At 35.3% G+C, this 144,179-nt stretch overlaps 1 protein-coding gene, 2 long non-coding RNA genes and 1 pseudogene across 7 annotated transcripts in view; 2 read left to right on the top strand and 2 right to left on the bottom strand.

Annotated features, from left to right (window-relative positions):
* Positions 1-5,228: 5,228 nt before the first annotated feature.
* LOC128551433 (uncharacterized protein K02A2.6-like) lies at positions 5,229-5,717 on the bottom strand. Its single transcript, XM_053532317.1, has one exon. The coding sequence runs from the start codon at positions 5,715-5,717 to the stop codon at positions 5,229-5,231; it is 489 nt and encodes a 162-aa protein (XP_053388292.1).
* A 32,653-nt stretch (positions 5,718-38,370) lies between these two features.
* LOC128551361 (uncharacterized) lies at positions 38,371-39,383 on the bottom strand (annotated as a pseudogene).
* A 19,387-nt stretch (positions 39,384-58,770) lies between these two features.
* LOC128547943 (uncharacterized) lies at positions 58,771-117,136 on the top strand. 5 transcript variants are annotated; one of them, XR_008366798.1, is made up of 8 exons: positions 58,771-58,920; positions 68,400-68,595; positions 84,077-84,178; positions 86,176-86,292; positions 88,263-88,383; positions 89,654-89,732; positions 90,145-90,231; positions 117,083-117,136. It is a non-coding gene; the product is annotated as an uncharacterized LOC128547943 (long non-coding RNA). The 5 variants fall into 5 exon arrangements; XR_008366797.1 differs by having other exon boundaries at positions 90,145-90,284; XR_008366799.1 differs by lacking the exon at positions 89,654-89,732 and having other exon boundaries at positions 90,145-90,284.
* Positions 117,137-134,270: 17,134 nt separating this feature from the next.
* LOC123544917 (uncharacterized) overlaps positions 134,271-144,179 on the top strand; it is a 12,411-nt gene continuing 2,502 nt past the window's right edge. Inside the window, exons 1-3 of the long non-coding RNA XR_006685199.2 lie at positions 134,271-136,864; positions 139,075-139,177; positions 140,093-144,179. The exon at positions 140,093-144,179 is cut by the window's right edge and continues 2,502 nt beyond it. This is a non-coding gene — a long non-coding RNA (uncharacterized LOC123544917). The remainder of the gene's footprint in view (positions 136,865-139,074; positions 139,178-140,092) is intronic.

Here is a 144,179-nt window from a genome sequence, read left to right as displayed (position 1 = left end):
GTTACAAAGTGTTTTGATAAACATGCACCAATTAAATCTAAAAAATTACCAGTTCACCCTGCCCCCTTTATGAACACCACACTTAGAAAAGCTGTTTCCAAAAAAAACGCATGTTTCATAATAATTTTCAAAACTATAGGACCCCCCGAAACTGAGAAAACTATAGGAAGGCTAGGAATTTAGTTACAAAATTAAAAGACAATCCATAAGAAATTATTGTTGTATAGGTGCACAGAGGGATGTAAGAAAGATTAAGATTTTTGGAAAACAACTAAGCCATTTATAACCAACAAGGGTACAATGTGTCATAAAAATCTTGTGCTGAAAGAGCCAGATAAGTTGGTTACTGACCAAAAACAAATATGTAATATTTTTAATGATTTTTATATAAATGTAGCTAAGAGCATTGGTGATAGTTCAGACATTTTTGATAGTTCTCATGAAAGTATTCAGGTAATAGATCGTATGAATATTGTTAACGAATAAAGTTTTTCAAATGTAGATAAATCTTTTGTTGAAAAACAGGTGCGGGCGACGAATGCCAGGAAAGCTACTGGGAATGACAAGATCTCTGTGAAAATGATGAAACTTGCATTTCCAGTGCTCTCTGAACCATTAGCCAACCTGGTAAACAGGTCTTTTAGTGAAGCAATTTTTTTCTGAAAATATGAAAATTGCTCAGGTTGTACCTATTTATAAAAAGAATAGTACCTTAGACAAGAGCAACTATAGACCAGTTTGTTTATTGCCAGTTATGTCGAAAATCTATGAGAGGGCTATCTATGAGCAGCTACTTAATCATTTTAGTGATATTTTTAACCCATTTAAGTGCTTTAGGCCGGCTATGGCTGTATATACAACTCTTCTTAAAATTACTGAAGACTGGAAACTGTTTTAGATAAAAACATGTATATAGCTGCCATACTTATGGACCTTTCTTGAAAAGGCTTTTGACTGCTTGCCACGTGACCTGCTTCTGTTAAAACTAAAACATTATAATTTGTCAAAAGATGCTTTGTTACTTGTTAAAAGTTATTTGTCAAACAGACAACAGTGTTTTAAAATCGGAAATATATTCAGTGGTTTTCGAGAACTAGTCAAGGGAGTACCCCACAAGGATCCATCTTGGGCCCCGTTTTCTTTAACATATTTATAAATGATATTTTTGCATAAATTTATTGATAAGGGAACTCTTTATAATTACGCTGATGAAAACACTTTATCTTAATATGCAAGCAGTTCTAATGAAGATTTGGTAAAAACTCTTGAAGAAGAAAGTTTAGTACTAATTGACTGGTTCTCCAAAAACCACATGAAGGCCAATCCGAAAAATTTCAAGCAATTGCCTTAGGAAGAAAAACACGTACTGTAATCTGAACCTGACGTTTAAGCTGCAGCTAGGATATTGAGGTTAAGTGCGTCATTGTTACAGTCATCTGCCAAAAGTACGTGATTTTTATGGAGTTATCAACGATAACATACTATACTAACAAACACTCACAAATCCTCTTCTGAGAGAAGGCTTGGTGTAGCCTCTTGGTTCAGTTCTGCGTTTTCTTCAATAGTTGTGTAATTGCTTGTGCTATTCCGGTGCTTATTTTTGAGCGATAATTATATTTATTGTCTTGTGATTTCCAGAACTTATCTAGATTTCTTTCAAACGATAGAACTGTCTTGCAATCAATGACTTTCTGTGGTAACGAGTTCCATAAGTCCACAACTCTGTGTTTGAATGAATGTTTCCGATAATGATCACATTTTATATTTTATTTTCAGTAGTGCACAGTCACTTCCCTTTAATCAAGTACGCCATTTGCACCGGCCAGAAAAGAACAATGAACTTGGTGCAGATGTTTTTGTACCAGGATGCAGGTATTTGCTCCTTAAAGGCGTGATAACTTATTTACTGGTCGCTGTACTTCATCATGTCGCATGAGGGTAAATACGTAAGGGAGTGGTCAGACATAATACAATTTGAACGTTCAGTCAAGGTAGCAATATAACCGCTACATTTGTGGACGCATAATTTGGTCGAAAGGGCTAAGACGCTTTCCTACGGAGGTGAAGGCCCCTGGTTCGAATCCTGGCTACTCCAATTGCAGTGTGGCCTTGGGCAAGGCACTTAATCAAGATTGCCTCAGTCGACCCAGCTGTAAATGGGTACCAGCAAATTGCTGGGGGTGACTTGTAATTGGTTTTAAATTTCCTTAATATAGGGTCGCAGAAAAGCTCTATACAGTAGAGCTTATGTTAATTGTTTCACAAAGTGATGGTAAATAAAGCTTTGAATGTAATTGTTTTTATTGCAGCTTTATCATATCAAGCAATAAAATGAGCATGAATGTAGGTGTATCGTAAGTAGCAGACTCATAACACAAACCTTGGGGCGCCCAATTCTTCTTCGCGATTACAGTGATAAACTGCATACACGGGGACACTATATTTCCTTAAGAAAGCTTGCATGTACTTTGTCATGTACTTGAAGAAAGAAACAACACCAGTGTCTAGCTCTAGAGTATATTATATACTGACCAAGCATACATACAAACATACAACTATATTATGAGTAGATGTATATACCAACTTATAAGACAATACATCACATCCCCTTTTCTTTATATAATAGGATTAAATTAAATTTTAATTAAATTTTAAATTAACTCAAAGTTGTAAGATTTTACAGTAAAGCAAATTCAGAAAAAATTCTCATGTCCTTGGATGAACTTCACAGCTGTATTAATCAACTAACTTCCACTGATAATGTAAACCATTAACTAGCGATAAACTGTCTTGTGTGTGGGTCCAGGCAATTATAAACTCATTTTCACTGTGTTCAGTCAGATAAGATAGTTCTGTAATAAAGTTAATCTTGAGAAACAATGAACTTGGAATGATATCAATGATAATTTAAGTATGAAATAATTAAGTATAGTTTCTCTGGAATCTGTTCCGTTAGATATGAATAATTAAGAAAAATTGTAAATTCTCTGTTTGTACAGTTTGTAGATTTGACCAGCTTAGAAAGTTAACATTCATTCAACATTTTTACATAAATGCAATTACATAAAAGCTGATTAAGTAATAAGCACTATTAAATCCATCGAAGCGAATTTAAATCCATCAAATAGAATTTTTGCACTTTGTGATATTCTATGATTTATGATTAAAACTTTTAACATTTTAACCACTAGAAATAACACTTTTCATCTTATCTACTGCACTAACAACATAATCACGAAATCTGCTTGGCTGCTTGATTTCTCTACCAGATCTCGTCGTAATCGGAGGTTTTGGCAAGTTTTCCGAGATGTGTGCGTCTGTATGTTGTTGTTCTGGCTCGGATGCATTTTGCATATTTTGCGTATTGTCATCTAAGGATGCTTGTGGCGGAATATCAGACTCAATTTGAAACGGTACCTTGCTAGATCTCAAATGTCTGCGGTTTCGCCTATATTGTTTTCCATCCTTGTTCTCCACAATATAAGATCTCGGAGTGTCATGTTTCGATTTCACTTTTCCTTCTTGCCATTTATCATTATGACGAAACATTACATTTTCACCATTTTGAAGTGGTTTCAAGGCTTTTCTTTGCGCATGCCGATCATAATAAAATTTCTGTTTCTGCTGACGTTTTGAGAGTTTCTCTGATATTTCTTTAGAATTGTCAGGTTTCAATAGTTCCTTAGCAATGGGTAACTTCGTTTTCAATCTTCGGTTCAGGAACAATTGTGCAGGTGACAGACCTACTCCATCTAGTTCCGTATTTTTTGTAATCCATTACTGCTAAATTTGGATCAAGATCATTCTTGTTGACTAACCGTTTGATAGTTTGAATACAACGCTCCACTTGACCATTTGAACTTGGAAAGTTCGGACTCGAGGTTGTGTGTTTAAATCCATAGCTTTTAGCGAACTGTTCAAATTCAAAACTTGTAAAGTTTCTGGCATTGTCACTTATCACCTCGTCTGGTATTCCATATCTCGACATATGTGATTTTAAATATCCAATCACACATTGACTTGTCGTATTTTCTAACTTTGAAATTTCAGGCCATTTAGAGTAATAACATACTGAGATTAGATACGAATGTCCCTTTCTCTCGAAAATATCGATTCCTATTTTACTCCATGGTCTGTCAGGAATTTCATGTGGAATTAGAGGTTCCTTCGGGTTCCTCGATTGGTATCGAGCACATATTCCACAACGGCTGACTTTTTCTTCAATGTCCTTGGTCATCGAAGGCCAAAACAAAGCATCTCTAGCTTTTGCTTTGCATTTCACTGTCCCAAGATGCGTTTCGTGTATTCTTTCGATCATGACTTTTCGCATTGCTCTTGGAATTATCAATTTTGTTCCTTTGAACATTAAGTTTTCGATTTGCGTAATTTCATCTCTATAGTTCCAATATGCACGTATTTGCATATCTACTTCATATCTCTTATCAGGCCATCCATGTTTTACTACATGTTTCAGCATGTTCATTTCATTGTCATGTTTCATGGCAGATTCTATTGCTTCTCTGTCACTGTCTGAGACAGAAATATAGTCACACAACAATATGTCATAATCTTCAACAGAACATTGGTCACTGTCACTCAAGTATGATCTGCTAAGTGCATCAGCGAGATACATATACTTCCCAGGTGTATAAATAACATTCAGATTGTATCTTGTCAACTCGAATCGCATTTTCTGAAGTCTAGCTGGAATTTCATGAATTTGTTTCAGAAATATCGACTGAAGGGGTTTATGATCAGTTTCACATAAGATCTTTTCTTGCCCATATAAGTAGTGATGAAATTTCTTGCAACAAAATACTATCGAAAGCATTTCTTTTTCCAACTGACTGTAATTCATTTGAGATTTTGTTAGAGAACAACTTGCAAATGCTAACGGCTTGCCACGTTGAAGAATCGCACATCCCAGTCCTTTAGAACTGCTATCGCATTGCAACGTAACGTCTAGCTTCGGGTCGTAGTATGCTAACACAGGTGTATTGGTAATCATGCGTTTTAATTCGTTCAAACATTCATCTTCTTGTTTTCCCCAATAGAAAATAACATCTTTTTTTAGAATTCTACGAAGAATTTCAGTTTTCTCCGATAACATTGGAAGAAATTTACTTAAGTATTGAATAAATCCAATGAAAGTTTTCACTTGTTGTTTGTTTTGAGGAGGTTTCATGTCCAGCACAGCTCTTATTTTCTCAGGGTCCGGTTTTAATCCATCACTTGTCATGTCCAACATATGACACAGAGCTTTTCCTTATGTCACATTTGTCCTTGCTAAGCTTAAGATTATTATCTTCTAATCTTTGCAAAACTTCCTTTAGTCTTTGATCATGTTCTTCTGTATTTGTGCCTGTGACTAATATGTCATCCATAATGACTTCAACGCCATCTATATCATCCAGAATTTCAGAAATCACGTTTTGAAATACCTCACTGGCTGATTTTATTCCGAATGGCATTCTCAAAAATCGAAATTTTCCAAAGCACGAGTTGAAGGTGCATAATTTCGAACTTTCTTCATCTAGCTCAACTTGCCAAAATGAAGATACACAGTCAAGCTTCGAGAATACTTTGGCATTTGGAATTCTTGTGACTACATCTTCTATTGTTTTCAATGGATAGTGTGGCCTTTTGATACATTTGTTCAAATCGGATGGATCCAAGCAGATCCTAAGAGAACCGTTCGGTTTCACTACAGTCACCATATTGTTTACCCAGTCCGTAGGCTCATTTTCTTTTACAATTATTCCTTCTTCAAGCATTTCTGTCGAGTTCGTCCTTGACTCTCGAACGCAGTTTTACTGGCACATTTCTCGGCGGGTTTACAACAGGTTTTGCATCTTTTTCTATTTCAATATGATGCTTCTTCGGAAGGCATCCTATACCTTTGAATAAATTTGGAAATTTATCTTCAACAAATTCATTTCTCACATTGGCATTTTGTTTTGTTTCGTCCTGTACACCATACACTCGCTTTACCAGTCCTAGCGCGATGCATGACTCAACGCCAAGTACCGTAGGTGCTTTTTCATGAATGATATGAAATTTAATCTCGTGGGAACTATCATTGATGATACAAGGTAAAGACAACGTACCTATGGGCTTCATCGTGTGTCCACTATAAGATTTCAAGTTAACCCTTGTATTCTTGATATTTCCTTTAATTCCCAGTTTTTTCAAAATTTTCACACTCATAACATTGCACTTTGCACCTGTATCCAGTTGCATAGGTATGCAAATTCCATTCACCCTTACTTGCACTGTCATGTCATGTGTAACAGAATTTACACTTTTGTCACTTGTCGAAATTCCCATATATTCAAATTCTCCGCTGGTATCACTGTCACTTTCTGAAAAGTCGTCCATCATGTGTACTTTACCGTATCTAGATTTCCTGTGCGATTTTGATTTACACATTTTCTCAAAATGTCCGGGTTTCTTACATTTCCTACAAGTTTTTCCATTAGCAGGGCACGTAGCTGTGGTATGCTGATATCCACATTTAAGGCATATCCTTGGTTGAAAGTATTTCGCTCCTGATTGTTTTGGTTGAAATGATTTTTTCTTTGGTACTGGAGGTTTCCGTTTAATTCCATGCAAGGATTTGTCTTCCGACTCCATTTCTTTTACTTGTGTTTGAGATATTTCATGGGTTCTGGCAATGTCCAAACAATCTTGCAGTTTTAAATCTGAACCTTTTCTAATTAAGCTTTCCCTAATTTTATGCGATTTTACTCCAAACACTATGTGATCTCGCACAGTTTCATCATATCTGTCTTCTGGGTAGCCACAATCTCTTATCAATAATTTCAAATCTGTGACAAATTGTTCAAAAGTTTCATCTTGTTTCTGTACTCTTGATTTCAACAGATATCGTGAATAGATAACGTTCGACTTTGGTTCACAATATTCTTCTAATTTTGTGAAATGGGGTTCCAATTTCTTTTTTTCGTCATTACTTAGAGTCCATGTAGAATAAATATCTCTTCCTTTCTCTCCTACCCATAACATCAAATAATTGACTTTTTGTTCTTCCGACTTTGAATTTAAAGGTCCACCAAACATAAAATTACAGTGCGTTTTGAACTTTTTAAATTCCGTTTTTAAGTCTCTAGAATCCCAGTTGATAGAAGGTGTTTTCACTTTATATTCATCCATCTTTTTATAATGGTGAATTAACAAACAATCAGTTTTTTACATTTCTGACACCATGTCATGTACTTGAAGAAAGAAACAACACCGAGTGACTAGCTCTAGAGTATATTATATACTGACCAAGCATACATACAAACATACAACTATATTATGAGTAGATGTATATACCAACTTATAAGACAATACATCACATACTTATTTTGTTATTTAGATGTACTTGTTTCTGAAATAGATAAAGCATAAATAAATAGGCTATACTGCTCATAAAGCATACCCCGTCACCATTATGCGGTATGCCATTCTCGGATGAATCAGGCGTCCAGGGGTTTTCGTTACGAGCATGCTACTTGGGATACATTTATATTCACGCTCAATTTATTGCTAAATATGAAAAAATGCAACAAAAACAGTTAAATTCAAAGCTTTCAATGACAATTATGGTATCCCGGGGTGTTTACCCCGACACTACCATGTATTTGAATGGGACTGAATTTTTTTTTTATTGAATGGGTGTGCCATACCTCTAAAGAAACTAGGGAAATCTTCTTTTCTTGTAGATAAATGAGTCATATTAAAATATAACAGAAAAAATGCAATTAGCTGTGGTCACTTTTGCACATAGCCTTACTCATTTGGCTTATCTGGATGACTTATTTTATGATCTGATATTTCATAGTTATCATCCCTCTAAGCCTTACCTGTATCTGCATTTTACTGTTAGGAAAAACGAAGACATTAAACATAATATACTGGTCAGACTTACTTGCTTTAATAAATTAAACATTAATATTCATGTAGAAACTTCAAATGGGTTGAATTTAATTCATAATTTTAAATAAGAGACTTAATTCTTAGAAAATATGATGTGACAGGTGTGAGGAGATATCTACCCCGACACCGGTTTCAGTAAACAGCAGACTGCCTATGACATTAAATTGCAGAAACAAAACACAAAATATACATTCATAAATGTCAGCGAGGCAAGTTTATGCTTTAATGTCAACATAAATTCATTATCAGAGATGTAGTCATTACAAATACTTTGTAATTTTACCAAAAAATGTTCCCAACGGATTTCATTGGGGATTTCCTTACAGAAATATGCATATAAGTTTGGACGTGGCGGAGACAGCGACAGTCAAAAGTTTTCATGCTGAACCGAAACCATATTATTTGGACTATTTTGCACAAAAACCTGAAAAATGTGTTACGTGTCAAAATCTAGGACATGACTTTAACACCCTTTAAATCTTTATCTCTGTATTTCATGGTCAAAAGCACAATTGATTTGTCATTCATGCACATACAAGTGTCGAAAAACATAATTTTCATCTTGTAATAAAAAATAACAAAAAAGTAATGGTTGTTGCTAGTCAGTATGGCATACAAGATTCAGTTGTGGTATATACAGATAGATAAGACCTGACATAGGGTCGATCCAGGTAAGTATGGACAGCTTTTACATTCTGATGATTGCAATTCCAAAAGCGTCCTGATATCAAGTTTTGCCATAATTATGAACCGTGAATGATCTCTCTCGGCTTTGATCATAAAGTTAGTGCTTAAATGGTCGGTGATATTGTGGAAATATAGGAAAATTTGTTGCATGGTAAAACCGGTAAGTATGGACAATGGAGAGAAAGAACGGACGTGTTACAAAAACTACTGACAGCAGGGATTTTTTAATTGCGGAAATTTGCTTATTTCCCCAATTCTGAGGTTGAAATTCATCCAAAACTTGCAAAAAATACCAATTCAGTAGTCTCATTTACGAACTTGATTAATTTTCGTTTTAATTCTTGTTCCATATATTTAATCGAGTTAAAACTGTTCTGTGTAAATCAAATTATCGTGCCGGTACAGAGTATTTGATTAAATCCTGTTAACCGTTTTATGTTCTATATGCATCACAGTGATCGCATTTAATTAAGTCATTAAGTCAAGTCAAAAGTTTATTAAATGTTGCAAAGGCGTCCAGCCTCACTGAAGAGATACTAGAAAATCTAGGAGACACTTTCAAAAGACAGAAAAATGGAAATATTTACTTGTTAAATGTGAAATACACCTATAACAATGTTGAAATAAAGGTCACATGATGGTAAAACTTATTTTTGACATTTCCCAATTTTCAGGTTTTATGTGCCATTTTCCCAATTGAATGGGCCCTGGGCCCAAGGTTTGAAATGATAAAAAATCCCAGGACAGTTATTATACAGCAGGCAAAGTATGGACAAATTTATCTTTTTTAAAAATAATTTGATTTATTTATTTTTTCATTGACAAGCAAACATGGCACTTAATGCAGGGGTGTGGAATTCCTATGTCCGACTTGTCTGACTCGGGACATTTTGACGGCAGACAAGTGTATTTTTGCATTCCTTTTGTCTGCAGACAAGCACAAATTTTCTGGTTTTATGAGAAAAGGAAAGAATAATTTAGAACAACTGAACATTGCTTCAAGTTAATGGAGTTTATTAATGAATTTGAAGTACGAAACGAATGTACCACCCGCAGAGGGTCTCTCGATTGCTGCAGATTTGGGAAAACCAAACTGCGTCTAAATTAAGCATCTCTTTTTCTGCCCTCTGATTGGTTCCCTGTCAGGGTCTCGCATGATTTTGCAACTCGGTGAATAGAAACCGGAAATGTAAATGATTATCAAAGTTTTGGACAAATTCGTTGTTACAACTTTGTCTGCTCACAAAATCATCAGTCAAAGCACAAGGAGCTCAAAAGTTTCATGTGTCCTAATTCGGCTTTGCATGGCATGATGGGCAGTCTTTCAGACATTTCTGTTAAATGTTCTCTGCATACGAACACAAGCAAAAAAGTTGGAAGCTTATTTTTTTTAACAATTACAGTAATACACTTTATTATGTTTACTTTTGTTACTACCTGTATAGTAGATTATTGTCCAAATCAAAGAATTACTATTAGTTTCACGCATGCTTAAATGTTGAAAGTCGAGGCAATTAAGTTTAGACTGCGAACAAGTAGATTTTTAAGTCTCATTTGTCCGCAGACAAGTGAAAAATATTGGGATTTCCACAACCCTGAAATGGCATTTAAACTTGCCTGCTTAGTTGTTAGTATAGTTTTTCAAGTAAAACCATCTACACCAGACCAATGTTTACGTAATTGAACAAGTTATTTTTCTTCCTTCAGTTTTTTAACATTTTTCTTTTGTTCTTTCTCTACTTCAATTTTTTCAACTTGTAGCTTTTCTGCTACAATTTCTTCACTGGTAAGCAGCTGATGGATGGTGACTGCCTTCCTTACCATAGGCCGGTTTGCTTTTCCAGTTAGAGTATTTGAGGCCGGATGACAGTTTCTTCAATAATATTATCAAGAGAATCACTCCCGGGTTGGGACTGGGTCGAGTTAGATCCCGAGGGGGAGGATAATTATCTGATTCCCATTCATATCAAGAAATGGATCAACAGCTATCTGTCCTTTGGAGAGTAAATGCAAAAGGTAACAGAATTTGCTTCCTGGTCAGCCCTATTCCATGCTAGCAGCCATCTTCACAGATGCAACATCCATGCCTCGGAGCCATCTTCACACCCTCATCCACGCCTCGCAGCCATCTTCACAGATGCAACATCCACGCCTCGGAGCCATCTTCACACCCTCAACTCCACACCTCGCAGCCATCTTCACAGACGCAACATCCACGCCTTGCAGCCATCTTCACACCTCAACATCCACGCCTCGCAGCCATCTTCACCCTCAACATCCACCCTTCACCATCTTCACGACTCGACATTCTGCCTTGCAGCCATCTTCACACACTCAACATCCACGCCTTGCAGCCATTTCACAGACTCACATAGCCTCGCAGCCATCTTCACAGACCAACATCAACACCTCGCAGCCTCTCACAGACGTACATCCACGCCTCGCAGCCATCTTCACAGACGCAACATCCATGCCTCGCAGCCGTCTTCACAGACTCAACATCCACTCCTCGCAGCCATCTTCACAGACGCAACATCCATGCCTAGCAGCCATCTTCACAGACTCAACATCCACGCCTCGCAGCCATCTTCACAGACGCAACATCCACGCCTCCCAGCCATCTTCACAGACGCAACATCCACGCCTCGCAGCCATCTTCACAGACTCAGCATCCATGCCTTGCAGCCATCTTCACACACACAACAGTTTTGTTTTTGATACTTCAAGGGCCCCTTGGAATATGCGGAGGCCTGCCTTTAAGTATATGAAGTTCATGTTTTCCCCTAATCCTGTCACCTATGGTTGACTTAGGCACATGGAACATTTCTGTTTACCTTCTGTATAGACAAAGGCCCATCTTGAAATGCTTTCACAGCAGACTCTAGAGCCAAGGAACTATACAAATGCATTTTACCCCATTTAGTATAGACCCACTTTTTAGGCATACTGAAAAAATAGGAAGAAGACCCTTATTTTAGGCACACTGATAAGCTTATGATTATATAAGAATATAGTTGAATAAATTATTACCTGTCTGTTTTTGTTTAACTGTTGACAGGATCAAAGCTATGTATGCGGCCTGATACAAGTAAACAAGAACATATCATATTTACTAAAATTGATTGGTTTATTTATATTCATAATTATTACATTTGTAGTTGTATTTAGTGGAGCAAATTACCTCAAAACTTATAAAGTATCTCTACGAATTATGTCTACTATATAAGCTTGCTATCCTTGCATTTCAGCCAAATTTATTAGCCACCCATACAATACTTATTTCATCTTCTTGTGTAACAATTTCATATTTGCGCTCTCTCAGAACTGTATATAAGTTTATCGGCTTTTTACACGCCGATTGAAAATATTAACGCTACGATTGGCTGAAGTTTGACAGGCGAGTAGGCGGGGCTGACTATGGATTTATCGGTAATTTAATCTAGAATATGCATCAAGTTTTACAACTTTTAGCAAACAGATTACAACACTCTGAAAAACTCGGCGATTTGGATTTCGCCTGGAGGCGATAATCAGGTGAAGTGGCCGACTTTACAGCGACGATATCGCTCAAATCGCCTTGTAGGATGATCCCTGGTACTGGCTATCAATCATACTTTTCACAAATTACGTTCAATCAGAATGTGGTCGAACACATATTCATGCTCTTATAATGTGTTGTAATTGTTCACTAAGTTTAATTTTATCAGCATATAATAATGTCTTTAACTGTCCAACAGTCATTTATCTCCATCTCAGTAAGGAAACCTTGCTTTTCCACATTTTCACTGGCAAATGCTATAATTGGTAAAGAACAGGAAAGCAACTATCTGAAATTCAAACAATCAACTAAACTCATCTGTCAGTACTTTTTCAACACATAACAGCAACATGGAAAGTATGGACATTTAGCATTTTTGCATATATTTCGTTTTTCTTGTTGCTTTTCTATAAAAACATATGTCAAACTTATATTTTATATCATAATATCCGCATAAGTGACAAGGACAATGACAAATGTTTATTTGATGTAGTGGCCACCGGCCCAAAATCAAAATATACATGTACATGTATATACAATCAACAGAATACATTTATGTAATACAGGACGTTAAATTATACAAATCTCTATTTCATACTATAAACCTATAAACTTGTATACTCTGGTTTCATGTATATAGTACATATTATTATATGCGCATTACATTAATTAGCGTTTATTATTGAAAGCAAACTTTTACGTTCTATGAAACCATAGTATGCATACATTGCAACATTTAATGATTTTTTATTGTAGTTTCATTTCTACTGCTCATACGGATAATAAATGAGCGGACATTTAAATTGTTATAATATTTCCTTGGAATATACTTCGCTGTTAAGTTCTGTAAACAAGGACATATCAAGAGAAAAAGCATTTCATTTTCTGTACCAGTTTTGCATAATTTACATATACGTTCATTTTTGTCCACATTGTTATATCATCCTCTCTCTATCTCGAGCTCATGTGATGAAGTGTGTACTACCATGTTTGAAAACCATTATTTTTGTTTTTTCAATGTTTTCTTGGTGACGCTAAACAGCCTTGTTTTAGGCCCACTGGGCAACTGAAGGTGTCTGTTAAACCATTTGAGGTTCTCACACAAGCTTGTACAGATTTATACATCGCGGTCATGGATTTTAAATGATTACCACATAATCCGTTGTTAACACATATAGCCCATAGTTTGTCTCTGTGGATCATATCAAAACATTTCATGAAGTCCATATAGGCAACATATAATTTACCATGATAAGTGAAAAAATATTCAGAAAATGCTGTTTATACCTTTACTCTTAAAGTAAACAGAGCTTGTTTAAATGTTACCACATTTGATTTTGACTACGTCAGAAAGGATTTGACGTGATTGACTGGATTCTTCTAGCAAAAAAAAACAACGCAAACTTGGAAAGGTCTTTCTAATCGAAAATGTAGGTATCACAATGAAAAGGTCCAGTTTAGCTCATGTGACATATGACTGTTGACAGTGAACTAATCCATACTCACTCAGATGTTCGTACTTTCCCAGATCGACCCTAACATTTTTAACATTTTGATGTCTACCGTCAGTACTGGTTATGTTAGGATTACAATGCAAATTAAAAATAAAATGTAAAATAATGAATATTGAAGGTACAGTGAGCATGTACATGTCTAATATATTGGACTAACCCAGTTGGGGGGTAATTAGTCCGACAGGTTGCATAATTATCACCTTCATTTCATTTCAGTTTGATATACTGTAGTGGATGGATTGTCAGGGGAGGTAACTAGAGTCGCTGATTGGGACTAGGGCGTAACTTGCCAACAACAAAAAAAGGGAAAATTTTAGGTATCAGGAAATTAATGCTATAGCTTTGAAACTTAATTACTCACAGACTATATGTTATGGAAACACATGAGAATTAGTTATTTTTACTAATTTTTACACTGAAAATTGATCAGTGCTTGTAACTCTTCACCCAATGTAAATTGTCTTAATTATAGATATCAATATTTAACAGACGTTAAATGCATATTCCTCCATGGTGTATACCAGTAAAGACAAAATGAAAGTTTCTATTGCCTTGGCAGCCCGGGTTCGATTCCTGACTCTGGCATTTTTCTTCCTTGATTTGGCATTTATAAGATAGTTTAGAATGAAAATTAAATATTCGTAATTTGACCAAACTTCACTTAAAGAAAGGTCATTTTCAGCGAAAATCTGGAGGTCAATGCCTTTAGCTGTCATACGTACAAATTCACCCATGGTGATACTTATCAAGAAGGTAGGAAAGTTTTTATTGCTAAGGCAGTCCTAGTTTGATTCCTTACTCAAACATATTTTTTCTTGATTTTGCATTTTTAAGATAGTTTAGAAACAAAAAGTCATGTCATTGTGTTCATAATGTGACCAAACTTCAGTTTTAAAGAACTTTAGTTCACTTTTAGTCATTCTTTTTTAAAGGTAAAGCAAATTTTACAATTGAAGGAAGGTAACTCAATTTTTATAAAAGACACTAAAATCTCTTTGCTTCATTCTATTGTGGTATATGTGTATCTAATATGGTATTTTGTATTATGTATCTTTCCAAACATTTTGAAAAATGTCTTTTTTTGTAGTGTGATATAAAAGTAAAGCAGAATGACTAGAGACCAGTAACTTCAGAATTGAAGAGATGCAGGCCTTTGATCTAAATGGTGAATGAGTGAATTATAGGATTTTCTTGGATTTATCAGGTAGATCATTGATACATGTGCCTATGTAACCATAAGAGGTTTAAATCCATTGAAATGCAACATGTATCAAAAGAGCATTTGATCAAGAACACTTCTTTTTGAGCCCCTCTTGATGTAGTTAGTTTTCACGCTCCTTTCCACATACATGTACTACAACCCTTTGTGTTCTCTACTGCAATTAAGAAGTTTTTATAGCTACTATACATGTACTTGAATGATTTTACCATTGTCATATAACCCCACACTTATTCAGGGCAGTTTTTAAAATTAAGTATAAACAATGTAGTGTCACAAAGTGCTTATTATCAGTATTATACACTCAAGTGCTGTCCAGCTGAAATATTAGAAGATTTTTATTAATTTGTCAGGGCTCCAGATAAAATGCATATTAGCACATTGAAATAATGCATATACGCATATCTGATAATTTTCAAGTGTTTACATATGTATATGAAATAACAGAAACATGATGACTTTTCTCTAGCGTAAACAACTACTAATTCATCTAAATGCTTTAATGTTTCAGTCTAGCTAATATTCCCATCGTCGAGACTCGATTAAGTCTTTGCATTAAAATAACATACATAACAGTATGGTACTGCGTTGGTACAGTAGTATATTTTAAAGTTGGGTTGGTTAAAATTATCAACTTCTGCTGCAGTGAAAACAACAAAATATCACCTTTAAAGAAATTAAAAAGTGAACTAACACTATGCATATTATAAACCAACAGAAAGTGATCCCCAAAGATTTATTGAAATTATTGGATTGAGTAGTGTATCACCAAAGCATGTGTCTGTTTCCAGGAATACCCTGGCGGTTTGGAATAAGCTCTATTGATTCCAGAGATCCCTGCAAATTAAATTAAAATGTGCATTATGCATTTAGTGCAAAATGAACAAGAGCTGTCTGATGACAGCACGCTCGACTTTTCAAAGGCTTGTCAATAAAATGGATTATATAATAGTACTGTTACAACTGTGTCACAGTAAGGGTCAAAATTATAAAACCTGCTGTAATTTACAAGTACTTACAGTGGCAGAAATTTGTATGCAGTATTTACACATTAAGTACAAAAGGGGCATAGTTCTGTTAAAATACAAGTCCAAGATATGCAACCTTATACACTGACCCTTAACATAGCTTTGTAGTCTCAATCCAATAGTCCTAGTACTTAAAAAGATTTTAAGTTGCATGCAAAACCTCAGTATGAACTAAGTAGACAAAGGGGTATAATTCTATTAAAATAAAATTCAGAGTTATTGGACTTGGCCCAGTGACCGTATGCAATGACCCAAAGGCATGTGTGAAGTTTCATTACAATAGCCCCCAAGTACTTGCAAAGGCAGAGAATTGTACTCTGTATTAACAAATGAATTTTCTTAATATTAAAAGTCACTTAATTGTGTTAAAATACAAGTTTGACATTCTAGGACCTGGATCTGTGACTATATTTGGAGTCCATAAAGACATGTGTTAAGTTTGAATCCAGCGCACCAATGCATTGCAGAGATAGTTATCATTATGAATAATTTTAATCAAATTTCTAAGTTAAAATGGGGCATAGCTCTGAAAATATTGCTGACATAGTTCCTTGTCATAAATGTGCACACTGTCACTAAATGCAAGTTTTATTATTATTATTATACCAGATTTATATAGTGCCCTTTTCATGATAAACACGTTCAAAGGCGCTTAACATATAGCAAATGCAGCCACACAGGGCACGAAATTCATCCTCTACTAGAAACAGAGCGATCTGACCAGAGGGACAGACTGAGATAAAGCCCCCAGAACAGACAGAGAGAACAGAGAAAGATACAGGCCTGTCCGGCTAACTTAGCCTAGCTCTTTGCGAATAGACAGTCTGGTTCTTTAACGTGCCCAGTGTATAGCACCGATACACGCGAAGCCGTCTTTCCTGGGAAGAACCAGTACAGGCCTCAGTCAAGTGGGAGACACTCAAGAGCATCTCAGAAATTTCCAGTTCCTGGACCGGGATTCGAATCCCAGACCTCTGGATTGGCAGTCAAACGTGTTACCACTAGACCACCAGCCCACCTATATAGTATTCCAAGTCTCAGTTGAATTTTTTTGATAGTGTTCAAGATATTTGACTTTATCGAAAACTTTAACCAAATTTTTAAGTTAAAAAGGGGCATAACTCTGAAAATATTGCTGAGAGAGTAATGCCCTGTGTCATACATATGCACACTGTCTTCATAAACAAGTATTACAAGTCTCAGTTGAACATCTTTGATAGTATTCAAGATATTTGACATTATAAAAAAATTTAACCAACACTGATACCGGGATGAGTAGTATAGCTCTCCATATTCTCCAAATAGTCGAGTTAAAGATGTGTTTCCTTTGTCTGGCTCTAGTAACGTTCAAAAGTCCACTGTAGATAGGCGAAAACATGACTGCTGAATAAAAATAAAAAAACAAACATATATACACAATGCATATGTAACAGAACTGATTTCTGGGTTTTCTCATTAACAGAAATTCCCAGGAGTAAAATTACTTCTAGTCAGTTTCAGATTGTACCATTTTACTCATTCACAAAATTATGATGAGTAAATACTTATTGGCCTCAATATTATCTGGAGCCCTGGGGCCACTATCTCGAAGGTACCTAAAGTCCTAAGATGTTCGTAAAGGGCTCGTAAGGTATTCGTAGCAGATACTTCTTCTATCTCGAAAGCCTCGTTATTTACAACACTTCGTAAATGTCCTCGTAAGTTGTGACTGAAATATCCACCCCTTAGCGTTCTTGTAATTTATAAAAACTTAAATTTTTCGACCTATCTGAAGACGAATCTGTTTGTTTCTTATTGTACCACTCTGAAACTAGCGAAAATAAATTTATTCATCCTATTGTGTCAACAAACATGAATTTATTTCGTATAGATGGATAAATTTAATGCTTTTAATCTGTTTTATAGATGAAAACACACAGGTTTTGTGCCCCAACAACAGAGTGGAGGGGGCATATAGAAATGGTATTTTGCGTCATGTCGCCCGTCCGTCTGTGGGTCTGTCCGAGCTCACATTTGCATACTTAGGTGGCTATAGGAACAATAGGTAACTGTACTTTTTCTTTGATGCCATTCATTCCGTAAGGCTTTTATGTGGCTATTTTTCTCTTATGTGGCTAAAAGAACAATAGAGAGAACAAAAGAGTAGCCACATAAGTATCCGTATGTAGGAACGTCCGTCTGAATTTTTTGACGCGCTCAAAAAGAATTTGATATGAATAGTTGAAATCTTTTATGAGTCTTTATCATGATATGAACTTGCACGTCTCCTAATATTTGTCTGGTTCTGCCCCATATTCCAGAGTTATGGCCCCTGAGATAGTCAAAAATGCACATTTACACCTTGTGACGCTCCTCGCAAAAAAAAAGTGTTTCATTATGAATTGATGAAACCTTGCATGAGTCTTTATCATGATATGAAATTGCGCACCTCCTGTTTTACCGTCTGTCTCCGCCCCCTATTTCCAGAGTAATGACCCCTGTGAGTCGAAAATGCATACTTTCACCTTGTGACGCGTCTAGTTCAGAAAGTGTTTCATATAAATTGATGAAAACTTTTACAACAGTTACTGCTGTATATATTCACTGGTGGTTTCTATTCCTCAAGTGGTGTTGGTAGAAAGCAAACATTATAAAGTTTTAGAGCAATACGAAACGTTTATATCACAGATATACATGTAGTTGAAATTTTCTATCATAGAATTACTGGAATCTTAGACATTTAGCCCGTGAACTGTAATAAGTCGTGAGACTGAATTATGTTTCCATCACTGTTTTCTGTACTGACCAATAATGAAAGGAATTGCAGTGTGCAAGACTATATAATTAGCTCGACTATTCGAAGAATAAGTAGAGCTATCCTACTCACCACGGCGTCGGCGTCGGTGTCGGCGTCGGCGTCGGCGTCACACCTTGGGTTAAGTTTTTCGTACCAGTCCACATTTTGACAAAGTCTTTTGAGATAAAGCTTTGAAACTTTCAACACTTGTTTACCATCATCATGGCCAGTTATAGGCAAGAGCACATAACTCCATCAAGGATTTTGGCTGAATTATGGCCCCTTTTGACTTAGAAATCATGGTTAAGTTTTTCATACCAGTTCATATTTTGACAAAGTCTTTTGAGATAAAGCTTTGAAACTTTCAACACTTGTTTACCATCACCATGTCCAGTTATAGGCAAGAGCACATAACTCCATCAAGGATTTTGGCTGAATTATGGCCCCTTTTTGACTTAGAAATCTGGGTTAATATTTCGTAAACCCGTCCACATCTTGACAAAGTCTTTTGAGATAAAGCTTTGAAACTTTCAACACTTGTTTACCATCACCATGTCCAGTTATAGGCAAGAGCACATAACTCCATCAAGGATTTTGACTGAATTATGGCCCCTTTTGACTCAGAAATCATGGTTAAGTTTTTCGTACCAGTTCATATTTTGACAAAGTCTTTTGAGATAAAGCTTTGAAACTTTCAACACTTGTTTACCATCACCATGTCCAGTTATAGGCAAGAGTACATAACTCCATCAAGGATTTTGGCTGAATTATGGCCCTTTTTGACTTAGAAATCTTGGTTAAGTTTTTCGTACCAGTTCATATTTTTTGTAAAGTGTTTGACATATGGCTTTGAAACTTTTATCACTTGTTTAGTATAATAGTCTCTATCTGTAGGAAAGAGAACATAACTCTGTCATCTATTTTGGCTGAATTATGGCCCATTTTGGACTTTGAAATTGGTTCTGTTTCCATACAAGTCCATGTTTTGTCAAAACTATTTGACATATGGCTTTTAAACTTTGAACACTTGTTTATCATTATGATTTCCATCTGTAGGCAAGAGTACATAACTATTTTGACTGAATTATGGCCCTTTTTGGACTTTGAAATTGGCTCATATATTGCCATTTAGTGCAAGACTTATCGAAATCAAAGTAATACAGGAACATTGTTTGTCTTATCTATTTATTTCTTTTGTCTGAATATCCTTGGAAATATTTTGACACCATTCTTCAATCAATTCTTCGAATAGTCGAGCGCGCTGTCATCAGACAGCTTTTGTTTTTAGCTCACCTGTCACAAAGTGACAAGGTGAGCTTTTGTGATCGTGCGGTGTCCGTCGTCCGTCGTCCGTCCGTCCGTCCTTAAACTTTTGCTTGTGACCACTCTAGAGGTCACATTTTTCATGGGATCTTTATGAAAGTTGGTCAGAATGTTCATCTTGATGATATCTAGGTCAAGTTCGAAACTGGGTCACGTGCCATCAAAAACTAGGTCAGTAGGTCTTAAAATAGAAAAACCTTGTGACCTCTCTAGAGGCCATATATTTCACAAGATCTTCATGAAAATTGGTCAGAATGTTCACCTTGATGATATCTAGGTCAAGTTCGAAACTGGGTCACGTTCCATCAAAAACTAGGTCAGTAGGTCTAAAAATAGAAAAACCTTGTGACCTCTCTAGAGGCCATATATTTCACAAGATCTTCATGAAAATTGGTCAGAATGTTCACCTTGATGATATCTAGGTCAAGTTCGAAACTGGGTCACGTTCCATCAAAAACTAGGTCAGTAGGTCAAATAATAGAAAAACCTTGTGACCTCTCTAAAGGCCATATTTTTCATGGTATCTGTATGAAAGTTGGTCAGAATGTTCATCTTGATGATATCTAGGTCAAGTTCGAAACTGGGTCACGTGCGGTCAAAAACTAGGTCAGTAGGGCTAAAAATAGAAAAACCTTGTGACCTCTCTAGAGGCCATATATTTCATGAGATCTTCATGAAAATTGGTCAGAATGTTCATCTTGATGATATCTAGGTCAAGTTTGAAAGTGGGTCACGTGCCATCAAAAACTAGGTCAGTAGGTCAAATAATAGAAAAACCTTGTGACCTCTCTAGAGGCCATATTTTTCATGGGATCTGTATGAAAATTGGTCAGAATGTTCATCTTGATGATATCTAGGTCAAGTTCGAAAGTGGGTCACGTGCCATCAAAAACTAGGTCAGTAGGTCAAATAATAGAAAAACCTTGTGACCTCTCTAAAGGCCATATTTTTCATGGGATCTGTATGAAAATTGGTCTGAATGTTCATCTTGATGATATCTAGGTCAAGTTCGAAACAGGGTCATGTGCGGTCAAAAACTAGGTCAGTAGGTCTAAAAATAGAAAAACCTTGTGACCTCTCTAGAGGCCATACTTGTGAATGGATCTCCATAAAAATTGGTCAGAATGTTCACCTTGATGATATCTAGGTCAGGTTTGAAACTGGGTCATGTGCCTAAAAAAACTAGGTCAGTAGGTCAAATAATAAAAAAACCTTGTGACCTCTCTAGAGGCCATACTTTTCATGGGATCTGTATGAAAGTTGGTCTGAATGTTCATCTTGATGATATCTAGGTCAAGTTTGAAACTGGTCAACTGCTATCAAAAACTAGGTCAGTAGGTCTAAAATATTAAAATCTTTTGACCTCTCTAGAGGCCATATTTTTTCAATGGATCTTCATGAAAATTGATCTGAATATTCACCTTGATGATATCTAGGTCAGTTTCGAAACTGGGTCACGTGCGGTCAAAAACTAGGCCAGTATGTATAAAAATAGAAAAACCTTGTGACCTCTCTAGAGGCCATATTTTTCATGAGATCTTCATGAAAATTAGTGAGAATGTTCACCTTGATGATATCTATGTAAGGTTCAAAACAGGGTCACGTACCTTCGAAAACTAGGTCAATAGGTCAAATAATAGAAAAACCTTGTGACCTCTCTAGAGACCATATTTTTCAATGGATCTTCATGAAAATTGGTCAGAATTTTTATCTTGATAATATCTAGGTCAAGTTCAAAACTGGGTCACATGAGCTCAAAAACTAGGTCACTATGTCTAATAATAGAAAAAACGACGTCATACTCAAAACTGGGTCATGTGGGAAGAGGTGAGCGATTCAGGACCATCATGGTCCTCTTGTTTATGTATAGTTACAAAGAACCACTTCTGTCAGATTTTTTGACAGTAAATATTTCACAATAAGAGTCGCCTCCTGAAAAAGAAACAACTTGAAGATTAAAAACAGGGTGAAACGTCTATATAGATTACAGATTTACAGAGGATATTATATGAGTGTCTTTTCATATTGAATTTATTAAACGAGTTAAATAAAAATGATAAAATGTGAGGCTGTGCCAAGCATTTTATCAATTTTATTCAATGAGTCAAATAAAATCAATGTGGAAAGTCACAAATGAAATATTCTTTTTATCACAGATTAGCTTTTCCAGTCGAAACATTAAAATTTCTACTTTCTTTAACTATTATAAACAAGTCAATTTGACCAACGTCTCCTACGTCGACCTGAAAGATTTATTACACTATAGTGTATTATCATTTTTATGTAAATTTTAATGGTTTTATCATACTCGCGCGACGTCAAACATGTGATAAATTGATTTTTAAAATTTAACGCTAAGCGCAGATCCCCGCTCAGCTAGCATAATACACAGAACACAAGATCTCAAAGTAGGTTCGAATACCTGGCGAGACGTTCTTCTTCTCCGTGATTATTGGCGAAAGACAATATATCTAATGTCATTCATTCTCCACCTCTGACCTATAAAGGGGAGTTGCCAGGCATTTGTGGAGAACAGCTTAAGACTGGTAAGAAACCCAGGGATACTAATGCAGTTAACTGACTAATTTTATCACAGAAAAAGGCGTGAAACTCTACTTCTCACCAAAAGTTTGACATTGTTTATTGCAAACTCCGGCAGTGTCCTTTGCCTTATCGGTGCAGTAGATTGTTTTGACAACACTCCTGTGCAGATGTCGGGTATTTTCAGGTAAAGTCGATACAGTTGCAAAAATGTTCTTATTTAGTAGAAAGGTTCTTTGAATACTATTATGTATGAAATTTGTTCTTTAAATACCCCAGTCTAAAATAGTACCGTACATTCCTTACGAAACTTTGTATATGTGACCAAAAGTTTAGAGATTAAGTTGAGCATAACTCTTAACATTTTTGAAGTCACCGCTGAATAAATATTAGACAATTGTTTATATTTTATTTCGGAATAAAGTCTGATGAAATGTAAATACTTTTTAGTAGGCCTTATACATGTTATAAAATTCACTTAATATGGACATATTTCCCATGATGTTTAGCAACAGGCAGCTTGTGGGCTATCAGATACACATGCAGTTGGTCGAACATGACGTCACTAACTGGATTATCCATGACTTACGATATCGTAACTAACTAACAATACCTTAAGTTACGAACCCTTTACGAGGGTGTTAAGAGGTGTTTGGAGATAGCTGAATAACGCTACCTTAGTCTTACCTTAGGTTTATCGTAAATCATACCTTAACTTACGATACGGATAAGTTTTCGAGATAGTGGCCCCAGATTTGTGTTATAACATTTTAAATGTATGTCTAGAGAACTTTTCTGGATTTACTTGATATTTTTTTAAAAAATGTCTCTTCTTTTGTAGTGAAACCTGTGAAGTGTTAGTGAAGCAGAATAGTTACAGATCATAAGATATGCAGGTCTTTGTTCAGCATGGTGTATATGGAAAACACAGTGGATGGCCAGCATAGAAAACATTTAATGAGTAAACAGATTATTCGTATACTGGTACTGATGATAAACTCGAACAGATGATAAAGTCGACCACCTTCAAATTAATCAATTGCAATTTGTTTTTCATATAATTTAACATGCTGTCTAATAGAAACCACTTACAACACCAACTGGTGTAAACAAAAACAAAATTGGTAAATAATTTATATAAATAAATGACTTATATTTACCTGATTAAAAAATATTTATCCAAAAATACTGGGGAAGAGGATGTTTTTTGCGCATGCTCACTGTCGACACATGAAGGCCTGACATTGGGTCACTTTTCATTACTTGATCAGGAATGACTGTTGCAACATTTTTTGAAAGTTTTAATATTATACTATGGAGATTTTTTTTAAAATGACAAAGTGGTCGAATTTATAATCAGTCAACGTTCGCACAGTCCCCATTTTACATACCCCTTTCAGGGTCTCACTTCTTTGAGTTTGCTTACTAAATATAAATTTAAATGATGTCAATTATTCAGTAAGAGCTAAGCTTTATTTTGATACCAACCATTGATAACATTTTACAGAAATAAAAAAGTTACAGGTAAAAAACCTCATTTTTGTCCGAGTTTATCATCAGTACCAGTATAGAACCATTTTCATCTAATCCAGCTGCAGCGTTATAGAAGAACTGAATACATACATTAAGGTTATGGACATGTAATACATGTAGTAATAGTGTTATTACTAGAGCGATGCAGCGGGGCACCCCACCCTGCCCTTTTTAACTGCCGCCACGCTGCCCTTAAAATGCGCCCTCCTGCCTTGGATCTTCTGCTGAATCCCGCCCTTTATCCTGTAGACATGCCTCGCCAATTTTTTTTTCAGCAAATTAAGTCACGGGGAGTGCACACAGTCGGCAAGAATCAATCAAGTGTTAAAATTAAACGATAAAAATAACTGATCCTTTGTACTGTCAAAATGGCGCCAGTTAATGAATTGTCCATAAGCGGCCAGCTGATTACCTAGCCCGTGAAAAGCACCCTGTACGATTTCTTCATACAAGCCTTAAATTACACCAATATTTAATATAATAATAAATGTATATCAGAGTAGTCTAATCCTACAGTAATTTCAACTGGAAAATGCACAAATTTGATGAATTTCAAAGGAGGCAGTAAACAGTTTTCAGAGCTTCTCGGCCTAGAGTTGCCCACCCAACTTTCAAAACCTCACACAAAAGTCTGTAACCACACACCTGAAATAAAGATATTGCAACATTAACATCACTGTATGTCTATCGTTACAAACCATCTGCAATACATCTCTGTTCTCTAATATCTAGTTTTCCGTTTACAAGACCTGATTTTTGTGCTCTCCCGGTCGAGGAAACTGATGACGAAAAAAACTAAATTTGCCAATTTTCAAATCGCTACAGAAAATTCCCTGCAAATGATACAATAGCCCCAACTGCTACACGGTTTCATACTCCAGTAACACTGTAAAATCTGAAAATAAGCTCAAATATATGTGCCATCCGTACCATTTTTCACTGTCCCAGTTTTCCTGAGGCCCCTGCTAAAATGACAACTCCACTTTAAGCTAGCTCAGCGGAGGCATGTATTCGCATCTGCAAGTCATTACATCATAATTTCAAGATCAAGGCTACTCCACTAATTTTCTTTAAATAAGTGAAACTCAATTCTAGCTACTGAAACTTCAATTCTAGCAATTTTTATTATTTTAAAAATCAGATATGCCATTCAATCCGTAAATTGCCCCTTATTTGTTAAATTGAACCTGCCAATTCGACACTAACAGCTGAAAACTGTTTACTGCCAACAGTTTCTAGCCCAGCAGTCGTATTGGCCAGGGTCAAAATCAGAAATACAAGGTAAGTTAGAAAATTGGGTAGATTATTGGTCATGTAAATAATAATGAATGAAAGTTTTCTGTAAATCATTAGAATCAGAGGACATTGAAAATTAATTGTTCAGCCAGTCAATGATGTATAGCGAGTACCTGCTGAGAAATGGCGGTGAATGCGAAACTATGTCTTTTTATGCCCCCGGCATCTACTGATGCGGGAGGCATATAGTGATCGTCCTGTCCGTCCGTCCATACGAGGTTAACCAATTGGGACCGTTTCGTCTAGCATCAATACCCCTTACTAGAATGACTTGATACTAATGCAGATGTAACCTGTGACCATTCCTCATCTTCAGACATCACCTGACCTCAGTTTGACCTTGACCTTGACCTCATTTTGGACTTAGGTTGCTTTATATGGGCCATCTCTTGGTTAACCAAATGGGACCGTTTCGTCTAGCATCAATACCGCTTACAAGAATGAATTGATACTAATACAGATGTAACCTGTGACCATTCCTCATCTTCAAACATCACCTGACCTCAGTTTGACCTTGATCTTGACCTCATTTTGGACTTGGGTTGCTTTATATGGGCCATCTCTTGGTTAACCAAATGGGACCGTTTCATCTAGCATTAATACCGCTTACAAGAATGAATTGATACTAATACAGATGTAACCTGTGACCATTCCTCATCTTCAAACATCACCTGACCTCAGTTTGACCTTGATCTTGTTTTGGACTTAGGTTGCTTTGTATCGACAAGGATGCCACCGGGGGCATCAAGCGTTTATTGAACGCAGCTCCTTGTTTCAGCTAGTCAGGAAAACAGACGCTCATTTGACAGGGGCCTCAGTAGATTGTAAATAGCTCAAAAACGGTATGGATGGCACATAACTTTGAATACATTTTCAGATTCTGGTGTGTCTTGGAATTCTAGAGCAGTAAACTAAATGATTCTATCATTTGCAGGGAAGTTCCTATGGAATTTTTGAAGTTTGGCAATTTTGTGTGTTTTTGTCACCAGATTTTGCGGCCATTTTCAACAGAGGTCCAGCCTTAGTTATACCCAAGATGACAGATGGAAATTTGTTTGACTATGTTTTGAATGAAGTCAGTCATTGTGAATCCAAAAATGTATGTTTTCTTTTTCAGGTTTGCTTCGTTACAGTTACAGACCGGTTTGGTTATTCGGAGCGCCACGACTTGTTTTGGGACTGCGAAAAAGCTGTTTATTGCCACCTTAAGGTATGTTTTCAAATTTTGAGCATCACAATATGGGAATAAGTAGTCCTATTTCAGACTTTTACATGCATGTAGTGTCAGGAAAAGGAAAGCTTTCATTAATTTAATGCATATCTTGTATGTGAGAGCTGATTGAAAAGGGGAGGTAATAAAAAACTTTGAAAATAGGCACTTTTTACAAAAATTTTAAAGTTTGATTTTTTTTTTGTATGGAAATGAATTTCAGATACTTTATAATTCATTTTCTGAAAAAAAATATCAAGAATAAAATAGTTTTAAGTATATTTTGTAGAAAATTTAGTGATTTTTAAAAAAAAAAATTTCAGAACAAATTATGGCCTCTTCATTTTTAACAAAAAGTCATGACAATGAGTGTTTACAAAAACTTAGAAACAGTTTATTCAGTAAGTTCGAGGAAGTCGGCCAATGTCTGATATGGTCCCGGACTGTGTGATTGATATGGCTTTGGTTATGTCAGAATCATGTTAGATGGAAAACTGGTCAAGCTGTTATGTCATCGCCTAGCATTTTACCTGTCTGATCAAACAGAGCAGCTTGACAGTCAAATTCATGTGTCACATCAATGCCATAACTGACTGCATTAAAGTATCACACCTCTCATATGAACCACAATCAGTTAACAAAAATAGAAAGCCATGTCTTTTATGTAAAGAATGTAGTGGTCATCGGAGATATGGGAGATGTATTTTTACCAGTAATATATCTTTTTTATGCCCCAGAAGGGAGGCATATAGTTTTTGAACCGTCTGTCTGTCAGTCTGTCGGTCTGTCCGCAATTTTCGTGTCCGGTCCATATCTTTGTCATCGATTGATGGATTTTCAAATAACTTGGCATGAATGTGTACCACAGTAAGACAACGTGTCGCGCGCAAGACCCAGGTCCGTAGCTCATGGGTCAAGGTCACACTTAGACATTAAAGGATAGTGCATTGATGGGCATGTCCGGTCCATATCTTTGTCATCGATGGATAGATTTTCAAATAACTTGGCATAAATGTGTACCACAGTAAGATGATGTGTCGCGTGCAAGACCCATGTCCGTAGCTCCAAGGTCAAGGTCACACTTAGACGTTAAAGGATAGTGCATTGATGGGCGTGTCCGGTCCATATCTTTGTCATCGATGGATGGATTTTCAAATAACTTGGCATGAATGTGTACCACAGTAAGACGACGTGTCGTGCGCAAGACCCATGTCCGTAGCTCAAAGGTCAAGGTCACACTTAGACGTTAAAGGTCATTTTTCATGATAGTGCATTGATGGGCGTGTCCGGTCCATATCTTTGTCATTCATGCATGGATTTTAAAATAACTATGCATGAATGTGTGACACAGTAAGACGTGTCGCGCGCAAGACCCAGCTCCATAGGTCAAAGGTCCTAAACTCTAACATCGGCCATAACTATTCATTCAGAGTGCCATCGGGGGCATGTGTCATCCTATGGAGACAGCTCTTGTTTTTTTGGTTTTTTTTGGTTTTTTTATGGGCATATATTTTATTCCACAAATCACATAAATATAATAACATACAAGCTCTATGGCTTTTGAAAAGACTACATTAACAATGTTTGATATGGAACTACTTAAAATATCATAACTTTACATACTACCTCTTATTAATTTTTAGCTCACCTGTCACAAAGTGACAAGGTGAGCTTTTGTGATCGTGCGGTGTCCGTCGTCCGTCGTCCGTGCGTGCGTGCGTGCGTGCGTGCGTGCATCCGTAAACTTTTGCTTGTGACCACTCTAGAGGTCACATTTTTCATGGGATCTTTATGAAAGTTGGTAAGAATGTTCACCTTGATGATATCTAGGTCAAGTTCGAAACTGGGTCACGTGCCTTCAAAAACTAGGTCAGTAGGTCTAAAAATAGAAAAACCTTGTGACCTCTTTAGAGGCCATAATTTTCAATGGATCTTCATGAAAAGTGGTCAGAATGTTCACCTTGATGATATCTAGGTCATGTTCGAAACTGGGTCACGTGCCTTCAAAAACTAGGTCAGTAGGTCTAAAAATAGAAAAACCTTGTGACCTCTCTAGAGGCCATATATTTCACAAGATCTTCATGAAAATTGGTCAGAACGTTCACCTTGTTGATATCTAGGTCAGGTTCGAAAGTGGGTCACGTGCCGTCAAAAACTAGGTCATTAGGTCAAATAATAGAAAAACCTTGTGACCTCTCTAAAGGCCATATTTTTCATGGGATCTGTATGAAAGTTGGTCTGAATGTTCATCTTGAACATATCTAGGTCAAGTTCGAAACTGGGTCACGTGCAATCAAAAACTAGGTCAGTAAGTCTAAAAATAGAAAAACCTTGTGACCTTTCTAGAGGCCATATATTACACAAGATCTTCATGAAAATTGGTCAGAATGTTCATCTTGATGATATCTAGGTCAAGTTCGAAACTGGGTCACGTGCCATCAAAAACTAGGTCAGTAGGTCAAATAATAGAAAAACCTTGTGACCTCTCTAAAGGCCATATTTTTCATGGGATCTGTATGAAAGTTGGTCTGAATGTTCATCTTGATGATATCTAGGTCAAGTTCGAAACTGGGTCACGTGCGGTCAAAAACTAGGTCAGTAGGTCTAAAAATAGAAAAACCTTGTGACCTCTCTAGAGGCCATATATTTCATGAAATCTTCATGAAAATTAGTCAGAATGTTCACCTTGATGATATCTAGGTCAAGTTCGAAAGTGGGTCACGTGCCTTCAAAAACTAGGTCAGTAGGTCAAATAATAGAAAAACCTTGTGACCTCTCTAGAGGCCATATTTTCCATAGGATCTGTATGAAAGTTGGTCTGAATGTTCATCTTGATGATATCTAGGTCAGTTTCGAAAGTGGGTCACGTGCCATCAAAAACTAGGTCAGTAGGTCAAATAATAGAAAAACCTTGTGACCTCTCTAGAGGCCATACTTGTGAATGGATCTCCATAAAAATTGGTCAGAATGTTCATCTTGATGATATCTAGGTCAAGTTCAAAAGTGGGTCACATGCCATCAAAAAGTAGGTCAGTAGGTCAAATAATGAAAAAACGTTGTGACCTCTCTAGAGGCCATATTTTTCATGGGATCTGTGTGAAAGTTGGTCTGAATGTTTATCTTGATGATATCTAGGTCAAGTTTGAAACTGGGTCAACTGCGATCAAAAACTAGGTCAGTAGATCTTGAAATAGAAAAACCTTGTGACCTCTCTAGAGGCCATACCCTTGAATGGATCTTCATGAAAATTGGTCAGAATGTTCACCTTGATGATATCTAGGTCAAGTTTGAAACTGGGTCACATGCCTTTAAAAACTAGGTCAATAGGTCAAATAATAGAAAAACCTTGTGACCTCTCTAGAGACCATATTTTTCAATGGATCTTCATGGAAATTGGTCAGAATTTTTATCTTGATAATATCTAGGTCAAGTTCAAAACTGGGTCACATGAGCTCAAAAACTAGGTCACTATGTCAAATAATAGAAAAAATGACGTCATACTCAAAACTGGATCATGTGGGAAGAGGTGAGCGATTCAGGACCATCATGGTCCTCTTGTTTTATATAAAGACAGCTGAATTTCTATATGGACGTCATTCTCCAGTCTTGGGCAGAGTACCATATTAATAAGTATTCTAATGGGTAATTAACCAAAAAAGGTTCTGGCTGAATAGAGATCAATGCAAATAACCATCTGACTGCACCATATTCTAAGGGGTATTTACCAAAAAAGGTACTGGCTGAATAGAGATCAATGCAAATAACCATCAGACTGCACCATATTCTAAGGGGTATTTACCAAAAAAAGTACTAGCTGAATAGAGATCAATGCAAATAACCATCAGACTGCACCATATTCTAAGGGGTATTTACCAGAAAAGGTACTGGCTGAATAGAGATCAATGCAAATAACCATCTGACTGCACCATATTCTAAGGGGTATTTACCAAAAAAGGTACTGGCTGAATAGAGATCAATGCAAATAACCATCAGACTGCACCATATTCTAAGGGGTATTTACCAAAAAAGGTACTGGCTGGATAGAGATCAATGCAAATAACCATCAGACTGCACCATATTCTAAGGGGTATTTACCAAAAAAGGTACTGGCTGAATAGAGATCAATGCAAATAACCATCAGACTGCACCATATTCTAAGGGGTATTTACCAAAAAAAGGTACTAGCTGAATAGAGATCAATGCAAATAACCATCAGACTGCACCATATTCTAAGGGGTATTTACCAAAAAAGGTACTAGCTGAATAGACATCAATGCAAATAACCATCAGACTGCACCATATTCTAAGGGGTATTTACCAAAAAAGGTACTGGCTGAATAGAGATCAATGCAGACGCCCATCAGATTGCACCATGCTGGACTCTGTTGGCCCCACACCCGCAACCAGTGTAGATCACAATCAGCCTGCACATCCATGCAGTTAGACAATGCTCTACACAGCCAGCAAAGGTAAAACCAACCACGCCCAGCTAGGCAATGGTTAAGATGTAAACCAAAAATATGTATTTTCAAGCAACCAGTAAGGGAGATACTAAATTATAAAATAAGTTCTTTACTATTAGACATTAATTTGTTATAAATGGTGAAAGGAGAATGATACAACTGTTTTACATTAAAGTTGCTTTTATCTAAGAGATAATAGGAAAGCATTTCAAACTAGGCAATTTCCATGTTACTTTTGACAGATCTTAATGTTAACTTTTTATGAATAAATGTCTACCCAATTTTTACACAAAATGAAAAAAAAACGGACAACACACATACACACATAAACAAGACAGTACACTACAACAGTAAAAGGATACCACTACTTCTGTCAATTTATGATATAGGAAGACATATAAGGGCGGAAAAAAAAAACACATAAAAAAACATGTTATAAAGGAGACAAGATCAGTGAGAGTCTGTTGCAAGACTCATTTACAAAGTAAAATGGAGCCTTGAACAAAGTGGAAAACAAAAAGCAAACTATAAATACTGAAGGTGAAAAAGGGAAAGAAAAAAATAGATGAACAGAAAAAGTTCAGTGCAGCTTGGAAAAAGATAATAGATCTCTAAATATGTAATTAATCTCTATTCAAAAGCAAAGAAGCATATTCACTCCATACTTCTCTGAATTTATTTAATTTATTATCTTTTTTGGCATTAAACATCTCTGTCTTCAATAAAAATTCCACTTCGGTTCTGAACATCACTATATTTGGAAATATATTATTCATTCTACATTTAAATATTGTATATTTAGCCACTAAAATTAGATTTGTTGTAGCTTGACTAAATTTTTCATTTCCCAAAATCACATCCACAATAAACCAGTTTGTATTTAAATTGGTACATTTGTCCCTTAGCCATCTTTTTACATCATTCCAAAAAGCAGTAGTAAATTCACAGTCCCATAGCAGATGTTTTATAGTTTCACTTTGTCTGTTACAAAAACTGCACAAATTATTGCTTTTAATGCTCATTTTTTCTAACAAAGAGTTGGTTCCTAGTATTCTATGGTTTATTCTGTACTGGAACCACTGAAACTTTGAATTCTTAGTGACAATAAATGGGAGTCTATATATAGATGACCAATTAAAGTTAACATTCAGGTTTAATTCTTCACACCATTTTCTATTAGAACATGGAAACTTACTAGATTTTAGCAGTGAGTCATAAATAAATCTACAACCTTTCTTCTTGCTATTGACAATTTTGACTGACAAAGGTTGTACAGGACTGTCTTCTTTTTTTGCATGATGAGGAATTCTCAGACTGTTAAGAAAACTTCTAATAGATTCTACAATATTTTGATATTGTAGAAAATTTGTGTTTATATTATGCTTATTAATAAAGTCATTAAAGGACAAGAAATTTCCATTTGCATCTAAGAAATCATTAACTAAAATAATGCCATTTCTTACAAAACTTGGAAAACAAATACTTGTTCTTCCAACTTTAAACATACTGTTATACCAGACAGGTAAGGAGCAAAATTCACTCCATCAGTTTGGGCATTGTAAGCTCAATTGTGTGAAACCTATGAACACATCTTTCCAGAACATGTTTTTGACAGTAGTTATTTTATTTTTCAAAAAATCATTTCCATATTTTGTCAGATCTTCCAGGAAAGGGTATATATCTTTCACTAGATTAAAATATTTAGTATTGTAATTAAGGTATCTTCTAAGCCATGTTATCTTCAAAGCTGACATGAAAACCTCCAGATTTATCATTCAGAGTCCTCCATATTCATATGATTGTGTTGTGATATTACGTTTTATTTTGTCTGGGCCCCCAGACCACAAATATTTGAAAAACATATTTTGAATTGTCTTGACAATTTCATCACTAGGGTTTGGTAGACTCATACTGTGGTGGTTTATTTTTGGTAATGCTAAAGTCTTAATCACCACATTTTTGCCAATTGGAGTGATTTTTCTTTTTGACCATTGAATAAATAATCTCTTAATTTCTTCAATTTTCAACAAATAGTTAGTTTCAATAATGTTGTTCAGGTCAACAGTGAAAATAACTCCAAGTAACTTAAAAGATTCTGATTCCCACTGAAAATTGAGTTCAGGACAAATGCTTAAGTTGCTTGTTTTCATTGAACCAATCCATATAGCTTTAGGTTTTTCTACATTGATTTTAAGACCTGAAAGTTTAGCATAAACATTTAAAGTTTGCATGGTATTTTTCAAAGACTTTTCAGTTCCATCTAACATTATAGTAGTGTCATTGGGATAGTAAATCTAACATTCCATCTAACATTATAGTAGTGTCATTGGGATAGTAAAAATTCGATGTTGTTTAATCTGATTCGTTTAATATTTTCATTCTGTTTAATTAAAATTGCTAATATCTCAGCACAAAGTATAAAAATATAAGGGGAAAGGGGATCTCCCTGACGGCAGCCACGTTGAACCCTGAACCAATCTGATAAATGCCCATTAATGGTTACACTTGATACAATATCAGTATAAAATAATTTAATCCATTTTATAATATTTTCTCCAAAATTGAAAAATCTTAGGACCTTGTACATAAATGTCCAAGAAATTGAGTCAAAATCCGTTGAGAAGTCAATTAGCAAAAGCATTCCTGGTAACTGGTGTTCTTCTGTATATTGCATAACATCAGTAATATATCTTGATATTTGCATGTTCTCTTACTGTTGAAGAGTTCCAGTTTTCAAGTTTTGTTGTTGTTGTTATTTCTACTACTGTTTTTGTAAAAGTTCTAAGATTGCAAGTCCATAGTTATGTTCATCAGATACACCAGATGTAGACGGGCCAGATCTGTACAAGGAATTTTGGTATTGAAGGCGGCTCGCTGTTCTTTTTTAGCTCACCTGTCACAAAGTGACAAGGTGAGCTATTGTGACCGCTTGATGTCCGTCGTGTGGCGTGCGTCGTGCGTCAACAATTTGTAAAAAAATCTTCTTCTTGAAAACCACTGGGCAGAATTACACCAAACTTCACAGGAATGATCCTTGGAAGGCCCCCTTTCAAAATGCTTCAAAGAATTGAATTCCATGGAGAACTCTGGTTGCCATGGCAACCAAAAGGAAAAACTTTGAAAATCTTCCTCTCAAAAACCAGAAGCCCTAGAGCTTAGATATTTGGTGTGAAGCATTGCCTAGTGGACCTCTACCAAGTTTGTTCAAATCATGACCCCGGGGTCAAAATTGACACCGCCCCAGGGGTAACTTGATTTTACATAGGAAAATCTTAAAAAATCTTCTTCTCAAAAAGCAGAAGCCCTAGAGCTTAGATATTTGACATGTAGCATTGCCTAGTGGACCTCTACTAAAGTTGTTCAAATCATGACCTCCGGGTCAAAATTGACCCCGCCCCAGGGGTCACTTGATTTTACATATGAAAATCTTCAAAAAATTTCTAAAAATAAACCAGAAGGCCTAGAGCTTGGATATTTGACATGTAGCATTGCCTAGTGGACCTCTACAAAATTTGTTTAGATCATGACCCCCAGGTCAAAATTGACCCCGCCCCATGGGTCACTTGATTTTACGTAGGAAAATCTTAAAAAATCTTCTTCTCAAAAACCAGAAGCCCTAGAGCTTAGATATATGGTGTGAAGCATTGCCTAATGGACCTCTACCAAATTTGTTCAAATCATGACCCCGGGGTCAAAATTGACCCCGCCCCAGGGGTTACTTGATTGTACATAGGAAAATCTTAAAAAGTCTTCTTCTCAAAAAGCATAAGCCCTGGAGCTTAGATATTTGACATGTAGCATTGCCTAGTGGACCTCTACTAAAATTGTTCAAATCATGACCCCGGGGTCAAAATTGACCCCGCCCCAGGGGTCACTTGATTTTACATATGAAAATCTTCAAAAAATTTCTAAAAATAAACCAGAAGGCCTAGAACTTAGATATTTCACTTGTAGCATTGCCTAGTGGACCTCTACTAAGGTTGTTCAAATCATGATCCCGGGGTCAAAATTGACCCCGCCCTAGGGGTCACTTGATTTTACATATGAAAATCTTCAAAAAATTTCTAAAAATAAACCAGAAGGCGTAGAGCTTAGATATTTCACATGTAGCATGACCTAGTGGACTTCTACAACATGTTCAAATCATGACCCCCGGGGTCAAAATTGACCCTGCCCCAGGGGTCACTTGATTTTACATATGAAAATCTTCAAAAATTCTCTAAAAATAAACCAGAAGGCCTAGATCTTAGATATTTGACATGTAGCATTGCCTAGTAGACTTCTACAAAATTTGTTCAAATCATGACCCCTGGGTCAAATTGGCTCCGCCCCATGGGGTTACTTGATTGTACATAGAAAAATCTTCAAAATTTTCTAAAAAAAAACCCAGAAGGCCTAGAGCTTAGATATTTGACATGTAGCATTGCCTAGTTGACCTCTACTAAAAAATTTCAAATCTTGACCCCCCAGGGTCAAATTGACAAAGCCCCAGGGTTACTTGATTGTGCATAGGGAAATCTTCATAAATTTGCTAAAAATAAACCAGAAGGCCTAGATCTTAAAGCTTTAGCTAAGAAATTTGTTCAGGCAAGCAACTCTACTCAGGTGAGCGATATAGGGCCATCATGGCCCTCTTGTTTAAGGAAGTATCGTGAATTTTTGTACTTTGGCAAGGACTTTCTAGCTGCATGATAATTTTTAACTTTGTCCCTTTGTCTCAGCTGAAGAAATATTTGGCTGCTAATTTTCACAATAGCAGCCCTTGCCAGTCGAAGTGTTGCAATGCCGTGGCCCAGTGTTCTTTAATGGGTTGCCGAATGGCAGAGACCAGAAAAGTTTCGACTCCAGCATGTTGATTTTGGTGCCAAGTTATAGACACTTGAATGCATGCTCTCACACATGTTGGTGTTGTATAGTTTGCATATGCTCTTTAGCCCTTCAATGCTGAAAATTCTGTTGATCTCTGCCTGTATAGTGTTTAGGTCTGTGTTTTTCAGTTCCAGGTGGATGCCATAGGGTAGTGATTTAGTTGTGTAGTGTTGTAGGTGGTGAATGCACACTGTTGAGTTTTCCCGACACAATCAATGGTTACCGCTTAGACATCGTGTAATGTATTTAATGGCTAAACAGCCTCTGTGTACAAAGTGTTGCCCATGAAGTTTTAGAGCTCTGAGATGCTGTAACTCTAGTTGTACCCTGGCACGGATGCAAGCAGCAAGTTTCTGCATGTAGATGGATTTTATGTAGTGTCTCGGAATATTTTGCAGTTTCAGTGAATGTATGATTTTTAGCTCACCTGTCACAAAGTGACAAGGTGAGCTTTTGTGATCGCGCGGTGTCCGTCGTCCGTGCGTGCGTCCGTGCGTGCGTCCGTAAACTTTTGCTTGTGACCACTCTAGAGGTCACATTTTTCATGGGATCTTTATGAAAGTTGGTCAGAATGTTCACCTTGATGATATCTAGATCAAGTTCGAAACTGGGTCATGTGCCATCAAAAACTAGGTCAGTAGGTCTAAAAATAGAAAAACCTTGTGACCTCTCTAGAGGCCATAATTTTCAATGGATCTTCATGAAAATTAGTCAGAATGTTCATCTTGATGATATCTAGGTCAAGTTCGAAACTGGGTCACGTGCGGTCAAAAACAAGGTCAGCTGGTCTAAAAATAGAAAAACCTTGTGACCTCTCTAGAGGCCATATATTTCACAAGATCTTCATGAAAGTTGGTCAGAACGTTCACCTTGATGATATCTAGGTCAAGTTCGAAACTGAGTCACGTGCCATCAAAAACTAGGTCAGTAGGTCAAATAATAGAAAAACCTTGTGACCTCTCTAAAGGCCATATTTTCATGGGATCTGTATGAAAGTTGGTCTGAATGTTCATCTTGAAATATCTAGGTCAAGTTCGAAACTGGGTCACGTGCCATCAAAAACTAGGTCAGTAGGTCTAAAAAAGAAAAACCTTGTGACCTTTTCTAGAGGCCATATATTTCAATAGATCTTCATGAAAATTGGTCAGAAGTTCAGCTTGATGATATCTAGGTCAAGTTCGAAACTGGGTCACGTGCCTTCAAAAACTAGGTCAGTAGGTCAAATAATAGAAAAACCTTGTGACCTCTCTAAGGCCATATTTTTCATGGGATTTGTGTGAAATTGGTCTGAATGTTCATCTTGATGATATCTAGGTCAAGTTTGAAACTGGGTCACGTGCGGTCAAAAACTAGGTCAGTAGTCTAAATAATAGAAAAACCTTGTGACCTCTCTAGAGGCCATATTTTTCATGAATCTTCATGAAAATTGGTCAGAATGTTCACCTTGATGATATCTAGGTCAAGTTCGAAAAGTGGGTCACGTGCCTCAAAAACTAGGTCAGTAGGTCAAATAATAGAAAAACCTTGTGACCTAACTAGAGGCCATATTTCCATGGATCCTATGAAAATTGGTCGAATGTTCATCTTGATGATATCTAGGTCAAGTTGAAAGTGGGTCACGTGCCTTCAAAACTAGGTCAGTAGGTCAAATAATAGAAAAACCTTGTGACCTCTCTAAAGGCCATATTTTCAATGGATCTTCATGAAAGTTGGTCTGAATGTTCATCTTGATGATATCTAGGTCAAATTCGAAACAGGTCATGTGCGTCAAAAACTAAGTCAGTGGTCTAAAAATAGAAAAACCTTGTGACCTCTCTAGAGGCCATACTTGCGAAGGATCTCATAAAAATTGGTCAGAATGTTCACCTTGATGATATCTAGGTCAGATTCGAAACTGGGTCACGTGCCGTCAAAAAGTAGGTCAGTAGGTCAAATAATGAAAAAACGTTGTGACCTCTCTAGAGGCCATATTTTTCATGGGATCTGTATGAAAGTTGGTCTGAATGTTTATCTTGATGATATCTAGGTCAAGTTTGAAACTGGGTCAACTGCGATCAAAAACTAGGTCAGCTGGTCTAAAAATAGAAAAACCTTGTGACCTCTCTAGAGGCCATACCCTTGAATGGATCTTCATGAAAATTGGTCAGAATGTTCACCTTGATGATATCTAGATCAAGTTTGAAACTGGGTCGCGTGCCTTAAAAAACTAGGTCAATAGGTCAAATAATAGAAAAACCTTGTGACCTCTCTAGAGACCATATTTTTCAATGGATCTTCATGAAAATTGGTCAGAATTTTTATCTTTATAATATCTAGGTCAAGTTCAAAACTGGGTCACATGAGCTCAAAAACTAGGTCACTATGTCAAATAATAGAAAAAATGACGTCATACTCAAAACTGGATCATGTGGGAAGAGGTGAGCGATTCAGGACCATCATGGTCCTCTTGTTTCAAGTGTTCGTAGCCGATGGACCAGGCACTTGTAGTGTTCGAAATATATTTTTTTGTCCTGCTTGTAATCATTGATAGCCTTTGCTACTTGTGTGCTTGCATCTATAGTTATGGATTGTATTTTTACTAGTCCAGATTGTGTTATTTTGTCGAGGCTTTCGTGTAGGAGTGATACTCACTGGAAGAAATTGAGGCCTCTGATTGGTAGTTTTTTGTGCAGTTACTTGTATGATTGCAATTCTTTTTTCTGCAGTGCTTGTTAGCAATGGCAGTAGCTATAGGTAGAGATCTAGATGTTGAGTGGTCATTTGTGACTCCGAAGCTTTGTTGTGCAGCCTCGAAGCCTCCACGAGGTCTTCGTGAAAATGAGACATTGAATTGAATGTTGACGCCATTGTTTGTTCCGGCAGTTTCAGACACACGCTTTACGTACCTTTGATTTTCTAACATTGCTTGTTCATTCAATGCAGTCACTTTCTCACTTAATTTGTTCATCTTTTTTGAAGGCATGGCTTACTTGATGGTTTTGTATTCAGACAAGACGTAACTAATGACAAATCCTCAATGCCAACTTTCGATTTCATCACAGGCAAAAGTAACATGTCATTCAGTGCCCCTGAAGTTGGACCTCTTGAAGTTGTTATTGTATCTGACATTTCAAGTGTTGGTGTTTTAAACTTGCAGGTACTACATACAGCTGACAGCATTACTGTTAATCCTTTCTTTTATTAATTTTTACAGAAATAGAAGTACAGCTACACTTATGGACCAGCTGAATAAGCTGTTTAACTTTTCAATGTTAACAATAATGTTTTCATCTATGTCACCATTTAGAATTTTGTTCTGCTTTGTTTCAGATTGAGGTCTTAGCCTGTACGGAAGTGTATTTACAGTTGTAGTATCCGGGTTTTCATTTTCGGAAACATAAAGAACATCCCTTGCTTCAGTAGTGTTCACTTGCTGCAGTCGAAGGTCTGGAGTGTCAGTCATTTCAACATTCATAATAGGTAAATTTTGCTTCTGCTTTCCTACATTGCCACTTTTAAACTGAGTCCTACATTTTCCGTGAGAATGCTTGTAGCTGTGTTTCCTTTTCAAGGTATTTCCTTTAAAAAAAACTGTAGATTAATCCAGATTTTTACAGTAATTTCAATACACTATTTCACAGTGGAGTCTAAATCCTAAGTGATTCTACCAAAAGACAAAGTTGCTGCATTTGGAGTGGCTTATCACTGGGTTATTGTTACAAAACCTGAAAGCAGAGTTGGCTTATCAGGGTCTTTGGTCTCGGATTACATTATTAATGAGGTTCTTGACACTCTCTGGACTGTTTGTCTTTGGACATTGTGCTAATTTTCAAACAAGATCAGATGGATTACTTCCCTTTAAATACAAGGTAATTTTTTCAGTCTCTCTTACAGCAGCTTTAGGTTATCTTTACATTTATAAGGTGCTAGTTAAAGAGTTGCTACCTCATTTAGGCATGTGTAGGCATATAGTTGACATATTGCTGAAGGGAAACAGTCAGTTGTCGTAACCAGAAGTGACGAAAACCGCTCAAAAAGCTGAAAATTTTAGCCAAGTTGCATACATATTTCGTTGTTTTTCCAGAATGGTAAGTGTCCTGTGCATTTAAATGTCATTTTCAGACTTTCTACTCATACAGAAGGAAGAATCAAGGGGTCACAAATATCCTGGATAAGATGTAGAAGAAAGGGAAGCTTTCAAACAGGTATACTGTTAGTAGATGTTTATGGCTAAATCTTGCTTGGAATTTCCCAAGATTATCATGTTGATAAAATGCATAATGCACAGAGAAAACTCAACACCAGGTTTGTTTTTATAGTTATTTTTATTACATGACAGTAGTATGGCTTGAATATGGTAGAATAATGGTTATCAGGCAAGATTTATATATTATCTCTTTAAGGAGGCAGTAAACAGTTTCTAGCCTTGCAGTCGAATTGGCCAGGGTCAAAATCAGGAATATAAGGTAAGTTAGAAAATTGGGTAGATTATTGGTCATGTAAATAATAATGAATGAAAGTTTTCTGTAAATCATTAGAATCAGAGGACATTGAAAATTAATTGTTCAGCCAGTCAATGATGTATAGTGAGTACCTCCTGAGAAATGGCGGTGAATGCGAAACTATGTCTTTTTTCAGCTAGTCAGGAAAACAGACGCTCATTTAACAGGGGCCTCAGTAGATTGTAAATAGCTCAGAAACGGTATGGATGGCACATACTTCCGAATACATTTTCAGATTCTGGTGTGTCTTGGAATTCTAGAGCAGTAAACTAAATGATTCTATCATTTGCAGGGAAGTTCTTGTGGATTTTTGAAGTTTGGCAATTTTGTGTGTTTTTATCACCAGATTTCGTGGCCATTTTCAACAGAGGTCCAGCCTTAGTTATACCCAAGATGACAGATGGAAATTTGTTTGACTATGTTTTGAGTGAAATCAGTCATTGTGAATCCAAAAATGTATGTTTTCTTTTTCAGGTGTGCTTCAATACAGTTACAGACTGGTTTGGTTATTCAGGGCGTCACGACTTGTTTTGGGACTGCGAAAAAACTGTTTATTGCCACCAAAAGCAAAGTCTGTTCACGATTCTATTTACACCCTATGTTGTATGTAATTTTCCGTAATTCCTTCAAAAAAGCTGACAATCAGCGTATTTTTTATGATAAGTAACATCAAAATGCAAGGAACTAACTCTGGTTAACCCTATTGCATCAAGTAAACAAAGTAAAAAACACTTTCAGATGACATTCCGAAAGTGTACCAGTATCCGGATAGTTCATTTTGGATATTTTTTTTGTACAGAGTTTTATAGCACTTTTCTGTTAATGCAATATTGACAAAAGACCTAATCAATGTAAAATGAATTTTGTTAAATATTAGTTTACAATGTGACCTGAAACAGACCTTTTCATTATGTTGTAACATGTTGCATGGTATCAAGCTTATATACATATATTAAGGCGTCCACTATTTCAAGTTGACATCCTTGGTGACATTTTTAAGAAAAAGGCTTGAATGTTATGACCAGAAGTACAAAGTAATGTAAAAACCCATTTGTAAACACTGTTACTGGTTTTTGGAAGATATCATTTACCACTTTATTCTTTGATAAGTGTGCAATAATCATAAGTGTTATGAATACATTACTTTAAACATCTGGAAACGCAATTACGGTAACTTTCCTGTTAAAAACAGCACTCTGCTCCTTTTTTGGCAGCCCCCTGCCCCTTTTTGACAGCACCCTGCCCTTTTTGAGCTCTAGAAATAACACTAAGTAATGTTTAAAAAATTACATTAACTTGATACAATCTTAAAGTTAACATTGTTTTGCACTGTGTTAGAACTTTTACCGTGTAATTTTAAAAAAAAAAAAAATTGTATAATTTATGGTATTTCCTCAAGCTCAAATAGGGACAGATTTCAAAGTGATAACCACTGTACAAAATGTTCGCAGAGAATTCATTATACCAATAACTTTGATAAAAGAAACCTACTAGAAGTATTGGTAAACAATTATAAAATGCATATACAAATGCATATATAATTATAAAACTTTCGAGAATATTTTTTTTAGGGAGCCTTAAGTAAAAGGTTTTAATCAGACAGAACTTAGCTCCAACACTGAAACTTACGGCTGAGGCCTATGAGACTGTTTTAAATTTTGCTTTCTACATTCAAAAATAACCATGTGGCAGAAGTAAAGCCTACCTACATTTCTTCCACAATATGTAAACTAAAGAGTAAATGAGTAAAAGCAAAATAGAGAACTTTTTACTGCATATTACTTAGTATTTTCAAAGATGTCTAACCCTGCACCCTTCCATATCAGAAGTAAGATTCACTTTAAACAGCAAGAAATTGCTTATCAAATGAAAAATTTCCACTTTTGTACAATCAGTAATAAATCTTGAAAAAAAGTTTAACTTAGTAGAAAAAAAAAAGAAAAAGAAAAAAAGTTTGGTCCTAGTGCGGCTTAAACCTACACCCTCCTGAAAAATTAAAGTAGGTTTATGGTAGGAATTAAATACTCTTTAAAAGGAGGTACACTATTATAGGTCCATTATTTTAAGTTTTTTTGAAAGACAAAACAGATTTTACAATTGAAGGGAGGTAACTCAATTTTTAAAAAGAACACTTAAAAGCCCTTAGTGAATGGAATTTTAAATTGAGGAATTAGTTTCAAGCAAGGCTAAAGTGACGTAAAATTTTAAGATAAAAAAATTTAAGGTCATATTTCTTGTTCAGTCTAAATATTTTATTTACACATGCATGGATTCACTTTCAACAAACTTTGCATAAAATTTTACTATAATAAGAAAATATTTTGACCCTAATTTTAAGGTACATGTACGAGATTTAAGGTAATTATTAAATTGTTTAGTGGCTCCTTATAATTATATGCATATAATATTTCTATGTTTTTTATAAACATTTTGAAAAATCTCTCTTTTTGTAGTGTGAAGCAACAGTCAAGCAGAATGGTTACAGACTATTAATTCAGAACTGAAGAGATGCAGGTATTTGTTCTACATGCTGTATGAGGAAACTATTGTGGAATTTTGGATTTCATGGCAGTCATAGAAGTATTTAATAAACAACCAGATAATTTATATTAAGAATCATTTACCACTTACAAGCTGCATTTAGAGTTACAGAATAGCTGAACAGATACTATTAGTTAAAAACAAACAAACTGATCTTTCATTCATAAAACAAATTTTACAGTTGAAGGGAGCCAACTCAGTTTTAAAAAACAACACTAAAATGCCATTGCTTTCACAGAAATTGTCACATTTCAGAATGTAATCAGTTTTATAGTTTTGGATTGAGTATGAACTACATTGGCATTTTAGAATAGATAGATGTTTTAGTAATTTCTATAAATGCAACATTGTATTTTCATAACCAATTAACTGCTACCATACCATATATTTATTCAGGTCTATAGGACTGTGATGTGTGTACCAGTCTATCAGGCTATCCCATTCTTTCCAGTCAACAAATTGGCAATGGCTACATGGATTCTCGAGTAACTTGGCATTACTTTTCACAGTAATAAAGACAGATTGCAAAAGCTTTTAGGTAATTATACCCCCACAAACGAAGTTTTGGGGGGTATATAGGAGTGAGCTTGTCGGTCGGTCGGCCAGCTTGTTGGTTTTCATGGTTTCCGTAATAAAACGCAATAACCTATGAAAGGCCTCACAGATTTAAATAATTTTTAATACACAGGTGTAACATCATAAAATGCAGGTCAGGTTTGACTTTGAGGTCAGTAGGTCAAAGGTCAAGGTCACAATGATCCGGAACAGTTAAATGGTTTCCGGATAATAATTTGAGAACACTTTGGCCTAGGATTATAAATTTTGGACACAGATGTAACATCATAAAATACAGGTCAAGTTTGACTTTGAGGTCAGTAGGTCAAAGGTCAAGGTTACAATGACCCAGAACAGTTAAACGGTTTCTTGATGATAACTTGAGAATGCTTGAGCATAGGATCAACAAATTTTGATACACAGGTGTAACTTCATTAAATACAGGTCGAGTACAACTTTGAGGTCAGTAGGTCAAAGGTCAAGGTCACAGTGACCCGGAACAGTTAGACCATTTCCGGACAATAACTTGAGAACACTTGAGCCTAGGATCATGAAAGTTGATAGGAAGGTTGGTCATGACCAGCAAATGACCCCTATTGCTTTGAGGTCAGTAGGTCAAAGGGCAAGGACACAGAGACCGTAGAGTGAAACCATTCCGGGCAATAACTTTAGAACGCTTGGGCATAGGACCATGAAACTTAATATGGTGTTATCATGACCAGCAATGACACCTATTGATTTTGAGGTCAGTAGGTCAAGGTCAGGCCGCATTGACCCGTAGAGTAGAACTTTTTTTTGCAAGGTTGACAGATTTAATCATTTTGATACACAGGTGTAACATTGTCAAATATAGGACAAGTCGACTTTGACATTGACTTATTCTCTGACAAGGCTGTATGTGGGGTATAATTCGTCACTCCTGTGACAGCTCTAGTTTTCTTTTTGATTGAAGCCTTTTAAGTTCACCTGAACAAAAAGTGCTCATGGTGAGGGTTTAGGATCATTGATGTTGTCGCCACCCATCAAACAAATTTCTTTAAAGAGCATCTCCTCCTAACAACTATGCCAATTTCAACTAAACTTCACAGGATTTTCTTGGGAGATCCAATTTCGATTTCTTAAAATCTAACTCATAGCAGAATTCTAGTTGCCATAGAAACAAAGGAAAAATTTTATAATCTAGAAACCACTGACACGACTTTGAAATACTTTAACAAAAATGTTCCTTGGTTGACCTGTACCAAATTCCTTCAGATCATTTTGTTCAGTTAAAGACCTGGCCAACACAGGGTAGGGCTAGTTTTCCTAATATGGCTATATGTAAAACTTTAAAAATCTTCTTCGAAATTGCTGGCCCAATTTTAAAATAATTTCACAGCAATTTTCCTTAAGTGCCCCTTTACCAAATTCCTTCATATAATTCTTTTTAGCTCATGGTTAGCTTTTGTGACCACTCAATGTCCATCGTGCAGTGTGTGTCGTCCGTCATCCGGCCGTTAACAATTTCTAAAAAAATCTTCTTCAAAACCACTGGGCAGAATTACACCAAACTTCATAGGAATCATACATGATAACAGAAAAAATTTCAGACATTTATAACAATGGAATATTTATTGGTACATCTCAGTATAACAACTTTCAAAACAGCAACATCTAAACTATAGAGGCATGTTTGCTTTTTTTCTTCACTATTATGTAAACTACGCGGATAATGTGAATCATAAGCATAATTACAGTCGAATATCGTTACCTCGATATCGGTTAGCTCGATACTCCGGTTAGCGCGATGTGTTTTAGTCGGTCCCGATTTTTCTCTATATATTTTAATCTTATTATTTATCATTACCTCGATATTATTAGCTCGATATTTTGTTTAGTTCGATGAGATTTTTCAGATCCTTCAACTTACCTGTACTGTTTTTACACCTGGTTTCGTCGATATCACAGCTTGTCCAAAAAATATCCATGTTTTTTGTAAGGTGTGAAAATCAACCTATTGTGGTACGGCGATGTATTAATTATAATTAGTTAGTTTGTGTGTTTGTTTTGTTTGTTATTTAATCTTAAAACCAATTTAAATGTCAGCAAGTTTGCATTTAATTCAAATTCTAAGTAATTAGTCTTTTAAAACAGCGTGCAAGTGGGCAAGCTGTTTTCAATATAACAATTAATTTGGACGAACTATTTTTCTGTTGGACGGAGTAAAAATCTGCCATTTAGGATTGAGTAACAATATACGTATTTAACTGGAAAATTATTGTTGTCGAAGAACAGTCAAAATGACTAATCAACCAGGAACATTACCGCTGCATTCAAACTTGTTTAGGAAGGACCCGGTAACCAATCCGGGGGTATACCTAGCAACTCTACCGACCATGTTGTTAATTGGGAAGGACCCGGAAACCAACCGAATTAAGATGTTTATTTGTCAATAAAATAAAGATCGTATTTTCGTTTTCTCATTTCTTTCCCCTTTCAAACCTACTGAAAGAAGCATGGGATATAATTACAATATAGATGTCCTACACAGATACAAAATGAAGTCCCAGATAGTCGATATCGTTACGTCGAACTTCGGATACGTCGATGCAATTTGTGCGGTCCCTTGAATATCGAGGTAACGGTATTTGACTGTATTTTTGATATTATGAAGTCGCTTATCTGACTTTGACTGTTTCACCTTGAATATATGTATGACACGCTGGGTCGTGAATGGTTTCAACCGTCTTTAGTATAAACTACTATAAGGGACCAAAAGCCACCATTTGGACAAATTGAGGAGAGGATCCTACAATGATGCTACAGACCAACTTTACAATAATGCCACAGACCAAGTTTGAAGAAGTTTCGTCAAATGGTTCACGAAAAGAATTTGTTTCAAGGTATTTCTAATTTTAATTCTTGTGTCCGCTAAAAGGGGCCACCATCTCTATTTTGAACATACTTTAGAGAAGACCTAGACATGAGTGTACCAAGCAAGTGTGTCCATATAGTTAGCTGTAACTGTCAAAGGTGGTAAAGTAGACCCATTTGAATTCTCTTGAGAAAGGAACTTGCAGGAGTGCTCAAGAGCAAGCTTAGTGTAATTATGATCTAGTCTCAAAGTTTATGAAACTGGTGGGTGATAGACTACAGACGATGAACGACGATCATCCACCTATACTAATAACTCCCCGACTATTCGGGTGAGCTAAGAAATGATTGTAATATATTAAAGGCACGGATCTCCAGATCCAACGAAAATTAAAATGGGAGGCAGGAAGTATGATTTTTGTTTTTCCTAAGAAGGCCTTTCAAGAAACTTGGTTATTGACAAATCATAACATACTGCAACACATAAAAAATAAGTAATAATTTTGCCATTCAAAATTGAAAAGCATTTGAAACGGGCATCTGAGGTTGCTTGAATCCTGAATTATAATACTTTATTTTTAATGGCCGTTCAGTACTTATTCCTCCGTGGTGTATTGGTCAACAGTGCAAAAAAATGTTTATTGTCACCGCGACCCGGTTTCAATTCCGGACTCGGGCGTGCTTTTTTCTTTCTTTTATTTTTCTTGTTTTGGCATGTTTAAGTTTGTTTAGAAAAAAAACTCATATTCTAATGTTTATAATATGACAAAACTACAAATTTAAAGATTGGTCATTTTAGACAAAAGCTGAATTTTAGTGTTAAAAGTTTTTTTAATAAATGAACCTTAAAGAGGTAGGTTACCTTCATATTTGTATGTGCGCATGTCCAACCGGAAGCTAATGTGACAATTTACGACGACGTTTACGACAAACCAAATATGTTTGTATAACCATTCTTTAGGAAAAAAATCATGAACCTGTCTCCGATCTGATGTTTAATGGTTTGATAATGCAGAAATAATTAATAAATTGCCGCAGAAACGCTTCAAAACATTGTTGCTTTAAAATGACGTCACTGACGTCATGACGTTACGTGTCAGTTACCGCGCAAAATAAATAGCTTTTATTTTGAAAGTACGTTATTCTGTGCATTTTCTTTATTTGAACTATTTTTTAAACAGCCATTATTTACTGGAATATTTTATGTGTCTTTCGCTCTGAATATTAATCAGTATTTTGCTTCTTTTATATAGTTATATTAAAATGTTATGCGGAATGTAAGAAAATGGATGATGGTAACCAATGTTATTGGGAATATAGCTTGGTGAAAGGTTACTTAATACGGCTATTTTCAAATAAAAACTGGGCAGTTTGATTTGTAATGCCTATTTTTCAGTTTCCGTTCATAATTTCTTACTTATATATTAAAAGTAAGCTCTAAAATTGTCCAAATTTCACTAGAAAATTGTGGTTTCTTGAATTAAAATGATGTTACCATGGAAACGAAGCCCGTGACCTATATATCTAAATGTAAAATTCAAAAACGTTGATACTGATCTATTTAAGGAACACAGCTTCGGCATTTTGTTTTCATTTCAACAATATCCATAATAACAATAGCAGCATGCAGAACGATTTTTCCATAAAAATGTCAGACGAGGGGTGCTGCTGTAAGTATCTTAAGCTGTGAAATTTGTTTAAATAAATGTAAATAACACGAAAATATTACCTACGTTAGAATTAAAAGTTTTAAAGCTACATTAACAAGAAAGATTATCTTATTTAATATTTTTTATAAGAAATTATGATAAAAAGCAACATATAAGCTATTTTAAACATCTCCGTTGCCATGGTTACTTTAAACTTTAAGAAAAATAGGGTACCATGTAAAGTGCTTGGTATTTTGCTAATAATATTACCCAAATATTCCATGTTGGGCATTAACAGAATGGCACTGAAGCCGTCGAAAAACCCGTTTTCATACGTAGTTGTTTGAAAATGAGAGAAAATGCGTTACCATGGAAACACGAGCCCCGCGACATATATATTTCAAGCTTATATTAGAAAGCTAACGAGCATACTAGAAAAAGTATTAATTATGCAGACTTCTACGGATAACAATGAAACCAAAATGCACTGAAAAGTGTTAAATATACGTATTTTCCTTCTACTTTCTATATAAAATACCTTTAGAGGGTCATGTTCTTCAAACCTGTATAAAAATTGTACTTTAAGGGCCAGAGATAAAAGAAATTGAGATTATAGCAGTCAAAGCATTAAATTACACGAAATACAAAAAATTGCTGCGGTTAAACTAATTTGAATTTTCCCTGGTAACAAGGTAACCTACCTCCTTAAACACTGCTAAAAATAGATTGGCTTTCTCAAAGCTACTGGACTCCTTTAAAATTGTAGGTTTTGTCATATTATGAACATTACAACTCTTTTTTCAGAAATGCCACATGAAAGGAACAATGCATGTCTTTAGAACTACGCATTTAATCTTGGTCATGCAGTGTAGTTAGAAACTAGGGATTCGTGTAAATACGTAGTATTCTTTATATTTTCAGGGGATGTAGAACATCAAACAGTGTTTAATTAGAAAATACAAAATGCATAAGGCATATAGTAATTTAACTTAAAGATTTCATTTGCCGAAATACCGAACTATAAACAATCACTCCTTCTTGCACAATGTTGAATTATACACAATTCCCAATACATGTACAGATCCGGAATCAAATACAGCAAAATATCACCATTATGATGACCTGTGACTCCATACAGGAGCCATGAATTTTAATGCAATTATGATATATGGTAATAAGGGTGGTTGCTAGACAAGTAAGCAGGAGCCGAAGCTATAGTAGTTTCTACTAGGGAAACTGGGCAACAGAAGGTATGTAGTGGGTCGTAAATGGACACCTGTCACTGACGAAGTAGCCAGAGCAATAGAGTAAGTAACCCTTAGGCTAGCAATCAAAGGTATGTAGTGGGTTACAAAGAGACACACTTGTGAAGGTGTGCACATTTTGGGTCATATGGGCAACATTAAGCATAATAACATTTACAGATGTTAATAATCCTCGTGTTTATCAAGTGGTACATGCGGAATACTTTAATTATCTTACAACCTATTGTCACAAGATACAAACAATTAACCATCGATTTTAGACTGATGCAATACTGATAGCATCAAAGTCGCTCAAAACAATATGTAAACCAGGGGCCACTATCTCGAACGTACCTTAAGTCCTATGATGTTGGTAAAGTGTACGTAAGGTATTCGTAGCGGATATCTCGAAAGCCTCGTTATTTACGACGCTTTGTGAATGTCCTCGTAAGTTGAGGCTAAAGAATCCACCCCTTAACGTATAAAATTTTATGTATTTCTTATCACAAGTGTGACCTTGTTTCTTGCAAACTCTAACAGTGTTCTTTCCCTTCTGGTTTGACAATACTCCTGCGCAGAGGTTATGTATTTTAATTCAAGTTTGATACAGTTGAAAAGTTGATTAGTAGAAAGGTTCTTTGAATAAAATTGTTATATATATTTAATTTGCTCTTTGAATATACCTTAGAAAAATACTGTGCACTCATTATACAAAAGATGGTAGATCTATATGAGGTCAAAAAAATTAGAATTAAAGTTTTTCACTGGTACGGAACTACATCTGAATGCGAAATGATATGAATTATAAATGAACGTAAATTCCTTGCACAATATTCTTCATTAAAAGTAAAGATGTATATAAGTGATTAAATGATCATAAAAGTTTACATTTTATCATAATCAAATGTAAAAGAAATCAGGAAATGTAACAGAACTATTTATAGTTTTACTACAAAGACATCCTGACGTCACGACATTATGACGTTATGATGCGATGCACGTGACGTTGCGCGGACAACTGAATATAATTTTCATGCGCGCGGATCCAGCCGATTTTCTCAGAGGGGGTCCGACCCCCCCCCCCCCCCCCCCTCTCCGGAAAATTGAAATTTAGCGCTTCATTTTCTGCATTCTGGGGCATTCTAGGAGCATTTTTAAAAGAACACCTTTTCACTGCAATTCTATATATAATATACCCCTTATTTTCACAGTGTTTAATTATGGGCTAACCTGTTAAATTTGGGAAGATATGATAAAATCAAGTTTTCTTGTAGGTAAAATTCTTAGTTTCTTTCAGATAATTAATATAAATAGGAATCGTACGGGGTCGTATGAAGCAGCCGCCGCATATACTTTGAATGCGGTCCTAATGTTATCTGTTTTTTACAACATTTTCTTTCCATCTTGTCTTCTTTCCTTTTTTAAGGATTTGTGTTCACTCGGTGAAATATATTTCGATCTTACACTAAAACAAACAAATATCCTCTATATATTCATCGCTGAAATATCAAACAATTGTTTTCAGAGAGGACAACTGTAAGCTAATATAGCTTTCTGTCCAATTCCTAAAATGCTGTATTATAAATATTTCATGCTTTTCGGAATAAAAATATGTTTAAACTAAACAATTGTTTTAATTTTAAAACGAAATAAAGTCTGATGAAAAGGAGACATTATACGGTTGGCAAGGGATAAAAGGTATATTTCCCATGTTGCTTAGCAATAGACAACTTGTGGGCTATCAGGAACACGTGCAGTTGGTCGAAAATGACGTCATTAAACGGATTATCCATGACGATACAATACCTTAAATTACGAGCGCTTAACGAGGGTGTTAAGAGGTGTTTTGAGATAACGTACACAAGCTTACTGTCGCTGAGTGGCTGCTTTTTAATTTCCGACATTCGCAGCCGATACGAAAAAGTTATCGAGATAGTGGCCCCTGGCAGTCTTAAAATTACGTCATTTTCAGGTCCCGGATCCAGAATTTTTTGGCTCGGGGAGAGTGGGCACCAGTCTAGAACCAGGAAGGTCTAATACGCATCAGGTGTTCCGGCAGAACAAAGACGTCAACGCAGAGGTGCACAGCGGTCGAGCGCTGGCGAGCTCTGAGAGCGGGTAGGTATCCGAGGGTAAAGGTAAAATTTTATTTACCGTCGCTTTGTGAAACAATTAACATTTATAAGCTCTGTAGAGCTTTTAAGCGACCCTATTTAAAGGGAATTCCTATAGTTTTTAATGCGCATCTTTCTGCGCAGCCGACACTTTCTATGGAAAACTGAACTGAAGTCAACATTTGTTGAAACATATTACAGACAATCTTAAATATGAGGAATCTTGAATGAAATAACATTTTTGATAAGTTATATCAGTAATCAAATGTTGATACTGGTTTATGTTGTATTGACAAGTATCATGCCTGACAGGTATCTTGCTATTTTTGTGGTTGTGTTTTCACATCGCATTTTAGTATAAAGACAGTGTTTTTCATATAATGTAAGATAATTGACTTAGTACTGATAAGACAATATCACCTTTCAGATTATTTAGTATGCAATTATAGAAAGAATTAAGGATTTTTAAAACTTTTTTTAAACTTTTAGCAGACATACATGTAATCAATTTGGGCAGGTTCGCGCCATTTCCGTCCGAACAAGTGTTTGTATTCTAGCGGTCTTAACATAAAAAATAGCCTGGTGACCCATACAGTTTTAGCCCTTTTTATGCTCACAATACAATTATCTATACACAAGAAAAAAAGGAAAAAGTTCTTTGAAAGAGTTTTTTCAAAATTTAAAAAAATATTCTTCACTATGGGTATTTTTCATTGAAAAAAGTTCACAAAAGTAAATATGAAACAATATTTTTTTTCATTTGTACCCATCTTTGTAAGGATAGAGTATTATAGATATGACTATGATATCAAGTAAGTATATGATAAAATCTGTAATAAGAAAAAAACCGTATTGTGCTGCCTGGATGTATATTTTGGTTGGTATTTATAAAAAAGCAGAAAATTATGAAAATGTTCAAAAATCGCTGGCAGTTTCAGCAACAGTGGGTGTGTTCAAAGCAATTTTTCACAAAAACAAGCCTGGTGACATATTATTTTTATTTGTTCATTGTTTTCAGCACACATTTTCCTATCATATATATGAATTTAAAAAAAATTCTATGAAAGGAAAAAAATTATCGGAATTCTCTTTAAATCAAATCAAAAAACCCTATTTTAAGAACAGTTAAAACCAATTATACCTTAGGCACAGGTCTACCCCCAGCAATTTGCTGGTATCCATTTACAGCTGGGTCGACTGAGGCAATCGTGATAAAGTGCCTTGCCGAAGGACACACCACAATGGGAGTAGCCAGAGTTTGAACCAAGGGGCCTTCATCTCCGTAGGTAAGCGTCTTAGTCCTCTCGACCACTATGTCCAGAGAGGTGTCTTTGTCTATGTTAGGGGAATCATGGGGTTCTCCCCTGGAAATTTTTTGAAATACAGGTATGAAATGGTGGCCTCTCGTGCATCTACTGATGGCTGAACACCCTCATTTTAGTGGGTAGGACGGGGTCAGGGGCTCTTTTTTTAAATACACGCATGAAATTGTGGCCTCTGGTGCATTTTGAGGCCTAAATTATGAGGCGATGGAGGGGTTACTCCCTTCTTGATTGGGAGGTCAGGTTTGAAATACAAGTATGAAATGGTGGCCTCTAGTGCGTTTCTGGGTCTTAATTTTGAAAAAAAAATATCTATTGCCACATCTTTGATGAGTATAGATTCTACTTCTCAGCCAACTGTGGAGTGGGATGGCGGTTGGGGCATGAACGGTCAAAAGCTATACAGTACATAGCTTATGTTTATAATGTTACTTTATCTACCGACAATAAATAAATATTGACTTGAACCCCCTCGGTCCGGCCCTGGACCCGGACCTGATTTTACAGCCTGCCAAAGAACGTGATTTTTTATGTCTATTTCTATGTTATACTGCTTAACAATCGTTACCGATTATAACTAGCAGGCGCTTTGTCAGGGATAGCTGTTAAAATATAAGAATACAGAGATTATGTGCATCTCAAAGATAAAGTAAAGAACTATTTTACAGGTCAGGTTAAAGAGTAAAAGCAGGAAGTTGAATTAGAACTGATAGAATACAGCAATCTTACTTTAAACATAATTATGTCTCTCCCCACCCCCCCCCCCCCCTCCATCTGGGGGAGACATATTGTTTTTGTCCTGTCCGTCCGTCCGTCCGTACGTCACACTTCATTTCCGAGCAATAACTGGAGAACCATTTGACCTAGAACCTTCAAACTTCATAGGGTTGTAGGGCTGCTAGAGTAGATGACCCCTATTGTTTTTGGGGTCACTCTGTCAAAGGTCAAGGTCACAGGGGCCAGAACATTGAAAACCATTTCCGATCAATAACTAGAGAACTACTTGATCCAGAATGTTGAAACTTAATAGGATGATTGGTCATGAAGAGTAGATGACCTCTATTGATTTTGGGGTCACTCCGTCAAAGGTCAAGGTCACAGGGGCCTGAAAATTGAAAACCATTTCCGATCAATAACTAGAGAACCACTTGACCCAGAATGTTGAAACTTCATAGGATGATTGGTCATGTAAAGTAGATGACCCCTATCGATTTCGGGGTCACTCTGTTAAAGGTCAAGGTCACAGGGGCCTGAACATTGAAAACCATTTCCAATCAATAACTTGAGTACCACTTGACCCAGAATGTTGAAACTTCATAGGATGATTGTACATGCAAAGTAGATGATCCCTATCGATTTATCTATTAAAGGTCAAGGTCACAGAGGCCTGAGCATTGAAAAACATTTCCGGTCAGTAACTTGAGAACAACTTGACCCAGAATGTTGAAACTTAATAGGATGATTGGTCATGCAGAGTAGATGACTCCTATCAATTTTGGGGTCACTCTGTTAAAGGTCAAGGTCACAGGGGCCTGAACATGGAAAACCGTTTCTGATCAATAACTTGAGAACCTCTTGACCCAGAATGTTAAAACTTCATAGGATAATTGGACATACAGAGTAAATGACTCCAATTAATTTTAGGGTCACTCTATTAAAGGTCAAGGTCACAGGGGCCTGAACATGGAAAACAATTTCCGGTCAGTAACTTGAGAACCACTCAACCCAGAATGTTGAAACTTCATAGGATGATTGCTCATGCAGAGTAGATGACCCCTATCGATTTTGGGGTCACTCCGTTAAAGGTCAAGGTCACAGGGGCCTGAACATTGATAACCATTTCCGATCAATAACTTGAGAACCTCTTGATCCAGAATGTTGAAACTTCATAGGATAATTGAACATGCAGAGTAGATGACCCCTATTGATTTTTGGGTCAGTCTATTAAAGGTCAAGGTCACAGGGGCCTGGTCATGTGAAATCATTTCCGGAAAATAACTTGAGAACCACTTGACCTAGAATGTTGAAACTTAATAGGATGATTGGACATGCAAAGTAGATGACCCCTATTTATTTTGGGGTCACTTGATCAAAGGTCAAGGTCACAGGAGCCTGTACATTGACTTGAGAACCACTAGGCCAAGAGTGTTGAAACTTAGCAGGATGACTGGACATGCCAAGTAGATGATCCCTATTGCAACCAACCATCAGCGTCTCTTTGACTTTCGCTCCTGACTCCTATTGACTTCTTGCCTATACCACTTTGCATTGGGGGAGACATACGCTTTTTTGCAAAAGCATCTTCTAGTTCTTTTTTAAATTAGTTGGAAAACTGATAAAAAATCGCATGCACTGTACATATCAGGTCTGGGCCTTGCATTGGACAAGTATAATGCGACAGACCATTTTATATCAACATCCGTCTACGCAAAGTAAAGTTATTGACCAGACAAAAGAAATTACCAAATGTCTCTTATCTTAAAGTGCGACCTTGATCTTTGTAATAGGGTCCTGTGTCTAGCATATGACATGTCTCCTCATTATGGGGAACATCTGTGAAAAGATTCCGAAATCTCTTGATGAGTAGCAGATAAAAAAAGACAGTGTTAATATTTGACTTTCAAGTGTGACCCTGACCTTGGAGACAGGGGTCTGTGTCTTGCATGCGACATATGGTCTCATCATCGCAAACATGTGTGCCAAGTAATTAAAATAAATGGCACAGTTATGGATTGGGCAGAAAACAGCTCCTCTTTTAAAACCGTTGACTTCAAAGTGCACTTGACCTTTGCTATGGTTTGCGCCAAATTATTTATTTTAAAATCTCTTCATATACGGCAGATCTATGAATCAAAGGCCATAATTCTTCTGAAAATCCCCAAACCAGAAAATGCTGATGATACACACAACTAGGCAAAGATTACTGTTAAGAAGTAGTAGCTGCCCAACAAATATTTCTAAGTTGGGACTAGCTTGCAAAGACACAGGGAGACTGTTCCACAGACGTATGCTTCTGGGAAAAAAGGAGTTTGCATGATAATGTGTCTTTGAATACGGTATCAAGTAGTTCAAGTTGCTAGTAGGTTTAAGGTGACTGTGGTCAACAAAAACAAGGTGTTGTTGGATCCTTGATACTTAGGTTTTAATTTGAAGAACTTTTTTAATATGTCTTAATGATGCTTTTATTTACAGTTTGTTTGTTTGTCTGTTATAGGATAATATGTTTATGTCGGATACAAGCTTCTAGCTTATGTTGTAACTTTTTATATATAACCGACGTTAAATAAATCTCATCTTATCTTATCTTATCTTATCTTATCTTATCTGAGATCTGGTATAACACAGTAACTGAGCAGATCTTACGGCGTTGTTCTAGGGTTTGCCATGGCCCAGATAGCAGACATGCGTTGGCCCAACGTTGGGCCAACGGCAGACTCTTCGTTGGCCCAACGAAGATTTCCAACGTTGGCCCAACGCCATTTTGCTAATTGGCGCAACGTTGGCCCAACGATTGGTACACCGTTGGCCCAACGACTGGAATCCTACACTTATCGTTGGCCCTCCATTGGGCCAACAACTGGTATCCTGCACTTATCGTTGGCCCTCCATTGGGCCAACAGCATTTTTTCGTCTGTCATGGTTGGTCCAGCGTTGGGCCAACGCTATCCCAACGATTACGAAACTGAAAAAAGACTAAAACTAGCATTATTTAGTGTGTATTTTATTTTCAAATAGTTGTGATTTTGTTAAAGTTTGTTTATTTAAAGTTTGTTTACAATTTTCCTGAAGAAATATAACAGAATATTTCATCACTACAACATGTCAAATATTGATTCCAGCCTTTTATAAATCTAAATATTTTTCTTTTTTCAGTCACTGATTAAATCCTACTAAAGTGAATTACTGTCAGTATATTAACTCATTATATATCCAAGTTTTGTTTGATTGTTTTCTTTTCTCAATGAAGTTGCTGCTTTCTTTTTTTTCTTCTTGTTTTTTCTTGTGCACCACAGTGCTAGGCACTCCATTATTACTTTCTTGAACAGCACCCTGTAAAAAAACAAAAATCATAATGTTGAGTAAACCATCTATGTCAAATTGATAACAATATAACTAAAGAAATACACATAAACCTCTGGACATAAACTTGCGTAAAATGTATGAAATTTATTGTTGTCTGTATTTAACCGAGAAAAATATATTAGAATTAACGAGAATATGAGTTATTTTATTTAAAGAATTTAATACTCAACACACGTGCCATCCGCCAGCTTTAGATAAAGTATTTAACATATGTTCAAGTCACATGGATATTACTTGCATACAGGATAAAATTAAGAAATTCTCTGTTTACAAGATTCCACAATTTTATCAAAAAATATTCAAAAACTTCTACTTACAGTTTATAGCTGGTAGACCGGGTTTTTGTTAACTCTAGATCTATCACATGTATAATAGTTTCCTTTACTTCACATATATGCAGCTAGAAATCTGGCCTAGAGAGTAAAATTAACCACATTTTCTGGGATTTCTTACATAACCCGGGTTAACGAGAGTTCATGTTCTGGAATACTCAACAGATTTATTGTAAACATTTTATGACTGTATAAAATTAGATATTTGTTATAGAGTTAGTAGTGGTGTTTTTTTTCATTCTTTTCACAATTTTTTTTTCAAGGTAGTAGATTTGAAATAGTTCAAAATGTCATTACGGCTGCAAATAAGTTTTAGGTTTAATTAGCTCAAATTTAACTGATTACGAATTGGTGAAGAAAAGTATTTAATTATTAATTAAATATTGCATGTTACACATACACAACGTGTATATCTGTAGGGGTTTGTGATAAAACAGTCACCTGTAAAATATATAATTATTATATTATTACTTTTAATGGGCCAACGTTGGGCCAACGATGTTTTCTCCGTATAAGTCTTTCTCTGAAAATCAATATTGGGCCAATGCAGAGATATCTGTGACTGAAATTCAAAGTTGGTTCAACGTTGGCCCAACAGCTGTATTTACAATACTTATTAATCATTGTTGGGCCAACAGTGGCCCAACAACGATTATCCTTTGACGGTTTTCCGTCGTTGGCCCAATGACTTCATGTTTACAGGGCAGTTTAGTTCATTTATCATTTTGGAGACACTACTGGTGTAATTGTAGTCATTATAGACACATCTTGCTGCAGATCTTTGGACTTGCTCAATTTTATGGGTAAGGTATTTTTGCCATGGATGCCATATGGTGGAACAGTACTCTAATTGGGGTCTAACATAGGTTTTATATGCAACCTCTTTGACTCGTTTATTTGGGGTTTTAACATTTTAGGGAATTTTTTGCTTTTGATGTTACATATGATTGGTCCATGATAGGTCTTTACTAATGGTTACGCCTAAATATTTGGCAGAATCTTTTGGCATTTTTATGGAGTTATCAACGATAACATACTGATTTATTTTCGGTACAGTGCTTTAGGGTATAGCGGATTTTAGGGTATAGAGGATAGATTGAGAAATTTTATATTTAGACTTGAATTATTGTCTAAATTTTCATATCATTCTTTTACTGGCATGCAAACAGACATTCTGATATACATTTTAGATATTTGCTTGTTGTGTTATTTTTCATATGTCATCAGATGTAAAATAAAGCTATCCCCTATAGACTGAATCAGTGTATATGTTAAAAACGTCAGTGCATGAAAAGTATTTGATAGAAATTTAAAAAGCTGAATGTTTTTGAAAAGAGAATACATTATTATTCTGATTTATAGTAAAGCAATTTTGGAAAGTTTGTAAAGATGTGGATTTTAAACTAATAATGGAAAAAATGACCAAAGCTATACTGTACACCCTAAATCAGCGCATATGTAAACAATGGCATGGAGAGAAAATACACATGAATTTCTATTAAAAGCTGAATGTTTTAAGAAGAATAGATGTTTTCTGTCTGATATACTGAAAAAAAACTATTATTTTCATTTCTTTAAACTGGAATGCAGGAAAAATTAGTTAGCTATCCGCTATACCCTAAAGCACTGTAGTGCACAGTTACTTCCCTTTGACCAAATACGCCATTTGCACCGGTTGTTCTGGAAGAAAAGAACGTTGATTTTTGTGCAGATGTTTTTGTACCAGTATGCAAGTATTTGCTCCTTTAAGGTGTGATAACTTATTTCCAGGTCGCTGAACTTCATGATGTCACATGCCAGAATATACAAATGTAAGAAAGTGATCAGTCATAATAGAATTTGAACTAGTCCAAATAATTGTACTCGAGAGTTGAATATCGTTAATATTTTTTTGACTTGTCGACATCCGCCTCCGAGTACAAACGGCATTATCCTGTTATTTGGTCCGCGGACCAAATAAATTCCACAACTTTTAAATGATATGTTTAGCTTCGGCTTTGTAAAAAAATCATAGTGTATCCATCCGCCATTGTTTCTTGTTTCTTGTTTATCTTCTCCCCCCTACATAGGGGAACCGAACAGGGTTCGTAGATGATTGCGTTAAATTCCACCACCAGAATCACAGTTATATTAAGTCCACCACCCGAATCACCACAGTACACGTGTCGCGATACACACTTTATACAGCTCAGTTTATGGAAGAAGCGCTATTTACTTAAATGAAACCTTTTTGCATGAAAGAGTGTTTGGTACGTTTTGGCCCCCGCCCAGCGCAGGCAGACAGAAGGAATAGCCGTGCTCTGTCCAAACCAAATAGTAATCGCCCACAATGCTTCTCAAGGTCATGATACTCCGCACAACTAGGGGACTTGAGATATCTCCTAACAATAGGCCAACTGTTGACTATAATGGCTAGCTTAGTATTGATGTCTAGCCCTGTAAAGTCGGTTCCTGTAATCTCTCTCCATTGATGTTCAATGTCGCCCAGAATAGTACCCCTAATACCGTCCAATGCGATACATTTCAAAACAAAATGCTCAACAGTTTCTACAGCCTCCCCGCACACTTGGCAAGTAGGATCAATGTCGTATTGATTGAAATTCACTCTGGTTGACTGAAGATAATATGTTCCGGTTAACAGCCGCAACTTAACCTTCAACCGGTATGATTCTCTTGCCGAAAACTCTGGTGCCAGAAGAGGAATTACTTTGCCCGGTGTAAATGTATCATATACTAGGAATTGTAATGTAGAGTACAGGGGTATAAGACTGTCTATGCGCTTAATCCAGTATCGGTTGACAGCACCGTGTATAATAGTTTTCCAACGGCCTCTAGTGGGTGTATCATGGAGAATATCCTCAATCAAACCAAGATCATATAACCACATGAACTTTTGCACTTCTACAAACCAAGATGCACTATTAACTGACTTTATTTGGATCTGCCTCGTTAGGATTTCTTTTTCAGCACTATTGTCATCTTGCATTAATAAAGTATGGAGAAAAATTAGTGCACGAATATGGATTTGCGCTTCAATCGGTAAAATTCCAGTTATGAGATTAATGGAAGGGTTTGCTGTGTTGTCCGGTAACCGAAGGATTTCTTTAACGAATTTTCTTTGAAACAGTTCAAGCTTATTGATCATGCTTTCTGGTGGAAGTAAAAGCTCCAATCCATACAACAATACCGGTACCACGTATGTCTTGTATAGAAGGATCACAGAGGATATGTTGAGTCCCTCGTGCCCTTGATAACCACTTCCAAATAGGCTGTATGCTTTTCTTCTTGCCTTTTTAAGATTTTCGTCAACATTTTCTTTTTGATTGTTCAGTAGAGACTCTGTACGGATAATTCCCAAATGCAGTGCTCTCTTCACTGTAGGAAGCTCTGATCCATTTAATATCAAAGGGAGGTGTGTATTGTTTTTACGCTGAGGATTAACATGTATATGTACACTCTTCTTAGGCTGAAGCAGATACCGTTCCATGTATGCAAACTCAGCTGAGATGTTTAGCAGCCCCTGCACCTCGATCAAAGAATCTGCACACAGGCATATGTCGTCGGCACAAGCGCTAGTAGAACATCTGACACTGCCTATCGAGGATCCAATATTTGCGTCGACCAGCCTATCTAGAAGGGGGTTAACGTAGATCTTGTAGAGATCAGTGCTGAGCACGCCTCCTTGCTTCACGCCTTGATGCACCCGGAATTCCGAAGACACTTGACTCATCCATTTCACTGAGCTGATGCAATTTCTATGAAAACTTTCAATAATAGACCAATGTTTATCAGTAACCCCAATATGAAATAATCTGCGTAGTAAATGTTTATGATCCACCACGTCAAATGCTGATTTGGCATCCAATAGGATAAGGTGCATATCTGCCTTGTTGTCTTTACTTTCTCTATAAAGTTCCTCAATAATAAAAGCAGCATTCAATGGTGATGAGTTTTTTGTAAATCCCCGTTGAAATTTATTTTGATTGAGTTGTATACATTCAGCTATTCTTTTTCGAAGCAGCGCCTCTATTACCTTGCCAATTACTGGCAACACTGTTATCCCGCGATAGTTGGACGACTCGTTGGGTTCACCTTTGTTTTTAAAAATAGGAGTAACAAGACCTTTCTTCAGAGTTGCAGGGAACTGTCCACTTATAAAAACATGGTTAACTACGGAAAGAAGGTAATCTCTTGCAGCTTGTCCACAATTAAGTAAGTGTTCCACTGATAAGTTATAAATGTCTGGGGCTTTGCCCGTATTAAGACTCTTAATTGCACAGTTCAGTTCGTCCAGTGTCACTGGATCAACTTCACGGTTTTGGGTGAGAATTTCAAGGACTCCACACTCCATCTCCACCAGTGCATGGTACAACTCGTCAAAACGATCGTTATCATCCTGTTTCCCCAACTCTTCAAAGAGCTCATGGAACCCTTTCACTATATCCCCTTCCTCATAATGGGAGGTACCTACATACAAATCAGTTATGTATCTGGCGCCTTTCTTCCTTTGACTATTGACGAGTTTATGGAATAATTTGGAATCATACTTTCTATTCTCGTTTATCTTCTGTTTAAATTGAAAGTCCTTATTAGCGATTCCCTGTCTGTATGTTGCTCTAAACAATTTCTTAGTGGATTTTCGTTCAGAGAAAAGTTCGTTATCCCCACGAGGTCTCCCTGCTAACTTCCACCTTCTGTATGCTTCCTTATGATTTGCCATCTTTTCGTGAATTTTCTAAAAAAATCATTGTGTATCCTTCCGCCATTCACTGTTGAGGTCATGTAAGGTCGCGTAGGAATACACATAATAAATTATACATGTGCGGACCAAATACCAGGAGTATACATAGAGAGACGAAAATGTTTTCCAATAGATTCATTCTAATGCCTTTTAAGGGGAAGTATCCCCGGGAAAGGGGTTTTCTTTGGGGGATCATATTTTCAGAAAAGGGGCTTGGTAGTCTTTTGGGGGTGACATTTTTAAAATAATTCGTTAATATAGAAGTTTTCAGGTGCGGACCAAATACCAGGAGTATATATAGCGACGAAGAATTTATTTGGTCCGCGGACCAAATACCAGGAGTATATATATAGAGACGAAAATGTTTTCCAATAGATTCATTCTAATGCTTTTTAAGGGAAGTATCCCCGGGAAAAGGGTTTTCTTTGGGGGATCATATTTTCAGAAAATGGGGCTTGGCAGTCTTTTGGGGTGATATTCTCAAAATGATTCGTTAATATAGAAGTTTTCAGATGCGGACCAAATACCAGGAGTATATATAGCGACGAAGAATTTATTTGGTCCGCGGACCAAATACCAGGAGTATATATAGAGAGACGAAATTGTTTTCCAATAGATTCATTCTAATGCCTTTTAAGGGGAAGTATCCCCGGGAAAAGGGTTTTCTTTGGGGATAATATTTTCAGAAAATGGGGCTTGGCAGTCTTTTGGGGTGACATTCTCAAAATAATTCGTTAATATAGAAGTTTTCAGATGCGGACCAAATACCAGGAGTATATATAGCGACGAAGAATTTATTTGGTCCGCGACCAAATACCAGGAGTATATATAGAGAGACGAAATTGTTTTCCAATAGATTCATTCTAATGCCTTTTAAGGGGAAGTATCCCCGGGAAAAGGGTTTTCTTTGGGGGATCATATTTTCAGAAAATGGGGCTTGGCAGTCTTTTGGGGGTGACATTCTCAAAATAATTCGTTTATAAAGAAGTTTTCAGATGCGGACCAAATACCAGGAGTATATATAGCGACGAGGAATTTATTTGGTCCGCGGACCAAATACCAGGAGTATATATATAGAGACGAAAATGTTTTCCAGTAGATTCATTCTAATGCCTTTTAAAGGGAAGTATCCCCGGGAAAAGGGTTTTCTTTGGGGGAGCATATTTTCAGAAAATTGGGCTTGGTAGTCTTTTGGGGGGTGACATTCTTAAAATAATTCGTTAATATAGAAGTTTTCAGATGCGGACCAAATACCAGGAGTATATATAGCGACGAAGAATTTATTTGGTCCGCGGACCAAATACCAGGAGTATATATAGTGAGGTCAGGCATTCTGCAGACAATGTTTACCCATAATTTTACGTTCAGATCAAAAGATAACCATGTACTTCGAATGAACCCATTAACATAGTTCACAGAGATGTTAATATGCCTTGATTTTGATTGCAAGTTTCAATTGACCGTTAGCTATGGAAGCACGCGATCACAGAAGAAAAATTTACACACAATATGGATGATAATACAAGACATTATTGGAGATGCTAAAAAGTGGCCAAAGCTAATTAGATGACTGTTTTGGTAGATAGGTGTTAAACATTTTGATCGTTTATTATTAGCTGCATTCGTGTATGTCAATGAATGAAATCCAGATATATTTCTAAAGTGGGCCTATCTGACAAATTTGTGCAGGGATGAGAGCGGATATAAACATTTTCGCGATTTATTCCGTCTGTTTGACGAAAAGAAATACAATCTGTATGCATTTAATGTCACAAATAACCGATACGAGTATATTGATTTTTTGTGTGTGTACGTAAACAGTATCTCGGAATAAAGACTTTACTAATTTTGTGCTGGAACTGTTCCTTTAAAACTTGTATATTTCGTTGTTCATTTGCTGGGAAGTAATTTTGGACTTCTAACTGACATGTAAGTAGTTTTCATATTCGGTTACTTTACGGAATAAATAGCATTAGTCTATTGATACAGACTATAGTCACCAGAGGTTAGGGACTATTTTTTCAACACTGTACGGAATAAATAGCATTAGTCTATTGATACAGACTATAGTCACCTGAGGAAGGGACTTTTTTGCAACACTATAGGAACTACTTTTTAGGATGGACTACTTTTTGACCCCAATACGGTGAGAAACACCGATATATAATTTCAAGAAAGTTACATTAATACAAGAAAATAAGACCGGAAAGTTTCTGGTCCGCGGACCAAATAACAGGATAATGCCGTACAAACCAGAAAAGGAAAAGAATGTGATAGCACTGTCCCCTTCTTTATGTAAATAACACCCAACGGAATATGTTGGGCGGGAATTATGTTATAATAAAGCAACGGATCAAAAAAAGAAATACATACATAGAAAGCCTGTAATTTTTCCTTTCCAATGATGTATATATGATCTAGATTCCTTAAAAAAAATTTCAAACTATGGCAGTTAAAAAAATTCAGAGGTTTAAATTGCGTGTACTACATACTGGAAAATGGCCGATACAGGTAAACACATTACTACACGAAGCGTTTTCATTGGTCACGCCTCAGACCGCCATTACATGAAGACGATTGAAATAATAGAGGTTTAAATTTTTTACAACAGAAATTCTTGATAAATATGTCATGTTCTTATGTTTTTTATTTACTATTTATGATTTAAAAGAACAGGTAAGCTGTTACACAGTGTATAGACTCTCTGTACGCCCAACCGGAAGTCGCCAAAAACTAGGCATTCAGAAATCAAAACACAAATTTTTGCTGTCGCGGATGGCTTGGATTTTCATTGTTTATTTCGTTAATATCGCATAAAGTAAGTGTATTTTTAATCTACCTATTGTTTAAGAGCTACTGTTTACGTAGATACCAAACACGCCTATTAAAACTCTTAATATACTTCATTTCAAGTCAAATCACGTGTGGGTATTTGTTCGATTTTGTAATGAAACTATCAGTTCTTTGAAATACATGTATCTTGAGCTTTTGCAAAGAATTGAAACCTTTGTTACTTTGTAGATAAATATCTTACGCATCGATAAATACTAGCATGGCTCTATGGTAACGAATGCGTTTTTAGGAAAATGTGTTTTTCTGAGACATATATGCCGATTACATTACTGGCCCACTAATCGCAATTTCTAAAATCCGGACTGAACGCTTAGTCGAAAAACTGTACGCCTATTCAAAACTTCTTTTCATTCATATATTTCCATAATTTGACTTTGTTTTATGACAACCGACAGTTAAAAAGTAATAGTTATAATTCTTTCGTTTTCGTAACAGTCACGGACCAGTTTATATGTTATTATTGCAGTTTCGAATCCATATTTGTACAGTGTTTGAAATTATTTTTTGTAATAATGACTAGATTCTTTACACATAAATCACTAACGCATTATTCATATAATCGTTACGTGGCACAGCTCAGTGTTTGATCCATCTCAGAGACTTGTTCGGACTTTATGACGGGGACTTTATCATCATTCACAGAAGAAACAGCTGCCGTCGGCGCGGTTATTGGTAATTTCTGTTTATTTTAATATCCGGCTCCAAATCACCGCTGATATCAGTCAAAATCAAGCAGATCGAAGCTAATATCCAATTCTTTTTCATTTGCATTAATAATTATTGCAGTAATCGCTACAGAATAAGCGGAAAATGACCTGGCTCCTAACGTTTACATCAGTTGTTCTACACGTATAACTAACCACCGTCTTGGAAGATAGATGAGCGGACTCGTTTTGGACACTTTGATTGTACAAAGTTTTCATGTAGACAGCGCGTTTGTCTGTTGGTGGAGCTTAAATTCAAAAAATAATTTCAAGTACAACACCTTCGCCTTGGGTATTTGGGTATAATGGGCAGTCCCTGCATAAAAAGGCTTTGTTTGCACAATGTTTATGTGAAGTTACAGTAAGGTATAAGCAAAAGTAAAAAAAAAAGATTTGACAGAAAAAAGGTTGCCGAAAAATTTAACTTTAACCGAAGCCGGGGCTACTAGAATAGCACCGCTATTCCCCGAATAATCGAGCTAAAAATACAAAGAAAAAAAAAAAAAAAAAGTGTCCTGTCAAGCTGAGCGGAATAAATATATATTTTTCTTGTATGTTAACGGAAACTCGTATACAGATTCTATTTCTTGTCCAAGACAAGGACATCGTTGGTGAAACAGACCAATAAATACTGTTTCACTGTCGCAAGTAAAATACAATACAAAACTTATATTTATAAATTCAGTAAGTACAGTGTATAGAGCCTACAAGCCCAAACACTTCGTCATTTCTTTATTGAATAGGCGTACAGTGTTTTGGCGAATAGTGGAACAGTTTTATATAAAGTTTTGCGACTAGGCGGTCAGTGCATAATTCAGATGCATGTTGAATTAAACAATATTTAAACTATTCAGGATTGTAAATTCATATTTGTAGGTATAAACTCATTTGCATGGATTTATAATTTGACATTCAGAAGCGGTTCTGACACGTATTTCACTCGCAGTTCCTAAATAATGGGCATTTTTAGCCTGAATGCATCGTCTTTTGCTTTGACCTGCTGGGTTTTGGGTGAAAATACGTTTTAATTTCATGTGTTAATGTCTATTTAACGGCAGTTTGTTGCAGAGACATTTATCATACATTGAAAAATATATACAACAAGAATATTTATTTCAAATAGCCACAGAAAAACATAAAAATACTCACTACCGACAGCTTCCAAAAATTTGAAAAACGAAAGTGAACGCCTAGTTATTGGCGACTTCCGTTTGGGCGTACACAGCGTGTTAGGGCTAAAAAAAAATCGTGACTACTGAAAAATCGTAATTTCAATCGACCACAGTTTCCACCACAGTTTTGATTGTTTCTGGTTGAGACCTCTAGGTAGACAACGTAAAATATCAAAATGTAAAATCGGTCTACCCGAGGTCTCATTATTTAGACTAAATTTGAACGTACAGTGAATGTAGCAGTAGGCCTATTTAAACATTGCCCGATCGGGCTTTCGGCATAAAAACTACTATTTCTTGAAAAATAATGAAGATATTTCTTTCAAACTTGGTCCATTTATTAATTATAACATATGACACAAATTGAAATAAACGTATCTTGGTTGCCTTCAGATTTGGTAGACTATCTACCTATCTATCTATCTATAAATCAAAGAGTTATAAAAATAAATAGATCGGCAACTTGAAAGGCAGATAGAGCAAATCTCGCCAACATCCCGCGGCTGCAAACGAGATCTCGTTACCGGAAGTTCTCCACGCGCCATTTTGTATGCGAAAGATATGACACTGTCAGTTATTAATTATCACCATATGACCACGTAAGAAACGTGTATTTTGTGCTTAAGACTATTACATATTAAACAAAATATGTTGTTTTATAAGCTAACATGTATTTTACATGTAGTTTTAAAGGTACAAATTGCAACTCCATGCTCGCTTCACTAAGATAACGCCGAATCACGCTCGGACGCGATATCACGCGAGATTACAGCCAGTTGCCATTCTGTGTATTTTACACTTCTTTGTATAAATACTGCATGACACCCTTGTGAGTATTTTATGCAGGTGCGCGTCAGTGCATAAGAGTTTAAAAGCAGGAATGTACAGGAGAAATAAAGTAATACATAATGTATTTGTGAGAATTTGAGACAAAGCTGATAGTGCTAGTAAAAAGGCGAAATGTACAGTAAAAGGATTAAAAACAGCCTGGTCACTCAGAAGTCCTGGCCCAGCTTGGTTACCCCTTGCCTAAACTGGTCCAGGGTAGGTGCCTGAGCAATGTCAGCCGGCAAAGAATTCCAGAGTTATGATGATGGTAGCCAGATAGAAGGAGAACTTGTAAAAATTACAGGGTGTTTGAATTTGCCGAAATGATAGGGAATGCATATGTCTTGTGAGCCGGGTAGGAGGTAAAATATAAGATGGCATTGGCACTGCAACCAGTCCATGGACAGTCTTGTAAAACATCAGTAGCCTGGCATCATTCCTTCTGTTTGCAAGGGAACGCCACCCCAATTGTTCTAACATGTGTGTGACACTGCTGTAATTTGAGTAGTCACTGGTGACCCATCGAGCGGCCCTGCGTTGGACCATCTCGATTTTATGTATGTTGTGCTGTGTATGTGGACTCCACACTGAGCTACAGTACTCTAGTTGTGGTCTAACAAGGGTTTTGTAGGCAAATTCCCTAATATTTTGCTGTTTGGAGGGAATATTGCGCTTAATGAAGTTAAGTGTTTGACCAGCTGTTGAAGTGACCTGGTTTATGTGTTTGTTCCAGTTTAGATCTGAAGTGATGCTAACACCAAGGTATTTTGCATCACTTACGGTTGCTAGTGTCTGCCCGTGTAATGTGTAAGTGGATTTGTAAGGGTGTTTAGACTTGGAAATATTAATCACTGTGCATTTGGATGGGTTGAATTCCATGTCCCATGTGTTTTCCCATTGTTGTAACCTGATTAAGTCCTCTTGCAGAGTATGTTGTTGTGTAACATTGTTGACTGTGATATCTAATGAATCCTGTGAAACTATATTTTCAGGCAGGTCGTTTATGTATAGCAGAAAGAGAAGAGGGCCGAGGACAGAGCCCTGTGGGACACCAGATGTGACCGGGACCTCATCCGACTTATCACCATTGACTAAGATAGACTGACGGCGACCAATGAGAAATGATTTGACCCACTGTAGTGTGCAGTCCTGGATGCCATGTTGGTGCAGCTTATATAGTAACTTTAGGTGATTAACCTTATCAAATGCCTTTGAGAAGTTGAGGAGTATTAAGTCTGTCTAAAGCCATGTTGATGGTGATAAAGTATGTGGTTGACCTGGAAATGTTCAGTGATGTTTGATGCGACAATGTGCTCCATAACTTTGCAAAGAACACATGTCAGAGAAATGGGTCTATAGTTAGCAGGGTTGATTTTATCACCTTTCTTAAAGAGGGGAGTGACATTCGCCTTGGACCAGTCAGAAGGGATAGTGTCTGTTTCTAGAGATTTTTGGAAAAGTTTGGTGACCAGGGGGGCAATTTGTACACTTTAGTTTTTCAGGACTACCGGTTTTAAGTTATCGGGACCGCAAGCTTTGTCACTCTGTAATGTGGACAAAAGCTTTTGGACACCATTTTCACTGATGGAAATTTCAGGCATTTTGGGGTATTGAGGCTTTGGGGCGTTGCTAAACAGGTATTTGGTTTTCATTAAGCATAGCTGACTTAGTTTTAAGGCATTCTTTGGAGTGAAGATGGACTGGAATTGGCGGTTGAGAACATTTGCCTGGCCCCTGCTATCTGTGATAAGGTTATCATTTTCCGTTAGTGGGACAATGCCTTGGGTGTCCTGTTTAGCATTTTTATACGCCCGTTTGAAAAACGGGACGTATTATGGGAACGCCCCTGGCGGGCGGATGGGCGGGCGGGCGGCGTCCACAGACCTTGTCCGGAGCATATCTTCTACATGCATGGAGGGATTTTGATGAAACTTGGCACAGTTGTTCACCATCATGAGACGGAGTGTCATGCGCAAGAACCAGGTCCCTAGGTCTAAGGTCAAGGTCACACTTAGAGGTCAAAGGATACAAGAATGAAAACTTTGTCCGGAGCATTTCTTCTTCATGCATAGAGGGATTTTGATATAACTTGTCACAAATGTTCACCACCATAAGGCGGAGTGTCATGCGCAAGAACCAGGTCCCTAGGTCTAAGGTCAAGGTCACACTTAGAGGTCAAAGGATACAAGAATGAAAACCTTGTCCGGAGCTTTTCTTCTTCATACATAGAGGGATTTTGATATAACTTGACACAAATGTTCACCACCACGAGACGAAGTGTCATGCGCAAGAACCAGGTCCCTAGGTCTAAGGTTAAGGTCACACTTAGAGGCCAAAGGTCAGATACAAGAATGACTTTATCCGAAGCATTTCTTCTTCATGCATGGAGGGATTTTGATGTAACTTTGCACAATTATACACCATCATGAGAGGAAGTGTCATGCACAGTTCCTTTCTTTAGAATTACTTCCCTTTGTTGTTACTATAAATAGCTTATATTGTAACTTCTTCATTACTAGTCGTAGGGAAAAAACGAGACCACTTTTCTGTAGTACAACATGCATGCTACATCCAATTTTGAGGTGTATTTTGACCAATCTCTACCTGGTAAAGATTTTTGTGTGGACTTACAATTTTTTTGGGGATTTTTTTTTTTTTTTTTTTTTTTTTTTAAGATTAACTTCCTTTAGTTGTTACTATAAATAACTTATATTGTAACTTTTTTATAATTGACCATAGGGAAAAACCAAGACCACTTTTCTGTGGTACAACATAGATGTTACTTTCAAATTTTAGGGTTAGGGTTTTAAGGTCTCTCTACCTGGTAAGGAATTTTTTTTGTGGACTTAGGAAAACAAAAGACTTACAATGATTACTAAACAACCACAAAATTAAAATTCATTTGCAATACAGCAGCTAGAGTAAAGAAATTTGCTGTGACGGGCGTATATTGTGACATTCTGGCACTCTTGTTGATGGTTGAGAAGAGCTTTTTACGGGAGAAGTTTTGACCTGGTTTGGGGTTATTTGGATCACCTGAGTGTGCTTCTAGGACATACTCTAGGTAGTTTGTGTGGGCCTGCTTTATCTCCATTTTGACCTGGTTCCTGAATTTTTTGTACTGATGTTCGACCTTGGGATTGGAGCTGTTTTTCTGTTTTTTGTATAACTTACTTCGTTTTCTGATTTGTCTCTTGATGCCTTGGGTGATCCAGGGAAGAGATGGTTTAGAACCCAATCTCTTAGAGGGAATGAAAAGATTTATTCCTTCATGGATAAGATCTTTAAATTCTGTCCACAGATCTTCAGTGGATTTGGAATGGTAGTCACTAAACATAGAAGGTGACTTAGATTTTACAAACTGTTGGAAATTGACCCAGTTGGCTTTTCGAAATAAGTGTACATTGCAAGGCTTTTGTTTATTAAGACGGGGTTTGACCTCAGAGGTAATTTGGACAATATCATGATCCGAAATACCAGCTACTGACTTTATAGATTTAATAAGGGTAGGGTTGGATGTGAAGAATAAATCTAGAGTGTTATTTAACCTTGTGGGGAAATTTACCATTTGTTGTAATGAGAAATCGTTTACTAAAGATATAAAGTCTTCATAAAGTTTGGGGAGGGAGCAACCAGGCTTGACTGTAGGGATGCTCTCGTCCCATGCTAATTTTGGGAAGTTAAAGTCGCCGGTGATTTATTTCCCCTTTTCAGATTTTTATGACGCATAATTTTTTGAAGTCCAAAAAAGATATGTTCTGATGCTAAGTTTAAACCAAAAAAGGGTTCAATGGCTTTCTAATGCTCTAAATTATTGCGCTAGTACATGAATGTATACATTTTACTGTGCTTTCATTTACAACATTATAGAGAAATGTTATAGGGATTTTTCTAGAGCGGAATAGCAGGGCGCAGCGCCCTGCCCATTTTTAGCGCCGCCCTTCTGCCCGAAATCGCCGCCCTTTTGCCTTTCTTCAGCGCCCCTTTGCCCTTTTAGCACCGCCCCTTTGACCATTAATTAAGTATTTCTAAACGAACTGCCCGTCAATCATCTGTCAAAATACCATCCCAGATATTGTCAATCGATACGAAGTTATGACACCACAGACTATACACAGGTGCTGTGTATTTGCCCGAGGCATGTATGCAGTATCGGTATGCAGACGACGACCGATCGAATCGTAACAAACAACAATTAGATAGGTCAGCAATTAAAGCAAACTGCAAAACAGATTTAAAAAGGAGAAAAAACATCTTAAAACAAAGTCTGCTGCTTATTAAATGCCGATTAATGGCCAGTAATTATCGGCAATTAGCGTGGCACCTCGTGTCAATTTTGTTGTTCACAGTTTGATCTCGGTTGAAGATAACAGTCAATCTTTAATTAGTATCACTGCCTATCAGAATATCTATGATTTAGTTATATTTATTTCATCAAAATACGATTAAATTTCTATGATATTAATTTTGTTTAAAAGAAAATAAACCACTCGATCTTTTACAGAACGTAACGGCAATCTCAGAATTTAGCGTAGACAGTCAGGGCGAAGAGTAGTTTCCGTTTACCAAAATGGCGAAAAATCGTAAACAAAAAGTTATTTTGTTATTAAATTTGTAGTTGGAAAATTGTCTACACCTTTGTATAATATGCACCCACGATTCGGGGTTGGGGAGGAGGGGCGAACTTGCCCTTTCCGAACCAGTTTTTAATTTTTTATCGTTTTACTTCGTCTAGTTTATATTTTAAATATAAATATTATCTTAAATGCTGGACAAATATGTCACGATCAAAATAACATGAAATGAAATTCGAAATAAAACATTGTTTGTAACAGATTTCTGTAATTGATCAGACTGGTACTGTGCGTAATCCGGGTCATACTCGCCTATTCCGAATCATCACAAATGAACTGAAATTGTTTTCTTATTACTATCCACAACAACATAAAACTACCATCTTGAATCGAAAACTGAAGTTATTTTATGTTAGGAATAGAAATAATCGCATTCAAGGCCAATTAAATGACTAAAACGATAGGCATGACATCCTTCTCTGGCATTATTGAAATATGCTTTTTAAAACAGTCATGTGGGCAGTCTTGTCCTTTGTGTGAATAAAATAGTCACATGGTATAAGACCTTTGCCTTTTCCTTTAACATCTGGCCATGGGTAAAAATAATAACATAAATTAATATTTTGGACACATTGAATCGGCATTTTTTCTGCAACCTTTAAACAACATGCAACAGAACAGAACTGAAAATGTGTGTCGGAATAGGCACAATGTATGCCATCTATATTTCCTCTTTAGGCATCTCAATGGTCAAGTTGTTTTTAATATGGAATATATGACTGGAAAGAGCGTAAAATTTCCTTCTTTTTAATCTCCCTTTCGTTTCATTTCGTTAAAAAACTAAAACGCAATCGCTTCTTGAATCTGACATTTTTGTTTACATTCGTCAGATTTCCACATATGAAAAATATAGCATTTGGACAATGTTGCAAATATGGATTATGTAAGAATAACTTGAACTATTACCAGCAATGAATTATTAGTTTAATGCATTAGATATAAAACCAAAACATAGCTTACGATTTTTCTTGACGTATGCGTGACGGCTGCTTTAAAGCTTGGAAATGAGTCAATTTACAGACTGGTTCGGAATAGGCGAGTTCACTGTATCAACGGTACGTTCAGTAATATAAGAATGTATAATGACAGATTTGCACCAGAATTATTAAATTATTCATTAGTATAGGAGAGATCACCGTGACGTCATGCATTAGCACCTGTTCATCTGGTGGTTGGCAAAACAATTGTTTTTTACGTTGTTTATATATGGGATCGGAATTTTTAATTTTTAATAACTTTTTTGTTTATTTAAGGATTTTAAAAATTCAGGAAGTTTTGAAATGCTTACGATTTTCATATTTTCTTATGCAATTATCTTTTTAAAATGAATTACCATTTTAAATGACAAATGATTTTAATAGCGGCGTAGCGATGTTCAAACTTTTTAGAAAAACACTGTAAGTTAAGTTCATAATTAATCCATTTTACTTCGAAATAATAATACTTATAAATGATAAGCATGTTATATAGACAAGCAGGTATTAATGTTTTTCCTGACATTCAGATTCATTGCATATCTTTCTGTAGTACCTTACAATGTAGACATTACAACAAAACCATGGAAATCTACCTTATGATTTTCTTAGACGCAATGTGAAAAATGCACCCTGCCCCTTTTTAGCAGCACCCTGCCCTTTTTAGAGGTCTAGAAAAATCCCTATGTTAGTTTTAAAAAACTTGTTCATACATCTGTGCTAGAAACAGTATAACCCTATTCTCGATATTGACATGGATAAAATCCAGTTTTCCGGTATTAACCACCAATAAACGCCCATTCCCGGTTTTACGATGAGGGGGGTATCGGCCATTACGCTACATGGCGATAGTGTTTAGATTATCCTTTTCTCAAGTTTTAAATGAAGAAAATGAATAAAAAAGTATTGCAGATTATCATTAAACATTGTTGTAAAAAAAAAAGATGTAGCAAAAATATCCTCAAAGTTTACTTTATTTTTGAAATTTTATCTTTTATTCTACACTGCCGCTTGCGTGGCTCGATACCGAAGGTGTGAAATTATTCGCTTTTTTCAAGGTAAACAGATTATTTTTGCAAAAAAATATGTTGCCGAGGTCGTAGAATAATATTTCCATTGTGAGAAAGTAAGACTCTTTTGCGCAAAAACCTGAAAATGTGTTATGTATATCAAAATCTAGGACATGACCTTAATACCCTATAAATCTTTATCTCTATATTTTATGGTCCAAAGCACAATTTATTTGGCATTCATGCACATACGAGTGTCCAAAAACATAATTTTCATCTTGTAATCAAAAATAACAAAAAAGTGGTCGTTGTTGCCCATTTGTAGTCATATAAACAAATAAATCACTCATTCTCACTAAAGTACGACATCCCATGTCTTCTTTATTCCATGACCACAAGCAGGAGCATGGAAGCCCAAACTCACCCATGCTATGCATTAATATCTCATCTTATATTGCTGAAACATTTTGCACATCAAGTGAATAGCTTCTCGTTCTGATTTTTTTGTGACAGAATCTGTTGCAATGAAGGGCTTGGATAAACAACATGTCTTCAATTAGATCGACGTATATTTCATTACACATATTTTCTTACAAATGCTCGTTTGTTACAGCACACGTGCGTTATATTTGCAACTGTATAGCATATTTTGCCAAACAAAATCTTTTTGTATCGACGGATTAGTATTTTGCTCACAGTCAATCATGAATTACTTGTCTTTAAAGACGACACCATTTACGAGTCCAAATTGCCAAACAGGGTAAGTAATACATGTTACTCGATTTAAGAGTCATACAACACTTATAATTGGTCAACAGTTATATAGTAAACATTACATATGAAGATTAAGAGTTTCTGCCAACCATTCTTTTTAAGGCATAACAGTAAACGTATATTTTACAGGTGTAATTTTTACAAAACCATTTACGAGTCTCCTAAAAAATTGTACAATTTACAACAAGATCTCAACAGTACTGTTAAACTGTGGTTTAAATTTTTGGAGAAGGTGTTTGTATTTCAACCTTTTCGTCATTTAATAAAATCATGTAAATATTTCTAGTAAAATTTCTAGACCAAACAAAATGTTTCACCACTTACGAGCCCACCATATACGGAACACTGTCCATTCCCTGCCTATTCTTATAAATTCCGTTCGTTCTATTAGCTGTTATTAGCTCAATATTGAGCCTTAGGGTTAATAAAATGTTATTCTGGAAGAATGTAAACAACCCGCCATGTTTTTGAAATCTTTTACTTTCTGAAATTTGTTCATACCAGGTACACTGCTTCAACAAACAATAATTATGTTATTGTAAATAATGTTTAAACGATAAGATTATTTAATAGTTAAACAGATATTTACTTTCATATGTGAATATAGGTAAACTTTAATATATTGCGATAGCATGAATAAGAGAAACGTGCAAACAGTTGCGTCCTGTAACTGGTTGAATTGTCCCGTAAATGGTGAACATTATTGTGGTAAATTAGTTCGAGTGCAACTTAATCCCGATGCATGCATTTCAATAAAAACACATAAAGTATAGAGTAATTTGTATTTATTTGATGAGATAAATGTCATTTGGAACAGAAACATGTATTAACTGCATGGCGTTTGTCCTGAAACAATATATTTTAAAAATTAAACAGTTTTTCCAAGAATTGTCATATAAACTGGGCATAATTCATTATGCTGTAACTGGTTGAATTGTCCCGTAAATGGTGAACATTATTGTGGTAAATTAGTTCGAGTGCAGCTTAATCCCGATGCATGCATTTCAATAAAAACACATAAAGTATAGAGTAATTTGTATTTATTTGATGAGATAAATGTCATTTGGAACAGAAATATGTATTCACTGCATGGCATTTGTCCTGAAACAATATATTTTAAAAATTAAACAGTTTTTCCAAGAATTGTCATATAAACTGGGCATAATTCATTATGCTGCGGCGTATAAAATATTCTATTTTATATAGGTATTATCAATCTGTCTTAACAAACGTACTTTACACAGTTTTCAAGTACATTTAAGAATTTAAATTAGTTAGATTATATGTCCCATAAATGATACTAGCTCTTCCCGTAAATGGTTATCATTTTTATATATATAAAATGTCATTTCCTATATAAACATACACACGAAATTAACTAATTTGATTCATAGATATGTAAAGAGATATTTTACATACATTTTGGAATTTAGCATTGTGTTTATAGTTACATACCCCCTCGCCCTCCCTACAGTTCAGTTAGGATAATGCGATACTGTATCTTTCCAAACACTTACATACATTTCTGCTTATTTTAGAATGGCAAAATCAAAGGCTCAGAGGATGAAAGAATATAGAGCTAGGAAGAAAGCACAATTAATTAGGAGACGAATGGCTGAAGAGAGAAAATGCCAGAGTGAAGGCTTATTTTATACCAGTAGCAGAACTGAGTGAAGACAAGCAACAACAGAGACGCATGAGAAATAGAACAGATTGTGCAAAGTACAGACGAAAACGTAAACAGAGAGATACAGAAAATGACACTGACATTGAAAACCCACAAAATCAAGAACCCAATGCGATGACAAGTACCTCAACAAGAGATGATAACCAAGTAGAAAGAAGATATCACGAGCATTAGCTAAAGAGTACAGAAAAAATGAAAGATTAGAAGCTGAAAATGAAGCTTTAAAGAGAAAACTAAATACCACACGGAGACAACTGAACCGGATCCAAAGTAATAGTTCTGATTCAAGCAAACAAAGCCCATCAACACCTCAAAGTAAAACCGACAATCTGCTACGCAGAAGCGGCATAGATCCTAAAGCAGCACCAGATGTTAGAAAGAAAATTTTGTTTGCCGAGTGCATAGGTGAAGAAATAAAGGAAGCAGTGAAATCTAATAGAGAACGCTTTCGGGCTGCAGTTAGGCGCATAGTTTCAGGAAAGATTATTAAGAAGTATAAAATGAAAAAGACACTAGAAAACATCACAGGATTAGACCGTAGGAACGTTGATATCGAAACAAAATCTGTTGAGAATATAGTTCGAAAGTCCCGAAATATTGCTGTAAGTTTGATGGTAACTAACGAAATAAAAACATTTCTTGAGAGAGATGATAATTCAAGGATTATGCCTGGCAAAGCGGATGCCGTTAAAGTTGGAAAGCAGAAGCAACAAAAGCGTGTTCTTAACGACTATATGTATAATTTACATACTAAATTCTTGGCTGAGTCTACATATAAAATGTCACTTTCAACCTTCTGTCGGAAGAAACCAAAATGGATTGCCCATGTAAACTTTTCCTCAAGAAGTGTATGTTTATGCTCAAAGCACCAGAACTTCGCACTTGAGCTGAGATGTTTGAAGAATTACAAAGTTACTTCAGTAACAAGCCCAGACAAATTCATGGATACATATAGCTCAGAAGACGAGCTAGATGACTTGTTGAACAGGATCTCTGCAACAACTATTAGGTATCAAGAATGGAAGCGTAAGAAAATGAAGGATGACAAAGAACGTATGAGAGTTGTAGACCTCGAACTGCCTAGAGGAGGGTTTATACAAGAAATGAAACAAAGTTATAGACAGTTTGCCGAACACATAAGAAAGGTGATTGAACAATATAGAGCTGTGAAAGAAATGAAACAGAGATTGCCGAGAGGTCATGTGTTAGCACAGATGGATTTTAGTGAAAATTACGCATGTCAAAACATGGAGGAAATTCAATCGGCATACTGGAATGCTACTGCTGTAACCTTGCATCCAGTCGTCATGTACTATAAAGGCGAAGATGGAAGTTTAGAGCACATAAGTGCAGTATATGTATCAGAGGTACTGCATCACAATACTGCTATGGTGGTTGCTATAATAGATAAAGTCGTGGAATTAGCAAAGGAAAAAGTTACAGATTTACAGGCTGTGCATTTTTGGACCGATTCACCCACATCTCAATACCGAAATAAGACAATTTTCGATCACATAGGCAGATCACAAATTATGTATGGATTGAAGTTTTCTTGGCATTATTTCGAAAGTGGACACGGGAAAGGTCCGTGTGACGGGATAGGAGGCACAACCAAAAGATTAGCAGACAATGCAATAAAACAAGGAAAGGTTGTAATACAAGATTCAGATGATTTTTACGAATGGGCAAGAAACACAAACAGCCAAATAAGAGTTTTACAAAATATCAGTTGGTGACTACGAGAACTCGAAACAGAATGTTGACAAACGGAGATGCTCATGGGTCAGTCATTGCTTAACAAAAGCACAAAGAAATAAAAGCCAGACAACTAACATAGATAAGAGTAACACAGAAATTGAGAATTCAAAGGAAGTGTCAGACACCAGCAATGATGAAAATGCAGAAAAAGATATTACCATGGTGAGAATGACCAAGGATGATTATGTGGTGATAATGTATGAAAATAAGAATTACATTGGCAAAATTGTGGACAGTGATAATGAGGATAGTGAGGTAGAAGTGATGTGTATGGAGAAGAGTGGAAAAGTACAGGGGCGATTTAAGTGGCCGAGAAGAGAAGATAGAATTTGGATAAGCAAGAAAAATGTGCTGAAAATTATCGAGGAACCTAAAGCGACGGGCAAAACATGCAGGAACTTTAGCATAGATAATGAAACCGCAATGGAATACGGACTGTAGGTCTCCTGATCATTTCTTGGGGCAAAATATAACTTAATAGTACATGAACAGTTACGTGTTATGGTTAAAACTTTTATATTGTGTTTAAACTGTTTAATGTTAGTGTTTTTCATTTCAGTCAACTAGAAGAAACTAGTGTATTAGATTCTTTTTCACTATATAGACTTTCTTGTAACCATTTACGGGACAGATACTTTCATATGGATAGATACTTTCATAACTGTGTTACAGTTTTATGTTGTGTTCACACTATGTTATAAATGTTCATAAAGTTATTATGTTTCGTTACAACAAAATAGTATGTAAGATAATGTTTTGATAAGGTAATACTTCTAATAATCATTTACGGGACGATTTTCTGCTTATGCGAAAAAGACACTAAGAAACTGTTACAGTTTAAATTTCACACCATGCTCTTACTGTTAGTCAATGCTTTTGTGTTCAGTTATGATAAACTTTGATTTGCTAGCATATTTTGCACTTTTTCACAGGAATTTGAGACAATAAATACAGTGTTGATGTAAATGTTTGTTCAATTTTTCCTTTACAAATTGTTACTATGTTTTCATCTTGCTAAGACAATGACTGCCCATTTGAAGAAAAGATAAATGTTAGCCCTAAAGCATTAAAAATGTATACATTAAAGTATCATTACTTAATTGTGACATTTCATCAGATCCAGAGATTCTGTCACTTACGGGACAATCTAAAACCATTTACGAGTCCTAAATATTTTTTCATTATTTGACATGCGGTAAAATATAAAACATTTGTCAGTTGTATAATAAATTGGCACGCACTATTAAGAATTCATCAGTAACAACAGCTTTTACCTGCTTTTTCATAGTGTAGATATGTGGCTTTCGTCAGTTATGTGTTTTTGCAAATAGAATTCAAGTGTATTTGGTGTGAACTATTTTACCCCATGGCATTTTCAAAATGGTCAAGTTAATGGAAGTTCAACAGTTGATTCCGATTTCTAGATTATCATATAGTAAGATGATACAAAGTTTAATTTTTACATTAGATATCAGAACTGCGATACTAAAGGTACAACTTAAAGAGCCTATATCTCGAAAATGACGGAAATTATTTATGGTTCGATCCAAAGAATCTATCATTGAAAGAAAACTAAGACATCTGTACTGGTAATATTTCATATTTAAGTTGCCGAGATACTACTAATTGTGAAACATATTAGAACGTAAGTGTTTAAAGATGTTCAACTTTCAGTTCTGGAATATATGAAATGTCGTGGTTTGCTGAGAATGAGTGAAATAAGACCTGACATAGAGTCAGTCCAGGTAAGTATGGACAGCTTTTACACTCTGACAATTGCAATTCCAAAAGGGTCCCGATATCAAGTTTTGCCCCAATTTTGAAGCGTGGATGATCTCCCTCGGATTTGACCATTATGTTAGTGCATATAAATGGTCCGAAAAATTGCAAAAAGATAGGAAAATAGGTAAGTATGGACAATGGAGAGAAAGTACGGACATGTTACAAAAACTACTGACAGCAGGGATTTTTAAGACTGATCCAAAATGCAGAAATTTGTTTAAGTTACTTTCCCAATTCTGAGGTTGAAATTTCTCCAAAATATGCCAAAAAATACAAATTCTGCAGTAGTCACATTTAAGAGCTGGATTAGTTTTCGTTTTCATTGTTGTTTCTTATATTTAATCGAGATATAACTGTTCCTGTGTTAATCGTATCAGTTTGCCAGTACTAAGTATTCGATTAGATCATGTGAACAGTTCTTAGTTCTGTATGCATCACTGTGATCGCATTTAATCAGGCTCGCCAATTTTCACTGGAAATGAAAATATGCCTAGCAGTAAAAGTAAATAGTGACAAAAAAGTATGCTGCTGAACTGCATTGGATGCCAGTTACTCATAGAGTTGACTTTAAGATTCTAGTTCACACATACAGAGCATTGCATGACCAATCACCAATCTATGTTAAAGACTTGCTAGAACTGTATCAGCCAGCAAGAACTTTGAGATCCAAGAACAACTCAAAACAACTGGTTGTTCCAAAAAGCAAAACTGTGAGGTACGGTGATCGTAGTTTTTCATCAGCTGCACCGAAGTTATGGAATGCTCTTCCGGCTACCATTAGAGACGCTAAAAGCTTGGATGCTTTCAAATGATCATTGAAAACACACTTTTTCTTCAAGGTCTATTGAAACTCACTTTGCACTGGAAAACAAGCTTTTGCAATTGAAATTATTTCCTAATGTTAATTGTTCTTTAAAATATCTAGTACAATTAAAATGTAGAGTAAAACCTGATTCAGGCTAAATACCTTTTATTGTTGATATATTTTTTGTGTTGTATTGTATGTCGGACCATATCATATTCTGTGATATGTAGTTTGTACAGCGCTTTTGAACGTTTATTTTATAGATGAAAAGAGCGCTATAAAAATCTGGTAAATAATAATAATAACACAAGCGCCAAGAACAACACTTTATACGTGGACGAGAAGACTTTTTACAGCCGTCACAATCATGGCACTTATTGACTTCAGTACTGTCATTGTGATAGTATATAAAAAAATTAAGATGATCCTTTCAAAGCATCAAACACCACCTTGAGCAAAGTGATTAATTACTGACTTGATTTGGTTGTGTCTATTATAAATCAAGTCAAGTTAAAAGTTTATTAAATGTAGCAAAGGCCTCTGAGATACTAGAAAATTTAGAAGACACTTTCAGAAGACAGAAAAAAAGAAATATTTATTTGTAATGTGAAATACACCAATAACAATGTTGAAATAAAGGTCATATGATGGTAAAACTTATTTTTGACATTTCCCAATTTTCAGGTTTTACGTACCATTTTTCCAATTGGATTTTTAGCTCGACTATTCGAAGAATAGGGGAGCTATCCTACTCGCATCGGCGTGAGCGTCACACAAATGTTAAAGTTTGCGTACCACCTCATATATTTTCAAAGTCCATTGAGATATTGCTTTCATATTTTGCATGCTTGTTTACTATTATGACCCCAGTCTGTAAAAAGGAGGAGGCAACTCTATCAAGCATTTTGACTGAATTATGGCCCCTTTGCGACTTAGAATAAATGTTAAAGTTTGCGTACCACCCCAAATATTTTCAAAGTCCATTGAGACATTGCTTTCATATTTTGCATACTTGTTAACCATCATGACCCCAGTCTGTAAAAAGGAGGAGGCAACTCTATCAAGCATTTTGACTGAATTATGGCCCCTTTTCGACTTAGAATAAATGTTTAAGTTTGCATACCACCCCAAATATTTTCAATGTCCATTGAGGTATTGCTTCCATATTTTGCATACTTGTTTACCATCATGACCCCAGTCTGTAAAAAGGAGGAGGCAACTCTATCAAGCATTTTGACTGAATAATGTCCCCTTTTCGACTTAGAATATGCTTATTGTAATGTTAAAGTTTTACTCATTGCTTATATTATACTATCAAGCACTGAGAATAGTCGAGCGCGCTGTCCACTGACAGCTCTTGTTAATATTATCCTTATACCAGATTTATATAGCACCTTTTTCATGATAAACATGTTCAAAGGTGATTTACATATAGCATTAGCAGACACAGCCACACAGGGCACGAAATTTATCCTCTACTAGTACAGACTCAGAGCGATCTGACCAGAGGGACAGAGTGAGATAAAGCCCCCAGAACAGATTGAGAGAACAGATTTAGGTATAGGCCTGTCTGGCTAACTTAACCTAGGTCTTTGGGAATAGACAGTCTGGTTCTTGCACAGCAGATTCTGGAGCCGAGGAACTACACAACTGCATTTTGTCCCGCTTAGTGTAGACCCACATTTTAGGCGTACTGAAAAAATAGGATGAAGACCCTTATTTTAGGCACTCTGATGTGCTTATGACGATATAAGAATATTGTTGAATAAATTATCACCTGACTGTTAAATTTGTTTAAATGTTGACAGGATCAAAGCTATGTATCAGCCTGATACAAGTAAACAAGAACATGTCACATTTTACTAAAATTTATTGGTTTATTTGCATTCATAATATTTGTAGATGTATTTAGTGGAGCAAATTACCACAAAACTTATAAAGTATCTCTACGAATTGCATCTACTATACAAATAAGCTTGCTATCCTTGCATTTCAGTCAAATTTATTAGCCACCCATACAATACTTATTTCATCTTATTGTGTAACAGCCCCATGTGGTTCTGGGACGATCTGTGTATGAAAAGAATTGGAACCACTGCCTTACCCTTGCATGATCGTAAGAGGCGACTAATAGGGTCTGAACACTTGGTTTTGCTGTAACTCTGTGATTCCAGCAGGTATACAGATTTTGATTCCATACCTCATGTTTTTATTTCGATGTGAATGAGATGTGAAACCAAAATTTGTAGTCCTGTTTGGCGCCATATAATCTATACTGTGTTGGTGCGCCGTAAAACCCAAATAAATGTTGTGTAACAGTGTCATATATATGCACTCTCTCAGAACTGTATATAAGTACTGACTATCAATCATACTTTCCACAAATCATGTTCAATCAGAATGTGGTCGAACACATAGTCATGCTCATATATATGTGGTTACTGTTCACTAAGTTTTAATTTTATCAGCATATAATGTCTTCAGCCATTTAGCTCCGTCTCAGTAGGGAAACCTTGCTTTTCCACATTTTCACTGGCTAATGCTTTACCAGTGATTGGAAAAAAACAGAAAAGCAATTATCAGAAATTCAAACAATCAACTAAACTCATCTGTCCATACTTTTTTGACACATACCGGTAACAACAATATGAAAAGTACGGACATTCTGCATTTTTGCATATATTTTGTTTTTCTTGTTGCTTTTCTTTAAAAAAAATATGTCAAACTTCTATTTCATGCATCACAATATCCGAATGAATGAAAAAATATATTCAGAAAATGCTGTGAATACCTTCACTCTTAATGTAAACAGAGCATGTTTAAATGTTGCCGCATTAATCAAATTAATTTTGACTTCGTCAGAAAGGATTTGACGTGATTTCCTGGTTTCTTCTAGCAAAAAAACGCAAACTGGGAAAGGTCTTTCTAATCAAAAGTGTAGGTATCACAACGAAAAGGTCCGGATTAACCCATGTGACATATGACCATTGACCATAAATTAATCCTTACTTACCTATATGTCCATACTTGCCCGGATTGACCCTAACATTTTTAACATTTTGATGTCTACCGCTGGTACTGGTTAGGTATGTTAGGGTTACAATGCAAATTAAAGATCAAATTTTTGTAAAATAATGAATGTTGAAGGTACATCGAGCATGTACACATCTAATATGTTGGACTAACCAAGCTGGGGCGTAACTAGTCTAACCGGTTGCATAATTATCACTCTTGTTTCATTTCAGTTTGATATACTGTAGTGGATGGATCAGAAGGGGAGGTAACTAGAGTCCAGATTGGGACTAGGGCGTAACTTGCCAACAACAACAAAAAAGAGAAAATTTTAGGTATAAGGAAATTAATGCTTTGTTTCTTAAAAAAGCTTTGAAACTTAATTACTCACGGACTAAATGTTGTGGAAATACATGATAATTACAGTACAATCGCGATACTATGAAAAGCCAAGGGACCGGCCGTTTTTTTTTCGTAATATTGCATTTTTGTTTGAGGGTAGTATAGGAAATTTCGCTATACAGCACCTTAATATTTACACATCGTAACCAGTGGTATTTCGTATCAGAGTACATGTATAACAATTTTATATGTACATCTGGGTTTTCTACAAATCTTATTCGAATCTGAACTCAGATGGTATCAAGAACTTTAAATCGTTTTTTTCTTCACCTTTTTTCACTGTACATAAAATGTATACAGGGTACATTGTTGCACGAGAACTAAAAATTGCAATTGCCTATTCCGATTCAGCTACCCTACACTGATATTTTCAGAATAATAAAATGACAATTTACAGATGATGAGGACTTAGAATTTTTTATATTCTGTATGCAGTGACTGTTTGAGACGTATAGATATCAAAGTAAGTGTGTCTGGTATGCCATCCGATCTAATAGTTATATGAGAAAAAATTAACCACTAAAGTGTGTTATAGTATACAGCGTATATATTTTGAATTTAATTACTAAGTTTTCTCACTTTAATTACTGTTTATGCCCAGCTAATTGATAGTGACACTTTCCACTCTTAAGCGTTTTTCACGGCGTTATGGAAGGTGTGAAAACTTTGACGATACAGGTATTCATAAAATTGCAACTAAAACAAGTCAAAAACAGGCTTTAAGGGCATAACAATACATTCGTAGGAGCGCATTTTTCGTAAAATTGCATTTTCATAAAACCGCGGCTTTGTAACATAGAAATAAGAAGGAAAGCAGCCGGGACCACAACACCTTTTTGTAGTATACCGGTATTTCGTTAAATTGCGATTCATAGCACCGTGAATGCACTGTAGTTGTTTTTACTCATTTTTACACTGAAAATTGACTAATGCTTGTAACTCTTCAATCTTGATTATAAACGTCAATATTTAATGGCTGTTAAATGCATATTCCTCCATGGTGTATACTGGTAAAGACATATTGAAAGTTTTTATTGCCTTGGCAGCCCAGGTTCAATTTCTGACTCTGGCATTTTCTTTCTTGATTTTGGCATTTATAAGATGGTTTAGAAGTGAAAATTCATATTCTGATGTTCATAATTTGGCCAAACTTCACTTTTTAAGAAAGGTCATTTTCAGCGAAAATCTGGAGGTCAATGCCTTTAGCTGTCATAAGTATGAATTCACCCATGGTGATACTTATCAAGAAGGTAGGAAAGTTTTTATTGCTGAGGTAGTCCAGGTTCAATTCCTTACTCAGACATATTTTTTCTTGATTTTGCATTTTTAAGACAGTTTAGAAACAAAAACTCATATCATTGTGTTCTTAATGTGACCAAACTTCAGGTTTTAAGAATTTTAGGTCAAGTTAAACGAACTATTTTGTGTAACCTTACTACGCATGCGTAGTAAATATTTGTCTTGTTCTGCTGTGAAACACGTGTGCGAGCCCAGGCATGAATAAAGAAAACGACGATTTTCAGGAGAGTCAACAGGATTCTACTTTTAATTATAGTGGTGAAGGGTAATATAAGATAATAGTAGTGTCATCACCGCACTAGGTCGTATTGATGCTAGGTTAACCAGACTTGAAAGAAAGTCTCCTGAAATTTCTACCTCATGTGGTGAAAGTAGTTCTAACAATCACCATATTGATAGAGTTCCACCACCATTTCCAGATGGTTCTTGTCATCCAAGGACGTACATCTCGCCATCTCGCTTTAGTCATTTTTTTAAAAGACAAAGTAAATTTTACAGTTGAAGGGAGGTAACTCAATTTTTTAAAAAGACACTAAAATCTCTGCTTCATTCTTTTGTGGTATATGTGTATCTAATATGGTGTTTTGTATTATGTATCTTTCTAAACATTTTGAAAAATGTCTTTTTGTAGTGTGATGTAAAAGTAAAGCAGAGTGACTAGTGACCAGTAACTTCAGAATTGAAGAGATGCAGGTCTTTGTTCTACATGGTGGAAGAGGGAATTATAGTGGATATTTGGATTGATCAGGTAGATCATTGATACATGTGCCCATGTTTAAGAGGTTTAAATCCATGGTAGTGCAGCATGTATCAAACAGCTTTGGATCAAGAACACTTCCTTTTGGGCCCCTCTTGATGTAGTTAGTTTTCAAGCTCCTTTCCACATACATGTAATTTTCATAGCTACATGTACTTGAATGATTTTACCATTGTCATATAACCCCAGACTTATTGAAGGCATTTTTTAAATTGAAGTATATACAATGTAGTGTAACACAGTGCTTATTATCAGTATTATACACTCAAGTGCTGTCAAACTGAAATATCAGAAGATTTTTATGAATCTGTCACAGCTCCAGATAAGATGCGTATTAGCACATTGAAATAATGCATATAAGCATATCTGATCATTTTCAAGCGTTTAAATACGTATATAAAATAACAGAAACACAATGACATTTCACTAGCATAAACAACAACTGATTCTTCTGAATTCTTTAATGTGTCAGTCTGGCTAATATTCCCATATTTTAAACTTTAAGGTTGGTTGTTTAAAATTATCAACTTCTGGTGCAGTGTAAACAACAAAATGTCATCTTTAAAGAAATTAAAAAGTGAAAAAACGCTACGTATATTTTAAACCAACAGAAAGTGATCCCTAAAACATCGTTGAAATTATTGGAGTGAGTAATTAGTGTATCACCAAAGCATGTCTGTTTCCGAGAAAATCCTGGCGGTTTGGAGTAAGTTGTACAAATTAAATTAAAATGTGCATTATGCATTTAGTTCAAAATGAACAAGAGCTGTCTGATGACAGCACGCTCGACTTTTCAAAGGCTTGTCAATAAAATGGATTATATGATGGTACTGCTACAACTGTGTCACAGTAAGGGTCAAAATGATAAAAACCTGCTGTAATTTGAAAGTATTACAATGGCAGAAATTTGTATGCAGTATTTACACATTAAGTGCAAAAGATGCACAGTTCTGTTGAAACACAAATCCAAGATATGCGACCTTATACACTGACCCTTGACATATCTTTGTTGTCTCAATCCAAAAGTCCCTAATACTTTTCAAAGATTTTAAGTTGCATACAAAACCTCAATATGAACTAAGTAGACAAAGGGGTATAATTCTGTTAAAATAAAATTCAGCATTGTTGGCCCAGTGACTGTATGCAATGACCTCAAGGCATGTGTGAAGTTTTGGTACAATAGCCCCGAAGTACTTACAAAGGCAGAGACTTGTACTTTGTATTAACACATTAATTTTCCGGGTATAAAAAGGCACATAATTTAGTTAAAATACAAGTTAGACTTTTAGGACCTGGACTTGTGACTGTATTTACTCACGCTGAAGACATGTGAAATTTGAATCCAATGTATCAATGCATTGCAGAGATAATTGTCATTATGGATAATTTTAATCCTATTTCTAAGTTAAAAAGGGGCACAACTCTGAAAATATCGCTGACATAGTAATGTCTCTTGTCTTACATGTGCACACTGTCACTGTCACTGTATGGAAGTATTCCAAGTCTCAGTTGAATATCTTTGATATTGTTCAAGATATTTAACTTTATCAAAATCTGTAACTAAAATTTTTAAGTCAAAAAGGGGCATAACTCTGAAAATATTTCTGACATAGTAATGTCCCTTGTTACACAATCATGTCCACACTGTCACTGTATGTAAGTATTCCAAGTTTCAGTTGAATATCTTGGGTTTCCGTCGTCTGGCTCTAGTAACGTTCAACTGTCCACTATAAGTAGGCAAAAACTTGACTGCTGAAATAAAAATTAACATTATATACACAATACATATGCAACAAAATTGATATCTGGATTTACTCCTAGTCAATTTCAGATTGTACTATTTTACTTATTCACAAGAATTTTGATGAGTAAACACCCTGATCTTAGTTACAACATTTTAAATGTATATCTATATGTCTGGATTTACTTGATATTTAAAAAAAAAGTCTCTTCTTTTGTAGTGAAAACCTGTGAAGTGTTAGTGAAGCAGAATAGTTACAGATCATAAGAGATGCAGGTCTTTGTTCAACATGGTGTATATGGAAAACACATTGGATGGCCAGCATAGAAAACATTTAACGAGTAAACAGATTATTTGTATTTAGAACCATTTTCATCTAATGCAGCTTCATAGTTATAGAAGAACTGAATACATAGTTACATAAATGTGTTGGACCTGTAATAGTAATGTTTAAAAAATTGCATTAACTTTATACAGTCTTTAAGTCAACATTGTTTTGCACTGTGTTGCAATTCTTAAACTACTTTTACTATGTCATTTTTTTTTTATTTTCATAATTTGTGATATTTACTCAAGCTCAAGTAGGGACAGATTTCAAAGTGATAACCACTGTACAAAATATTTGCAGAGAATTCATTACACCAATAATTTTGATAAAAGAAGCCTACTAGAAGTATTGGTAAACAATTATAAAACGCAACATAAAACTTTTGAGAACACTTTTTTTTTAGGCAGCCTTAAGTAAAAGCTTTTAATCTGACAGAATTCTAACTCCAACACTGAAAACTTACAGTCGAGTCCTGTGAGACTGTTTTAAATTATGCTCACTTCATTCAAAAATAACCATAGGGTAGAGGTAAAACCTACCTACATTTCTTCAACAATATGTAAACTAAAGAGTAAAAGCAAAATAAAGAACTTGTTACTGCATGTAACTCAGTATTTTCCAAGATGTCTAACCCTGAACCTTTCCACATGAGAAGTAAGACTCACTTTAAACAGCAAGAAAATTAAAAATTTCCACTTTTGTACAATCAATCGGTAATAAGTCTTGAAAAACAGTTAAAATTACTAGAAAAAACACATAATAAGAAAAAAAGTTTGGTCCTAGTGCGGCTTAAACCTGAACCCTCCTGAAAAATTAGTCAAAGTAGGTTTATTGTAGGAATTATTAATAAATACTCTTCAAAAGGAGGTACACACTATTACGGGTCCATTACCTGAAGTTTTTTTTTAAAACACAAAACAAATTTTACAATTGAAGGGAGGTTACTCAATTTTTAAAAAGAACACTTAAAAGCCCTTAGTGAATGAAATTTGAAATTAAGGCATTAGTTTCAAGCATGGTTAAAGTGATGTAAAAATTTTAAGATAAAAAATTAAGGTAATATTTCTTGTTTAGTCTAAATATTTATTATATCATGGATTCACTTCCAAAAACTTTGCATAAAATTTAACTATAATAAGAAAATATTTTGACCCTAATTTTAAGGTACATGTACGAGATTTAAGGTAATTATTAAATTGTTCAGTGGCTCCTTATAAATAATTATGAGCATCTAATATTTCTGTGTTGTTTTTTTTTATTTTGAAAAATCTCTCTTTTTGTAGTGTGAAGCAACAGTCAAGCAGAATGGCTACAGACCATTAATTCAGAACTGACAAGAACAGAGACTCTGCTCCACATGCTGTATGAGGGAACTATTGTGGAATTTTGGATTTCATGGCAGTCATAGAAATATTTAATAAATAACCAGATAATTTATATTAAGAATCATTTACCACTTACAAGCTATATAGAGTTACAGAATAGCTGAACAGATACTATCAGTTAAAAACAAACAAACTCATCTTTCATTCATAAAACAAATTTTACAGTTCAAGGGAGCCAATTCAAATTTTAAAAAACAACACTAAAATGCCTTTGCTTTCACAGAAATTGTCTCCTTTCAGGATGTAATCAGTTTTATAGTTTTGGATCGAGTATGAGCTACATTGGCATTTTAGAATAGATAGATGCTTCAATAATTACTATAAAGTTTTATGCACAACATTGTATTTTTATAACCAATTAACTTCTACCATATCATATATTTATACAGGTCTATAGGACTGTGATGTGTGTACCAGTCTATCAGGCTATCATTCTGTCCAGTCAACAAATTGGCAATGGCTACATGGATTCTCAAGTAACTTGGCATTACTTATCACAGTAACAAAGATAGATTGCAAACGTTTTTAGGTAATTATACCTCCACAAACAAAGTTTTGGGGGGTACATAGGAGTGAGCTTGTCGGTCGGTCGGCAAGCTCGTTGGTTTTCATGGTTTCCGGAGTAAAATGCAATAACCTTTGAAAGGCCTCACAGATTTAAATAATTTTTGGTACACAGGTTCAACATCATAAAATGCAGGTTAATTTTGACTGAGGTCAGTAGGTCAAAAGTCAAGGTCACAATAATCCGAACAGAACAGTTAATAACTAGAACACTTTGGCCTAGGATCATAAATTTTGGACACAGATGTAACATCATAAAATACAGATCAAGTTTGACTCTGAGGTCATTAGGTCAAAAGTCAAGGTTACAATGACCCAGAACAGTTAAACAGTTTCTTGATGATAATTTAAGAATGCTTGGGCCTAGGATCAATAAATTTTGATACACAGGTGTAACTTCATAAAATACAGGTCGAGTACAACTTTGAGGTCAGTAGGTCAAAGGTCAAGGTCACAGTGACCCGGAACAGTTAGACAATTTCCGGACAATTAGTTGAGAACACTTCAGCCTAGAATCATGAAAGTTGATAGGAAGGTTAGTCATGACCAGCAAATGACCCCTATTGCTTTTGAGATCAGTAGGTCAAAGGGCAAGGACACATTGACCATAGAGTTTAACCTCTCTGGACAGTAACTTTAGAACGCTTGGGCATTGGATCATAAAACTTAATATGGTGGTTGATCATGACCAGTAGATGACCCCTATTGATTTTGAGGTCAGTAGGTCAAAGGTCAAGGCCACATTGACCCAGTAGAGTAGAACATTTTTGCAAGGTTGACAGGTTTAAATCATTTTGATACACAGGTGTAACATCTTCAAATATAGGACAGGTTCAACTTTGACATTGACTTACTTCTCTGCCAAGGCCATATTGCGAGGGTATAATTCGTCACTCCTGTGACAGCTCTAGTTTTTAGCTCAGGCTCAGGGTGAGCTATTCTGATCACTCACTGTCCGGTGTCCGTAAACTTTTACTTTAAATCACATCTCCTCATAAACCACTAGGCCAGTTTCATCCAAACTTCACAGGAATGTTCCTTGGGTAAAGCTCTATGTAGTTGTTCAAAGAATTGAATTCCATGCAGAACTCTGGTTGCCATGGCAACCAAAAGGAAAAACTTTAAAAATCTTCTCAAAAACCAGAAGCCCTAGAGCTTAGATATTTGGTGTGAAACATTGCCTAGTGGACCTCTACCAAATTTGTTCAAATCATGACCCCGGGGTCAAAATTGACCCCTCCCCAGGGGTCACTTGATTTTACATAGGAAAATCTTAAAAAAATCTTCTTCTCAAAAAGTAGAAGCCCTAGAGCTTACATTTTTCTTAGATTTTTATAGGAAAATCTTCAATTTTTTAAAAAAAATAAACCAGAAGGCCTAGATTTTAGATATTTCACATGTAGTATTGCCTAGTGGACCTCTACAAAATAATTTCAAATCATGACCCCCGGGGTCTAAATTGACCCCGCCCCAGGGGTCACTTGATTTTACATAGAAAAGTCTTCAAAAATTTGCTAAAAATAAACCAGAAGTCCTAGAGCTTAGATATTTCACATGTAGCATTGCCTAGTGGACCTCTACAAAATTCATTCAAATCATGACCCCCGGGGTCAAATTGATTCTGTCCTATGGTGTTACTTGATTGTACATAGAAAAATCAGAAGGCCTAGAGCTTAGATATTTCACATGTAGCATTGCCTAGTTGACCTCTACAAAATTTGTTCAAATCATGACCCCAAGGGGTCACTTGATTTTACATAGGAAAATCTTCAAAAATTTTCTTAAAATAAACCAGAAGGCCTAGATCTTAGATATTTGACACTTAGCATTGCCTAGTAGAATTCTACAAAATTTGTTCAAATCATGACCCCCCCCCCCCACCCCCAAGGGGTCACTTGATTTTTCATAGGAAAATCTTCAAAAAATTTATAAAAATGAATGCAAAATTTGTTCAAATCATGACCCCCGGGGTCAAATTGACCCCACCCCATAGGGTTACTTGGTTGTACATAGAAAAAATTTCAAAAAATTTCTAAAAATAAACCAGAAGGCCTAGAGCTTAGATATTAGACATGAAGCATTGTCTAGTGGACCTCTACAAAATTTGTTCAAATCTTGACCCCCAGGGTCAAATTGACCCAGGCCCAGGGGTTACTTGATTGTACATAGGGATATCTTCATAAATTTGCTAAAAATAAACCAGAAGGCATAGATCTTAGATAGTTTATATGTTACATTGCCTAGTACACTTCTACAAACTTTGTTGAAATCATGACCCACCCCCGTGGTAAAATTGGCCCCGCCCCAGGGGTTACTTGATTGTACATCGGAAAATCTTCCAAAAAATTTCTAAAAATCATCAGTTTGACATTTGAAACATGTAGCTCATATTACTCGGGTGAGCGATCCAGGGTCATCATGACCCTCTTGTTCTTCATTGATAGAAAGCCTTTTAAGTTCACCTGACCACAAACAGGGTTTCAGAAATCTGCAAATTTATTGGTAGCCCATTGGGCTACAAATATTTTTGTCTGGTAGCCTGAACATTAAGTTTATTTGGCAATGGCCATTTCAGTTTATTTACTATGTATTTCTATACTACAGTGGATGGAATGATTAAATTATTAGAGGTTTCATAATTTTAACCATACGCACTTTGTTATACTTAATTTTGTTGTCTTATCATTACTCCTTTTTCTCTTTTTAAAGAATAAAACTACATGTATTTAAACTGAGAAATATTCTCCTAATAATTATTGCAACATGGCAATATAAAAGGAATGCAAATCAATTTTTATAAACTTGCAAAATCCTTAGAGCTGTATGAATTGTAATCTATCTCAAAATTATTTAAAGTTGACATAATAATTCTGTCTGATTCTTAACATCTTATAATTTCTAGTTTAATAAACGGACTAGAACCGCGTATGTAACGTCTCTCAGTTTCTTGGCATTGTGTATTCACTTATCAGAATTTATGTTTGCCCGAAATTCTGTATACTTTCTGATATTTTGCTATATCATGGTCGATTTTTTGCATGTTAGGCAAGTATTTAAACTGAAAAGCATAAAAAATCAGTGTAAGCACTAAACTGCCTCAAAACCAAATATCTGTTCTTTCTGGTCGCTCAGTAAATATTGAGGTCAGTGAAACCGAAAGTACACTTTGGCAGGTGGTGCTAAAATGACGTAATTTTAAGACTGGTTTGCATACTGTTTTGAACAGTACCAATCAGCGTCTTTGATGTTATTGGATCAGTCTAAAATCTCTCGTGCACATGTTTTTGTAAACATTTGCCTGCGGGTACGATTAAACGGTTAATTGTTTGCTGATTGTGACAATAGGTGGTAAAATAATTAAAGCCTCGGGCGTGTATCTCTCGGTAAACAAGGGGATTGTAGACAACTATCAAAATTATATTTGAAGACTAAATTATTGATTTCCGGGCTACGCGATACGGAGTTTCAAGGTAGCCTGGCGGCCATGCTCTGGAAAAATTTAGTAGCCCGACAGAATTTTCTAGTAGCCCCCGGGCTCCGGACATGGGATTTCTGAAACCCTGCCACAAAGTGCTCATGGTGAGGGTTTAGGATCATTGGATGTTTGTCGTCCATCCATCAATCAAAATTTCAAAACAATTATGCCAATTTCAACTAAACTTCACAGGATTGTTCCTTGGGAGATCAGTTTCAGATTTCTTAAAATCTAATCATCATAGCAGAATTCTAGTTGCCATAGAAACCAAAAGGAAAAATTTTATTATCTTCTAGAAATTACTGACATGACTTTGAAATTAACAAAAATTATCCTTGGTTGACCTCTACCAAATTCCATCAAATTATTTTGTTCCATTAAAAGACATGGCCAACACAGGGTAGGGCTAGTTTTCCTAATTTTGGCTGTATGAAAAACTTTGAAAATCTTCTCTGAAACTGCTGGCCCAATTTTAAAAGAATTTCACAGCAATTTTCCTTAAGTGCCACTTTACCAAATTCCTTCATATATTTCTGTTTTAGTTAAAAACCATCGGGACAGAGCTAGTTTTTATTTTGTGACTGTATGGAAAATATCTGACTGGATTTGAAAGTAATTTAAAAGCAATGCTTCTTTGGTGGCCCTCTACCAAATTCCTTCAAGTCGTTTTGTTTCGTTAAAATTCATGACTTCAAGGAAGTGGGGCTAGTTTCTCTTAAAGGCTGTACGTAAAATTTTGGAATCTTCTCTCATACCACTAATCAGATTTCTATATAATTTGGGATAAATGGTTCATGGGCAACACTTTTCAAAATTCCTCCATGCCATGTTGATTTGTCAAAAAGCAAAATGACTGACGGGGGCAGGGCAAGTTTTCTCTTCTCGTTCAATTCTAAAATAATTTCACAGCAATATTCCTTGGATGATCATGTACCAAATTCTTTCAAGCCATACCATTTCTTAGTTTTCTCTACATGGCGGTATGGAGAACTTTAAAATCTTTTCCTCTGAAACTGCTGACCCAGATTCAAAATAATAACAGTAATAACTAAAACTGCTTCGAGAGGCAACACAGTTTGGCTTGCCAAGTCTTCCCTGTGAGCCTCTGTAATATCTACAGTGCAACCTCTGTAGAGCAACACCCTTTGGGAGATACAAATATTGACTGTTATTTAGAGGTTGTTGTTCTGGAGAGGTAAATTTGATAGTATATTCCAGTATAGGGAAATTTTGTTGTTATAGTGAGGTTTATGCTTAAGAGGGCCACTCTAGAGAGGCTGTACTGTAAATATATACAGTTACAAATTTTGAAATGTTCAGTGATGGATTACGTATATAGAAAAATACATGAGTAAGTGATAAAACTGCAAATACATGACACAGCATGATAAACAATTCTTGAAAGTAAATGAAAATGATAAATACTAAAGTCTCTAGGGACTCTAGCAGTTTGTTGCCCACCTGAGAACCACCATTTGGTTTAAACAGTATTTTATTGATATAATTACAATTTTTATGCCCCCCTTCGAAGAAGGAGGGGTATATTGTTTTGCAGATGTCGGTCGGTCGGTCGGAATGTAGACCAATCCGTTTCCGGATGATAACTCAAGAAAACTTGGGCCTAGGATCATGAAAGTTGATAGGGAGGTTGGTCATCACCAGCAGATGACCCCTATTGATTTTGATGTCTGTATGTCAAAGGTCAAGGTCACAGTGACCCTGAATAGTAAAACGGTTTCTGGATGATAACTCGAGAACACTTGGGTCTAGGATCATGAAAGTTGATAGTGAGGTTGGTCATGACCAGCAGATGACCCCTATTAATTTTGAGGTGAGTATGTTAAAGGTCAAGGTCACAGTGACCCTGAACAGTAAAACGGTTTCCGGATGATAACTCAAGAACGCTTAGGCCTAGGGTCACGAAAGTTGATAGGAAGGTTGGTCGTGACCAGCAGATGACCCCTATTGATTTTGAGGTCAGTATGTCAAAGTTCAAGGTCACAGTGACCAGGAACAGTAAAATGGTTTCCAGGCAATAACTCTAGAACGCTTGGGCCTAGTGTCAGGAAAATTGATAGTTAGGTTTGGCCATGACCAGCAGATGACCCCTATTGACTTTGAGGTCATTAGGTCAAAGGTCAAGGTCACATTGGCCAGGAACAGTTTAAACGGTTTCTGATCTTCTTATCCAAAACCATAGGGCCTAGGGCTTTGATATTTGGTATGTAGCAAAATCTAGAGGTACTCTACCAACATTGTTCAGATTATTTCCCTGGGGTCAAATATGGCCCCGCCCCGGGGGTCACATGGTTTATATAGACTTATATAGGAAAAAAACTTTGAAAAACCTCTCGTCCAAAACCACAGGGCCTAGGGCTTTGATATTTTGTATATGACATCATCTAATGGACCTCTACTAAGATTGTTCAAATTATTCCCCTAGGGTCAAATATGGCTCCGCCCTGGGGTCACATGATTTACATAGACTTATATAGGGAAAAACTTTAAAATCTTCTTGTCCAAACCACAAAGACTATGGCTTTGATATTTTGTAATGTAGCATCATTTAGTGGATCTCTACCAATTTTGTTCAAATTAACCCTCTAGGGTTAAATATGGCCCCGGCCCAGGGGTCATATGGTTCATATAGACTTACATAGGGAAAAACTTAGAACCTTCATGTCCATAACTTACATCATTCAAATTTTGACCTTATGTATAGTTTTGAGTGGCAAGATGAACCTTGACATGAGTTGACCTTGATCTTGACATAGTGACCTACTTTTACATTTTTGAAGGTACAGGCTTCAAATTTGGGCCACATGCATAGTTTTTTGTTCCAAAATAAATTTGACCTTGATTTTGACCTAGTGACCTACTTTCACATTTCTCAAGCTGCAGCCTTCAGATTTGAACCACAAGCATGGTTATGTGTACTGAAATGAACTTTGATCTTGAGATTGACCTAGTGACCTACTTTTAACATTTTTGAAGGTACAGGCTTCAAATTTGGACTGCATGTATATTTTTGTGTTCTGAATTGAAATTTGACATTGATTTTTACCTATTACCTACTTTCACGTTTTTCAAGCTACAACCTTCAGATTTGAAGCACATGCATAGTTCTGTCCACCGAAATGAACTTTAACCTTGAAATTGATCTAGTGACCTGCTTTCACATTTCTCAAGCCACAGCTTTCAAATTTGGACCACATATTGTTTTTTACCGAAATGAGATTTGACATCGATTTTGACCTTGAGCTAGTCTTGAAATTTGGAACATTCAAAAATGGCTCAGTGGATGGTACCAAGATCACTGTTAGTTGTTAGGTTAATAGGTTAAAGGTCAAGGTCAGATTAAACCAGAATGGTAGAACTTTTGTTTACAGTGAGCATATAATTTCTGTTCCTTGTGCAATTACTGAATGCATCAAGGGGGGCATTTCATGTTCGACGAGCTCTTGTACAAATATACAAACATAGAGGATTGAGTAGGAAGCTGTAAGTATTTTTAGAAACTCTCTCCCTGAACCACCATTTAAGAAAGTGCTGTCTGTCTGTCTCTCACAAAGTTTGTCCTTGCAACCCCTCTGACACTACCAGGTGGCCAAACTGATTTACACTAAACTTGAAAAGTGATCCTTACCAAGCTTGGTAGTGCATTTTATTACCATCTTCTAGTGCTTTGTTTTTCAGTGGAGTTTTTGCCCTTGGTTCATTAAATTTTTATTGGGCAGATTTCCACCAAACCTTACAAGAGTCATCAGTGCCAAGCCTTACACATATTGTTGATATGTTCTAGTTCTTTGAATTTCAGTGGGTTTATGGCCCTTGATTTGTCATATTTGACAGTGTTTACACTACTTGATGTATACAATTGGGTTGAAGTTCACCAAACCTGAGGGATCAGTGTGAAGCATAGTTGTGCATATCATCAACAGTTTCCGGTGTATTGATTTTCAGCAGAGTTATGACCCTTGATTTGCCAAATTCTATGTTGTCTGTGCTACATCTGCTCTACCACTGGTTGAAATTCCACTTAATTTCACAGGAGTAATCAGTGCCAAGCCTAATTGTGTATATCTTGAAATGTTGTGGTTTAGTGATTTTTACTGGAGTTATGGCACTTAATTTGTGGCATTTTACAATGTCTGCATGCTATGTGGTGGGAGATATACAGTTTCCATAAAAAACAAATTCTAGTTCCTAAATTAAATATCAAAAGTGAGTTCCAAAGTTTAGATCCCGAATATGTCAAAGATTTTCTTTAATATGCAAGTCTGCTTTGAATGTCAAGGCCATACCTGTTGTCAGAGAGGCTTTTTTTGGCTCAATTCTACATTTTGTTATAAAAGGATGGCTAAAATGAAATACTAATTAGAAATTGACTGCTTCATTCCTATTAAAGACAAAAAATGACATATTTCTTGAAACAGTCATGGGTTGCAAATAGGATATTAGGTTACTGTCTTCTTAACTTAAGGACGCTCGCTACAGTTTCGTAATTTTTTTCTCAATAATAGATTTTGATGAAATGTTTTGTATTAAAAGATCATGTTATGATGTATTGAAAAATGAAATAAAAATACTAGGTCACCAGCTTTGTTTCAATTTAATTTGCCCCTAGATATGGTGCTATTTTAAACATTTTTCAAAATTTCTGTAATCCTAAAATATATTTCATTAAAGTACAATAATCAGCATAAATTTGATTATCTAAGCATTTTTATAACGGAAAACAATATATCTATTTGAAACATGCTCAGAGAAATCAAAAGAACATGATTTTGTAAAGAAAGGAATACTTGTTTAGTAGATCCAAGGGCTGTTTTTGCATATTTTTGTCAGTTTTAAGTTGGTACTTCTGCTGTTTTATCTAGTTTCACATAATAGAATTTAATCAAACTATGCACATACCTTTGGTTATGTCTACCTAATCTAAAACAAAAAGAAAATTGATAGGTCACCATACTAGATTTCGCTTAAATCAAATTACAACGAGGTGGGGTGTGGCGGGCATTTATACAACGCAGGTTGGCACGAAATACTCTTTCAGTGTTTGAGCAAATGACTTAGAAATGTATATATAAAATTATCCAACGGCAGATTTCTTAATAACCGGATTTTAAGGTGTTTCAGAAGCATTTTGTTGTCATAGAACGATGAAAGTTTCCGCCTTTTTTTTTAACAAAACCTATAGTTTACGAATGTACGGTACGGATACGGTACGGGATTAGAAACAGCTGTGACTCAATGCAGAGTTGGAGCGTTGGTATAAATAACAGACTCCAGTATATATCGGATTGAAGCAATTTGAACTAAAAGTACTTTAAATGTATATATTTTGTAACCATGGTGATACTTACTCTAACCTTTAGTCAGTATATTATACATTTTGTACATTAAATGCATGCGACCATACAATAATTTGCGAATTTTTGCCGTACGCGACATTAGATAATCACTTCCGGGCATGCGCAGAAGACCGCACCAACACTGCAGTGAGCTACATCGAAACCAAATTGGCACGGTATTGGGGGTAAATATCGACCCGTCCGGAAAAACTGTAGCGAGTGCCTTTAAATTTATACAGCAATACAGCAAGTTGGAGAAAGGTTTATCCATCCTAGGCTTTGCCAAGGGGAGTCAACTTATTGAAAGGGTTTTTTTTATTTTGCAACCAATAAAACCTGTTAAGAACAAAATATTTGATAAAGTAGCTTTTCGATACAAAAATAATAACTCACATTTTACTGATTTGTAAATTCCCCCGCCGATTGCTCACTTCAGTGAAACACAATAATGAATTGCTTATATATTGCAATAAAAACATTAATCCTTCCTTACAATTTGACTTCTGTGTGATATAAATCATAGTTGCTAACTGGCATTCATGTACAGAACAAGTGATGCCATTTCAGCTTGGACAAAATTGAAATCAAATGTCTGCAGTCTCTACCTTAATCTGCTCCATTTCTGGTATGAAAATAACAATTCAGTGAAAGTCTTTCCACAAAGAATGGTTAACATCCATTGAACAGTTATGATAAATGCCTGCTAAAAAGATGTAAGAAGTGCAAACTTTGCCAAAGCAAAGGTCAGTTGACTCAGACTTAAAAACTTTGTAATGTTCCATACTGAGGTAGAATAAAATAGAATTGAATAAATGCTTTATTTTATGGTGGCAGTCATAGTGAGAGGGCATGATGAATTGTATGAAATATCAGCACATCTGCTGAAATATTGAGGGACTGCTAGGGCTAAAAATAGAAAAAAAAACTTCGAAGGACTTCTTCTCATGAACTGCTTGATAGATATTCATCAACCTTGGTCTATAGGATCATTATAAGGTTCTCTCTGTAGCATCATTGTAACATCTTCTCTCAGATTTGTTCTAATGTGAGCAGTTTGCCCCTTTATAGGGCTGATGGAGCTAATAATAGGAAAAAAGCCTTTAAACATTTCTTCTCATGAATTGTATAAAGATCATCAGTGTTGGCCTGTAGCATCATGTCCTTTCCCAAATTCATTTAGATAGAAAAGGGTTGGGGGCCCTTGCGCCTTTAAGGAGCTGTCAGAGGTAAAAGACAAAAGAAAAAATATTGAACAAATTCTTCTTATGAACTGCTTGGTGGATCATTAAAAGGTTCTCTCTTGCATTTATTCCAGTGGGAGCCCTGTGTCCCTTTTAGGTGCAACCAGAGTTAAAAATAGAAAAACATTAGAAGAAGTTCTTCTCATGGCCTGCAGAATGGATTTTCATCAAACTACTTCAGTACCATTATTGTAATATCCTCTGTTAAGGTATTTGACCATTAATAGTAATGTTTAAAAATGGCATTTGCTTGGTATATTCTTAAAGTTGACCATGTTTCGAACTGTGTTGCAATTTTAAACAACTTCTACCGTGCTGTTTTTTTTTTTTGTAAATTTTGTATGATTTATGGAATTTCCTCAAGCTCAAGTAGAGACAAATTTCAGTGTGATGGCCACTATCTAAAACATTTGCAGAGAATTCATTACAGCATTAATTTTGATAAAAGAAACATTAAACTATTGTTAAACAATTATAAAACATAAAATAAAACTGTAAATATCTTTTTTTTTCTAGGGTGCATCAAGTAAACAGATTTTATTAGACAGAATTCTAACTCCAACATTGAAAAATTAAGGTCGAATCCTGTGGGTCTGTTTTGAATTTTGCTCACTTCATTCAAAAATGACCTTGGGGCAGAAGTAAAACCTACCTGCATTTCTTCCACAATATGTAATCTAAGAATGAAGGCAAAATAGAGAACTTTTACCACATGTAACTCAGTATTTTTAAAGATGTCTAACTCTACCTCTCCTGATTCAGAGGTAAATTCACTTTGAACAGCAAGAAATCGCTTATAAAATGAAAAAATTTGGTCCCAGTGGGGCTTGAACCTACGCCCCCTTGAAAACTGCAGTCAAAGTAAGTTTATGGTAGGAATTGAATACTCTTCAAAAAGAAGGTACTCTATTACGGGTCCAATAGGTTAGAGACCACCAATTGTTTTCCCATAGACTTACATTGTAACATTACGGCGTGTACGGCCTTCCATACATCAAAATACCCGAAGGCCTACATGTGTCGCATATATGCCACTTTTCTTTATGTGTGAACCCGGAACATTTGAGCATTGAACCCCAGTTTATAAATAATGAAAGGCAGAAATGTGGGGACAAATGCTCATTTTTCGATCTCAGCTGAGTTTGAGTTTGAAATTTTAATATCAGTTTTACCAAAACTTCAACGTTAAATTTCAAATGAGATTGACCATCAATACCGAATAATCACTTTGAAATAGTTATCAACTTAAAATTTAGTTTTAAACATGTTATTTCGATATAAATGAGAAATTAAGTTTCATTATCAAACTCAGTTGAGTCTGAAAATGTTTTGTGAACAAGGGGCCTGGCCATAAGTTTAGGGAGTTTTCTTTCAAGGACTGTATTCTATGGTATACAGTAGTTTACTATTTTTGTATATGTAACCAGGTTGGATTATTTACATAATCAAGTACTAGTTATCTCCCTTGGACCAACATTGGCAATTCTCCCGCCTTTTATTGTTGTTGAAAGCGTCACGTGAGATCAGTCCCTAGTCAGTTGTAGAGGAGGACGGACATGTTGAATTGGTTCCTCTGTTTAATTATTTATGGCAGTAATGGTCATTGTTACAGGTTAGGAATGCTTTGCTCTTGTTTTTATTTGTTTAAATATAGACTGCAAGCTTATTTCTGGTGTTTTATAAATAATGAAATATTTGGAATACATGTAATTGTACATGTATATAGTTTTCAAGATGGCGGCATTTTTAACTTTCTTACTTTCTATAATCTTATTCTTAAACCTAATTAATACCTATGCAGTAACAATAAAGGATCACAGTCTATGGTACTTAGTTGCACTCGTTGTTACTCTAATTTGCAGCATAACAGCACCTTCACGAGAGTGTGTGTTGGACAGAGTACAAAGCAGTTGTAGAGACGGTGTGTGTGTTGATTCGATCCACAATCGGTATGTAAAATGTTGTATTCATTATATATGATTGTAAAAGCTTATTTAAGGTAATGCTTGGATTGGCTACTTGATCATGTACATTGTATACTTTTAGAGTTATGAAATACGCATAATAATATGTTGTAAATATATGTATGAAACCAGATGCCTGATACGGAGTCGAACCTGACTTTTTCTTGTGAGAGTTATATTTAAAATTGGTGTAATACTCCCTGTTGGAGTATTATATTGAATAAGGAATAATCGTCTCCAATGCTGTCCAGATTGCTATTGTTTTAATTCATATTGCCGCTTATGTATATGTAAGCTCATATTAAGTATTTAGTGTAATTTATTGTTTACTTTCAGGGTCACAACATTGTCGATACTTACGATACTTGTATTAATATTTCGGTGTACCTGCAACCTTATGCTATGAACTGTGAAGTAAATATGAATAAAATGATGAACTGTACCAGTGTTGTGGTTTCAAGCATATTAGCTGTAATTATAGTTAGAATTTGAAAAACCAAGGGTAAATTTTGGCGCCAACAGGGGCCCACGCACTGGAAGGTTGTTTGGGGGACCCCGGGAAAACTATCTACATTGACGATTTGCTAAAAATATTGGATCGGGACGCTTATGTTATTTTTAAAAGTGCTTTTTCGGATTCTTACCCAAAAAAGTTAGTTAATAAATTTAAATTGATGGAAACATTTGGTATACCTTTAAACGAAACTTTTGGGAAATTTTCCCATTTTAATTTTTCTCAGACGCTAAATTTAATTTTTTGTAAATTACAGTTAAAAACCCTTTGGGATTTAACTCACATAATTTTTTTTGGTGGACTAAGTTCAATGTTTTGGAGAGCCTTGATCATTTTACGGAATTTTCAATAAACAGTGTTTTAACATATTTTACGCGGTGTATTCTAGTCCCATTAAGACGGGGTGTTTAAGAGATAAAAATTTTTAGGAATTTTGGGGCCCATTGATGCTTGAAATCAGCATCCTATAAGTAATCCCTTTTGGGAAAAAGGAACTCAAAGATTTTTACCAAGCTTCCAACAGAATTTCACAAAAAATTTTATTTCCCGAAATTTTCGGGGATACACATACGGGTTCGATTGATTACCACCCAGGGGGAAACAGAGCGGACCGTTCAGAAGACCAGGATGACAGACTTTTAACTTTTTAAAAATTTTTCCTAGGACTTTGTCTGTAGTTTCTTTAAAAAAAATTTAAAAATTTGGTGAAATGTGTTTTAGGGGCTAGACAAAGTCCAGGCTAAAAAGTGCCTAAAAACCCTTGTGCAGAACCAAGTTGGACAATTTTATATTCAAGGGGCCCAGTCATAGACACTCAAAAATTTAGTCGGGAACCGTTTCAGTGGTTAAAAACATTTAAAAAAGTATCAAAAGAGGGGTTTGAGAAAAATTTATTTTTTTAACAAATACACAGAAATTGCAGTAACAGTATCTGATATTCCAAAAAAGGGATAAAATGTCACACCTTTCTGACATTTAAAAAGTTTTTACCCCTAGGCTTTTGTTTTTTTACTGCTTTTTTTGGTATTTGACTGTTTTTGTGCCCTTCATTGTAAGCCGGGAAAGGGGAAAAATGCCCCTTGCATGTTTCCCAACCCCTACCAAGCTTGGTTGAAGGTTTCAAAAAATAGGTGAAGGTTTCCACAAATTTGCCCCAAGTTTAATTGAGCATCTATACTTCATTAATTTCAAAAAACTACAAAATTTTTAATACTAAAAGTGCTGTATTTGAAAGTTAAAGGGCTTAAAAATTCATATTTTTTTACATTTTTTAATTCTTGGGCAGTTTTGGGTGTCGTTCTTTAAAAATTTTTTCCTTGCGTCAATCATTTATTTATTTGGGCCCCAGGGGGGAATTTCCCCCATTTCATTTATATTTCGTGTTGTTATTGGGTTTGGGGCATTACAGGGGGGCTTTTAATTATCTGTTATTTACCCCTCGCCCATAATTTACCCCTTTACAATTCTCAGGCCTGAAAAACCTTTTTTTTCATCCATCAAGTGTCATTGAAAGCTTTTTTTTTGATAAAAGTTTGATTTCATTTCAATTTGACCTTTGCCTGGGGGTTTTATGTAAAACCCCGGGTTCAAGGCTTTTATTGGTTTGGTAAAATGACCTTAAATGACATCACAGCAAGTACCCTGTTGTGCTTTCTTAGTTGTATAATTTTCTATTTTTAGGTAAAAAGGGTTTTGGGGTGGGGAAAACCTTAGTTATACAAGTAGAGTAGAAGTAAAACAACTTTTTCTTTTGGGGATTTTTGGGAATTTTTAATTTTAAATTTGATTTCTTTTTTCAGAGTATTTAAAAAGTGTCCAAAAAAAGGTTAATTTAAAATAAAAATTTAAATTTTTTTCAGGTGAATTTTTTTCAAAAAATTTTGGATACTTTGCCATTTTTATTTAAACTTAGTTAGAATTGATCTTTTTCAATTTTTAAGTTAGTTTAAAAAACAGTTTTAGCCGCTTTTTTTAAAGAATATTTTTCTTTGGGACGCGCCACCGTGTTACATTTTTTTTTTTTTAAACCCAGGGAAAATATTCTTTGAAATTCTTATTTCAGCATAAATAAAAAATTATTGATGAGATAGTTTTTAAATTAAATTTTTTGGACTGGGTTTTAAATTTAGTTGATGAGCCTTGAAGGATAAAGTGTTTTTGAATTGATTTGAGTGAAAAAATGTTTTTATTGCTTTCACAGTCAGGGGCAAACTGAGTTAACCTTAGTATTATTGGGGGTTTAAAAGTGAGTATCTAAAATTTGTTGACTTAAAGGGGTTTTGGGATTTTATGAATTTTAAAAAAAGGGGTTGTCATTTAAGGAAAGTACCAGAGTGAATTTCGAATTTTGGTTTTTTTTAATACATTGGTGTTGTTTTTTTTCCAGTTGCAAAAGGGAAAAAAGTGCAGGGGTTGATGTAATTAAGGCCCCCCCCCCCTGTCTTATTAAATTTTTTAAAGGTAAATTTGGGTTCTGTGTTGGGGTTGTGTTTTAATGTTAAAAATTTAAATACTTGGAAATTTTTTGATGAGTGCTATACTGTTTATCAATAAGGTAAAAAGTGTATTGTTTTGACTGATAAAATTTATATGTAGGGAATTTTTGGTGTCAAAAAAGGGGAAATTGGGTTTGAAGTTACAGGTGTTTTTTGGAAAAACAAAATTTTTTGTTAGCGCAACAGTGAATTAAGCGCAATTGTGTTTCAAAAAATTTATTTGACTGCAAAAAATAACTTTAAGTAAATTTTTTAAATTTTTTTAAGGGAGATAAATGCGGGAGGGGAATTTTATGAAAAAAATATTTCACACATTTTTGATAAAAATAACAACTTATGTTTTGGGGACAAGTGAGTGCAATACAGATTTAAGTCAGGTGTCGTCATATACTAATGAGTGCAGTACAGATTTAAAAGTATTTAATTCCCAAAATCAAAATTGTGGTGCAATATTGAATTATAATTGGAATTTGACAAATTGGGTAAAGAGGGGACTTATAGAATTGATTGTCAGTGCGTTATTGAATTACCTGATATGTTTTAAATTTTTCCCAAAGGTTGGCTTTGATAGTTATTGACAGCTGATAGGCGAAAGAGTATTAAGTGAGAGTTAGCGCAGGATTGTATTAAATAAAAATTGGTTGACGAAAAAGTGTATTTAAAAATTTAAAGTTAGTGCAAAAAATACTGCATGAAAGGGCAGAAGTGACTTATATTTTTGTGCAAAATTTAAATATAGGGGACTTAAAATTAAGTTACTTTATTGATCAGTGCAAACACTGATTAAGTGATTATTTTGAGAAAATTGACGGGGTTAAAACTGACCTAATATTTGTTTTATTGATTGGTGTTTTTTAAAAATAAAAGATTAAAAGCAATTTGTTTTTTTTTTTATTTATTGGGAGATTCGGGTGCTGAAGAGTGGTTTTTGTTGAGGTTTGTGCAATACACATTTCTGAATTATTTTTGTTGTAAAAAAATTTTTTTGGGATAATTTTAAAAAAAACTTTGAAAAAGAAAAGGAGGGAAAAGGGAAATACAGTCCGGGAGGAAAAAATTAGAAGCCCCAAAAGGTTGGGAAAAAGGGGGAGGAGTTAGGAGGAGGAAAAAAAAAAAAAAAAAAAAAAAAAAAAAAAAAAAAAAAAAAAAACCGGGAAAAGAGTTGAAAAAGGGGTTAAAATTTTTTGGAAGCCGACTACATAAAAAAAGGGAAATTTAAAAACCACTTCGATTTTCCTTCAGATAGTGTCCACTGAAGAGGGGACTACTTCCTGGTACCACTGTCCCCCTATTCTCTTCAAAAACCCAAGTAGAAACTAGTACAAGCCATCCACCTTCAAACCCCGCTGCGTCACATAAACATACCCCCGGAGGTATTACCCGGCCCCAAAGATGTCATTTTTTATGGGGTGAAAAAAAAAGGAGATGTCACATGGGGGACTTTTCAAATTTGAGATTGAATAATAAATCACTGAAGGAATTTTTTCGGAAAGGGGCAATTGCTTTGGAATTAGGGGGCAGTTAAAGGCACGGCAAGTGATATCGTTAGAAGTTGGGTTTCCAGGATTTGACAGTCAAAAAAATAAAAAAGGAAGTTGGAATTTCCTTTTGGAAAATAAAAAGAAGGGAAATTTAAATTAGCGAAATTTTATTCCTGCACTCAAGGAAAAGTTTGCATCAATATTAGGGCGTTTTTGGGTTTGGGAAAAGAGATATATGCTAACCCAATTCCCTTTTAGGGGGCAAAACCTAGGGGTTTTAGTGACCCGATTTGAAACAGGTATTTTTCCAAAGGATTAAACATGGACCTCAAGCATTTTCCCCAATTAAAAGGGAACGACATTTTAAAGGACTATGTTTCGTTTCAAGATAGAGTTGAGGAAAAATTGGGAAATTCTGAGTTGAAGACCTGAACTTAACATGAAAATTGTCATGAGCTAAAAAGAAAGGGGAAGAGAAATCAGAAAAAAATGAATTAAAGGAAATCGTCAAAAGTTGCATGAGGGATGACCAGTTACAAGAAAGAGATTCAGGCGCCCCTCGTACCATCAATCGAGATACGGTTTCGGAGGTCGAAGATTTCATAGGGGTTTTTTAATGAAAGGGTTTTAAAGGATGAACCGAGGTAGAGGACGTGGTAAATAATCAATAAGCCCAAACCCTCAAGGGATGGGAAAACAAACCTTTTTGGGGGCTTGTCACAGTGTAATGAGAGGGGTACAGGGCCCCAGAAAATTGTCCCGGGGACCATTGACAAAAAATTTAGAAAAAAATTTTAAAAGAAAAAAGTGCTCTTTTGGGGGGGAAAAAATCGGGGGGAGACTGATTTTTTTAAAAGACCCCAAAATTTATTTGGGCCCAAAAACCAATAAAGCAAATATTACTACGAGTATTCCAACATTTGCTTTACTAGATACTGGGAGTTGTGTTAGCGAAATTTTTCAGAGAGATTTTTTAAAGAACATCTGAAAGAATTCACAGATATTCAACCCTTCAAAAAATTTTTTTATATAGAATGTGGGAGGGCCCAAAAAGCTCCCAAATTTAGGATTTCTTGAAGTAGATTTAACGATTGAAAAAAGGCCTTTCCCACTTTCCCCCAAAAAAAACTTGTTTAATTTTTAGTGGGCCTGACACCACTTACCCGCAAAGGGCACCCGTAATTCTTGGTTTCCCAAAGTTCTTTCTGAATTTTGCAGGGGCAAGTCTATTTCAGGAGGAAAATTTTTTCAGAAAACTCTAATTTACGTCCCCGGTATCCCTTTTTTTCAGAAAAAAGGGGTTTTTAGAGGGGAAAAAACACTTATCAAAATAATAACAGATTGGGGAATTGTGAGGATGCCCATGGGAAAATTTTAAAATTACCTTGGGGCCAAACAAATCCCGTTTCCCAAAACCTTTCCCTACACAGATAAAGAAATGGTTATCCTGATACTACAGCAATGTACAGGAAATGAAGACGGGGTCAATGCCTGATACGGGAGGGCGTCACCCTGGGGTTGTTTTAAAATTTAACGCAACAATAAAAACACACCCTTTAAAGTCACTTTTAAAAAAACTTAAAAACAAAAAAACTGGCTGTATATCTCCCAAGGAAATCTTGTGTGGGAATGCAAAACCCGGGGAGGTAACAGATGAAGTAATAGGGCGGATAGAACCCCAAGAGGAGCTTAAAAGGGAAAAGAAGGAGAATTTTTGAGGATTGTCATTGACGAAGGGTCATATACTTGAAACCCGGGCCAATTTCGTTTAAGCAAAAGATCTTTACTCAAAAAAACAGGGATATTTTCTTACAGTGCAATGATATTTGGGCATTGCAAAAAATTTGATCGTATTGGGCCCTTTTTGATGAAACCCATTCAAACAGAAAAATTTGGATACCCCCGTCCAAAGGTTGAGGAAGGTTTGACGACACATTGAACAACTGTTTGTTGTGGTATTATTCGTCCTTCCAAATCCCCTTTTCTTCGAACGTGTATTGTAAGGAAGAAAAAAGGGAAAACTTCGATTTTTGTATCGATTACAGGCAATTAAATCTTTGGTCATCTAAGGATTCCCATTTCCCTTTCCCAAAGGGTAGGGAAATTTTTGACGTCTACATGGGTTTAAAAAATTTTTAGTTTGTAGATCAGGGAAGGGCTGGTACCAAACAGGTTGGAAAAAGAGGAGACTCACAAAGAAAGAACAGGATTTACCCGTAGGGGCCATTGGGGTTTTTGGGTTTAAAAAGGAGGCCCTTTGGTTTAACGGAAAAAGTCCGAACTTACCAGAGGCCCAATGGAAGATTGCTTAGGAGATTGAACATGAAAAACTTTCTTTGTTACCTCGATGATTTGTCAAATTTTTTAAAATAATTTGAAGGATTTGGAACCTTGGAACTTGGTTTCAAGCCTAAAGTCGTGCAAACTGAAACTAGCTCCCGAAAAATGTCATTTCTTCAGGCAAAGAATCAACTTTTTTGGACATGTGGTCGCAGTGGGCGGGGAAAAGAGAAAGATCCCGCCCAAAAAAGACAAAAAAAAAGAAAATGGCACCAAAAAGAATTCCCGATGAAATGCATTTATTTTTGTCTCTAGCGGAAAATTACAGAAGATTTTCAAGGGGGTTTTGTAAAATCACGAGCCTTAGCTCAATTGATTCCTCATCCCACATCGAAGGGAAAAAATCAAGAAGAAATCAGAAACCCAATTTGGGAAATGGACCGAAAAAAACAGAAGATTTTTTGGATTTGAAAGTAATTTTTTAAATTCTCCCGTACTAGGCTACCCGGATTTTTATGAAGCCCTATGAGCTACATATTGCGCTTCGCCAGGGATGGGGGGCTGTGCTCCCTTTAAAAGCAAAACGATCTCAAGAAAAAATTTATTGCTTATGCCGGGGATCCCCTGTTCCCGCATTGAAAAGCCTATTCCGTTATAAACTGGAATTTTTAGCTCTGAAGTGGGCTGTTAAAAAGAAAAGTTTTCAGATTTTTCTGATAAACAATTATTGTATGGTCTTTACCCCAATAATTCCCTTGACTTATGTGCTTTCTATGCGAAATTGGGGCGCAACCCGGGCCCAAAGGGTGGGCAGCAGCCCTTGGCAATTTCAATTTTGACTTATTCTACAAGCCTTGGGGTCAAGAAAACTGATTTCTTTAATAAGAGTCGTTATCCTATGAAAATTTACCCCGAATGATGAAGACATGATTAAGGTTTATAATGAAGTCATTTTAAAACTGTTTTTTAGCGCATTCTGCCATTTTTGGGGCACTTCCGGCCATGAGTATTAAAATCGTTGAAGTAATGAAGATCTTGGACAAAACCCAGGCCAGATAGAAAAAGCGAGGGAAAAAAGTTTTGAGGCCCAAAACCGGGCAAATCCTATCATTGAGAAAGGAGAAGAGCCGTTAAAAGACAAGCAAATACAGGGAAAAAATTCAGCAAAGAGGGTCTTTCTTTTAAAAGGATTTTAATCATCTTAAAATTTAAAAGAGGTTTTTGTTTTGAGAAAAAGAAAAAAAATGAAAAAGGGAAAATAAACAGTTGTTATACAAATATGTACAAGAAAGATATAAAGGAAGGGGTTCATAATGATGTTGGGGGGAAAACCCCGGAAAAGAAAGGACATTGAAACTCATTAGAGAAAAGGGTTTTTTTGGCCAAAAAATGACATTGTTTTAGACCCTTGGGTCGCAGGTTGTGCGATGTTTACGTAGAAAATTTTGGCACCATGAAAAGAGCGCTCTTGTTAATTTTCACAACAAACTTAAAACCCCCTTGAGTTGGTTTGCTGCGACTTTTACAAATTGAACCAACCAAAGGAGGGAAAATTTTGGGAACATTTTGGTTGTAAAGGGTCATTACACCCAAAAAACGCATTGGCCATTCCCACAAAGAATCAGACCGCAAGAACAAAAAGCGGGCTTTATACAACAAATTTATTCTAAAACTCCCGGGAAAACCCAAAAAGGGCTCCATTCCCCTCAAAGGGCAAATTTGAGTTGATTAATCAAAGAACTCTGCAAGTTAACAAACTAAGAAATTTTGCATACATCTATTTACCCCACCCAAAGGTTTAAAGCTTTGGCCAGGGCGATTTAATAGAAACTTTTAGGAAAATTTTTAGGAACATTGGGGAAAAATTTCCCCGAAACCAGATTGGAAAAAGTTTCATTTTAAAATCAAAATTTGGGTTTTTGCTTTCAACTGTAAAGCCACTTTAATCGACAAAAATGCACCTTTTTAATTTTTGTTTTTGGGAGAAAACCCAAAAATTTCCCCTAGATACAATGTTTGAAAAGGCTGGAAATTATAAAACCAAAAAGAAGGTGACGACTACATAAAAAACCTGAAGGGGTCGAAAGACAAAAACCAGGGAGATAGTAGAAAAAAAAATGTCGGGGAAAGCGAAAGAAAAAAAAAAGAAGCAGTACGATTTGAAGGCCGAGGAGTTTGATTGGAAATTGTTGATTCGGTATGGTTTAAAAATATTAAAACTTGGAGGGGAAAGGAAAAAAATTTAAAATAGGGATAAGTTCGAAAAAAGGTTGTACACAATTGTGGATCAGCCTCGCGAAGAAATCCCTGTATTTAGATTAAAATCAGAATGGCAAAAGAAAGAATTTTTACATAGAAATCAAAAGGTTCCCGTTTGATTTCCCGGAAATTGGGAAAAAGAAATTAACCCGACGGCAAGAAGGGATAAAGGTTTTATAGGGAAAAGAAACCCGAGGGGTGACAGGGGAAAAAGGGTAGAACAGAAAATAAATGGCGGGGCCCTGGGAGAAGAAGATCAGATGATGAAAATTGCTTTGTTTTTTTTTTCAGAACAAAGGCGGAAAGGGGGCGCCCCTGAAGTCAATTTTGATTCCTCCAGTTTGGGAAAAGAAATTAAAGGGCACAGAGCTTAAAGGGGAATTTGAGGTTGTGTCAAGAGTTTTGCCCTTTTGATGGGGGTAACAGATGATAAAAAGGATAATTCTCACATTACCCGCAAGGAAAATGAAGAAAGGGACAGGGTTTGGGGGAGCCCCTCATTGTTTCACAGGGAAAAAATGAAGACAGGGCCCCAAACACAATATGGTTTTAGGTTGATGAAAAAAGTTTGAATTTTTCAGGAACCTGGGAAAAAGAGAAGGGCACATTAGAAGATTTTACAAGATGATCACAGAGAGAAAGAAGAAGTTTAAAAAGCGATAAATGAAGTTATTAAATTGACCTTTGGGGGAAGATACTCAGGAAAACCCAAACAAAATGGTTAAAATTGGGGAAGAAGATACAAAAAACAGGACAGGAGAGACGAGATAAGAAGGGACCCAAAAAGACTACCGCAGAACCAGTTTGAAGACCCACCAAAAGAAAAGAAAAAGCCTAAAATTAGGGAGTATCAACCCTTTTCAGTTGTACCAGTATGAGCCCCGTTTTCCCTGTTTTGGAAGTTATGGGCAATTTTAGGTTTCTTTTAAAAAGTATGGAGTTGATACAGCTTTGCGTGTAACTATGCCATTATTGGGAAAAAAATTTTTTTTTGGGTTTAAAAAGTATAGTTGTTATGTTATTTATTTTGCAGTGTCCCAATATATTAACTAAATTTTTTTTATACACATTTTATTTGCGGTCTTTTTTGTAAATTTTAATTTTATATAAAAGCATTAATTTGATCTACTTGTTTGTTTTTTTAAAACAACTTGGAAAAGAGACATTTTTTTTTTGGGCAGGGGAAAGATGCTGTCGTTAATGAGATTTGATACCATTGGTTTCATTTTATTACATAATTAATTTTTCCCCATTCATGGTTTGGGAAACTGTAATAAATAATAAATTTGTTTACCCCCCCATTTGTTATAAAAGTACTTGGCAGGGGGGTTTCACTTTGCATGTAAACATTTATAGATGTTTGGGTAACCGGATGTATTGTAGTTTTTATGTTTGCTATTTTGGTGGGTTTTTTAGGGGTTTTAAAAGATATGAAGTCTGTTAGAGTTTTTGCAGGGCGTATACAAATATTTTAATTTTATAGTATATTTTTAATGTATTATGATGTTCTGACAAGGGACTTTTTTTTTTATGGTATAAAAAGTTTACTTTACGTTTGGGGGTTAAAGAGGGGGCGTCATTTTTTTAAAGAGGGGAAGTAAAGTAACCCGGTTGGATTATTTAATAATCAAGTTTCTTGTTATCTCCCTTGGACCAACATTGGCAATTTTCCCCCCTTTTATTGGGTTTTTGAAAGCGTCAGTGGGGATCAGTCCCTAGTCAGTTGTAGGGGGAGGACATGTTGAATTGGGGTTTCCTTTTGGGTTTAAAATTTTTTTTTGGGAGTTAAATTTTGGGCATTGTTAAGGTTTTGGAAAGGGTTTTTTCTCTTGTTTTTTTTTTTTTAAATTTAGGGCTGCAAGCTTTTTTCTGGTGTTTTTATAAAAATGAAAAATTTTGGTTTTCATGGGTTTTAATTTTTCATGTATAAGGTTTTTTTAAAAGGGGGAAAATTTTTTAAATTTCTTACTTTTATAATTTTTATTTTTTAAACCTAATTTAATTTTCCCTTTTCAGTAACAATTAAAAGGTCACAGTCTAGGTACTTAGTTGCAACGTTGTTACTCAAAATTTTAGATAAAAGCACCTTCACGGGTGTGTGTTGGAAAAGGTAAAGAGCAGTTGTAGAGGGGGGGTGTTGTTTCCCAAACCCCAACGGTATGTAAAATGTTGATTCATTATATATGATTGTAAAAGTTATTTAAGGTAATTGCTTGGGGTTGGCTACTTGGTTCATGTTTCATTGTATACTTTTTGAGTTTTTGAAATTTCGATAAAAATATGTTGTAAATATTGTATGGAAAACCCGATGTGTACGGAGCGCTGGGCTTTTTTTTGTGAGAGTTAAAATTTAAAATTTGGGGTAATACTCCGGGTTTGGGGTATTATATTGAATAAGGAAAAATCGTCTCCAATGCTGTCCAGATTGCTATTGTTTTAATTCATATTGCCGCTTATGTATATGTAAGCTCATATTAAGTATTTAGTGTAATTTATTGTTTACTTTCAGGGTCACAACATTGTCGATACTTACGATACTTGTATTAATATTTCGGTGTACCCTGCAACCTTATGCTATGAACTGTGAAGTAAATATGAATAAAATGATGAACTGTACCAGTGTTGTGGTTCAAGCATATTAGCTGTAATTATAGTTAGAAGTAGAAGAACCCAAAGGGTAACATATATTTTTGATAAATATAGCACTATTATATACACAACTTATACAAGGCTTATTTACATTTGTGTGGTTAATATAAGTTGTTATATGTGTGCAGTGCCAGCTCAGCTTGCAGTACCGGCTCAGCTGGCCACAAGGCAGCACAATAATTTTACTTATAACCATCTTTATTTCATGCTAATGTCACACTCTATGCATAAGCAAGATCTTTTAGGTGTGGGGTGCTAGAAAAGTCAGGCTTGGGGTCAGTGAGACCCTTTGAATAGTGTAAATCTGTTTGTAATTTGTACCTATACTGGCGTGATGCAAAACGACTGTGTCTTGCTTGTGATATATACCTGGTAGTTTTACGCAACTTGTCATAGTACTCTCTTCTTAAAAGGTGTCTGATAACAGAGGAGCTATTTGACAGTTTTACACCATTTACCCTAGCTTTAAGGATGACAGTGTCAGCAAGCCCATGATTTAGTCTTAGAATCTAGCCATGGATACGGCCATGGCAGTTGCGGAGAAATGTTACATTTTTGGGCAAGCATGCATCATAGGATCTGTTCACTGCTTCACATTTCTGTGTAGATGTTAAAAATTTAGTTTTTTCTATGCTTTCTGGACCAAGGAGAATTTCAATACATTTTCTGAGTAAAGTCTCATCATCATCAGTCATTTTAAGCCCAACATTGTCTGGCATATAGTTTTTTGCTTTTCTGTAGTTGCCAGCAGAACAAACCAGGCTGTATTTAGAACACGAGGTACCACTGTAACCTTTGAAACATAGTACTATTGCTGAAATTATATTAGGCATTTTGTGTTTTATTACTTTCAAATTGCTTTTGTACTTCTTATGTTCACTTGATAGCTCTGAAACACACCTAGATTTAATAGATAAAGCAAATCTGTTTTTAGCTCGACTATTCGAAGAATAAGTAGAGCTATCCTACTCACCACGGCGTCGGCGTCACACCTTGGTTAAGTTTTTCGTACCAGTCCACATTTTGACAAAGTCTTTTGAGATAAAGCTTTGAAACTTTCAACACTTGTTTACCATCGCCATGACCAGTTATAGGCAAGAGCACATAACTCCATCAAGGATTTTGGCTGAATTATGGCCCCTTTTGACTTAGAAATCATGGTTAAGTTTTTCGTACCAGTTCATATTTTGACAAAGTCTTTTGAGATAAAGCTTTGAAACTTTCAACAATTGTTTACTATAACCATGTCCAGTTATAGACAAGAGTACATAACTCCATCAAGGATTTTGGCTGAATTATGGCCCCTTTTGACTTAAAAATCTCGGTTAAGTTTTTCGTACCAGTTCATATTTTGACAAAGTCTTTTTAGATAAAGCTTTAAAACTTTCAACACTTGTTTATCATCACCATGACCAGTTATAGGCAAGATAACATAACTCCATCCAGGATTTTGGCTGAATTATGGCCCTTATTGACTTAGAAATCTTGGTTAATTTTTTCGTACCAATTCATATTTTGACAAAGTCTTTTGAGATAAAGCTTTGAAACTTTCAACACCTGTTTACCATCACCTTTTCCAGTTATAGGCAAGAGTACATAACTCCATCGAGGATTTTGGCTGAATTATGGCCCCTTTTGACTTAGAAATCTGGGTTAAGTTTTTCGTACCAGTTAATATTTTGTGTAAAGTGTTTGACGTATGGCTTTGAAACTTTTATCACTTGTTCAGTATAATAGTCTCGATCTGTAGGAAAGAGTACATAACTCTGTCATCTATTTTGGCTAAATTATGGCCCTTTTTGGACTTGAAAATTTGTTCTGTTTTCATACAAGTCCACGTTTTGTCAAAACTATTTGACATATTGCTTTTAAACTTTGAACACTTTTTTATCATCAGGATTTCAATCTGTAGGCAAGAGTACATAACTCTGACAGCTATTTTGGCTGAATTATGGCCCTTTTTGGACTTTGAAATTGGTTCACAAATTGCCATTTAGTGCAAGACTTATCGAAATCAACAAATACTGGAACATTGTCTAATCTTTTTTTTCTTTTGTCTGAATATCTTTGGTAATATTTTGACCCCATTCTTCAATCAATTCTTCGAATAGTCGAGCGCGCTGTCATCAGACAGCTCTTGTTTAGATTAGACTTCTGTTTACCACAGAACATTTTGTCACTAAATGGTGCCTGGTTAATTTGCCTTTTTAGAGAATTTGCTAGGTGCCTCACATCTTTCAAGTGCACAGTTTTAGTTCCTTGACCTTTGTCTACACCAGAATGACTTTTAGAATCTCCATCACCTGTATGGTGTGAAATCTGAAGATCTTTAGTAATATCCTTAGATACCATTTCATTCCATTTGGCTTCATCACCAATGGATTGGGCTTCATCTAAATTTACTGTACAGTGACCTGGATGATTGGGGCACTTTACATTTTTATACCCTTGATTTCTTAACTTAGAAGCAGCTGTACATGTTTTAACACCAACAAATGCACCAGTAATTGACTTTCTATGTATATTATTTTCACAAATAGTTGTTGCGACAATGGTGCCAGCTTGAAAGGGCGTACTTTCGGAGTTAAACAAGGGGTTATTATAGTAGGAGTCCCCTTCAGTTAGGACTTCTGAGCTATTTGAATTACCACATTTCGCATTTTCCTGTTTAAGTGACTGTCTTACTTCATGCAAATTCTGTTTCAAAGGGTTTCAATGTTTTCACCTACTTTATTTGACAATCTTTGCATACCAGTAACACAGGGTGGAATTATCTCAGCATGGGCCAGTAATCTAGCTGCACCTGTATTACCTATTGGGGTTGTCATTACACCTAACTGGAAGCCAACATTGATTTTAGCAGCTTTTCTACCCCTTCCTTGTTTTTCCACCTCATCATAAAGCTTATAATATTTACTAATATAGCTACATTTTGAGCATTTAAGCTGCTCTTCCCAAGCTAATCCCCATTTACGAGAAGAGAAGATTCAGCATCAAAATTCAGATTGCCATCACATATGTTTTCACTGGTGCAATTCCTTTTTATTTCAGAGTTAAACATTTCCTGTAGCAGCTTAGGACAGTACAGTTTGTGAGTTAACACATGCAGTAAAAGTGGAGTGGATTAAATCCAATATGTGATGTTATAACCATTTTCTTTTTCTTTTTATTCTGAAATTCTTTTCGACTTGTCACATCTGAAACAGGTATAAACATTAGATTTCACATTCTAAAAAAATCTTAAACTTTAGAGTAAAAAAAGTGAATTACAATCTTTAATTTTACTGAATTTTATTTATCTATCTGGGGAACAAATCATTTTTTTTAGACTTTTCTGCATGGATTCAAAAAATTACAGACTGTTCAGCCAAAAGGAAAAAAAATGTCGAGCCCATACTTTGATACAGGGCCTAATTTATTAAAGCTTTTCACCAATTAAAAAAAGTTTCATTTCAATATCTTTACCCAAATTTAAAAGTCTTTTAGTTACCATTCTGTTGTACTATAGAAAAGGGGCCTCATTTTTTCCTTACCGCAAGAAAAAAAAATAGCAAAAACCCTTTTTAGTAACAAAAAAGGAATAAATTACAAAAAATTTTGTTAGCGACATAAAAGGGACTGCCAAAAAAAAAAAAACTGTCACATTTAAGGGCCCAAAATTTTCTTAGATTTTTTAACCTTTGATATGGGGGCCGGGTTTTTTTGAGCGGGAAAACCCCGTTCATTGAGCAAACTTTATGCTAAATTTAAAACAAATTTTTCAAAAAATATCATAGTTACAGCCAAGACAAGCTCTGAATGAGTTTTGATCCCTATTGTGACCTTGACCACCTTTGAGGATAGGAACCCTTCCCATGTTATTCCGTTTCTTTAAAGGTTTAAGAGCCTTGCCAAATAAAACAAACCTAAATGCGTTTGGTGTTTTTTTGGGCCCCGGATCTAGGTGAAAAACATGCCTACAATAAAAAAATCGCACCGAAAGGCCTGATATTGGACTCTTAAAAATCGTATAATTTCAGGTTGTGACCTGGGGAAAAATTGATTTTTGGGGGTGATTTTTTCGCAAGGGATATTTCGCATCCCATTTAGTTTGGGTTTGGTCCTACATACAGGCCCGGCTTACTTTAAAAGATACCCCGAAAAGAACTGAAACGGGACCCTAAAAAATTGTCATTTCTTCCAGGTCGGGACCTGTGGAAATTCAATTTTGGGTGATTTTTTCGGCCCTAGGTAATTTGAATGCTTTCGGGCATGGGGTTCAAAAACCCAAGATGACCTATTTTAAACGACGGGCCCAAAACGGGACTTTAAAAATCGTCATTTCTAAAAGGTCTGAAAAATTGCATTTTTGGGGGTGATTTCGGCACCCGGATATTTTGCATGCCACCCTGCTAGGATGGTCCGGATGCCCAAAGCCTGGAACGTTCAAAGCTGATTTTTACATTTCTTTAATTTCACTTCAATGGGGCCTCTAAAAATTAAAAATCATTGTATATCTTTCGAGCCGGACCTCTGGAAAACCCGGTTTTTTAAGGATTTTTGGGAAACCCCAAAAATTTTGCAACCTGAATAATAGATGAACAAGCACTGACACTTTCAAAACACGCAGCAAAAGGTTTCAATTTGCCCAAAAAAAAAATTTGTCATTTTCTCCAGGTGGGGCTTTTGGAAAATTCGGGTTTTGGGGTGATTTAACGGCCCCGGTATTTTGCATACCATTCATGCAAAGATGGTCATAGATGACCAAGTTTTTAAATTAAACATGCGCCCTAAAAAAAACCGCAACTGGCCCTTAAATGATTTTTCCCTCCGGAGGGGGGGCTAGGGAAAAAAAATCTTTTACAGGTGTTTTTTTTAAACCCAAAAAATTTTGAATAAAATAAATCCATGTATCAAAAATGACTAATCGTGACATTTTTAAAAAACGTGAAAAAGGCCTATAATTGAACTGTTAAATAACATTTTTTCTCATAGGTAGGGAACTGTTGGAAATTCGAAATTTGGGGAAGCTCAAATTATCGAGTTTGGGGTGATCTGTGGGACTGGGATGCAATTCATAAGGTGGTCCTAATGTCCAATGTTTGTATTAAAAAAAAGCACCGAAAGCCCTGAATCGACTTTTAATAAAACTTTTCGTTCAGTTCCCCCTGTGGAAATTTTCCGATTTTTGGTGTCATTTGGGGACCAAGTATTTTGCATGCAATCTGCTAGGTGGTCCTTATGATCAAACATTGCCCTATTTTAAACATACGTACCGAAAACTTGAAAGGCCCCTTAAAACCCATTTCTTTAATGTCGAGCCCTATGGAAATTCGAGTTTTTGGTGATGTTTTGGACCGGGACTTTTTTGAGCAACCTCTAGGAATTCTTTTTTTCGGGTGATCTTTGAACCCGTATATATTGCATGCAATGCATGCTAGAATTTTAAAAATACCAAGCACAAATATTTTTTTAAAAAAGCACGAAAAGACTTAAAACTGGATTTTTAAATATGTCTTTTCTTCCAAGAGCGATCTAAAAAAAATCGACTTTTGTTTTGACTTAGGGGCCCCCGGTTTTTTTGATGCCTTTCAAGCGGGAAGGCCCAAGTGACCAAACATAAACCCATTGAAAATACGCAAGAAAGGGTTTGAAAGGGGGCCCCTTAAAAACGTATTTTCTCCGGGCGGTAAACGTTTTTGGAACCTAGATACTTGAATAAAATTTTTAGGAGGGTCCTAGATTACCAAGCACGGCCTACTTTCCAAAATACGCACCAAAAAGGCCTGAAACTGGAAATTTAGATAGCATTTCTCTCAAGCCCGGGACCTTTTGAAAATTCGGGGATTTCGGGTGATTTTTTAGACCCGGATTTTTTGCATGCCATTCAACGGAGGGTTTTAGATGACAAAGGTGGCCTTTTTTAAAAAAAAACCCAAAACTCCCAAGCAAGACTCTTAAAGGGGCCTTTTCGCTCCGATCGGACAAAAGGAAAATAGATTTTTTAAAATGATTTTTAAAACCCAGATTTTTGAATGAAATTGAGGCGGGGTTTGTCCTAGAGACCAAGCACTGGCCACTTTGAAAATACGCACCCAAAAGGCCTAAATTGGCCCTTTTAAAAAATCTCCATTGTTTTAAAGTTGGGACCTGGGGGAAAATTCGAATGAATTTTTTGCCCCAAATTTGCATGCAAAAAAGCTAGGATATTCTAGCTTTGGGTTAAATTTTCGAGCCCGTTTTTTTTTGCATGCAATAATACAAACATAGCCCCTAAATGACCAAGCATGACCCTTTAAGAATTTCCCGCCGTTACTGACCAAAAGGGGTTGAAAACGGCGTTAAACCCAAAACAACAAATCTTTAAGAAAACCGTGGAAAATGCTTTAAAAGGACCCTTAAATATAGTTATTTCCTCAAGTTTTTTGCAGGTTTTTGGGACCCGGATATTTTAAATCAAAAATCCTAGAATGGCCTTTATGACAAAAGTAGGGCCCATTTAAAAAAAGAAATCTACCAAAAAGGGACGACCACCGACCCCTGAAATTTATCAACCTCTCCGGGTTTAGATTTTTGGGAAAAATTTCCCGTTTTGGGGATTCGGTCCAAGAAAATTTTGCATTCCATTCGTGCTAGGATAGTCCTAAATTACAAATCACTGACTTACTTCTAAAATACGCACCCAAACGGCCTGAAACTGGACCTTAAAAATTTTACCAAATTTTTTTTTTCCCAAAGGTCTGAATCGATTTTCCCGGGGATTTTTGAGATCGAATATTTTGCTGCTTATCATGATAGGGTTTTCCCCTTTATGACCAAAAAAGTTGGGCCCACTCTTAAAATACCCCAAAATGGGCGACCTGGGCCCTTAAAATTCCAATTCTTCCAGGTTTAGATTTTTTTGAAATCTTTTTTTGGGGATTTTTGGTTTAAATAATTTTTTCATGCCCCTCATGCAAGTACGACCTACTTTAAAAAAGTCGTACAGAAACGGTCCGAAATTGGGCCCTTACAAACGCCATTTTTTTTTCAGGGCAGGGTCGTAGAAAACTTTACATTTTGGGGGAATTTGGGATCTTGGTATTTTGAATGACATCCCTCCTGGGGGGTTTTTAGATACTAACAATGCCACATTTAAATAATCCATCGCAACGGCCTGAAACAGGCCATTTAAACACATTTTTCTCAAAGCTCAATCGCAAATGTTAAAAATGCAAATTTTGGTGTATTTTTGGAACCCAAATTTTCCGTACAAATTTAGCTAGATTTGGGCCCAGATAACCAACTTGATTTTTTTAAAAGAAAAAAACACGAAAACGCCTAAATTGTACCTTTAATATCGTCGTTTTTTTTTAGGTTGGTGTCTAAAGAAAGTTCAGGTTTTGGGGTTTTTCGACCGACCGGATTTTTTTGCATGCAATTCATGCTAGATGGAAAAAGATGCCAGACAGCCCCACTTTAAAACAATACGCAAAAATCGGCCCGAAACTGGACCCCTTAAAAACCCCCAAATTTTTTCCAGGTCGAACCCTGGATTTGTCTTTTTACCATATTTTTGCATGTCAGTTCTATAGATGATTTTAGTGACAAAGCAACCCTACCACCGAAACGGGCCCCAAGCTGGCCTTAAATATCGCATTTCCTCCAGAGGTCATGTAGAAAATTCTAGTTTTTAAAATTGTTTTTTTTCAACCCGGGCATTTTGCAACTATATCTGTAATTTCCTAAATGACCGGAAAGACCTACTTTCTAAAATACGCACACAAAAAAGGTGAAACTGGACAAATTTAAAAATCGCATTCCTCTTTAGTCAAACCTTTTGGGGTTTGGGGTGACCTTAAGACCGGATATTTTGGGCCAAGTAGACTTATTTAGAAAGATATGCCCCTAAACCCTGCGACAGGATCCCCTTTAAAAATATTCATTTCTCTCCCCGGGGGAAAATTTCCCGTTTAATGTTTTTTTGAACCCGGTTATTTTGCAGCCATTCATGCTAGTAGGTCCCCTTTGAGAACAAACAGACTTACTTTTTAAAAAAATGCACTGGACAAATAAAACTGACATTAAAAATCGTCATTTCGCTCGGGGCGGGGCTTTTAGATAATTTGATTTTGGGGTTACTTTTGGAAACCCAAATTTTGCTAGCATTTTTATGCATGGTCCTAAAAAGCATACACTATCTACTTTAAAAACGCACTGAAAAGGCCCGAAAAAGGAGTTTTAAAAATTTGGTCATTGCTCTTTTGTTTGTAATTAAAATAATTATTGGCAAAATTTATGCCTTTATACAAAATTGTCCCCGGATGTTCAACACTGAGTACTTTTTAAAATTTCACACCGAAACGACCTGTGAACATCGCCCCGTCCCAAAGGGGAATAACTTTTTTTGGTTTTTTTTGGACGCGGGTTTTAGCAGCAATTTTTAGGCTAGGGTGGGGCCGGATAAACAACAAGACCTACTTAAAACATAATGAACCGATCGGCCCAAAAAGGAAACCTTTTAAAACGTTACTGGGGAAATTTGGGACCTGTGGAAATTCGAGTTTTGGGGGGAATTTTGTACCAGGATTTTTGCATAGTTTAGCTTGAATGGTCATAGATCAAGATGCTAAGCAGGCCACTTAAAACACCACGGGGAGGGCCCGAAATTTGACCCTAAAAAAATGCTTTTTATCCCGGATGGGAAACCCTGGCAAATAAACTTTGGTGTGATTTTTTGGGGCTCCGGGTATTTTGCGCAATTCGCACTAGGATGGTCTTTTTTACCCGCATGACCTAATTTAAAAATATGCATCAAAACGGCCCGAAACTTAGTCCTTTAAAATTTTCTTTTTTTTTCAAGTCGTACCCGTGGAAAAATTTTAGTTTGGGGTAATAGTTTGATCCAGAATGACCAACATTTTACCTGCTTTAAAAAATATGCTCTACCGGCTCGAAAAGGGGCCCTTGAAAATCATTCCTCCATTGGAAATTAAAAATTTTTGGGGTGATTCTTGGGACCCGGAAAATTTTCAGCATTTACGGTAGGGGGGTATAGATATCAACACTGACCCGGTTAAATAATCGCACTAAAACGGTGGAAAAGAAGCTTAAAATCGGTTTTTTTTCAGTGGGACCTGTGGAAAGTTTGTTTTTTTTTGATTTTTTTTTCGGACCCAATATTTTTATACCATTCATGCTAGGGTGGTCCTAGATGACCAAGCATTGACCTCCTTTGAAAAAAACCCCCCCAAACGTTCGAAAAATGGGGCCTTAAATATCATCATTTTTCTTCGGCGGAAATTCGGTTTGTGGTGATATTGGGGGCCCGAATACGGCATGCAATTCTTTCTAAAAGGTTTTTTCCCTTTAGTTTTATTTTGCAAATGAAAAAAACTTTTAAAGGGTCGAGCTATTGGGAAACTACTGAAAATTTGTAGTTTTAACGAGAATTCCTTGAAACGACCTAGCATTAATTTTTCTTTCCTGAGTTCTAGTATTACACTCAGTTTTGGCGGGGGTTTGTATGAAGTAAATCGGGAAATTGTCGTTCACCAACGGGGGGATTTTGAATACAAAGCGTTCGTATTGAAAACAGACTGCTTGCATCTGATTGAAGGTGATTTCTTTAAGCCCCAAGTCACTTCGATGTAAACACTATACCCCAAATCCCTGCTGTTTCTGTCGTTTTTTAGAATATAAATATCACTTTATTTTTTAGAGTTAAGAAAAGCTGAAACATCTACAAAAACTCAATTGATTGCTTTTCAAGAATGTCCCCATTAAATGATAAGCCAGAAAAGAACCATATCAATATTTAAAATGACTTAAAGTACACATTTAAAAAAAAAAAGTCAAAATGAAGTACAAAAAATTATGTTTTTTTCTCCAAAGAGGGGTTTTATTGTAAAAAAAATAAAGCTTATCAAGAGAAGTTAAACAAGTATTAAATTCGGTAAATTCCCAAAGCGTTGGGCTTGGGGACTGTATTTCTCACAACAAAGGTTTTTAAAAACGTTTAAAAAAAACAAATAAAAAAATTGATGTCCTAAGTTATTTAAAAAACAGTTCATTATTACAACAGGCTGCAGTCTAAACAACTACCCTGTTTCAACCCAAAGTGGTTTTTTTCCTTCTATTCTATAGACTGCATCAAAAAATATCGGAAGTTAAAAAAATTTTCCCATATTTATTTTTTCATAATCCGCATTGTGTGGGTGCTGAAAATGGGCAAAAAAACAACCAGCAACGGATTCGAATAATCATGAACTTTAATTTAATTTCGTAAAATTCGGCTCACCCTCTCTATGGTTAAAACTATGGGAAAGGATGGCTATAGGGGTTAGTGTTGGGGAAGGGGGAAAAACTCTTCCCCAGGGCAAAATAAAAATTTTTCAAGGTTGTCTTAAACCCCAAAAGCCAAGGGTAAAATATTTGATAGCAGCATTGTATTTTTTTCCTCTACAGCATTGTTTCAAACATGCCGGTCAGCACAAAGAAATGTTGATTTTTTAAAAGGTTTTTCGGGTTTATAATTACTGCAGTAGAGTTGATATGAGGGGGTAACCCTTTCACTACATAAAAACTCAGTTTCACAAATAACAAAAAACGTTGAGAAATGTGCAGTAATTCGCAGGGTTTTTTACACCCAAAGGGACGCATAATCAAATATAACATTAATTGAATATGGTGCGTTTTTGCGGTCAGTTAACACCCCAAAAAGAACAGAAAAATAAAAAACATACAAAAAATGCAATTTAATTAAGTCATGGTTTTTATTTAATAAAATTTATATTGCGGATAAATCTGATAACCCAAAAGAACTTTTTAAATTTCCAAAAAAAACGGAAACTGAGTTTAAAATTTGACCATTTAAAAAGACCGGGAAAAACTCAATTTTTCGTACAATCTTTAGTTTTTGTTGGGCGGTCGGGCCCTTTGAAGTAAGGACATATAATAAAAAGCTGTCACGTGTTTTCTGGCCCCGTGTTCCAAAACATTTTTCGATCCAGCTGGTTTGGTTTGAAATTTTAAAACATTTTACTAAAACTTCAAACTTAAATTCCAAAAAACTGACCATCAATCCCCAAAAAACACTTTAAAAATTTTTTAACTTAAAATTTTGTTTAAACATGTACTTTTTATATAAAATGAAAATTTAAATTTCATTATTAAACTCAGTGAGACTGAAAAAGTTTGTGAACAGGGGGGCCGATCAATAACCAGTATGACCTTATTATTTTTTATTTATTTTTTTTTTTGAGTATTCTTTGTTGACGATCCCTGATCATTTCAAATCAAACAAAGAAATTTCGCGTAAAACGAAAAAAACGTAATAAGAGGATATGGTCCAATAATAAGGTTTAAAAAGGATATATTGTTCATACAAAAAAAAAAATTTTGATAAAACTTATATGATTAACTTTAAAATTTAAATGACAAATTAATGCATTTATGAAAAACAGGTTTGCTATATTCAACTCTTAACATTTATTTTTGCCCTTTGGGCCCGAAGAAAATAAAGAAAAGCTAATTTTATAATGAGGATTAATTAAAAAAAACAGTTTTCCCTATCTATTTGTTTTTTATGGGAAACAAACCACATTGCCGTTTTCCCAAGGTTTTTTTCAGAGAATATATTTGTGTAAATGAACATTAATTGTACATTTCATTTAAAAAAAGTGAATGGTTTATACACTTTTAGAAAACTTTTAGAACTTATTCAACTTTTTCTAAATGTAAGGGGAGGGTTTTCAACAAAAAAATTAATACATGTGTAGGGCCTACCGACCCTTTAATACGAACATAAAAAATATAAAACATTATGATGAAAGTTTTATTTATTTTTTTTTTTTGTCGTACAAAAATTGCAGTCTTAATAATATAGTAATAACTTGCTGCTTTTTGAAATGTGCGCCCTTTTATAACAAGAGGAAATAACCTGCCCTTTAAAAAAAGGGATAACTATAACACGTCGTTTTAAGGGGAAAGGGAAATGTTCATTAGAATTTGAAAATAATTATCGAGTTCTCTTCCTTTAGCAGTAGAAAGATTGTATTTGTCTTAGGTCAAATTTAAATATACATGATGATTTTTTTTTAAACCCTGTGGTTTTGATAACTATTTTTTTCCGAAATTTATAACTAATTGAATTCAAAAAAAACACGGATGAAGATTGTAACAAACCTTACCCCTGCCTCGGAAAATATCAAAACTTTTAACTGATCAATTGAAAGTGCTAACCATTATTTGTAATAGTTGTGTTGTCAATTTCCCACTATTTCTTTTTTTTTCTTGTCTTTTATATTTCAACTCGGGCCCCTTTTTATAAAGCCACTAAAAACTTTCCACTTTGAAAAATTTTCTGTCGTAAAAACTTGTAATTTTCAAATTTTTTGAAGCTTTAATATCGCCGTAAATGGCATATACATTTTTGTAAAGGGGGAGGGGTCTTAAGCTTAAAGCTTTTTTTTTTAGTCCTTTATGCTTCTGTCCATGTTGTGAAAAACAAAAATAAAATATTTAAACGCAAAAACCTGATGCACATATCTAGGGTTTTTTGTAAGGAAAAAAATTCTTTCCCAAAAGGACTACAACACTGTAGTTTTGTTTTTCCCTTTATTTACTTATTGAATAAACAAAATGCTCGTGGGGGAAACCAAAAAGCAAAAGGCATTTTGTGTTCCTATAAAAAAATCCGGAGCAGGCCAACGATTGCAGTGTTTTGGTAGATGAGTGTAATTGTCCAAAAGTTTGCCAAACAATTAAATGAAAGATTAAGACCTTTAAAAAAAAAAAAAATAAACTCCAATGTCACCCAGCAAGACAAAAAAATGAAAAATTTTCAGCCGGTTTTAAAGACCCAATAATTTTTACTGTGGAAATGCCTTTACCGGCAAAAGAGAAAACACCAACGAAAAAACTAATAATTTTTTTATTAAAAAAAAAAAAAAACCCAAAAAAAAAAAAAAAAAAAAAAAAAAAAAAAAAAAAAAAAATTTTTTAAGTTTGTATGAAAGTTATCCTAATATGAGTACAACTGTCAATTTTTGACAGGGAATATCATGGTAAATATTTCCCGAAATATTACAAAGGCAATAACTAAGTTTTTGAAACACAGCAAGAGCGTTTTTTTCCCCTTTTTAAATTTTGTATTTTGACTCGAACGAAACAAAAATCAGACCTGGCTTCTTTAAAATATTTGCACTAATGTTACATTCAGAAAGAAAATAAAAAGTAATACTAAAAAATTTTTCATTAAATTCAATAAAAAAAAAAATAATACACATTCTCGCATAAAACATTAAAGGGGGGAACAAGATTTAAACCCCCTTCCCTTTTAAGAAAAGGAGCAACTGTCCAAAGCAGTCAACCGATAGAAGAAAACCGCGAGATGAAGAGTAGACATGGAACGAAGCAACTGTCAGAAAAAAATAACGAAACAGCCCAATAGTATGACAGGGAAACCGAAGCAACTAGCAAAGCTGCAGAAGACAAAAAACAAAAGGCAAAACCCTTGCAAAAAAGCAAGCTATATAGTAATCTCGTGAAAATACGTACTTGACATCTCAAAAACCCCATATCATGTCAAAAAAAACTCAAAATCATGTCGGGGCCAAAATAATCTTGCAAACAGGATTTCCGATCAGTTGAATATGGATGATTTATTTTTTATTTTGGGTGGAATAAGACAACACCAATAAAAAATAATTTTTTTTGTAAGGCAGTTCGTTTTTTTTTGGTGGGGTGTTCAACCCTCGGCCGACAGAAAATTTTTTGGAAGCGACATAAATAAAAAGAAGGGTTTTTAAAACCCGTATATTAAAATAAACATTTTTTTTACAAAATTGTTAAATACACTTATTTATAGTTCCCCAAAGACTGTTTTTAAAAATTAAAACACCTGAGAATGTGACTATTGTAGTAGAGTCTTTTTTGCAAAATGTCACCACAAGAATTCAAAAAGAAAAATTTTTTTAAAGTAAATTAAGCTTTCCCCGTAGTATACGCCTTTCGGAAAAAATTCATTTTAAAAAAGATGTTTTTCAGGCCGTTATCACGTAGTCTTAGTCTTTTTTTATTGGGCCCGCTAACTGATGACCTGATGTATTGAGAATGTCTAAAATCTTTGATTTGTTGTCTTCAGTCGTTCACTTGCACCCCTGTCTGGGAACAGCGTTGCGTTTAAAACACTGCCAAAAATACCCTGAAAAATTTTTTAAAAAACGCTGAAAAAAAAGGTAATTCATATTTATTTTATTTATTTACTAAATGAAAAAACGTTACAAGTCAGAATAGGTTTTTTAAGTTTAAAAAATTGTGGGGGGGTGGGAAAATTAAGTTTTCAGCAGTGCATTTTTCTGGGCGCCTTATTCGTAAATGAGAATTTTACATAAATTTGTCTTGAAACCCTTTTTTAATGAAGATATGTATGTGTATAGTATTATTTGATTTTCTATCCGTTCATGGTCATATCTGAGCGTAAGTGGTACTAAGAGTTATAAAAGTAAGTATTCTACAAAGAAACTGAGTACTAATATATGGTATTGTAAGGGGTGCTAAGCGTTTAGACACCCCTTTTTATTTATTGGTTTCTGCCCGTTCCAAAGGCGGGGCCCCTTTTTTCTGGTTGTTTTTTTCTGCTTGTATTGTCTGTTTTCATAGTTTTTCTTGTTTTATGTAAGCGTTTTTCCCCGCCCCACACCCCCATTGCCCTCTCCTTTCCCTCTTTACGCTACATTTGCATTCTCTCCCCCTTTTCTTTTTTGAAGTTTCCGTGGCTCCCCCCTTTTTTTTTGGCAGTCGAATCCCAAGACGATACTTGATTTTTTTCCCTCTTTTGTGGGGGCGTTTGTAAATTTTTGAGTCTTTCGGGCCCACTGTTTTCTTATGTGTTGCTTGTTCAAATTTTTTTGTTCAATGTTATTCATTGATCGCGTTTGTGCTTACCTTTGGTACATGGGTTTTGTGTTGTGGGTTTCGTTGGTGCGACTGTTTTTAAAGAAATGGCATTCCTTGTAAATTTTGCTTCCAACTTTCCCTTTCGGATTCCCCCCCCACCACACACACACACAACCGACCCATTTCGCCCTTACTATTTCTTTCCCTCCATCAATATTTAGCATAATTAATAGTCTTGTTTTTTGTTTGAAGCAACCCGTCTAAAAATTTTTCCCTTAAGTTTTTTTTTGTTTGGGGCCCTTTTATATAAAAGCGTGGCTCTGAACTGTGTTTTTGGTGCTCCTGCTCCTGCTTCCGAAATCTCCTCCATATTTCTTTTTATGTTAATTCAGATACTGACATTTCTGTGACTTTCAACTTTGACTTTATGGTTTGATTTGCCTTGCGGGGATAACTTTTTGTACCTATTGGTAACTTTATAATAGACGGGGATTTTAATTTAGTTTGGTGCATCCCATCGGAGGGTGATTGTCACTGGCTTAACGCGTTGTAAAATAGTTCTCCTTATTTTTTTTTCGTACTCCTAGTTTAAAAAGTGGCAAATTATTTAATGAATTTGTGAAACCGCAAAACGATGCGTGCATGTCAAATCGTCGAATTGTTTGTGCACAACTACATTGCTATGTGGGGCTGCTTTTCCTTAATCTGTTTTTGTTTTTTTTTTTTTTGTTGTTCAAGTTGTTGTTGGATTTTAAAAGTCGCACCGAGACACTTTCTAGCTTTGATGGTGGGGAAAATCCCCCCGTGCATTTTATTATACGGGGGGGCACCCTTTTAAATACCCACCATAAGCCTATCGGGGAGGGCTATTTTTTGTCAAGACATAAACACCGGCCAAGGGGGCTCCTTCCTTTAATTTGTTATCTGGGTTTTATGTATTGTTTTTTCATGTAAAGTAATTATCTTATTATTTCAAAGGCGACGGGCAAAACCAACAATCAATACAAATCTCCTTACCCAACACTTTTGGGGTCGTTTCATTTCATTTTTATTTTTGTTTCGCGAAGAGGTGTTTTGCTTTGGAATTTTTAAAGCTTTTATTTAGTTTTTTTCAAACAGTTTTGAATATACAAAGACAATTAAAAGAATATAAATTGGGGGTATTAAAATGGGTCTAATTTTTATTACAATTTTAAAGTTTAAAAAATTTCAGTACGTGCTATTGTAATAAAAATTATATTTTGGGTTTAATTTGAAATTATTCAAGGTTAATTTTTAATACATTTGGGATGAAATTCTTTGTTTGTGTGTACTTTTATTGGTATCATTAAAATGTTTCAATCGGGTTTTATTTCCTTTTTTTCAATTCGTGATATACATAATTGGTGCGTGATCCTGTTTTGGGGCATTAAGATAGATATAATTTCAAAGTAAATATTTCATATAAGATGGTAAGGAAAAATTACCGCTCCGAGAAAAACCAACTAGTGCGTTTGCGACAGTTGGATCCAACCAGCCTGCGCATCCCCGAGTCTGATCAGGACCAGCTGTTCGCCAACTGTTTCTTTTGCAGGCTTTGAAAATGAACAGCTGGATCCTGACCAACTGCGCGGATCGCAGGCGGTCAGGATCCTGCGGTCGCAAGGGCACTATGTTGGTTTTCTCATGGTGCAGCTCATATATATTTTGCTGAAGTTCAGATCAGATTTGATTTTCAAAACAGTTTCGAAATACATGTAGTAATGAAATACAATTATCGGTTTCTGTAAGTTTAAATACATATTAAAATCGGAATTAATTTTCAACACACATCGGAATGTACATATAGTTATGGAGCTCAGTTCAAAAAGCACGACAGTGATAATGTCCTCACAAAATATATAATTAAACATCTATTCTCCTTTCGCACCACTTTTATTTGACTTATTGTTTGTTGTAATTGCTTCTCTTGCATCATCATAATGCGAATGGAGAAAAGAGACAGTTTTTCAATGCGAAAATTCGTTTTCGGCGTTTTAAAATTTTAAACAATTTTTATTTTGGCACTATTTTTTATTATACAACACACCCTGGTACCGGCGCTCCCAAGTACAGATGGCACTCACACATACGGCGCTCGATAAGCGATTTTGGAGGAGCGGTGGTGTAAGTATTTCTTATTGTATCTCCGGTAATTCAAAACTTTTTTAAAAATGAAAGATATCTGCGTCCCGATGAATAATTGATGACTATGTTCTGTGAGTGTCACAACATTTCATCTTGAAATAAACAAAATACGGCAAGTTAAACGTGAACGTTTGACTCAAAAATGTCAAATGTCAAAAGAACATGTAAAATACTCAGTAAATACTCCAAATGTATTCATTTTTGATACAGTATCATTTAGTCATGTCTTCCTGCAATAAATAGTTCAAATTCTAAGCCTTAATTTGTTATATTTAAAGAATGACTCGTTTTTAAAGATGGTAAGGGGTTTCAAAACGGCACTCACATGGCACAGGTAGAGAAAAGTCTTCAGAAATGTGGAGAAATCGTCAGTAATTTGGTTTTAGTATATTTAGGAGGCCAAAATACTCAAAGAAAATCTAAATAATTATTATGTGTCTCAATTGCCTATTATTTGAACAATTTTTACCAAAATTGGAACGATACAGAGAAGATTAGCATGTAAAATTGCAACGATTTTGTTCAGTCGTCAATGTATAACTTTTTAAAACACAACAAGACTTGATATATGCCAACCTGAGTAATTGCCCTTGGGTGTATCTGACTATAGGATATTTTTGTTTAAAGAAGGGTCTGTTACATGTAGCAGGATGTGATTAAAACTATTATAATTTTTTTTATAAAAATGAATACTACGGGTAACAGAAATGCGAAGCCCCGAGTATGTTTGTACATGCAAAATATAGTAAAGCGATGTTTGTTTTATTCCTATGTTTACAAGTGTTCCGATACAGTGATCATTTCTTTTATCATTTCAGACTAAGTACATAATGAGCGAAACAGAGCCTCTTGATGGATCCTTTGTTGACTGCAGTTTACTCGACGGATCTCTCCTAGATGTGTCTACAGAAGAAACGGTAACTACAGTAACTGATGTAACAGAACAGCACTTAACTGTCAATCACCACCAGTGTCAAATATGTGAAAACGTTTATAAACGTAAAGACAGTCTTACCAGACATATGAAGATTCACCAAGAACATGTATTTTTTTTTTGTTCTAAATGCACCACGTTCTTTGACAATGAAACAGCCTTGGCTACACATAAAAGTCAAAAGCATGCGGACAATTATTTATGTGTCCAGTGCGGGAAATGCTATTCGTCCAAACAATTTATGGAACGCCACGCAGCAACACATGACGATTCGTCAAAGGCTAATCAATGCCCTGTTTGTGACAAAATACTTTCCGACAAAATAAGACTAAAGGCACATATGAATATGCATCAAGGAATAAAGCCATTCTCTTGTCCCACCTGCAACCGGAAGTATAGGTGCAAGTATGAGAAAAATAGACACCAGCTAATATGCAGTGGACAAAGAAAGTTATGAATCGGACTGGCTAGTTATGTGTGGTAGAGATAGCACCATCAAAAATAGTCTGATGTTGGATTAAACAGTAGTTAATACAGCTAGTCATTACGTCTGATGTCTGCTCTTAAATCGGAATGACTCAATCAATTCCTGAGAGAGCCAAACAAGAACTCATTAATTGATAAATTCATTGAATTAATAAGACATTAAAGTAGAGCGTCTTTTGAACCTAACAGACATTTTAACAAAATTATATGGTGGCTGATATATGCCATTCCGTCTTTCCGCCAATTTTTTGCGCCGATATATAACGTAAATATCGACTTTTCGCCCAGCGCCCTCACTAATTATCATGTTTTCAATCTGCGCTCCCGCCCTTTCTTATTCCTAGATTTTTCTCTATGGAGAAAAAGCAGACCAAGGACCAATTTAAAATGTAAATCGTCGGTGGAGCCGAGCGGAAACTGGCTGATCAGCGGGCGCCGAGCAAGAAGTTGAGGTTTGGTATGAATCAGCCACCGTAAAAATCTTCTATTTGTCTGTTACTGAATCTTATATCTAATAAAACAAATAAAATATTGTTCGTAACAAGTTCAACATTTATTATACATTCAGTGTAGACGTATGGTAAGTTAAAATTAAAATTAAAAAAAGAATAGAAAACTTGTCTGTCCGTTATAAATGAGTAATCAAACACTTATTCCACACCCCCACAAAAAAATAGCGCACGCAAAAACTTGCTAAAGTGAAAACATTGTATGCTAAATCAAGGAGTTTAACTGCTTATACTGTTTAGGTTTTTATCAGATATTTAAATCCAGCTACAGAAAGTTAGATGTTGCTTAATTTTACAAAATTATTGGCATTTATGCAGTGTGGTGAACTTTAATCTGTTTCTTGCCAGACCGCCCCGTAGTCTTGATGTTAAGATTTACAGTATCGACTGGCTCTCTATATATATTTCGTACGGATTGCTATAGCATTATACTGGTACTCAAAAACGTTGAGATTGAACTGAAATATTGTTTAATAACGGCGTTTAACCAAACGCATACGCACGCACAAACGCACGCAAGCACACACATATCTTCCTGCAAACCTTACCGTCCACTGAATTTTCTGAGTCCTATGAATGTTTTGAAGAACGTTTTTCATTTTTCAACGAAATCCCAGGACATATTAAATTTTAGCATTGATCAGTTTTCAAGAACCTTTTTAATAAAAAATAATGTTAAAATATTGTCGCCGTGAGTTTTAACATAAAAAGATCGACTTTTGGGAGACATATTTTTAACGGTATGATCATACAGGCACCACACTGAGAGTAAACAACAACAAGGTCTACATTTCTGAAGACTTTTCACTAGCTGTACTTGTTGAGCGTCAAAAAAGTACACACCTGTGCCATGTGAGTGCCGTTTTGAAACCCCTTACCATCTTTAAAAACGGGTCATTCTTTAAATATAACAAATTAAGGCTTAGAATTTGAACTGGTTATTGCAGGAAGACATGACTAAACGATACTGTATCAAAAATGAATACATTTGGAGTATTTACTGAGTATTTTACGTGTTTTTTTTTTTTTTGACATTTGACATTTTTGAGTCAAACGTTCACGTTTAACTCGCCGTATTTTGTTTACTTCAAGATGAAATGTTGTGACACTCACAGAACATAGTCATCAATTATTCATCAGGGCGCAGATATCTTTCATTTTAAAAAAAGTTTTGAATTACCGGAGATACAATAAGTAATACGTACACCACCGCTCCTCCAAAATCGCTTATCGAGCGCTGTATGTGTGAGTGTCATCTGTACTTGGGAGCGCCGGTACCAGGGTGTGTACAAGCGACGATGATTTCAAACAGCTCTGTTGTATAGAACATTTATTTTTGAAAAATGATCACAACTTTCTAACTTCCTTTCATTTCCTAGAGCATTTTCAGATTGTAAGATGTTAGGTACTTCATTTAAAATTTGATGCATTTTATCACATGTATAACGTTTTATTTTTATGAAATCATCTTTCTTTGATGTTGTCATCATTTAACGTTGATAATAAAGTAATCATAGGCATGTAAAACTAAAAGTTCAAAATGGAAATATATTTAAGGTAGCTCCATACTTAGATAGAAAATGTCAAAAATTAACGCACACAAATGAAATTTTATCTGAATAAAGGCTGAAGACTGCATTTCCAGAAAACACATATATTTTTAATTCCCAATTTTTATTGTTTCGAAGAGCGCCCCCTAATGGTACCTGCATTTTGCACGGAAAAGTTAGTTTTAAAAAGTTATAACTCAGGTGAAAATGGTCCGAATTCGAATTTTCTACTCATACGTAAAGAAATTTTATTTTGGAAGTTTCTAAATATTAACAAAAAATCGATTTTCAGACTATATATAAATATTTAAAAAAACTCGCCGGCTTCGGGCTCAAAAGTACGTGTTAGTTTGCATAAAATATCTCATCACATATTTTATTTTCCCGACGATGAAAAGTTTTCATTCTGTTATATCTCATTCTTTGATGTGTGTTCTTTAAATTAACGAAATAAAAAGGGTATATGTTCATGGTGGATATTTCGTAAAAAAAATATTAATATGATACACAAAAAAAATCACGACAAAAAAAAACAACAACGTCCATAACGCGATTGCGGATTTCTTTCTTCGTCAGCGCGGTTTGATTATCTTGTAATACTATTATAAAATAAAAAGCATATCTTTGAATCAGACTTCTGGTTTAGAAAATAAAAAGACGAAAATATTCGCTTTTAGCTGTAGTAAGTGTATGTATTTATTATCGCGTTGATTGATGGTATGTTCTTTTTCTTTAGCGCTTACGTGTAAAATAATTCCATGTATGTTAAATGTTATACCGTCCGCTGAGCACACTAAAGTATTATCGCGAATAGTACTTATACAATAATGATCTAATTAAAAGTACCGATAGTTGCTAAAATATATCGTGTCCAAACGGACATACATATCAAGACTGATGTTTAGATATCAATTATATGTATGGGCAGCATGCTCGGAACTGTACTAGCATTGTAAGCAATTTAACGGTCATAAAATCATAAGACAATTTTGGGATCCAAAAAATGCTCCGTGAAATAACCTGAAGATCATGTTTTCGGTAGAGTTACGAAATCTCACAAAAGTTAAACCGTAAAGGGATTCGACTGAAGAACAAAGCATATTTTACGAGATTGCAGTATGCATAAAATATGATATATTTTTCAAATGCCGCTATTTCAGACCTGGAGCTGATTATTTCTATGACGATTTCAAAGTTTGTTTATATCAGGATATCCACTGAATGTGTTTAATTACTTAACTCGAACAGAGTTTTAGAAATATGTGGGAATTAAGTTTCCTGCAAATTTGCTAATAGATTTCTGATTGATATTATGTTTTCGAAGAAGTTGGATTAAAAACAGTGATATCTATAACATCACATCAGAATTAGAAGATTCTTAAGTTGAATAGTAATGATTTCAATAATGAAAAACCTAGTAATTTTATAGTTTTCTTTTTTTTTTATGTTGTTGTTTGTTTTTCAAGCTTGATATCTATTGTTAAATTCGGTACTTTACAGCAAACGTAGAATTGACAGATAAACCGCTTGTGATTTTTATAAGTAACATATAAAATCATGTGTGTTTCAACAAAACATATTTGAATGATTGCAGCAGATATAAGCGTTCAAACAAAATTAACAGCACATCAGCAAGTGTTATCTCTTTTTGTGAATGTTTAGAAAACAATTTTCATAATAACATCATTTTTAAGTAAAACTTGGTACAATCTCCTCGGGTATTCCGAATCAGTCTTAAATGCGGTTCACTCTAAACGTTTTACTGCTGATGACAACAAATACTCATGCAAAAATTAGAAAAAAAAATGTTGATAATCTTTAAGCAATAAACATCTGTGCAGATTAAACAACCATAGGTTATAACGTTGAGCTATTTTTGATAATAAACACAGTATAATTGAGTCAAGATGCTAATACATGTATTTATCAAGAAAAAACGGAGCTATTTTATTCAAAAGATGCTTACATTATTGTCACCACATTCATTTGAACATGTCTGGAATTCATGTCAATAGTTAGCCTGGACCATTTTATATGCTATTATGTGTTACACTGAACGGCGATTTGTTTCAATGTTGAAATTGTAACAATAAATTTAAACAGCGTTCATTATGGCCTTACGATATTCTTTAACTTTTACTCATCATTTTATGTTATCTGAACGAATATAAAGTTTTTCTTAGCATTCTGAAGTATATTTCATAAAGCTAGTATCGCTGGGCAGATTCTACAAGTATAACTGACTAATGGCAACAGTGATTCGGAATACACTGATATTACTCGAAATAGCCGATGTCATGGAAATCGGGAAATCTACATATTATGCCAAGTAAGTAATATTTCATAATTTAGATAATGTCTTTTTATTGGCAATTTAATGATTTATTCATAAATATGTATAAACGATATTGTACATGTTGAAGCATCAGTCCAATTTTATATTTTATGAAAACTGATTCAGAATACCCGACTACACTGTAGGTAACGGCCAACCCTGTTTGAGCAGAGGCGTCTGCTTATTTTACAGAGTAATTAAAATTTAGAAGTATTTGTTTTCTTCTAAGTCTATGGAAACTAATTTTGCACTGGAAAGCAAGCTGTTGTATGATTATATGACTGTGCAATGGAAGTTATTTACTGTTGTTTATTGTTCTTTAAAACATCTAGTATAATTAATATGTTGAGTCAAACCTGATTCTAGCTAACTACCTTTGGTAATTTCAATGTTTATAAGTATTTTTTTAACATTTTGTTTTTGTTGTATTGTGAGTAAGTAAGTAAGTAAGTAAATTGTTTATTATAGTGACTTGTGTATACATAAATTCTGAATACATAATACAAATACATCAAAAGACACCCGGCCCATCGGACCTATAAGTCACCTTATTACTACATTTAACATAAGTTGTGAACAATACCAAGAGTGAAACATGAATGAGATCGAGTATACATCTCTATATATAAATTGAACACTGATAAAAATGGATAAAAACATATTACAGAATATTGTGTTTTAATAATTGCAAAGTATCTTATATTTACTTATCATAAAGTAAGCTTCTTCTTAACATATATGCTCTAACTAGAAACTTTATAACTTTATTCTGATAATTTTTCATAAGGAAAACTAGTTTTTCACTGTCTGTCATGTTGATATATACATCATTCGAAATAATGTCATTAAATATCACTGATCTTGTATTGTTATACACAGGACAAACAATTAAAAAATGAGTTTCGTCTTCAATTAATCCCGTTTGACATATTTTACAAAGTCTTTGTGTGTCCGTATCATTCTGTGAGATGTAATTTGTACAGCGCTTTTGAACGTTTAAGAGCGCAATAAACATCTGGTAAATAATAATAATAATAATAATTCCAGATAATTACGTAAGATTTATATGCGGTTTAATAGACATAAATTCAATATTTATGGCATTTAGTTTCAATAATTATATCTAATCTTTTCTCGATTCGTTTGCGTTTTTTTTCTCTCTCTCTCTGCAATTTTATAGCTTTCCTGAAATTAAACAACATTTAGATTAGTCAAACAGTTGGAATTTTGAATGGATTTTCTGAATGGAAAATGAATAATTTTATCACTCCTATCGTATCTTTTTTCAAAACAATTTAATATTAATGTCTATAAGTACGTCAAGACACCTACCAATTTTCAAATAAATGTATGGATCAATAATACAAAATAATGATTAATTGATAGTGATAAAAGGAAAGGTGCCCGTTGATCTGGACTCCGAGAGTATAAAATATTACGATGACACTACGGTTAAAGTAAATAAAATTGCAATCGTATAGCCAAAACTACTATGACGAAATAAAAACCATGACGGTAAGAACCCGAATTTACTTAATTTCAGTTTCGTTTTGATATTTCGACTTTCACCGCCGTTTTTTATGTATTTATTTTATCTTATTTTTTTTAGTTTTTACCATCGTAATTTCGACCTTCCCCATCGTCGTATATCGACGTTCGTGATTACGACTTTGTGGTAAGCGGTTAAAAAGCTATAGCCTAAACGCAACATAGTTTTTAGTATGTATTCAAAAAAATAAAAATAAAAAAGAAACAAGCAAGATATCAGAATGTTCTTTCCTCCTATTTCGGGAACTGTATGTAATAATATACATCTGGTTCTAGTAAAATAAGAAATAGATTGAATAAAAACCCTAGCATTAGAGATCAACTAATGGAGCGTTTGAAAATTCAGTTGAAATGTGCTTCCATGGTGTGGATAGAAGTCAAAAGTAAATAGATCCTATTTAAAATAGGGGTTTGTTGTGCGGACAAGAGCGACTCTGCGCCATTGGCCCACTACTCACCAATTTTGTTTATATCTGTATTATGAAATGTCAGTCCAATACATCTTCCGTTGTATTAATATTCAATTATTGACATGTTTCTCATTATTATAACCCTTATAAAAATTTAATTTATTTTGAATATCGCAAGATCGTTTTGTTTTTCATCCATTGAAAATGAAAGTAAAATCTTACCGCGTTTGGCTTATTTTTCTTCAGCGTGGTATAAGTTGGTTGTGTGAACTGCAAACAGTCCCAGAAATGTCGGCAACTAAAATGATTCTAGCTGAGAAAATAATTACCTACACCAAAGAAACTAGAGGTAACTTGTAATTTTTAAAGAAATAGACTGTAAATGTTAAAGGAAATTCGCAGTCACGTTGTGACGTAGCTCTCTATATCCCGCCAGATGTCAGGTTTGATATATTATGATTTTAAAAGTATTTTACGAAAACTCCGCCGTGAACACATACCCTTTTTTGACAATTTTTTGGGTTTTTAGAAACTTTTTACCAAATAATTGTATGACATTTAGCTCAACTGCTCTGGAAATGAATAATAATAGTAAATATATTAACAAAAATTGTCACCTTTTATACGAATTACAGATATATATTTATTTGTAAGAAAAAGTACACAAAGTTATGTCAATCTTGTGTCATTAATGATAATCAGCATTACCTAAGGACATTTCAGAAAGCGTCACATAATAATTATTATTTTCAGGAGAATACCGATAAAATAAACATTCTCAAAAGCTTTTCACTTCAGTCATAAGCTATTTATTTTGACCCAATTAAGCATCCACTAAAACAAATTTAAATATTGATGATGCCATTTATTAGCATGGTAAAAGTTAATGTTATGTGTATTAAAACGTTTATATGGACAGACTAAATTATTTCAAAAGAAAAATTATGTATTGGTATTGAATGAATCATTACTTGCACTAGTGTGACTTAAACAGTGTAAACGGTCTTCACAGCTACTCATTGCGTATATTAAATTTTCTTAAGAATTTCTTACTGCCATTGTTTACAGACGATACTGTTCCAAATGTTTTTTGGCAATCAAATCTATTGCGCATTCAGAAAATATAATATTGTTCAACTATTTTATTAATTTTGACATAACCCGGTAAATAAAGTAAACCTATACATATTAGAATCTTGTTTAATATATTATGATTGTGGTGGTTTCATTGTTTCCTGTTTACTACACTCTCAGAGTATTTTAGATTTGATGGTAGTACAACAAACCAACCAGAAACACTACATAAACAAAGCGACAATTAGTGTTTTTCAGACTGACTTCAAATATTTAACTAAGTACTTTGTGGAAAGCGTAAATGGCAGTCCAGCAACCGTTGATGTAGCTAAAACATCACAGGACAATTTTAGCGAGAAGTATTACAAACAACGTATGATATAAAAATGAAAGTGTATTTGTGTGTCCATATGCATGCATGCTTGCATTCCAGTATAGTCTAAAGCAATACAAAACCAGTATACAACAATAGCATAATGTTCTATTCCAGTAAAGTCTAAAGCGATACAAATCCAGTATTCAACAATAACATATGTTCTAGTCTAAAAATTAAAAAGTACAATATATTTCTTTGCATATTTTGTTCGAACTACAAGTAGCGAGTTGAAACTATTATAAATATAAAGATAGTCTTCAGCTGAATATGTTTTTTTCAGAAGCTGGTAATCTCGTTTCACCATTTCCTTAAGCAAAAAGTTCATCTTCCATTGTCCTTATTGCCTATGAAATAAATGACATTTTTTGTCTATTCTGTGTTCAATATTAACATGTGGGTGTTATTTAAGGACAATACGTTGATGAAGATAATGGTGTTAGCTCTCTGTGGCTATTCAGATTCTTTCCGTAAAGTATTTAATTTCCTTTCATTGATCAACCTTTTAACCCCATCAAATGAAATATAAAGTGTTAGGGCGTTAGTCGCACCCATGACGTAACCGAAAAACATGGTTTGAAAGAACATTTCATCAACAGTCCAAACATAAACACGAAAGATACTGTATCTTGTGCAAAATTTACTTTCTCAAAAGTATTTTGTAGTTTGTAAAGCAAAACTATGATTTAGCAATGAAATTTAATTATTCAAAATGCATTTATCCGTTACAGGCATTCTTTTAGATGATACCATGCATCATGTCAGCAGAAGGGCAGGTTATCGCAAGTTCCAACAGTAGTATAGTCAATATTTGAGCTAGGAAAAAATTGTCATTAAAGAGATAAAGGTTTTCCATTCTAAGGTAACGACACAGCGAGAGGAATACAATCTCCCTTTTTAAGCTTCAAAATTCCAGGCTATAAATTTACGGTAGGCGCATGTAGTGAGCAAAAACCCTTTTATTAGAATTATATATTATCGTTCTATAAAACAGGTCTTTTGAAATGTCAGTTGTTTGTTTATATTTCAGGTTTTCATGCATTTGTCTCGATTAGTTTATCCAAATGATAACACATATAGTTTGTGGATGCCACCAAGTCCCATGTCTTTTTACAATTCCTTTGATGTAGAGATAGTACTTAAGTTTTTCAAATCATAGGTTTGAAGTTAAAAAGCTTTGAAATGAAGACAAATGTCCATATATTTCTCAAAAACAGAAATATAGACAATATTTTAACCAGAAGTGTGGAGTTATGAGCATATAATATTTTCATGTTAACGAAAATTTTGTGATCAAGGAAATGTAAGTCTTCTTGAACATGGAGAGCATAAACATCAAAGGGACATAATATAGTCAATATTTTCTAATTGGGTGCATTTGATATAACATTCAATTTTTATCTGGATTGCTAAATAAAGATCCATGATACTGTGTGCTAAAAATTTAGAACATCTAGAACAGTCTATTAACAGCAAAACTATGCTTTAGCAGAATCTAAATAGTTAAGCTCTAACTGGGACTCGAACCCAGGACCTCTCACGCCTAAGGCAGACACTCTACAACTTCCCTATAACAGCAGTAGCTAATAGCTATGCAGTTTAATTGCTGAATTACATTGCGTGAACTGGAACAATAATCGGTGAACTCCGGATTATCGGCGTATTCGATTTGCTACCTAACGGCAATTTTTGTGTAAAGAAAAAATATAATCTAATGCTGCCAACGTCATAATCGGTCAAATTTGCCCAAATTTCTCTGACGTGTTGTTCAGAGTATGAACTTATTAACTGGTAGTACCAGTGAAACATTACTTACACTGAATCTTTTATATTTGCCCTTTTTGCAGCTGTCGATCGGCAAAGACGGTGAGTTTTGTCCAAATATAAGTAATTATTTTACCAGTTTTGAGAGGATTTTAATTGATGGGAAATTACAGTTACAAACTAAATACCTTTCTGCAACACATGGAGTCATTAGCATTCACTGTCAATCAGTATTATGACTAAGATCGACTGTCATTAATTCCTTTCAAAGTTTCATAGACAGAGTCCGTTGTTTACATTTTTATCGTAACCGGTGCACTTGTAAAGATCACTTTAGTTTGAAAAATCAAAGTATGCGAAGAGCTATTGTACGGTCTCTATTTGATGTATATTCCCGTCAGGTTTAATGGATGTTGAACGAAGAAACTCTTAATGCACTTAATGAAATGCAGTATATGTGTACCTTTGTTATTGTTAGCGTTTTTGTAAGCTTAACGGGTTGGAGACAGAGTACAAAATATTCTAAAGGATTTTATAGATATATTCCTCTTTTCAATGAATATGCTTGCTGTACGATTTTTCATGCAAAGAAAAATACTGCCAATTGGATTCATCTCACATGAGTAAAAGCCTAGCGAGAAATGACACTTCTAATAAAGATCACGAAAAGTCTTTCCACTTACATATATATTTTTATATTGTTTTCATCCTAACGTACTTATTAATTAATTACACACGAATATTATTTGTATACTAAGTGACACGGTATAGAACTTGAATATACAAAACGGGAAGAAAGTCTGTAGGCGATCGGGTAGCTCAATCTGTAGAGCATAGGAACGGTATTCCAAGGCCTCGGGCTCGAGTCCCTGTTTGGCTGCACATTTTTTCTCACCTTGTGACATTTGGCGCCCAACGTGGGGCATAGGATGAGAAAAATGTGCAGCCAGACCGGGATTCGAACCCGGGGCCTTGAAATACCGTTGCGATGCTCTACCGACCGAGCTACCCAGCCGCCTACACATTTTCTCCCCGTTTTAATACTTACGTTCTATACCGTGACATAAGTAGTAATTTTCACTAACACTTGCGGTAGAAAACGTTTCACGCTTTTTTTCATATTAAACACCTTTAATTCAAGTTTATTGTCTTAGTCTTGAAATTAAGAATTGCATTTTCGACTTTATTCCTAGTAAATACTTCTCTTCACTTGGTAATGTCATCATCTATTGATAAGAGTATCAACATGTTTTTGCTAAAAATAATTATACTTCTACAATTAGAGTCGCAGATGTCTGTTTTCATGAAATATACTGTATTTCAATGAACAGTAACAGTAAAATAAATGATATTTGTTTGGATTTATTTAATATTAGCAATTAGAAATGTTAGTAAATGTTCGAAGTATATAATTCGTATCGTATGTTCAAGGATTTTTGTAAGAAACAGTAAAAGAGTTATTTTCTAAAACGAAATATTTTCGTATTAGCCGCTTTCATAAGTCCTAAAATTTCAGAGCAAAGAATTAATGTGTTAGGCGAAATCGAATCCTCCTCTCTACAACCTCTTTCAAGGTAGAAAAAAAATCAGATAAATGACCATTTTGCAAAATACAAGTTTCACTTCCATTCTGATATAAAAGATATCCATTTTTTAAGGAGAGGCCAAAATTAAAATAATTAAAAGAAGAAGAGGAGAAGAAGAAGAGTTAAGTTTTTGCAATTATATAAAAAGTGAAAACGTAACAGAAATCCGACATCTCTCGACATAATTATATCTATAAAGCTTTTCAATTGAGAAATAGGTAGTCGAATGAATATTAATGTTAGAAACATCATAGATACTTACACCTAGAAAATTTTATTGAAGACCCATGTCGTTGTCAAAATATAATCTCTTCTGTTTTTGTCATATTGTATTGTATTGTGAAAGGCAAAACATTTTCATGTTATTTTGTCTCTCCCACAAAAAGCAATTTCTGCATTTTTAAAACTAAATGATTTTGGTGTTTGTATTTTCAGGGTATTAGATTTGAAATGTCTTGCCATCTTGCCATCTGAATACATGTATTTATCATGCTATGCTCATAGATCTTTTAAGATTTCATGCATGATATTCTTCTTCTTCTTCTTCTGTTTCT

Source organism: Mercenaria mercenaria, chromosome 1 (assembly GCF_021730395.1).
Source record: "Mercenaria mercenaria strain notata chromosome 1, MADL_Memer_1, whole genome shotgun sequence".
In the NCBI taxonomy this organism is placed as follows: domain Eukaryota; kingdom Metazoa; phylum Mollusca; class Bivalvia; order Venerida; family Veneridae; genus Mercenaria; species Mercenaria mercenaria.
The sequence above is the reverse complement of the archived record's forward strand: the minus strand, read 5'-3'. Positions and strand labels throughout refer to the sequence as shown.

Bases quoted from the DNA above. Each gene is read 5' to 3' on its own strand.
- LOC128551433 (XM_053532317.1), bottom strand. From the start codon at position 5,717: ATGGTGACTGTAGTGAAACCGAACGGTTCTCTTAGGATCTGCTTGGAT.